General features: G+C 44.7%; 1 protein-coding gene, 1 long non-coding RNA gene and 1 pseudogene across 2 annotated transcripts; all 3 read left to right on the top strand.

Annotated features, from left to right (window-relative positions):
- Nucleotides 1–18,550: 18,550 nt before the first annotated feature.
- Nucleotides 18,551–42,981, top strand: LOC124655817 (annotated as a pseudogene).
- A 16,573-nt stretch (nt 42,982–59,554) lies between these two features.
- LOC124655816 lies at nt 59,555–60,922 on the top strand. Its single transcript, XM_047194655.1, has 4 exons — nt 59,555–59,723; nt 60,153–60,350; nt 60,439–60,585; nt 60,690–60,922. Exons 1-4 carry the CDS (start codon nt 59,555–59,557, stop codon nt 60,920–60,922), a joined length of 747 nt encoding a protein of 248 aa, XP_047050611.1.
- A 464-nt stretch (nt 60,923–61,386) lies between these two features.
- On the top strand, nt 61,387–61,966 carry LOC124651989. The gene is made up of 3 exons (XR_006987541.1): nt 61,387–61,400; nt 61,505–61,635; nt 61,865–61,966. It is a non-coding gene; the product is annotated as an uncharacterized LOC124651989 (long non-coding RNA).
- Nucleotides 61,967–121,986: the final 60,020 nt, after the last annotated feature.

Genomic DNA, 121,986 nt, shown 5'->3' with positions numbered 1-121,986 from the left:
CATAATTTGCTGTTATTCATCGATATATTTCATATTGGGACACAATACTTATGTTATTTCATCTGTTTTGCATGTTTCATCATTATTGGAGGATCGAACATCGGAGCCAGGATTTTGCTGGAAAAAGCACCGTCAGAACGCAATATTTCGGAAGATCAACTGTGGAAGGAAATTATACCAAAAATCCTATTTTTCAAGATGACGAAGGAAGCCGAGAAGGAGGAGCCGGGAGGAGCCGGGGTGGGCCCACACCCTAGGGCGGCGCGGCCCAGGCCCCGGCCGCGCCGCCATGTGGTGTGGAGGGCCCACGACCCCTTTCGCCTCCTTTTCTTCGCCAAACCCTTCGTCCCGAAGACCTAAGCACACAGGGGGTACCTCACGAAGAGTTACGGCCGCCTCGCGGGGCGGAGAACACCGAGAGAGAAAAGAGCTCTCCGGCGGGCGAGGAATCCGCCGGGGAAATTCCCGTCGGGAGGGGGAAATCGACGCCATCGTCACCGCCATCGAGCTGGACATCATCTCCATCACCATCATCATCATCTCCACCATCATCACCGCCATCTCCTCCGCAGCACCTCGTCACCGCCGTAGCAATTTGGGTTTGATCTTGATTGTTTGATAGGGAAACTCTCCCGGTATCTATTCATACTTGTTGTTGATGCTATTGAGTGAAACCATTGAACCAAGTTCATGTTCAGATTGTTATTCATCATCATATCACCTCCGATCATGTTCCATATGATGTCTCGTGAGTAGTTCGTTTAGTTCTTGAGGACATGGGTGAAGTCTAAATGTTAGTAGTGAACTATGGTTGAGTAATATTCAATGGTGTGATATTTAAGTTGTGGTGTTATTCTTCTAGTGGTGTCATGTGAACGTCGACTACATGACACTTCACCATTTATGGGCCTAGGGGAATGCATCTTGTATTCGTTTGCTAATTGCGGGGTTGCCGGAGTGACAGAAACCTAAACCCCCGTTGGTATATCGATGCGGGGAGGGATCGCGGGATCTCGAGTTTAAGGCTGTGGTTAGATTTATTCTTAATTACTTTCTTGTAGTTGCGGATGCTTGCAAGGGGTATAATCACAAGTATGTATTTAGTCCTAGGAAGGGCGGTACATTAGCATAGGTTCACCCACACAACACTTATCATAACAATGAAGATTATTTAGCCGTATGTAGCGAAAGCACTAGACTAAAATCCCGTGTGTCCTCGAGAACGTTTGGTCATTATAAGTAAACAAACCGGCTTGTCCTTTGTGCTAAAAAGGATTGGGCCACTCGCTGCAATTGTTACTCTCGCACTTTACATACTCGTACTTTATTCAATTGTTACATCAAAACCCCCTGAATACTTGTCTGTGAGCATTTACAGTGAATCCTTCATCGAAACTGCTTGTCAACACCTTCTGCTCCTCGTTGGGATCGACATTCTTACTTATCGAAGATACTACGATACACCCCCTATACTTGTGGGTCATCAAGACTATTTTATGGCGCCGTTGCCGGGGAGTGAAGCGCTATTGGTAAGTGGAATTGGTAAGGAAAACCTTTACTGTTTGTGCTGATTTTATTTATGCCTGCTGCTATAAGTCATTATGGAGAGATCTTCTCTTCAATTTCTATTTGGGAAATCTACTACTACTGCAACGGTAGTAGATGAGGCGCCAGGTGAGGAAGTAATACCATATAAAATACCTATGAAAATTATTGAACGTGTTATGGATAACCGCTATGAAGGGGATGGAACTGTCCACCCCGGTGATCATTTACTTTTTTTTGCATGAATTATGCGGGTTATTCAAATGTGCAGGTATTGCTATGGATGAAGTGAGGAATAAATTATTCTCTTTATCGCTGTCCGGTAAGGCGGCGCATTGGTATAAATTTTTGGATAATGGGGATTCTCTTGAATGGAATGATATTGTGCCCCGGTTTTATTCTAAGTTCTATCCTCCAAGTGAAATTCATAAGGATCGGAATCGCATATATAATTTTTCGCCTCATGATGGAGAGAGTATTGCCCAAGCTTGGGGAGAGTGAAGTCTTTAATGCTCAAATGCCCCATTCATGAGCTTCCTGGTAATGTTATTATTGATAATTTCTATGCAAGACTTTCTTTTCAAGACAAGACCTTGCTTGGATACTTCTTGTTCCGGATCATTTACACGCAACAAAGAAGAGTTTAAAAGGGACCTTCTTGATCGGATCCAAGAAAATGCTGAAGGTTGGGAGAACGACAAGGATAGAGAATCGGGTATAATTTATGATTATAAATGCATTGAAGCTTTTATGGATACTTGATTTATTTCGTAATATGAGTGCTACATATGGTCTTGATTCCCAAGTTGCTGTAAATCTTTATAAAGCTTTTGCCTCTCATTATGAATTGCCTAAGAAGAATTTTGATAAGTATCATGAACCATACAAAGATAAAATTGATTCATCTATTAATAAGTGTGTTGTAATTGAAACTGGCGATCGTGTCATTCCTGAAGCTTATATTGAAAAAACTCCTTTCCCTGCTAAAATGAAAGAGTACTCTGTTATAAATAGTGTGGTTCATAAAAGTGAAAAGAAACCTAGAGAACTCTGAAGAACAAATAAAAATTGAACTTCTTTGTTGCAATAGTTAAAGATCTTGTGATTGAAAATGTTGAGGATGGTCATATTATTTTACGTGAAGATGCTTCTAATATTGTTTCACATCCTAATAAACCCAAACAAGCTAGTGTTCCTATGCTATCTGTTAAAATTGGTGATCATTGCTATTATGGATTATGTGATATTGGTGCAAGTGTTAGTGCTATTCCGTATGAGCTTTACACGGAGATTATGCACGAAATTGATTCTTGTGAACTTGAAGATATTGATGTGGTTATTCAACTGGCTAATAGAGAAACTATTTCTCCAATTGGTATTGTTCGAGATGTGGAAGTTCTATGTGGTAAGATTAAATATCCTGCTGACTTTTTGGTACTTGGTTACTGCTGCTAGTGATTATTGTCCTATCATTTTTGGTAGACCTTTTCTAAATACTTGTGGAGCTATTATAGATTGCAAGAAAGAGAAAATTTTGACTAAATTTGCTGGTGAATCTTATGAGTTTAACTTCTCTAAATTTACTAAAACTCCTTATAAAGCTGATTTGCCTAGTAATGATTTTAAAATGGAGCGAGTGTGCATCTATTGTTCTTGTTCCTAACAATCCTTTGCGGCAACATTTGGAGGATAGCGAGAGTGAAATTTTTAGGAAAGAAAGAGATGAACTTGAGGAGATTTTTCTTCGCCAACCTATTCTCAAGCATGATTTACCGGTGGAAGATTTGGGTACAACACCGCCACCAAAGGAAGATCCTGTTTTTGATTTAAAGCCTTTACACGATAATCTTAAATATGCTCATATTGATGATAAGAAGATATATCCTGTTATTATTAGTTCTAAGCTTACGAGTTTGAAGAAGAAAGATTATTGCAAATATTGAAGAAACACCGAGGAGCTATTGGCTACACTCTTGATGATTTGAAGGGGATTTCTCCATCTATTTGCCAACATGCTATTAATATGGAAGATGATGCAAAGCTTGTTGTTGAACCTCAGCGTCGTCTAATTCCGAAGATGAAGGAAGTGGTAAGGAATGAGGTATTACGACTTCTTGAAGCTGGTATTATATATCCTATTGCTGATAGTAGATGGGTTAGTCCTGTACATTGCGTTCCCAAGAAAGGAGGTATGGCTGTTGTGCCTAATGATAATGATGAGCTCATTCCTCAAAGAGTGGTTGTAGGGTATAGAATGTGCATTGATTTTCGAAAAGTTAATAAAGTTACTAAGAAAGATCATTACCCTTTACCATTTATTGATCAAATGCTAGAAAGATTGTCTAAAAATACTCATTTTTGTTTTCTCGATGGTTATTACGGATTTTCACAAATTCTTGTTAAAGCTAAAGATCAATAGAAAACCACCTTTACTTGTCCCTATGGAACTTATGCTTATAGACGTATGCCTTTTGGTTTATGTAATGCTCCTGCTACTTTTCAAAGATGCATGTCTGCTATTTTTCATGGTTTTTGTGAAAGTATTGTAGAGGTATTCATGGATGATTTTTCTGTTTATGGGAATTCTTTTGATAGTTGCTTGCGAAACCTTGATAAAGTTTTGCGAGAGATGTGAAGAAACTAACCTTGTTCTTAATTGGGAGAAATGCCACTTTATGGTTAATGAAGGAATTGTATTGGGACATAAAATTTACGAGAGAGGTATTGAAGTTGATAGAGCTAAAGTTGAAGCAATTGAGAAGATGCCCTATCCGAGGGATGTTAAAGGTATTCGTAGTGTTCTTGGTCATGCTTGGGTTTTATAGGAGGTTTATTAAAGATTTCTCCAAGATTTCAAAGCCTCTTACTAATCTTCTTCAAAAAGATGTACCATTTGTTTTTGATGATGATTGTAAGGAAGCTTTTGAAACTCTTAAGAAAGCCTTAACAAGCTGCTCCTATAGTTGAACCTCCTGATTGGAATTTACCATTTGAAATTATGTGTGATGCTAGTGATTTTGCTTGTAGGTGCTTGTTCTTGGACAGCGAGTAGATAAAAAACTGAATGTTATTCATTATGCTAGTAAAACTCTTGATGCTTGCTCAAAGAAATTATGCTACAACTGAAAAAGAATTGTTAGGCTGTAGTTTTTGCTTGTGATAAATTTAGATCTTATATTGTTGATTCAAAAGTCACTATTCATACTGATCATGCTTGCAATTAGATACCTAATGACAAAGAAAGATGCTAAGCCGAGGCTTATTAGATGGGTACTTCTTTTGCAAGAATTTGATTTACATATTGTAGATAGGAAAGGTGCTTGATAATCCGGTTGCTTGATAATTTGTCTAGATTGGAAAATATTGCTTATGATCCTGTTCCTGTTAATGATAGTTTTCCAAATGAACAATTGGCTGTGATAAAGGTGAGCTCGCGAGACAGTCCTTGGTATGCTTGATTATGCTAACTTTATTGTTTCCAAGTACTTGCCTCCAACCTTTTCGGCTCGGCAAAGGAGGAAATTCTTTTATGATTTGAGGCATTATTTACGGGATGACCCACACTTATATAAAGAAGGAGTGGATGGTATTATGCGAAGATGTGTTCCCGAATATGAACAACAAGAGATATTGAGTAAATGTCATGGCGGTGCTTATGGAGGACATCACGCCGGAGATAGAACCGCGCAAAAAGTTCTACAATCAGGTTTTTATTGGCCAACTCTCTTCAAGGATGCGAGAAAGTTTATTTTATCTTGTGATGAATGCCAAAGGGTTGGTAATATCTCCGGACGCAATGAAATGCCTATGAATTATACTCTTGTTATTGAACCGTTTGATTGTTGGGGATTTGACTTCATGGGACCTTTTCCCTCTTCAAAAGGTAACACTCATATACTTGTTGCTTGTTGATTATGTTACTAAATGGGTGGAAGCCATACCTACAAAAAGTGCTGATGGTGAGACCTCTTTAAAGATGCTTTTAGATATTATTTTTCCCAGATTTGGAGTACCTAGATATATTATGACTGATGGAGGTTCTCATTTTATTCATGGAGGTTTTAGAAAAACTCTTGCTAAGTATGGAATTAATCATAGAATTGCTTCCGCTTATCACCCTCAAAGTAGTGGCCAAGTAGAACTATCAAATAGAGAAATTAAATCTATTTTGGGAAAGACTGTTAATAAATCTAGAAAGAATTGGGCTAGTAAATTGAAAGACGCACTATGGGCTTATAGAACTGCTTATAAAAACCCCATGGGAATGTCACCTTATAAAATGGTTTATGGAAAAGCTTGTCATTTACCTTTAGAATTAGAACACAAAGCTTATCGGGTCTGTTAGAGAATTAAATAAAGATCCTAAACTTGCCAGGTGATAAGAGGTTGCTACAATTAAGTTCTCTAGATGAATGGAGAAGTGAAGCTTATGAAAATGCTAAACTCTTTAAAGAAAAAGTTAAAAAATGGCATGATAGGAGGATCATCAAAAGAGAGTTTAATATTGGGGATAAAGTCCTATTGTATCGGTCTCGTCTCGGATTCTTTGCGGGGAAATTACTCTCGAAATGGGAAGGACCATATGTTGTCGAGGAGGTGTATCGCTCGGGAGCAATCAAGATTAGCTCTCTCCAAGGCAATGCTACGCAAGTGGTGAATGGACAAAGACTCAAGCATTATATCTCGGGTGATTCTTATAATGTTGATGTTGATATTATTCAAGTGGAAACACCGGAAGCTTTCATCAAAGGACAAATTGACAGTCCGCCAGAACTCGACTTTGAATAGGTAACAGTACTGGTAACGAAAAGTTCGCGATTTACTTTCCGAACAATATTTTCGCTGTTTTTGGAAAATATGAGAAATTACGAGTTCGAAACGGAGTGGAAAGGACGCACGAGGGGGCGCCACCATAGGCCGGCGCGGCCAAGCCTGGGCCCGCGCCGACCTAGGGTTTGGCCGCCCCGTCGCCCCTTTCCGACTCTGGTTCGATCCGGTACTTTCCTTTTGTCGAGAAAATTTTTACTATAAAATCCCCCGGACCCCTGGAGGTCCGTATATCGTTCTCTCGACGTGTTTTGTTTCGAGCTGTTTCTGCCAGGATCTGTTTTCAGTTTAGAGGCACCATGGTCTCCAAGAACAAGGGCAAGGGGCTTTCGGAGGAAGAAGTGAAGGAGGTGCCATCAAGACAAGATCAGCAAGCCGGAGGGAGCAAGCAAATCTTGGTGGGATCTATTGACACTCAACGTTCTTTTTCTCATAACTTGCAGGGACCTCTACCACCCGCTCTTAGCCTCGAGTCCTTCCCCATGATGGAAGAAGTTCTACGGATTACTGATGAGTTTTGTGATCAATATCGGGCTCTAAGAAGAGAAGTGGAGATACTCCAGGAGGAGAACTGCCGTCTCCGGAGATTGATCGAATACCACTCGATTCGCGTCGCAAGGTCGTCATCGCCAACCTCAGATAACAATGAATCTCTTCGAATCTTAGTGCAGAATTGTCAAGCTGAGAAACTGAAGTTGAAGGAGCTTATTAAGAAGCGCGGGAAGAATTCATCACCACCATCACCAAAGGAGTAATCCATCATCGGTATTGGCATCCCCTTGGTTTGTTCCAAGCTTGGGGGAATGCCGCGGTATCACATTATCACTATCTTTTACTTTTATTGTCAAGTAGTGTCATATCATGAGTAGGGAAGTTATCGTATGAGATGGGTTGCAGTGTGGAGTATCTCTCCTTTAGTTGTCTATGTATCCCTTGGTGTGAGTTATCGATATGGAATATTAATGAGAAGTCTTATCATTTACATATTGCACATCTTATTTTAGTTTGCACTCTCTATGACTCATCTTGTTGTTAGTATTGGTATCACTTTGGGAGCATTGAATAAATCTATTTGGTTTTGGCAAACTTAGCATTGGTCAATAGCAACAACACTTTGAGGTGTAAATAGAAAAGAGAAATACATGTAGATGTTTCATTGTCTTTCTTGTTAGCTCATAGCTCATTATTCGAAGTTAAAATTGTTTGTGCTTACAAGGAAGATGCATGATTGTTTCTATCATATGTATATTTGTTTGTTTCCCTCGACTCTTATGCTTGCTAATTAACCTTGCTAGCCAAAGACACTGTGCTGAGAGGGAATACTTCTCGTGCATCCAAACCTTCAACCAAACCTATGTTATTTGTGTCCACCATACCTACCTATTACATGGTATTTTACTGCCATTCCAAGTAAATACTTCATGTGCTACCTTTAAACAATTCAAAACTTAGTATCTCTTATTTGTGTCAATGTTTCATAGCTCATGAGGAAGTATGTGGTGTTTTATCTTTCAATCTTGTTGGGCAATTTCCACCAATGGACTAGTGGCTTCATCCGCTTATCCAATAATTTTGCAAAAAGAGCTGGCAATGGGATTCCCAGTCCCAAATTAATTAAACTAAATAGACACTCCTCCATGGTATGTGATTGATGGACGGCACCCGAAGGATTCGGTTAGCCATGGCTTGTGTAAGCAAAGGTTGGGGGAGTGTCATCATCATCATAAAGCTAAAATAAAAAGGCACTCCTTCATGGTATGAGATTGTTGGCGGGCACCCGAGGATTCGGTTAGCCATGGTTTGTGAAAGAAAGGTTGGAAGGAGTGCCACACAAAAGGAAAATATTATGGGAGCCGCTCTTAGGAGGTTGTCCGGCAAGGGGGTTAGAGTACCCGCTACCAGTCGTTGACAACAATAAACACCTCTCAAAACTTTACTTTTATTCTCTTTATATGATTTCAAAACTGAAAAAGCTCTAGCACATGATTTAATCCCTGCTTCCCTCTGCGAAGGGCCTGTCTTTTACTTTATGTTGAGTCAGTAAACCTATTTCTCTCCATCTCAAGCAAGCATTTGAGTAGTTGTGATCAAACCATTATATTGTGATTTGCTACATCATGTCTTTTATTCTTCCTTGTTTAGTACAAGTTTTATCTCGAATGAATATAGCTTTGCAAGTTATCAATGATTATGAAGAGACCATTATGATTGAGTATGCAAGTTGTGCATTATAAACTTTAATATGAGAGCGCTGCTCAATAGATAAATATAATCTATTAAATGTTCTCCGACCAAGAACAAAGTTTGCCATCACCAATTATGATTCCTTATGCACCTTTATTTGTGATTACCTTATACTTGTTTCAAGTTGAGTTATATGAGGAAGTTGTTTACTATAATGTCTTGTGTGAATGAATATGATGCTTCTTGTCCGTATTTTATTTATCGACTCTTCACCCCATAAACATGTGGACCTGTTTACAGAGTTCAGTTTCGCTTGGGGACAAGCGAAGTCTAAGCTTGGGGGAGTTGATACGTCCAATTTGCATCACTATTTTATATCATAATTTGCTGTTATTCATCGATATATTTCATATTGGGACACAATACTTATGTTATTTCATCTGTTTTGCATGTTTCATCATTATTGGAGGATCGAACACCGGAGCCGAGATTTTGCTGGAAAAAGCACCGTCGAACGCAATATTTCGGAAGATCAAGCTGTGGAAGGAAATTATACCAAAAATCCTATTTTTCAAGATGACGAAGGAAGACGGAAGGAGGAGCCGGGAGGAACCGGGGTGGGCCCACACCCTAGGGCGGCGCGGCCCGGGCCACGGCCGCGCCGCCATGTGGTGTGGAGGGCCCACGACCCCTTTCGCCTCCTTTTCTTCGCCAAACCCTTCGTCCCGAAGACCTAAGCCACGAGGGGTACCTCACGAAGAGTTACGGCCGCCTCGCGGGGCGGAGAACACCGAGAGAGAAAAGAGCTCTCCGGCGGGCGAGGAATCCGCCGGGAAATTCCCTCCGGGAGGGGAAATCGACGCCATCGTCACCGCCATCGAGCTGGACATCATCTCCATCACCATCATCATCATCTCCACCATCATCACCGCCATCTCCTCCGCAGCACCTCGTCACCGCCGTAGCAATTTGGGTTTGATCTTGATTGTTTGATAGGGGAAACTCTCCCGGTATCTATTCATACTTGTTGTTGATGCTATTGAGTGAAACCATTGAACCAAGTTCATGTTCAGATTGTTATTCATCATCATATCACCTCTGATCATGTTCCATATGATGTCTCGTGAGTAGTTCGTTTAGTTCTTGAGGACATGGGTGAAGTCTAAATGTTAGTAGTGAACTATGGTTGAGTAATATTCAATGGTGTGATATTTAAGTTGTGGTGTTATTCTTCTAGTGGTGTCATGTGAACGTCGACTACATGACACTTCACCATTTATGGGCCTAGGGGAATGCATCTTGTATTCGTTTGCTAATTGCGGGGTTGCCGGAGTGACGAAACCTAAACCCCGTTGGTATATCGATGCGGGGAGGGATCGCGAGGATCTCGAGTTTAAGGTCTGTGGTTAGATTTATTCTTAATTACTTTCTTGTAGTTGCGGATGCTTGCAAGGGGTATAATCACAAGTATGTATTTAGTCCTAGGAAGGGCGGTACATTAGCATAGGTTCACCCACACAACACTTATCATAACAATGAAGATTATTTAGCCGTATGTAGCGAAAGCACTATACTAAAATCCCGTGTGTCCTCGAGAACGTTTGGTCATTATAAGTAAACAAACCGGCTTGTCCTTTGTGCTAAAAAGGATTGGGCCACTCGCTGCAATTGTTACTCTCGCACTTTACATACTCGTACTTTATTCAATTGTTACATCAAAACCCCCTGAATACTTGTCTGTGAGCATTTACAGTGAATCCTTCATCGAAACTGCTTGTCAACACCTTCTGCTCCTCGTTGGGATCGACATTCTTACTTATCGAAGATACTACGATACACCCCCTATACTTGTGGGTCATCAGTTGGCCAGGCCAACCGCGACTAAAGGTCCTTTTCAAAATTTATTTTCATTTTCAAAATGTTGGAAATACATATAATATATCAATAAATTCAGAAAAATATAACTAATTCAATTCAAAATCTGAAAAATACATATAATATATCAATAAATTCAGAAAATTAAAACTAATTCATTTAAAAATCTTAAAAATACAAATAATATATCAAAAAATTTAGAAAAATAAAACTAATTCATTTAAAAATCTTAAAAATACAAATAATATATCAAAAAATTCAGAAAAATAAAACTAATTCAATTCAAAATCTTAAAAATACATATAATATATCAAAAAATTCAGAAAAATAAAACTAATTCAATTCAAAATCTTAAAAATACAAATTATCAAAAATTCATAAAAATAAAATTAATTCAATTCAAAAGTTCGTTGGCCCCCTCTTCCCGCCTCTTTCCGCCGACCCCTCTTCCCTCCTCGTCTTCCCGCCATTTCTTCCCTGTCTTCCCGCCTCTTTCTTCCCGCCAATTGTTTCCCGCCAATTTCTTCCGGCCTCTTTCTTCCCGCCAATTTTTTCCCGCCAATTTCTTCCCGCCACTTTCTCCCCGCCTCTTTCTTCCCGCCTCATGTCTTCCCGCTCCCATTTTTCCCGCCATTTGTCACTACATATAGGTAGCCCGGCTTGGCGACATCACATCTCTACAATCTCTCATCACTCTCTCATGGCTTCCGCCGCACCCACTCTAACCTACCGGCGGGTGGAGGAGCTTTGCGCCTCGAACTACCCTTGCCCTCCGGGCTACCGCGTCCTCGCCGGGCTGGAGCCTAAGCGCCGGCGGCGTGCCGGTCCCTCCCGTCCCTCGGGTGCTGCGCGCCGGGCGGCCATCACGAACCACTACTACCTCGACCTCACGCCGGAGCATCGGATGAATCCCCGCGGCATCCCGATAACCAGCATACTTGGGACGCCTTCTTCATCAATCGGCGTGAGAGGGCGCTCGCCGGGTATGAGGAGGACGGTCCGCCTCTCGGAAACTTCCACGAGGCCGGCCGTCGGCTATGGTGGTACGGCCGGACTGCGCAGAGCGTCATGGACTACATCACGGCCGGCGATATCCCCCGCCTGCGCTACCCTCGGTTCGAGCCACGAGCGCCGCCCGACGACGGCGACGACGAGCAGCGGCGACGACGCCGGCAACTTAGAAGGCGACGACTACCGGTACAACGGCGGCGGATATGAAGACTACGAGTATGCATATTATACGCCTAGGCAGGAGTATGACTAAATCACTCCAAATTTTATGTATGCGGGAGTATGACTTAGTCACTCCAAATTTCCTATATGCGGGAGTATGACTTAGTCACTCCAAATTTCATGTATGCGGGAGTATGACTTAGTCACTCCAAATTTCATGTATGCGGGAGTATGACTTAGTCACTCCAAATTTCATGTATCATCGGTGCTATCTCGAGTCAATTGAATCATTCGAAAATGGACACCAAACACATCACGGGTAATATAATTCACATGATTCATTCAACAAAGTTTGGTACAATTAATAAATTATTACACATCATTTCTTCCCTTGTGTCCCTGCTTGCTTACGATTGTGCCGTATCCATGGAGCATCCTCATCATTTAACTTAATGCTTGGGTCGGTGTTCACTTTGAAGGGCGGAATTTCAGCAAACATATTATAATCTTCGACATGTACTGCCTTGTCCTCCACTCCCACGATGTTTCTTTTCCCTGAAAGAACAATGTGGCGCTTTGAATCATCGCATGATGTACTGATCGTTTTCTTATCTTTCCGTTTCCTCGGTTTGCTACTCATGTCCTTCACATAGAAAACCTGAGCGACATCTTTCGCTAGGACGAATGGTTCGTCAAGATAACCAAGATTGTTGAAATCCACCATTGTCATTCCGTATTGCTTGGTCCACCTTTACCCCACCTCCTGTTAGCTTGAACCATTTGCACCGGAACAAAGGGACCCTAAAGGAGGGTCCATAGTCAAGTTCTCATATCTCCTCTATGTAACCATAATATGTGACCTTTTGCCCATTCTCGGTTGCTTGCATCAAAGCGGACACCACTGTTTTGGTTGGTGCTCTTTTTATCTTGGGCGATCGTGTAAAATGTATTCCCATTTATCTCGTACCCTTGGAAAGTCGTTATAGTCGAAGATGGTGTCTTGGCCAACATGTACGGCTGATCTACAACCTTATTGTCACTCATTAAATGTTTTCTCAACCAAGCTGCCGAAAGTCTCCATGTGGGCCTTCCTAATCCGGGATTCGGGCTTCCCGGGGTTGTCCGAGCGTAAAATATTCTTGTGTTTCTCAAAGTACGGAGCCACCAAGCTGGAATTGGTCGGAGCTGTGTGGTGTGCTTCGGTCGGAGAATGGCCGTCCATACATATCATTGATTTCCTTCCGATCGTGCCTTTTCCACTTAGTCTCCCCTCGTGCCGCGATTGAGGAAGACCAATCGGCTTAAGGTCGGGAACAAAGTCAACACAAAACTCAATTACCTCCTCATTTCCATAGCCCTTGGCGATGCTTCCTTACGGCCTAGCACGGTTACGAACATATTTCTTTAATACTCCCATGAACCTCTCGAAGGGGAACATATTGTGTAGAAATACGGGACCGAGAATGGAAATCTCATCGACTAGGTGAACCGGGAGGTGCGTCATAATATTGAAGAAGGATGGCGGGAACACCAACTCGAAGCTGACAAGACATTGGATCACATCGTTACGTAACCGTGGTAGAACTTCTGGATTGATTACCTTCGAGAGATTGCATTGAGGAATGCACATAGCTTCACAATGGCTACTCGAACATTTTCCGGCGAGGAGCCCCTCAAAGCAATCGGAAGCAATTGCGTCATAATCACGTGGCGGTCGTGAGACTTCAGGTTTTGGAACTTTTTCTCCGCCATGTTTATTATTCCCTTTATATTGGACGAGAATCCTGACGGGACCTTCATACTGCTCGGGCATTCAAAAAAGATGACCTTCTCTTCTTTGGTCGGAGCGTAGGCGGCACGACCTTGAAACCGTTCCGGATGCGGGTCATCGGGGTCTTTCAAACTTTGCTTTGGTCCTGCCGTGCTTCCTTTGTATCATTTGACTTCCCATACACGCCCAAGAAGCTTAGGATGTTCACGCAAATATTCTTCGTAACGTGCATCACGTCGATTGCGGAGCGGACTTCTAGGACTTTCCAATATTCTAGCTCCCGGAATATAGATTTCTTCTTCCACATGGCTACGTGCCCGTCGGCTCCCTTCGGAACTGATTGTCCGCCAGGACCCTTTCCAAAGATGACTTTCAAACCCTTGACCATATCAAATACCTCAGCACCGGTGTGTTCCGCGGGCTTCGGCCGGTGATCTGCCTTGCCGTTGTAATGCTTGCCTTTCTTTCTTCTTGGATGACCTTTCGGAAGAAATCGACGATGCCCAAGGTACACGTTCTTCTTACAATTTGGCAAATGTACACTTTCAGTCTCATGTAAGCGGTGCGTGCATGCATTGTATCCCTTATTTGACGAGTCCCGAAAGGTTACTAAGAGCGAGGCCAATCGTTGATGGTTACGAAAAGCAACGCTCGTAGGTCAAATTCCTCTTCTTTGTGCTCATCCCACACACGGACACCAGGTCTGCCCCACAGCTGTAAAAGCTCATCAACTAATGGCCTTAGGTACACATCGATGTCGTTGCCGGGTTGCTTCGGACCTTGGATGAGCACGGCATCATAATGAACTTCCGCTTCATGCACAACCAAGGAGGAAGGTTGTAGATGCATAGAGTCACGGGCCAGGTACTATGGCTGGAGCTCTGCTCGCCAAAAGGATTCATGCCATCCGTACTTAGACCAAATCTTATGTTCCTTGCGTCGGCTGCAAAATCTTTGGACTCTCTGTCGATCTTTCTCCATTGCGTTCCATCTGCGGGGTGTCTCAACTCCCCGTCCGACTTACGGTCCTCTTTGTGCCATCGCAACAACTTGTCATGCTCTTTGTTCCCGAACGGACGTTTCAACCGTGGTATTATAGGAGCATACCACATCACCTTGGCGGGAACCCTCTTCCTGGGTTTCGGCCCTCAACATCGTCACCGGGGTCATCGCCTCCGATCTTATAACGCAATGCGGTGCATACCGGGCATTCATTCAAATTCTCGTATTCACCGCGGTAGAGGATGCGATCGTTGATGCATGCATGTATCTTCGGAACCTCTAAACCTAGAGGGCGAGACAACCTTCTTTGCTTCGTACGTAGTGGCGGGCAACTCGTTATTCTTTGGAAACATATTCTTCAACATTTTCAGCAAGTTTTCAAATGCCGAGTCAGCTACACCTGCCTGTGCCTTCCATCTCAGCAAATCCAGTGTGCAGCCCAGCTTTTTCAGACCATCATCGCATCCGGGGTACAGCGCCTTCCTGTGATCCTCTAACATGCGATCCAAATTCTCCCTCTCTTTTTCAGTTTCGCAGCGTCTCCGTGCATCAGCAATGGTCCGACCAAGATCATCAACGGGATCATCACGTGCCTCTTCTTCACCTTCCCCTTCACCTTCCCCTTCACCTTCAGCATCCTCCATGAAAGTATCACCGAAATGAGAAAGATAGCTTTCATCATTGAAATCATCCCCTTCTTCATCTTCTTCCATTATAACCCCTCTTTCTCCATGCTTGGTCCAACAATTATAGCTTGGCATGAAACCGTGCCGAAGCAGGTGCATGTGAACATCTCTTGAGGAAGAGTAACCCTTCGGATTCTTACACTTAACACATGGACAGATAACAAAACCCCCCTGCTTGTTCGCATTAGCCACTACGAGGAAATCTTTCAAACCCGTACTGAACTCGCCGGAGAGTCGGTTACCGTACATCCATTGCCGATTCATCTGCATTATTATAATATAAAATATATAATTAACCATCATGCATTTGTTAAACTAACTAGCTACAAACAATATAAATTAAACAATGAACTACACACACATGCATATTTTATCAATGACACATCAAAGGTTCAAGTTGCTAACCGCGATCGAGGAGGAAAAAATAAATGAGAAAGCTCAAGTGTGACTCCAACACTTCATATCATGTTTGTTTCATGCTCTTGGGGCATTTCATCAAACACCTTATGTGCATAAGAGGAACCAAAAGCAAACCTAACACTCACTTGTGAAGTTTGTGAAGAGAATGGCTCCAAATGGCTAAGTGTTGGCTGCTGGATGGGTATATATAGGGGAGGGGCTTTAGTCCCGGTTGGCTCGGCCAACCGCGACTAAAGGCCTTCGGGCACCTTTAGTCGCGGTTGGGCTGGCCAACCGCGACTAAAGCCCCCACGTGCACCAGCTGGCCACCGTGCGCCCCGGGCCCGGAGCCTTTGGTCGCGGTTCGCCACACGAACCGCGACTAAAGACCCCATTAGTCGCGGTTCCTTTACCTTCGCGACTTATGGGGCTTCCCGGAAGCCTGTTTTTCCACCAGTGTGTGTCATCAATTCTTTATTACTTATGTATTTATTGTAAACATAATTATCGCCACTTTTTGCTACCACTAGCTATAGGAGTGAAACTTCTGCAGTCTGCACTGCTAAGCTAGAATTCCACATATGTGACCAGATACGCACACAAGTGACTAGCCTTTCAACAGGATCATGTGATAGCATTATGACGTAATTGGTTAATTTTACAAATTGGTACGGTCAATTAACATTAATGATAAACCAACTTAACTGAAATGGTGGAACCATTTTCATAGTATCTTATACAGGAAAAAAAAGGTCCTGGGAAATACCTGTGTGTAGAACACTGACGCCTTCAGATAATCCTGCTTCTTAAATGCTTCGTCCCCTTGCCCTTTCAGTTCAGACATTCTCGTTTTCACAAAATTGCCATCCTGAGCAACTCATAATAACTCGAGTCAGATATAAATTAAGAGGTCGGATGCGTGTGAGGAAGAAACAGTACTCCAGAAAAGACATTAAGGTTAAGTGAATGAATTCAACAAGCACTATCAGCTTAAGAAAAATACAAGAAGCGGTTTCAATGACTGCAAGAATTGAAAATCCCAGTTCTCACTTGCTACACAGACAGGAAAAAAAAAGCTCTTTAAGAAAACTGATTGTTACACCTGCTAATTAATTAGCATGCAAGCAAAATAAGTTATCCGATAAAGCATCATTCACATATGATGAGTTTTCATGAACGGATCTTAGACAACAAAGCAGCTAATTAATAAAGCAAAGAGTATTCTCTTCTCTCTTCTTCTAGCAATCATTTAAAGTAAATAAAGTCTTCTGTCTCCCACTTCACTGTGTGGTTGTGAAGCACAAAATTTCGTGTAGGTAAATAAAACACAAATAAAAATAAAGCAAATAAATTAGATAAAATAAAGTAACTAAGTAAAAACAGTAAAGTGGTTGATTATATTGGTGCGCTATCCTTGCCGGTGCTGTAAATTTATTGGTGTGCACTGCGTTTTGCCCTATCCGAGACGCCATATGTGAAGCGTCAGCTGGAGCGCGGGGCATCTTTTCGCACGCGCGCGAAGCTCCAACGGCAGGAAATTTCACCCTGCACCTCTCTCTCCCCACCCGCGCCGCCTCCGCGCGATTTCGCCGGCGTCGGTCGATTTCGCTGCCGCCCTCGCTCTACTTCGTCACCACGCCGTAGATCCGCCTCCCCGCGCCTCCTCTCGGCATTTTCGAGCGCTCCGCCACGATGTACTGAGTCAGCGCCGCCGTCGCCACCGACGGGTACAAGGCCCGCGCTACCGACGACACCACGCCTCCCTCCTCTTGCTAGCGCCGCGCTCCAGCGGCGACACGACTTGCATTGCGGGAAGGTCCATTGGTGAAGTTTGAAGCTTATTTGATCTCGTTGAATGCATAGTAGCGTGTGAATGTTGTTTTCCGCCAACAATGTGCGCTGTATTTTGGAGCGCCCGGTGGAGGAGCATTTTTTGCGCCAGTGCTCGCGCTGCACTTTGGCGCCTCCGGTGGAGGAAAACACTGCGTAGCACGGTCCCAGCGACGTTTACATCGCCGAAATATGGCGGTTTTGTTGGAGATGCCTTGACCGGTGAATAGGAATTGCCCTAAAATGAAGGTGAAGGAAGCGGAGAAGAGATACCTAGGCATGTGATGTGCGGCCCCCGGGCCTGAAAAGCAGGCCAGGCCAGGAAAAAAAAATTGTGAAAAAGTGAGGGCATCTCCAACGGGGCGACGTAAACGGACGTTGAGCGACCGTTTGCGCCCGCCCGGGCAGAAAATGCGTCCAGTACCACCTCCAGCGGGGCGACGCATAGTGAACGGGCCGTCCGCGGCGACGCAAAAGTGGCCCAAATATGCGCCAGTTTGCGTCTCTGCGGACGCTGCGCGGACACAACGATCGTACGCCCGGCCCTCACACGGGCCCGCCTGGCAGGGGCGCAACTGCTTCGTCTTGCGCGGCATTACTTACGGGCGGCGCGCTGCAGCCTTTCCAGGTCCGCGTTAATGGCGCGCCTCGGCTTCCGCGAGAGGACATTGTAGGCGAGATGGCGTCCAAGCCTCTTAAAGGGACGCTGTCGGCGCCCATTTTCCCCGACCACACCATTGCTAGAGCCCACACTATCCACCCGACCGACGCCATGGGGAAGAAATGTTGTCGGTTCCGTAGCCTGCCCTACCTCCTGCGTAGGTGACGGCCTGGCCGTAGCCTGCCCTACCTCCTCCACCGCGGCGTACCAGCTTCCATGGCCGACGCCGGAGTTTATCGACCTCGTCAGCGACGACGACACCTAGTTTTACCACGCCTTTATGGTCTTTTATGTTTTTTATTAATATAAATTATGACTTTATGAATGGAAAAAAAATATGCATCGTGCCGCTGGAGCCACCCTCGACGCAAACGGACGCGCGGATGATTTCGACCATTTTAACTGATGGATACGTCCGTTTAGCCCGTTGGAGATGGCCTGAGATTTAAGAAGAGTCCAGGCGAACGGCCCACCAGGTAAACGTCCTACAACCGTCAAAAGAAAAGGTAAACGTCCTACAATCTCTCCACCATTCCGCCAATCCCCACCACCTCGTCGCCCTCAACCCTCGATCGCCAACCCTATTCCGCCGCGGACTCGCGCGCACCGGAGAAGATGACCAAGCCCGAAAGGACCCGTGATGGTGCAGATGCTACGGAGCCGGAGAGGGAGGCAAAGAAGAAGAGAAATTCGTCTGGGGAGGAGCTGGAGGTCGACACTCCGTTGTACGATCGGGCCGCCCATCCGCCCAGCCCTTGTGGTAATTTTTTCCCCACAACAAATTTTCCTCATCATGAAAGATCGCGTCTTTACTTGTTCCTCATCATGGGTGGTTCCCTGCCTCGATTTCCTGTGCAAGGCCCGTACGACTCCTCATCCGTGACAGAAGCAAATGGCGCACGAGTCGACGAGATGACCAAGGAGGAGGAGGAGGAGGAGGAGGACCTCTCCTCCTTCATACCCAAATCTCCAATCAGCAAGCCCTACATCCCAGACGAGCTAAGTGATCCCACTGTCTATCCTGAGATACACGCCGCCTTTGAGGACGCCCAGGCCAAATACATAGAGAAATTGTGTAAGCCTCTACCCCAGCCCCTCTATTCTTCTCAGGTTTGCAATCTACCAATTGTGGGTGCTTAGTTTAGTTTGTCTCTGCGCGCAGGCCGTAGGACAGCTCTCTTCAGTTCTAAATATAGGCGCAAGGAGGTACGTTCGTGCCTGTTTAATGATGAGCACCTTCATCCCATCCGTGAAGCTGCAAAAAGGGCGGTGCTTCACGCCGCTAAATCCGTCATCAGGCTCTCATCCTCTCTCGGTGCGTACGCATACATCATGCTTGCTTGCTTGCTGATTAATATTTGCACAAGGGATCGAGGCGCTAACTACGTGTTGTGGGCTTTGTATTTGCAGAGGGGGAGCCGCTGACAAACTGCTGTGGTTTGTGGATTGACTGGGACAGGGAGAGCAAAACAGGCACCATTTTGACGACTGCACATCTCATTCGCTCAAAGCATCCCATCGAAGACCACTGGATAGGTAGAGATGAGTACGATATTAAAGCCAATGTGAGTTTCCTTCTCAACATTCACTCGCCTTTCATCTCAGATTAAATTATTTGTAATCTCTCAGTTGCTAGACTCAAACTGGGTTGTTGTAGGATAGCTAGTTACCGAAATGCAGCTACATGATTCTTCCTTCTGCCGTTTCAGGTTACTGTTCACTTGCGCGATGGCACCACCGCGGAAGGCCACTACCTCTACCACCAGGAACATTATGATCTTGCATTTTTTAAGGTTAGAGTGGACGAGCCAGTCCAGCTCCCCTCTTTTAATGGCAGCGTGCATTGTGGTCAAGACGTTTTCCGACTTGGAAGAGATCAAAGCATGGATTTGAGGATAACACATGGTAGAGTGGAATATTGGAATCCAGCAAGTATTGAAAGATATCACTACATGTACTTTCTCCACGAACAGGATGACTATCTGGTATGGAACAAAAAGCAATTATTACTCATGTTTTGCAATTCGCTGTTGCTACTTTGTTATTGTATAAATTGTAATATTTGTCGCTACTACTATGTTGTAGTGTGATGACGATGGAGGGCCCGTTATTGATTTGGAGGGGAAGGTTGTGGGATTAATTAATAATCACCTTAGCGCTTCTTTTGTACCTTCTTCTATTTTGGAAAAGTGTGTGGGTTTGTGGACGAAGTTTGGGTACGTCTTCCCCCTCCATTCTTTGTTAGTGTTGCTAAGCTGATGCATTAATTCTTCCTTATTACCGTTTCTGCTTGTTGATGGAGTTGAACAACACAATTGACCTGATAGAAAAGTGTTCTCGTGCATAACTCTACTGTTATTATGTCTCATAGAAGTACTGTTTGCTAAGTTTCCATACTCTATTTACACCATTTAGTTTGTCTCTTCTCTTGTAGTTCTTACCTAATGCAATTGAACGACTACAAAACTATGTAGGGATTTTGATTCTTTAGCATGCTAGACATGATTTATATTTTAAAGGAGACAGATCATCTGTAAAACAGTCAACTACATCTGCATACCTACTTTTAGATGTGTTTCTATATTAAATGATTATATTTGGTAAAGGTGCATCCCTCGGCTCCACCTTGGAATGAGGTTTGATTCCATGAGGCTTCTAGACCCTATTAATGTTGAGAAGATGTGGCGCATGCATAACATTGAGGACGGCCTTATTGTTGAAGAGGTCTTTGTTTACAGTTATATATATTTTCAAACTTGTTATTAGTTTTCCTGAAAGTGCTCTAATGATATTACGGTGTAATCACGGACAATTGAACATTAGGTGTCAAAAGACTCGCATGCTGAGAAACTTGGAATCTGCTTTGGTGATATTATTGAATGTTTTAATGGAAAGCGCATTTCTACTACCATTGAGGTAGGTGTGTATTGAGTTTCAGTTAAAATGGAATGAGCGTATATGCATTTATGTTATACTTTATGCTCTTGACTTCGTAACTATGTCAGTTGGAGAACATGTTGCTGGTCAGATGCAAGGACCATTTTGATCAAGGAAATAAATTGAATGCCAAAATAAACGTTTCAGTAAGTTACTTGTACTTTATAAATTGTAACTATGGTTTGCTTGATTTATCCGGATTATAGTACTAAGAAATAATATTGTTGACTTTACAGATTCAAGTATTTCACCCAGAAGAACGTCTCAGAAGAACTATAAAGTTGAATGTAGAAGTATCAGATCATGGAGAGATCATTACAAAACGTAAACATCTACCCTTTTAACATACTGTAGTAGAAATTTGTTGCGGATCTTAAGTTTTTACGTTCTCCTCTGCTGTAGATTTGTATTGTTTAACTCAAACTTGAATGTCATCTCTATTATACACAATAGACTTGTAGATAATATTTCCTGGAAGGTTGTACCTGCGAAACTGAGGGGCCAAATGTGAAATCTTAAATTAGGCCTTAGGGAGAGGAAAATGCAACACTAGCTAAAAATCGTGCTTCTCTGTTGTCCATACAAAATCATATTAAGAAATTGCTCACTATGTTGGCTTGCTCATCTGAGTTCTGCTTGCTCATCTGAGTTCTACTGGACCGGTGGCCACCCCTAGTTCTTACTGTTCTTTTTTTAGCATGTGGTACTTTATTCTGTTAGAGATATTTTAGGGGCTGGTGTTTACTTTGGTTCCTTTCTGTCTGAGACTTTTCAACTAGCAGACTAACCACCACCAATGCCCAACTATATATTAAGTAAAAGATGGAAAAAAAATCATAACACAGTTTCCCGAACAATGTAATCTTATCTTAAAACAAATATATAGCAACCTTTAGTCATTGTTTTATCATTTAGCACAAACATGTCATGCTTCTGGCTTTCCTTGATGCAATCAAGGTTATTATCAGTATCTTTTGTGTCACCTTAGAACACAATTAGGAGATCAACCTTTTTAGTGTAGAAAGACTTTTCTCTAACAGATGCAAGTCACTTATAATGTCCCAACATATACACTGTCACGTTATCAGTGAGCGAGGGAGGGAAGATTCATAGTGGATACTGGGTAGTAATCCTTGATTATTCACAGCTAAGTCCTCGATCGATTCTTTTAATTAACCTTACTTAAAGAATACATTGAAGTCCCAATACTGGCATGCATCCATTAGATGTTCAGAATATTGTTATTAATGTTGCATGGACATGTTTGTAGTTTATGATTGATTTTTGGGAAATGGCTGGTTTATTCGTAGGCACTTACCCCATCACAGCTACAGAAGGGACGTCTGCTACAGTGCAATCTAGCCAAAATGTGGCAGGCAAGTTGCCGTTGTTGTTTCTGCATTACCTATGACGTTGAAATACGTGTGCCATTCAAAGAAGAGCTTGAGATTATTCTCTTGCCTCCTTACATTGTTTACTTGATTTTTGTAGGTTTAAAATGTCTTGCTGCCTGTTGAGTTGGAACCTCCTGGTGGCTGTGTCTCCTAGAGTATTGCAGTTATGACTAGTTGTAGCATGTATATAGTTATGTATGTGTGTACGGAAATTCAATTCGGCTTCCGGGTGCGTATGCACCCTCTACCAAAAAATCATATTTTGAAATGTCGAAAAATTTTAACAAATTTTTTTACATGTACATCTTCATAATATATGTTCGTTCGTTAAGTTTCACGGAAAACCAATATTTTTTGTGGTCTATATAAAAAAGAGAAAACTTATCTTGTGAAAAGCATTATTTTCAGCACTGAGTTTTGTCTTTTTTACACACGTCACATGATAAGTCGATTTTTTATGAAACAACTTTCGAAGCGTGTAGCACGAGAAGATTTACATGCGAATTTTTGGTTTCAATTTTGTTTGAAATTTAAAATATGTGTAAGATGCATTTACAAATAGAGGGAGCATATGCTCCCATGTTCCAAAACACCACTCCCGTGTGTGTAGTACTTCTCAAGTTTAAATTATGGTGCCTTTGTAAGATGCAATTCATGGAAAGTAGAATCTGCTTATTTGGAGGACATGTTACTGGGTACTTTTGCACATTAGAGCATCTCCAGTCGCGTCCCCCAAAGCGTCCCCCAAAGAGATTTGGGGGACGCCGGCCAAAAAAACGTCCCAGTCGCGTGCCCCAAAGGCCGCTTCGGTCCGGACGTGCTCCAAATGTTGTCCGGCGTCCCTAGCACATCCCCTGTGTATAGAGTCTCTACCGGGGACGCCGGACACGACTTTTACACTTACTTTTTGTTTGGAGGTCGCGTTTGGGGGACGTGGCTAGAAAAGGGACCTTCTCCAAACGAAAATTTTGTCCGGACGTCCCCAAACGACTAATCCGGCGCTTTGCCCGGACATCGTTTGGGGGACGCGACTGGAGATGCTCTGTATGGAAGTGTTGCATGCTGAATTGAATTGGCTAATCTAGAGCGAAACTTTTGGCACAAGATTAATATATTTTACATTGCCCATTTCCTATTATATATGTGCGGCAGACATATAAGCTTGCTGTGAGTGTAGAGTAGAAAGAGGTACTCCCTCCGATCCATAATAAGAGGTAATTGCACCACTCATTCAATAACTTGTCCTTCATGTGCATTTTCATAAAAATGTATTTTCATACAAAAACTTACAAGACGTGAACGAAGATCTCCCTTTTCAGCTGCACAGCAAGGCACGGGCATACCAGTCCACGACTTGTCCCGTGATACACGCTCGAGCTGAAGCCACTTAAGGTGAAGTGCAGTCCCGAATCGGTCGAGGTCGACGATTCCCACGCCACCAAGGTCACGAGGTTGGCAGATACGGCTCCAGGCCACCATGGCAGGTGTCATCGCCACGCCACAGCCAGGCCCGGCGAATCCGGTCAATCTCCTTACGCACCCAAGCCGGGAGCGAAGTGGATAGAAATCCAAGCGCGGAGAGGACTGCGTTGAGGAGTACCAGACGACCAAGATAGCAGCTTGGCTTTCCAACAAATGAGGCTCCTGGCGATACGGTCGAGCAGGGCTGGAAGTCAACCTTGCGAAGCTTGCGAAGACGGAGGGGTAGTCCAAGAAACTTGTGGGGGAGGTAGGCGACCCTAGCCCCAAGAGGTGAGACAATGTCAGCAACATCCATGCCCTCACATCTGATAGGGATCACCGCTGTCTTGGCAAAGTTGACATGCAGCCCGGCAACCTCGCCAAAGCGAGAGAGGATGCCGCGAACCGCCTCAAGCCCCGCCTTCACCAGGTTGATGAAAAAGACCGTATCGTCGACGTAGAGCGAGATTCTGATGTCGTTGGCACGACCGCGCAGCCGTGACAGGACACCTGACCTGACTAAGAACTCACGGATTTTCGTACAATTGGGAGAAAAATATCTAAACCTTTCGAAAGTACAACAAATCTTTTAGACACCTCCCAACTTTTTTCGCGCGGTCAATAATCACCGGTGAAAAAGAGAGCGAGAAAGCAAGTTCAAAATCTAAATTTCAAAATTCGAATCGGAAGGGAGATGGAGAGGCCGTGAGTCCGTGACCCGTGCTTCTGGCACGACGTCAGATCGTACGCCAAGAGAGAGAGAGAGAGGGGCACGTGTCGACCTCCCATTGCGTCTCCCGCAAAGCTGCAACCCCACTCACTCACTCACTCCCGTTTTCCCGCCATTTTACTCCAGTCTCCACCTCCCTCTCGCCCATTCCAGAAGCTTCCTCCGTCGCCTCGTCTTGCTCCGCCACCGCCGCCGCTGCCGCCGCCGAAGACGGAGGATGGGCACCCGGGACATGCCGCTGCCTCGCCTCTACGAGCTGCTCCACGGCCAAGGTGAACCACACCCTGCCCGCCCCTGCCCTCGTACCGCTCCCTCCGCCGCGCCGTCTCACCGCTTCTTGTTTTGCAGACCGCGACCGGTGGCCGCCGGAGGCCAGGTTCCTCGAGGCCGCGCACCACGGCGACGTCCGCAAAATCAAGAGTAAGGCCCGCACCCAACTAATCCCCACACCCGTCTCTCTCTCTCTCTCCGGCGTGCCGTGTCCAGTTGCCTGATAGATCTGGGGGCGTAGGGTTTCACTTACAGCGCGATTCGCTTCCGATCTGTTACGGATTGTGGGTGGCTCAGAGCGACGCGTCTGATGCTGCGGTTTCGTCTGGATTTGGTTGCGTGCGTCTGAATGTCTGATGCTGGGGTGATTTGGGCGTGGCGATTCAGGCTGGGGCGTCTGATTTCGTATTTTCTCGTGGCAAGTTGGGCTTTTTCATTACCAAGTTCTTCAACTCATTCGTTAGGGATCAGCAGCGATTTATTTCTCATGTGGTGGCCAGTATTCAGTACACGATGTTCTTTCCGTGCTTCCTGACTGAAAGACTGCCCCTTTCTTTGACAACTGCACGCAGAGATCGCCAAGGAGCTGGACGTGCAGGGGCGCGGGATCCCGGCGACGGTGGCCAGCACGACCTACATGGGCATGAACGCGCTCCACGCTGCCGGCGGCCGCGGCAGGCTGCCAGCCTACCGGTACCTGGTCGAGGAGGTCGGGATGGACGTCGACAAGCCCGACACCGCACAGGGTAACTCGCCTCCCCAACTCCCAAAGCGTAGTTGTATGAATTGATAATCATTATTAACTTCAGCTGGCTCGTGTGGATCTTGATGCTAGCTTTCACACCCGCGGCGCATGCCGTCACCAACGGGTGCCTTCCAGCCATCAAGTACCTCGTCAACCACGGCGCTGATGTGCGTCAGCAACGTTCAAAGGGGAACATCACTCTTCTGCATACGGCTGCACTTCTTGGTATGGAGAGCAACTCCATTCCATTGTTACTTTTCCCTGCTGCCTTTGGTTCATGCTCGCAGTCTTCACCCTTGACTACTTGCTCCCCTGTTTTGTGCCGGACCTTTTTCTTTTAGTATTGTTTTCTGCTGGACCTAACCTACCTACTATGTATGTAGCATATATCACAGTCTGGTTAGGAATTCCATAGTCATGGCTGTTTTTTTTCACATTCTTCGTACAATTGAAAAGAGTGCTTTGGGTTGGAGAAAACAAAATAAGTTTGATCACCAGTCTGTCTCTGAACTTTTGTAAGACAGCTAACCACTGTTGTCTTGGCAACCCCGTTTGCTAGATCTTTTAGGCACACTAAAGCGCTTAAACGGAAGATAGATGGTCTTTGAGTTGTTGACGGAGATGAGCCTTTAGATGATCAAGAGCGATTCCTAATTTCAGATATGTGAAAAAATCCATGCGTCATCGTATCACTACCAACCTTTTCAGTTTAGCCATTTAAACTAGTTCCCAGTACATGTTTGTTTACTTACTATGATATGCAATTCTTGGGGTATCTATTTTGTAGACTATTTGTTGTAAGTTTGTAGCAGTTCAAAGCAAACCCATTCCCTCCCCCAACCGCCCCTACCCAAATGATGACTCTTAATTTAGTGTTATTATTATTACTGCCTTGTTATGATAACTGATAATGGTAACTCTTCCTGTGTGTCTATTCTGAGAAATGTGAAGCAATAAAATTGCTTCCCACCACTAGTTATTGGAACTTTGTTGCCCTAAAACGTTTTGTTCATGTACTATTAATGTTGTTATACTGTTATGACCTTTCTTTTTCTTCTTTTTATCAGGGTACTCTGAAATAGTAGAGTTTCTTCTCTCTAGAGGAGCTGATGTTGATGCAATATCCGATCTTGGGACACCTCTCGCGGTTGCTGCTCTTAGAGGATATGCTAGTATTGTCAAGATCCTTTTGCGGAACAATGCAGATGTACTACCCAAGTCCCTCATTAATATGTTGCCTTTTAGCTCCTTTTGTTTGATTTTGCTATTGTCTCCAATTGTTCCCACCTGTCTTTGAGGTATTTATTATGTCGTTTGGTAACTAAACCATTAAATGCCAAAAGTCATGCAAGTTTGAGTTATTTGCCCATTTTGTTCGCACCTGCACTACACTAGTGTGAAGATTTTTTTCCTGCAACTTGGTTCCCATGTGTCACTGACTAAAAAAATGCAGTAGGATTCCCTTAGGCTTGGCAAAGTATGGCACTCATTTTCATCATCTAACCTTAAACATATTTGGTAAAATGTGCGCTAAATATCGGGAACCTTTGTACAGCAACCAAACAGGCCCTGGTCATAGGTGGTAATCTGTGAGGCTATACTCTTACCAAAGAAGTATCACCTCAGCTCTTTTTTCCCTTATAAATTCCATTTTTCTGTTGGAACTATCATATTTTGGCACGAAATTTGAATTTCTTTCTCATTTTTCCAGCCCAACAAGGCTTCTTGTCAGTTTGGACCTTTGACATTGGCGTTACAAAAATCTTCTGTGTCCTGTATGAAGCTATTAATTCAGGTATAGTATCCTCTGTTTATATTGCAGTGGCTATGCAGAATTTCATAAACTGATGATTGATTTTACCTACTAGACAAATGTATGATGGGCTTGTCTTCTATACTTGTATCTGACAGGGTGGAACTAAAGTGAGCTGTGATAATCCTTTTGATAATCCATTGGTAAAGGCTGCTGAGAAGGGCTTAACTGACGCTATCAAGTGCTTGTTGGAAGCTGGTGCAAACCCAAATGTTCATGACACGGTGAGAATGCTCCTTTTGTCACATTCTTGTGTCTTGCTTGGCTTTAGTTTCAGCAGACTTGTCTTATAATGATAACCGTATGAGTTCTGATGTAAGTACACCTACATGGTGCAATCTGTAAATAAAAATAAAAGACTGAAGTTAAACTTTTTTTGTATAAGTTTTTTACTATTTCACGTTGTCTTTCATTTCGCCAGGTGTATATCGATGAAATACACTAGCACTATGTCTACCTATTATGGTGGTAGTGAATCAATATGGTTTATATTAATCATGTCTACAACCTTGCTTATTTCTTAACTAATGTATATTGCTTTTCTAAATCTTTTGTCCTTCCTCAACAGTTTGGTAGATTACCAATAGAGTTGGCTGCTGAGTATGGTACACGGGAAGATGTTGAGATTCTCTTTCCTTTCACCTCTCCCATTTCAACAGTGGAAAAATGGAGCGTCGATGGAATCATTAGTCATGTGAAGATGGAAATCAAGCAACTTGAGGTTCGTCACTGTACAAAATTGTATTGCACACCCACAACAATTTTGGTCTACATTAACTCTCTGAGCAACATTGGTCAACTCGATGTTTAACCAAAACTTCAAAGATAAAACTGCCCAAATTTTTTCCCTATTCCTGTGACTCTTATACATGTATGTTTCTTGCACCTGCATCACTGCCTAACCTCTATCCTTGAACTCATTTATTGGATGATACTTTATTGGACAATTAATTTGTTCTATTTATATTTCCTCAACTTTAGCCAAGCTATTTTTTGAAATAGCTCTCTTGTTTTTTTTTTCTATGTGGGTAACAAGTGAAAACAGGGGTTTCCAAACCTTCTGTTGATTAAAACTGTTTCTTGTATTCATTCATTTCGCTTTAGCATCTAGCTACAGCATTGTTTCTCCCTCACACACATCAAACCTCTTAATATATGTTTCTGACCAGGGGCGTACCCAGGTTGTGCTACCAGGTGTCACAGGACACCGGGTAAACTTTCATTTCTTTGCTAAATTCTATGAGTTTGTGGCATATGACACCCCCAACTCTAACTGATAATCATGTGTGACTCATAAGAGGACACCGGGTTGGTTTTACTCTAGGTCCGCCCCTGTTTCTGACTGAAGTATCATGAGTTGCCCAGGATGGTAATTTTGTGAAAAAGAGGATGTCTGACCTGAAACGACAAGCGGATGAAGCATTCAAGAAGCAGGATTATCCAAATGCATCATTGCTCTATACACAGGTACATACTTACACTATTTTTTCTATGTATACCTGAGGTAGAGCCATTAAACATGTTCCTCCATTAGAATTTATGTTATTTATCATTAACATTATTTTATCTCGGCCATGCACAAAAAAGTGTCATGTTACCCTGTAATGCTATCACATGAACCAGTTGAAAGACTAGTCATAAATGTGCGCATCTTGTCCCATATACCCGGTGTTAGCCAAACAGTGTAGACAGGAGAGGTTTCATGCTTATATCTACTGCTAATAAAAATTGGTAATAGTTTTTTTTTTGAAAATTAAAATAAGTATGGAAACACATTAACTCCATCTTCTATTTCATTGAAAAGTAAAATAAGAACGGGACTGACTTGTTAATCGAAGTATCATTTTTTATGTCCTTGTAACCATGGGAGAAATGAGAAATTATTGGACTAAAGTGAGGAATGTTTCTGTAATGTGGCAATAACAGCAGCTTTCACTGTTTTGCCTGCTGCAGGCACTGAGGATGGATAACTTTAACGCTAAGCTGTTATCAAACAGGAGCCTGTGCTGGCTTCGCATGGGTGATGGACAGAGGGCTTTTGATGACGCGGCTAAATGCAAAAGGCTGCGCCCGAAGTGGGCAAAGGCTCACTATCGTCAAGGAGCTGCTCTGATGTTCACGAAGGTGCAATAGGAGAGTTCAAACTGACAATTGTGTTGCTCATTTCATATCTGCTATTTGACCCCTCCCTGTGCTTGCCCTCTGTAGGAGTATGATAGAGCTTATAGCGCACTCTCACGTGCCTTAGAGTTGGACCCTGAAAGCGAGGAGATTGAGAAATTGTTCTGGTAAGAGGTCCACCTTTCATATTGTTGTTTCTTGACTGGCATTAGATCTGTGTTGTAAGCAAGCTTCGGATTCTTGGTTTTGCCAATAATCAGCAGAATTCGACCATCTATTAACTTGTCGTGATCAACGGATTCTTGCAGGGAGGCGATGGAACTGAGGTGATTACGTCCACTGCATGCTAACAGCTGAGAGAAGCTCGCTCAGAATGGAAGCTCTTTTTTTTGGTGTTCTTGCCAAAACGCTGAACCTTAAATTCTGGCGCCTTTTTTGTATGTGATTCATGTGCTGTAGCCGTAGCTAAGGTGGAGTGAAAAGTTAGAGCAGAACTGGTTATATTCAGCCACTTATTTGGAGTTTTGCTGAAGCTCAAATCCTGTTTGTATGGAAGTGTGCAACTTGCTAAGCTAGAGTGAAAAGTTCGGTAGAAGACAAATAGCATTTTGCATTGCAGTTCGCATTAGATGTGAAAAAGAAACATGCATATCTTCTCTCTGCCCATTGCAAATGCTAGCATAATGTTTTATTTTAAAGAATGCTAGCATAATAGTTGCATAGCTTGTTCTGCAGGGTAAATTACATAAAAACATAATCATATCTCAGTTGTCCCGATGCATCATCATTCAGGATCGAATTCTGCTTTTTACCCCATAAGTTGACTTTTTACGCTAATTACCCCCTTTCGTGAATTTTCACCGGGATTACTCCATTTGGCCAACCTTTTGCTGATTTTTGTGCCTTTTATAGTTTTAGGAGTGTTTTGACAATTTTCATTTTCTGAGTTGAAACACTGCAGCATTTTAACTATTATATCTGGTACAAACATTAAAAGTTGTTTTTTAAGGAAACATTAAAAGTTGTTTCTCTGCTAGTTGCTGGCATGCCATTGCATATGGCACAGTGTTTCTCTATCAAAAAGCTCTTTTTACTTGAGACTTTTAGACAAGTGTTGCTTGTCTCGGCTAACCCCTCGGATTACTGGGATTATACTTACGTCACCCCCATATTCATTAGCATGGGGAATTTCTCTACCATTGCATCACCTAGGTCACCAAAAATATCATGAAAGGGGCACATAGTGGCCTTAACACGCTACTCAGTTTAGGCACATGCTTTGGTATGTTGATTTCGCGCACATGGGTAAATGTTGGATTAACCTTTAAGGCATCTCGAGCAAAGCGATACATTTCAGACGCTAATTGCGCGCATCCGTTTGTGTTGGGCCCGTATTGGGCCGCAGGCGCGAAATTGGCCTTTGAGCCACGATGGATTGCTTGCGTATGGGGTGTCCCCAGCGGCATCATGACACATTGCAGTGTTCCCACATTTTTTTTGCCATTTATAAAACAATTTACATAGCGTTAAAAATAAAAATATGAAAATATAAAAAGACCATGACATGCTAGACCTCTAACCCTAGCCTACTCCTCGCCGTCGCTGGCCACATGGTGAGGTCGACTAGGTTCGGGATCGCGCATGGCTAGTTGGGAATGTAGATGGTGGTGGAGGTGGATGTGGATCGGCCGCTGGTGGTGATGGAGGAGGCGGCACCGAGTACTGCAACGCCGGGTTCAAGTCCTCTTCCTCAGACAGGGCCGCCGGTATGTGCTTGCTGGCGTACGGCGGTGGCAGCTGCGGTGATGCGGACGCGAGTCTGCTAACATGTACTATACTGACCTCTTTCATCTATGGAGATTGCTGCTTTGTAGTAAATGTTAACAGAACTCACCCAATCAGCATAGTTGGGAGAGGACATCACAACGAGTTGAAAATTCAAAATTCAAAATTCAAAACGTAGATTGAGAAGCAAAGGGGAAAGACCTGCACTGGTGTCAGATCGTACCATCAGTGGGAGGTCACGTGTCGACCTTCAATTGGGCCTTCCCTCCCATTTCCCGCTCTTTTCACTCCCCTCTGCCCTCTCTCTCCACTCCACTCCACCCACTCCAGAAGCTTCCTTCCTTCCTCGCCTTGCTCCGCCACCGCCACCGCCGGCGAAGAGAGAGTGGAAGATGGGGACCCGGGACATGCCGCTGCCTCGCCAGTTCGAGTTCCTCCTCGGCAAAGGTACGTCACCGGCCGGTGGATTCGGCGGCCGGCGCCCTAATCTGACCCAAATCAATCCATGGCTGCTCCATCTCCCTCCGCCGCCCCGCCGGCCGTCTCACCCTTCGATTCGCTCCTTCTCCTGCAGACCGCGACCAGTGGCCGCTGGAGGCCAGGTTCATCGAGGCCGCCCACGACGGCGACGTCCGCACCATCAAGAGTAAGCCCCGCCCGCCCGCCACCACCTCCCTCTCCCTTTCCCCGGCCGGCGGCGCTCCGCTCGCTAGATCCGGGGGGCGTACGGTTTACTTCACCGTGCGGGTTCCGATCTGGCCGCGGATCCCCGGCGAGATTCTCGATTTCGCTCTCGATTTACTAGTCTTGAACCCTCGATTCCTCGGGGATTTTTTTTTTCTCGTCGCAATCAAATTGGGGCTTTCTGGCATCAGGATCAGTGCCCGTTTCTTCCTGATTCGGGGCCGAAAGTGACCGCCTTTTGAGATGATACGACCTTCCTGCCACAAGTTCGGTGCTTTCTTCTTGCTGCTACCAAGTTCTTCCTGACGCATCTCCCGTTGTTGCAGAGATCGCAAAGGAGCTGGACGTGCACGGGCACGGGGTCCCGGTCACGGTGGCCAGCACCACCTACATGGGCTTCAACGCCCTGCACGCCGCCGGCGGCCGGGGCAGGCTGCCCCTCTACCAGTACCTCGTCGAGGAGCTCAAGATGGACGTCAACAGGCCTGACACCTCTCAGGGTGGGTAATTTGTTCGTTTTCCAGTCGGGTGGGCTACAGAAGCAGGCAGACCCCGTAGTTTTGTAACTTATCACCAACTGTACGTAACTGTAACTTGTGTGGATCTTATTGCTAGATCAATCACCTGCTGAGCACGCCGTCACCTACGGCAACCTTCCTGCCGTCGCCTACCTTCTAGACCATGGCGCTGATCTGCATCAGAAACGTCAAGGGGACGTCACGCTTCTTCACTCAGCTGCAGTCCGTGGTATGGATGCTTCATTCGTTGCCACTTTCCTCTGACCGCAAGACTATGCATTAGTTTCATGCTCAGGGACTTTGCTGTTGCCTTGCCCCTTGCTTTGTGCTGGACTTTTTTTCTGTTTGAGAATTGTTTTGTGTTCGACCGATGGACGATGCATCTAGCATCAGATTTTACTTTGGACAGCCTCTAATTGAATCTAGAGGGAATGCCCTGGTCATAAAAGCTGATTTATTTTACCAAGAGCCCAGTAAACCTAAGATGAACAATTTCTTGTTGCCATAAATTAAAACAAGCCTGATCTTATTCGCTTCTCATGTCCATCAGCATCTGAATAGTAATTAATCTGTTTTTATGATGGTGCAACGGTAGAGAAAACCCCCCACCTGAAGTACTTTTATAAATATATATATATATATATGAAATGGCACAATACCATGCTACAGAGGGCGCAAGATTCTTACATCGGGATTAAACCCAGAGTTCACTGCACGACAGAGCTACCGAAGTACACACAGAGCGTCACACACCCGAGCGCACCAAGCTTCAGTGGGGTACCTGTCAACACAGTAATTTGTCTTATGAAACTGTAAACTTGGTTGTCACATTGATTTTAATTTTTTGCTCACAGATTTGTAAAAAAACCATGTGTTATATCATACTGCTATCAATATTTGTAGACATTGTGTTTATCCGTGTAGTCTGTATACCTGTTCTTATGATGTCTATTTCATTTTTTCTGTTTCCCAAGAAATTTCTAATTACATAGCATAGATACGATATGATATGAATCATATGATGCGATGGATGCTTATGTGGGTATGATTTATCTTCTTATGGAACTGGTTATGGTAAAGTGTTCCGCATGTCTGTTCAGGGAAATGTGTAACCACAAATTTGCTTTCCCCTGATAGTTAATGAAGCGTGTTTCCCAAATGCGTTTTGTGTATATCATGTTTATATGTTATGATCCTAATCTATTGTTCTTCTTTTATTCAGGGCACTCTGAAATAGTAGAGTTTCTTCTTTCTAGAGGAGCTGATGTTAATGCACTATCAGTTACTGGGACACCACTCTCTGTTGCTTCTTTTAAAGGACATGCTAGTACCGTCAAGATCCTTTTGCAGCACAATGCAGATGTACTATTCAAAATCTTCTTTGATCTGTTGGCTTTCAACTTCAGTTCTCTCTTTTGCTGCATTCTCCAATTGTCCCCACCTGTATTTAAGGGCATTACTGGTTGGTGACTAATGCCACGCCAAAAGTTAGGAGCATCGGACTTAATTGGTTGTCTGTTTGGTTTGTAGCAGTAGTTGTGGCAATAATTATTTCCTACTGCTCGGGACATATAAGTTCATAAGCTACTCTTAGAAAAGAACTATCATCTCAGCTTTTTTTCCCTTGCAATTTACATTTTTTTCTTAGAACTGTCATATTTCGGCATGAAAATTAAGTTATTTATTTGTTTTTTTCCAGCCCAACAAGGGTAATCGTCTGTTTGTAGCCCTAGACATGGCATTACGCAAATCTTTTGTGTCCTGTGTGAAGCTATTGATTCAGGTATAATATTCTCTGTTATACTGCAGTACGAATGTAGGATTTCAACAAACTGATTTCGGTTTATTCATCTTTGTATTAACGACAAGACAACCATATGATTGGCTTGCCATACTTACATCTGATAGGGTGGAGCTAATGTGAGCAGTGCTAGTCCTGGTGATAATCCTTTGTTAAAGGCTGCAGAGAAGGGCTTAACTGAAGCTATTAAGTGCTTGTTGGAAGCTGGCGCAGACGCAAATGTTCTTGACATGGTGAGAATGCTCATTTGGGCTCATCTTCTTGTGTCTTGCTTGGTTTTGTAGTTTCAATGGACTTGTCTTATACTGATGCAATGAATGTACGAGTTATGATGTAAGTACACCTTCATGATGCTATCTGTATCGTAAAAAGAGAAGTATGTGCTAAGTTAGCTTTATTGCATAAAATTGTTACTGTTTTGCCCTTTCTCCTTTGTGCCATCTGTTTGTTATTTTGATCAGGTAGTCAATAAATAAGGTTTGCATGGTTTGTGTCAAGAATATTGCTTATTTTCTAAAGTTCAATATTGGTTTTGTAAAGCTTTTCTTGTCCTCAACAGTATGGTAGATTGCCAATAGAATTGGCTGCTGAGTATGGTACACGGGAAGATGTCGAGATACTCTTTCCTTTCACATCTCCCATTTCAACTGTGGCCAATTGGAGCGTTGATGGAATCATTAGTCATGTGAAGATGGAAATCAAGCAACTTGAGGTATGTCATGTGCCCATTTTAACTCTCCAAGTAATGTTGGGTGTCATGTTTAAAGAAACTTCATACATCAAGAACTCGTCAATTGCGGATCTGTTTTCTTGTATCTGCTTTGTTGTCTAAGATCAGTTCATGAAAAATCATGAGATGTGAATGATGCTTTATCGGATAACTTATTTTGCTTGCATGTTAATTCATTAGCAGGTGTACCAATCAGTTTTCTTAAAGAGTTTTGTTACTTTTTTTTCCTGTCTGTGGCAAGTGAGAACTAGGATTTTCAATTCTTGCAGTCATGGAAACCGCTTCATGTATATTTAGGCTGATAGTGCTTCTTGAATTCATTCACTTAACCTTAACGTCTTTTCTAGAGTACTGTTTCTTCCTCACACGCATCCGGCATCTTAATTTATACCTTACTCGAGTTATTATGAGTTGCCCAGGATGGCAATTTTGTGAAAACGAGAATGTCTGAACTGAAAGGGCAAGGGGATGAAGCATTTAAGAAGCAGGATTATCTGAAGGCGTCAGTGTTCTACACAGAGGTATTTCCCATGACCTTTTTTTTTCCTGTATAATAGACTGGAGGTACATGCGTACAGCTATGAAAATGGTTCCACCATTTCAGTTTAGTTGGTTTATCATTAATGTTAATTGACGTACCAATTTGTAAAATTAACCAACTACGTCATAATGCTATCACATGATCCTGTTGAAAGACTAGTCGCTAGTGTGCGTATCTGGTCACATATATTGAATTCTAGCTTAGCAGTGCAGACTGCAGAAGTTTCACTCCTATAGCTAGTGGTAGCGAAAAATGCGATAATTATGTTTACAGTAAATACATAAGAAATTAAGAATGATGACACATTAATCTCCGCTGTTGTTTCATGGCAAGGAATTTCATGCCTGTGAACCGAATGACAAATTATTGGTCTAAACCGAGCAGCATTTCAGAAATGTGGCAGCAATATCATTTTTTTCACTGTCTTGTCTGCTGCAGGCTCTGAAGATGGACAACTTCGATGCCAAGTTGTTATCAAACAGGAGCCTTTGCTTTCTTCGTTTGGGTGATGGAAAAAGGGCTTACGAGGATGCAACTGAATGCGCAGAGATTCGCCCGAAGTGGGCAAAGGCACACTATCGGCTAGGCGCAGCTTTTATGTGTATGAAGGTGCGGTAGAACTGTCCAGTCTGAAAACTATGTTGCTCCTTTCATATCTGTTATTTCATTCGACAATGATCTCTCTTTTCCTTAGGATTATAACAGTGCCTATCAGTCTCTCTCACGCGCTTTGGAGCTAAACCCTGAAAGTGAAGAGGTCGAGAAATTATTCTGGTAAGATATACAATCTGCCTTTTCGGGTTTTCTTGACTGTTAGGCTAGTATTGTCAGCACCTGCAGGTTGTGTGTGTTGCCATGTTTGGTAGAATTCAGATCTTCTTTTTGCATGTTCTGATCAACTGATTCTTGCAGGGAGGCAATGGAACTGAGGAGTTAAACTCCCCATGCCAATACAGAGAAGCTCGCATGGAACGTGAAGATCTTTTTTTGGCCCTGTTAGACAAAAACACTTAACTTTGAATTATGTTGCGCCTTTTTACATGTAATTCATGGACTGTAGCCGCATCTTACCTTAGAGCAAAACATGCTACAAACTTGTCATTTTGAGCTTTGTGAAACTCTCATCCCGTTTGTATGGAAGAAGTTTGGCAGTGAAAGATGAATTGAATTGGCTAAGCATCCTGTTTCTTTTTTTTTTCTGGAGTGAAATGTTTGGTGAAATATTGTGTTATTTTTTCATAGCCAATTCCCATATGTCTTTGCAAAAGGAGTGAACTTTTTGTAGTGGATTATACAATCTTTGTACCCTGCTGTGTTTTTAAGCCGTTTTGATTTCCATTTGCCAGTTCCCATATATTTTGCATTTGCCAATTTGCATGATTTGTTGATAATACAGATTCTTCCAAGGTATCAAAATTGACATGATAGTATTCTTTTCAAGTAAAAATGCAGTCAAAATGCTTGCTGGCCTCTTACGTGTGCTTGTTGCAACTAAAAGTGTAACAAATGCTATTTCCATGTATATATATATATTTATGTTTCACCTTTGTTTAATTTTATTTGGAAGAGTGACATTGCATTTCTCGGTCATCCATTTGTTTATTTCTCTATAAAATCTGCAATTTGAATGTAGTCTATGTGACTGGCCGAGTTGGGTTCCTCTTGTCAAACTTGGACATTTCCCGAGATCAGAACTCCCTAATCCTTAGTTTTGGGGGAGACATGGGGAAAGGGAGGCATAGGGGGAAGAATACACCGACTTTGAAAGGTGTGTGAGAAGCTTGGCCCATGTTTTTGCCGGACAGAAAGACACACATAAATCAATTTGTAACGGAAGATTACGTGGTGTTAATCCGTTCTTCTCCGCGTGTGCTGAGCATGGCACACATTCCCTGTGTTTGTTCCTGGGCGCGCGAAACATATCCAGTGTGCTATCCGAGCTTTCTGCTATTTTTTTTTGGCATGCGGGGTACGCGAAAACTAAATTTGATGAGTTTCCATATCTTTTTAGCGCTTATAAATCTTTTGCTCGAGATTCTTTTAAGTGGGTAGGTCCTTTTCACCATATGTTTTTAATCAAAAAAAGTAGAGATTATGATAAAATTTACATTGGTTCTATTAAAGAAAATCTACTGTTGATTTGGCCCTTATTGGATTGATTGCTTTCATTCTTGGCTTGAGTAATCATCAAGCAAAAAAGAATTTTTTTTAGATGAAAGGGGGTTTCAACCCCCCCTGGTTCCACTTACCATGCAACCAAGAGTGACAATTACAGCAATATAAGTTTCTGGATGTCATCTCTCTAAACTGGGAGAGATGGGAAACAGCTAAATACCAACTACAGAGCATCTATCCAAGGCTTTTGACGAAGCTTTCAAAAGTTCTCACGCATCCAGGAAGAGTTCAACTCCAGGCGATCCGCAGCAGTTCTCCTCTTGTTCTTTCCAGGAGGAGAAGGTTTGTCCAGGAGTGAAGTGTGAGCATCCTTGCAGAGTAGGCGCCACCTTGTGCAATCACCCTGGACCAAACCGCATCCAAACCTGACCATAGTGTCCATAACAACAGAGCTAAAGGTATTAAGCACAACATTCCTATCATTGCTAATCCACCAATGCTACAGACAGGAAGTCAGAACCAATGCTAATGCCAAATACATGAGATCACTTTCCAAACATTTTGTGCTACAAAGCACTTAAAGAAGAGGTGATCAACCGACTCAAGCTCAGAACAAAACACACAGGTTTTCATGAAACGGTATCACCCAAAGCCTAATACTCTGTTTCAATATTTTGTAAACCCCAAGAACTTATGTGTCGTTGCCTAATCGACGGTACCCCGGAGGAGGGATCCTCACGAGGGGGAGAAGAAGTAGGGGCCATAGGGCGGAGTGCTCTCGGGACGGTGGTACGCGATTTACCCAGCTTCGGAACACCTGCACGATGACAGGGCCTGCTGCTTGTCTGGAATTATCTGGGCGCTTTCGCGTTGTTACAATGAGTTGTTGTTCTGCCTCTAGGGCTCCCGGGATCCGGCTTATAAAGGCGCACGGATCTAGGGTTTACATGGAGAGTCCTAGCCGGATTACAGATAGCCTAACTACGGTACAATATCTTGACGTGCACGTCACGGATCCGCCTTCCATATACGTCGTACTGGATCCGGGTTCCTCACGGGCCTCCGCGGATCCGGGTTCCTCCTAATGTCGGTACGGATCCGGCTTACTGATCCTGGGCCGGACTTCTTCCTTCATGATCAACAGCAACTGGGCCGCCCGATGGGCCACATGCCTCATCACCATCTGTGGGCCACCCGGGCTTGCCGGATCTAGGCACTGTCGATGGTACACCCATGAAGTATACCCACAACAGTAGCCCCCAGAGTTCTCCGAGTTTCACCTGCTGTTTCCGCCTTGCTGGTCCATCATGATCTTCGGCAAACGTTGGTAACGCGGAGAAACTTGAAGAACTCCAACTTCACATTCTTTTCCTTTCCCAACTTTTAGTCGGAAAATGCTCCCATTCTGCGGGACTTCATCCATCGACGTTCCGAAAAACGTTTCCGGGTTACTCCCTGCTCACGAATGAAAACCAATTTATCCTCACGCAATTACCCGGAATCTTAAAACACTCAAACGGTTCCGCCAATTCTGGCGCCATTTTCGCGCGATTTGTGCGGTAACTTATCTCTAGCCATTTTTACCGTTTAGGGTTTTGGACACGTGTCACACATCCAACGGTGCGACGCTTGCGTTCCGACCACAGGATGCGGAGCACGAATCTCGTCCCACCGGCCTATAAATATCCGCCGTCGACGCCTCAACCCTCATTCACCCCCCTTCTCACCTCTCTACCGAGCGCCGCCACGAGTTCCCTCTCCGCCGTGCCGGAATTTCACCGGAACATCGCCGGAGTCGCTTCGCCGCCGCGTCGAGTTCATCCTGTTCTTAACATCAGCGAGCCACCGCGCGGAAACCTCGTCGCCGGCGACTCCGACCACCGCAAACGCCATTACGGTAAGTTCTTGAGCTTCGCCTTCGCACCGTAGTCGGTAGGGATGAATTTGGGGAAGATGACGTTGGATCCGACTAAAGAACATTTCCGCCAAAACCTTTTCTTCAGATGTCTTCAACGACTCCGCCTCCGACTTCAGAACCTATCATGGCGACGCCAATCTCCTCCGCCCCTCCACCCTTTGCTCCAGTCAGGCTGGATCCTTCAAAGGATTCCGGCAAGGAGGCTGAAGGGACCTCTGCTCACCCGGAGAAAGCCTCTGGAGCGGATCAAACGGAGCGCCAGGCGGAAGAAGTCGTCAAAAAGTCGAAAGCTCGCCAACGAGACTCCGAAGCCAAGGGAAAGTGGTGGCCCTGCACCACCACCGACAAGGAGCTGAGGAACCTCGAGACGGAGGGCTTCCTGCAACACGGAAGCTGGAGGTCAGTTCCGAATGAACTAGCTCCAACTCCTAAGGACGACGAGATGGTGCTGACGAAAGCACTGGTGGAGCGCGGATTTTCATTTCCGCCTTCAGACTTCTTCCTAGAGATTCTGAAGACCTATGGGCTCCAACCCCACAACATTTCTCCGAACAGCGTGCTTGCAATCAGCAACCACGTCACCCTCTGCGAAGGCCATCTCCGGGTAACCCCCGAGCTCTCTCTGTTCCAGTATTACTTTACTGTCAAGAAGGAGAGGATCCGGCAATCCAGCGAACTAGCCACATGCGGATCCATCACCTTTATGATCCGCCCGGGCCGCGTCTACCCCCCTACCGACCGCCACGAATCCGCGAGGTACTGGTCTGGGGGTTTCTTCTACCTGAAGGACGTCTCCGACCCCGCGAGCGAAAGAAAGCTGCCGCCTTTCAAGAACTGCCCCGCCACCGAGCTTCCGGCATGGTCGCACTGCCCCCACCTTTCCGAATCGCTCCAGCTCACACGCCTGATGTTCCAATACACAGGGCGCGACGACCCAATGCGCGCCACAAAAGACAATCTTTCCGCCGACGCCATCGACAAGAGGATCCGGCTCCTCATCAAAATCCCACGTGAACTTCACGTTCACGTGTGCAACAAGGACATTCACACGAATGGTTCCGGAACCGCGGTACGTCGTCTTGATTTTAGTCTATTGTTTCTCTTCGCATTCAAACTTTTTTGTCTAAGTGTTTAACTTTGCATTAGCTCGAGGCGCTTGAAGAAAACCAACTCGGAACTATCCTCCGGGTTCCTTCCACCGGCAACACGGATCCAGAAGCTGCATCGGAGGCGGAAGCTCCCGAGGCCCCACGCCCTGCTAAGAGGAAGAAGCCAGCTCCTTCCAGCCCCTATGCGAAACGCACCCGCAAAGTGCTTAGCACTGCGGCTACCCAAAAAGCGGAGGCGAAAAAGAAGCGCCTTTCACTGATTAATACCAGCAACAAGGGGCAGCCTGCCATCCAGCATTTCTTCAAGCCTTCCGGGTAAGCGCCTACTTCCGAGATCCAAGTTCTGGTTTCACGCTCAAACTCTTACTTATACTTTTATGTTTTTTCTGAAGCTCCGGAAGCCAGCCCCCCAAGGCCCCAAGGGTCCCGAAGAAAAGAGCCAAGCCATCTCCGGCTTCTATTCCTGTTACTCCCGAGGTTGAAGTTCCGCCCAAGGCTTCATCCGCCTCCAAGCCGGATCCGAAAGATGTCATCAACCTTGATGACATTCCTGAAGATTCCGCTCACCATGGCGATTCCGCCAAGGGGACCTCCTCATCTGTTCCTCCGCAAGATCAACCAAGCGCCGCTTTCGCGGAGCCCACAGAAGAAGAACAGGAGCAAAAGGTAAAGCTCCTTCAGGTCACCAACGCGACTCGGGTCGACCCTCGTCCGACTCCGTCCCTTCAAAAGCTTACCCTTGCACAGCGTCACGCGGAAGTTTCCACCATGCTGAACAAAGTGTGGGGAAAGCCGGACGAGGAGATGCGAGAGCTCGCCGACCTGGAGGACGGCTCCGAAGGAGTTTTTCGCCAAGCACAAGGAAGTGCGGCAGGTGATACTAGCCCCCAAGCATTGGGTGATATAATTCCGTGTAACATGTATTAGCCGATGCTTTCCCAGAACGTACTTTTAGGCGGAAATTGAATTTTTTTATATCAAGACTGAATTCCTCGCTAGCCCCCAAGATTTTAATATCCGACTAACTCCTTGCTGCTTCACAGACCACGCGGAAATTGCACGAAGATCTTCGCGTGCACGTGCTGGAGCAAATCACGGAGATCGAGGGGCTGCGCCAGAACGCGGAAAATAGCCAGAAAGCTATCCAGCTGCTTGAGACCCGCCTTCAAGGTACGAGATCCGGGTCTTTACTTTTTGAGCTGACATAATTGTTCAGGATGCATAATATGTGCAACTTTCTGCCTTCAGAAGAAACTGCCAAGCACTCCTCGTTTGATGAGCTATCCGCCAAGGTCAAGGTGCTTGAGGCGGAGAACGAATCCCTCAAAACCTTCATCCAAGAATCCTCCAACAAGGAGACTGAGGCGAGGAAGGAGCTCTCCGGGAAGCATGCCCGCGTCCTGGCGGATCTGAACGAAAAACTGGAGAAGAGCCAGGGTCGCGTGATCTCCTTGGTATCCAAGAACAAAGTTCTAGAAGCAGAGGCGGATGCCATCGACCAACTTATCTTCCGTAAGCTTTTTTCTGTGTCGTTGTTCCGACTGCCGTATATGCTTTCTTTCTAACGGAACTGGACCTCCTCCTTCCACAGCGAGCCTTGGCTTCGAGTGGTCAAAAGAGTCGAACCTGAAGAGGACGGAGGCATACGATGAGGCGCGGATTTCCATTGACGCGTTATTTGAAGCCTGTCGCGGAATCGCCAAGACTCTGTCTTTGAAGAAGGCCAAAACCACAGTCATAGATACGATGACCAAACTTATGGAACAAGTGCCGGATTTCATCAAGGACTGGCAAAGATCTTCAGCACGCGGAGTCGCCTCCCTGGTCTTGGCCACCTGCAAGGCTCACTTCCCCTCGCTCAACTTTGCGGATGTTGCACGCGGAGCCCCCAAGGGTTCCGACATGGGTGCCCTCCTTGCGGAAACCCAAGGCTATGAGCAGTTGTTTGTCAGGCGAGTGAATCACTCGTCTCAGTATAACAAACACGATCTGCCCCAGGGATTTTCCGATGCAGAGGAGGAGGAGGAAGGTGAGCCGGAGTATTATGGGGAAGGCTCCGGGTCAAGCGTCGAGCATTCCGGAGGAAGCTCTGGTGGCGACTCCGAAGCCGGATCCGGTGACAGTGACGACGACGGCTCCGCCTACCAGGAATCTGAAGAAGAGGACTCCGAGTAGAGTTCCTGTTTAGACAATGAAACAAGTTGCATCATTTTGGCCCCAGAGTGGGTTTGTATTAAGACTTTAAATTCTTAAGTATCTAGGAAACGAAACGACTATGCGTGGGGCGGAAACACTTATCCTGCTATCCGTTAATATTATTCGCATGTTTCGTTTTATGTTTGAAAGCAAGCGCTGATTTTATTGTTTTCCGGCTTGCCCGCTTGACCTTCCGCGAGCCGGAAGACCTTAGCCGGAAACGCTCGCCAGCGGCGACGAAGCCCAATGGCAATCCGTCAATAACCGCGGAAACAAGCCCCCGAGCATAGGTGCCGGAAATCGCTACTAGGAATCCACGAGTTCGCAACAGACAACAACTTAATCAGAAAACTTAAGCTTACGTCCTAAAGGACGATTTTTGAAAATCACAACTTTTATACACGCCTAGGCGGAAAAATCCAGCTCTGCGGTTTTAGTCGGAAAACATACATGATCTAAAAATGAACAAGTAAAGGAGGTAAAAGACTCGGAGAGTGAACCATAAGCTTTATTTCATTGATCATGTATAACTATTACAGAGTTTGTAACTCGGAAGAAATACGCTAAGTGTAGAAAGGACGTAGCTGTGCGATGTTCCAAGGACGATCTGTTTCGTCGTAGATGTCATCCGGATCCTCGCGCTTGCGTTTCTGGTGCCAATTAGCAGGTCTATCCTTTAGCTCGCGGAAATCAACAAGGTAGTATGACCCGTTATGAAGCACTTTGCTAACGACGAAGGGTCCTTCCCATGGAGACTGCAGCTTATGGTCTTTCACCTGCCGAAGGCGGAGGACCAGGTCTCCTGCCATGAAGGAGCGATTCCGAACTCGACGACTGTGATAGCGTCGGAGCTTCTGCTGGTAGATGGCGGAGCGCTGGTCAGCTAGGTTCCGGGCTTCCTCGATCAGGTCCACAGATAGCTATCTGGCCTCGTCAGCTGTTTCTTCATTGTAGGCGGAAACTCGCGGTGAATCGTGGATGATGTCGGAGGGAAGCACGGCTTCGGATCCGTATACCAGGAAGAATGGGGTAAACCCTGTTGATCTGTTAGGGGTAGTTCGTAAACTCCACAAAACAGCTTCCAACTCGTCAGCCCAAGCTCCAGCTGCTCGTCGCAGCGGTTCTTCAAGGCGCGGCTTAATTCCTGATAATATTAGGCCGTTAGCCCTTTCGACTTGACCGTTGGATTGTGGGTGAGCCACAGATGCAAGGTCCAGCCGTATCCCTACTGTCTCACAATAATCCCTCAACTCTCCTTGAGCGAAGTTTGTGCCATTATCCGTGATTATGCTGTGTGGGATGCCGAATCTCATCACGAGGCTGCAGACGAATTTTAGTGCCGTAGCACCATCGGCTTTTCTCACCGGCTTAGCCTCGATCCATTTGCTGAACTTGTCAACAGCGACCAGGAGGTATTCAAAACCGCCAGGAGATGATCTTTTTAACTTACCAACCATATCGAGCCCCCAGACCGCAAACGGCCAGGTGATAGGTATGGTCTTCAGCTCTTGGGCTGGAGCGTTTGGTTGAGTAGCGTAGTACTGACAACCTCGGCAGGTTTTGACTATTTTGTCAGCATCTTCTTTAGCTGTGAGCCAGTAAAAACCTAGCCGAAAAGTTTTTGCAACGAGTGACCTGGGAGCGGCGTGATGCCCGCAATCCCCTGCGTGGATCTCTCTGAGGATTTCAATGCCGTCTTGATTGGAGACGCATTTGAGAAATACCCCTGCTGCACTTCGTTTGTAGAGCTGTCCATCAACAATTGTGTAGGATCTTGCTCGTCTGACGATCTGTCGCGCAAGGACCTCGTCCTCTGGTAGCTTCTGATCGATGAGGTAGTCCAGGAAAGGCTGTGTCCAAGCCGGAATGATAGCCATCACTTCCCTAGCCGGAGACACTGCCACTTCTGGGTTTTCCGGGTTAGCGCCCTTCACCGAGGGTATCCGGAGATGCTCCAGGAAAATGCCAGGCGGAATTTGCTTCCTGCCGGATCCGAGCTTGGATAGCATGTCTGCCGCTGCGTTATCCTCTCTCCTGACGTACTTGACTTCATATCCGAGGAAGCACTTGGCGATCTCATCAACTTCGTCTCTGTAGGCCGCCATGACGGAGTTTCTGGCGTTCCAGGTTCCGGCTACTTGTTGTGCCACCAGGTCGGAATCTTCACAGCATATGATGTGCTTGATCCCAATTTCCTTAGCGATGCGTAGACCGTGTAGTAGAGCCTCGTATTCCGCCATGTTGTTTGTGGCTTCGAAGTGGATCTGCAGAACGTACTGCAGTTCTTCTCCGGTAGGGGACTTCAGGGTGACTCCGGCTCCTGAGCCTTGATGTTGCTTGGATCCATCGAAGTGCATGACCCATGTTTCTGGTTCCGGCTCCAGACTTGCATCCGGAGCTTCTGTCCAATCTGCGACGAAATCTGCCAAGACTTGGGATTTAACCGCGGTCCTAGGCTTGTAAGCGATGTCGAAGGCGGATAATTCGATGCCCCATTTAGCCGTACGTCCTGTTGCGTCAGCGTTGTTAAGAATTGTTGACAGTGGAGCTTTGCTCACAACTGTTACTGGGTGCTCTTGGAAGTAATGTCTCAGCTTCCGGCTGCCTAGGAACACTCCATAAGCTAGCTTCTGAAAGTGAGGGTATCTTTGCTTTGACTCTGTCAGTACCTCGCTAATATAATAGACAGGCCTTTGGACGTCATATTCATGACCTTCTTCCTTGCGCTCCACCACGATGACGAGGCTGATCACTTTGTTGGTAGCTGCCAGATAAAGGAGCATTGGTTCTGACTCTGCTGGGGCTGCCAAGATAGGTGGGGAGGTGAGTATTTCCTTCAACCCTCGAAGGGCTGCGTCGGCTGCGTCGGCCCAGACGAATTTGTCTGTTTTCTTCAGCAGCTTGTACAAAGGTAGCGCTTTCTCGCCAAGACGGCTAACAAACCTACTGATTGCTGCGATGCAACCAGTTAGTCGTTGCACATCTTTGAGACAAGTTGGCCGTTTGATACACAGGATTGCCTTGATCTTTTCCGGGTTAACCTCAATGCCTCTGTGAGAGACTATGAAGCCAAGGAGTTTTCCGGCTGGCACGCCAAAGACGCACTTCAGCGGATTCAACATCATCTTGTACCTGCGGAGATTGTCGAAGGTTTCTGTGAGGTCGCTGATCAAGTCGGATCCTTTCCGGGTCATGACCGCGATGTCGTCGACGTAAGCGTGTACGTTCCGGCCGATTTGGTCCTTCAGGCACCGCTGCATCGTACGTTGGTAGGTGGCACCTGCATTTTTCAAACCAAAAGGCATAGTAACATAGCAGTAAGTACCAAACGGGGTAATGAATGAAGTTTCCTTTTGGTCGGATTCCTTCATCCGGATCTGATGATACCCGGAATACGCATCAAGAAAACACAGAAGTTCCGCCCCCACCATCGAATCAATGACTTGGTCAATGCGCGGCAAGGGGAACGGATCCTTCGGGCAATGTTTGTTCAAGCCGGAGTAATCGATGCACATTCTCAGTATTTCAGTGTTCTTTTTGGGTACAAGGACGGGATTCGCGACCCAATCGGTGTGGATAACTTCTATTACAAAACCTGCCTCTAGTAACTTAGCTAGTTCCATTCCTATGGCGCGGTGCTTCTTATCTCCAAAGCGTCGCATAGCTTGCTTCACCGGTTTAGCCCCCGGATTTATGTTGAGGTAGTGCTCGGCGAGTTCCCTAGGTACTCCGGACATGTCAGAAGGTTGCCATGCGAAGATATCCATGTTAGCGCGGAGGAACTCGATGAGCGCGTCTTCCTATTTGAGGTCCATGTTGGCTCCGACTGAAACCTGCTTGGAAGAGTCGCCTTTGATGAGGTCGTGCTTCTTGGTTTCTATCGCGGCCTTGAAGGAGGTTTTCTGCTCGGAGATCTGCTTCTTGGTGGTCTGCATCTCAGTCGGATCCACCGCGGCTCTGTAGCCTTTCAGCTCTTCTCCGGATATCACAGACTCTGCGAAGGCGGCTTCGCCTAACTCGCACTCATGAGCCTTTTTGTAGTCTCCGGATACGGTAATCATACCCTTAGGACCCGGAATCTTGAGCTTGTTGTAGATGTAGCACGCTCTCGCGTGGAACTTGTGGTAGGTGGGCCTGCCGAAGATGACGTGGTAGGAGCTCTTGAAGGGCACAACTTCAAACGTGATCTTCTCTTCGCGGAAATTGTGAACATCGCCAAAAGCCACGGGAAGTGTGATGCTGCCGAGGGAATTTGCCTTCTTACCCGGAACCACGCCGTGAAACTCAGTGTTGCTGTGTTTGAGCTGTTCCTTGGTGAGGTTCATCCGCTCTAGAGTCTCCAGGTACATGATGTTCAAGCTGGCTCCACCATCCATGAGGCACTTGGAGAAATCATACCCGTCTATGCGGGGACTTACAACCAAGGCGTAGCATTCTTTCGGCACAATGGCAGGGTGATCCTCCATATCAAATGTGCACGGGATTTCCGACCACCTGACGTACTGCGGCATAGCCGGAACTGTGGCGTTCAGGATCTGGGTAGCTGACTTGGTAGCGCGGACTGTTGGGGTTCCGAGGAAAGTATGGTAAGCCCCCACGCTCTTTTTATTGAATGGGTTGGATTTACCTGCGGATCCTGCCTTGGGATCCGGCGAGTTATCATCCTCATCCATCGCCTCGGAACTATCTTCCTCTTTGTCCTTGTTCTTGCCCTTGCCTCCCTTGCCGCGTGGGCGGTGCTTCCGGCTCGCTTATATCCTCGCCTCCGGGTCGTTCTTTAGATCATTGACCCACTTGCGGTTGCGGTTGGTGTGAGTTGACTTCCACGTAACCGGATCCAGGTGGGCCAGGCAGGGCATGTCTCTGTACTCCTCGTAGGTTTGCGGGGCGCGGGATCCGCCAGCTGTGACCTCAGTGGGATGCTGCTGACCCCTGCCGGCTCCGCCTCCACGACCGCGTCCTCTTCCGCCTCCTGAACCTCCGTGTTGAAACGCCATGGCGACCATCTCGGATCCGCCACCCTTCTGGTCATCAGGGTTCTTGCGCTTATGGCTGCTGCTGTTGCCGTTATCACGGTTCTTCTTCTGTTGATGTAGGGGGATTGCTGTAGCTGCGAGATCACCGCCTGCGTCATCATCGGCGGCGGTATGATCACTGGCAATGGAGATCATCTCATCCAAAGTCAGCTTGCTTGAGTTAGCCAAACGAGTGAGCGTGTGCCTCAGCAATCCTCCCCTCTGCAGTCCACCAATGAAAGCATACATGGCGGTGGTGTGGTCGACGTTTTCGCACTCGTTCCTGCATGCCAACCATCGTGTGAGGTAGTTTCTTGAGGTTTCTCCCTTCTTCTGGATGCAGGCTTGCAGGTCGCTTGCCGTGGCAGGTCTTTTGTAGGTGCCTCTGAAGTGTTTCTCGAAAGCGGTCTTCAGGTCGAACCAGCAAAAGATGGAGTTCTTCTCGAGGTCACTGAGCCAGATCCGGGCTGGACCTACAAGGTACAGCTGGAGCATGCGGCAGGCGATGTTAGGGGTTCCTCCGGCAAAGGTTACTGCATTATAGTAATCCTCAATCCAGGTATCCGGCCTTTCGGTGCCATCATAATGCTTCAGGTTTCCGGGTAGCTTGAGGTTCATCCTTGGCTTTGGTTCCTCTCGAATCATCCTGCCAAAGCACTTCGGACCAATGTAGTCGGTTCTGTATTCGTTAAGGCGATCGCGCGCATCGCGCGGGCCGTTGCGAGGAGATTGTGAGCGAGAGCGAGATCTCCGGCCGTCGCCTCCGCCTCCACCTCCGCCGCCACCGCTAGGTGGTGGTGAGGGAGACCTGCGAGGTGGTCGGTCCGATTTCTTGCTTCCGCCATCCAATTCTCCTCGGCCTTCCCGGTGCTGGCTCCGGCTCCTGTGGCTGCCTTCGCCATGGCGCTGGCTGCCCTGGTCGGTCCGGCGAGGCTCCGGGTCGCGGCTCCGGCGAGGCTCTGGGTCGCGCTCCTCATTCCGACTCCTCCTGGGCTCGGGCTCACGAACATTGTTCTGGTTCCGGCGTGGTTCCGGCGAGCGCTCCCTGTTTCTGTTTCTTGGCAGCACGTTGTCGCGGATAACAATCCCACCATGCCCTGGGGGCCTGGTGTTTCCGGCTGGACTACGGCGGCGAGGGGATCGCGGGTAACCATTAGGCGGAGGAGAGGGGTTGCGATATTTGTCTCGTCCAGAGTACATTGGATCCTTTCCCTTTCTTGGATCTGACGGTGGTGTCTTTGATGGTACGGGGATCGGATTTGGGTGTTCCCTGGCTTTCCTTCTGCGTTCCGTGGATCCGGTGCGTGATTCATCATCAGGGTGGCGATTGACGGGGGCGTCCTTCTGCGCGGTAGATACGCAGTGATCCGGATTGGATTCCAACCTGCGCGAAGTATCGGCCTTGCTCTGCTGCTGCATTGCCGAGGCAACGAGCGTGCGAACATAGTCGATGTCAATCTCCTCATCCTTGTTTTTCAAGATCTCAGCAGCCTTCTTCATGTTGTCCTTTGGAGTTGCGAGCGGCTGCTGCTCTGTGGGGGTTGCGAAGGTAATCTTGCGGGGAGGGATGGCTTCACGCCTGATCCTAGCTTCCTCCTCTTCAACGAATTTCACCTTGGCCTCCCAGTGCTTCTCGAGTTCCCTGATTTTTGCAAGAGATTCATCGACCTCGCGGTCCTTCTTCTGAAAGTGGACCACAAAGTTGGCAGCTTCTGTCCTTTCATCCAGCATCGCAGCTGCGGTGTTCACGAACTTTTTGGCAGTAGCCAGCATCTCCTGTCTTGTTGCTTCTAGAGCTTCCGGATCTGCGGCATCGTCAGGGGTTATTGGTTTGTTGAGAATAGCCGAGTGATGCAAAGTACTCAAACTAAAGACAACAAGAGCATCAACGCCCACAAAACCATTGTGTTCTACTCGTGCAACCATCTATGCATAGACACGGCTCTGATACCACTGTAGGATAACGTTGCATAGAAAACAAAATTTTCCTATCGCGAACACGCAATCCAAGCCAAGATGCAATCTAGAAGACGGTAGCAACGAGGGGATGATCAAGACTAACCCTTGAAGAGATTCCAAAACCTATAAGAGTAGGCTCTTATTGCTGCGGTAGACGATCACTTGCCGCTTGCAAAAGCGCGTAGAAGATCTTGATCACGATCGCTTCCGGCGCCACGAACGGGCAGCACCTCCGTACTCGGTCACACGTTCGGTTGTTGATGAAGTCGACGTCCACCTCCCCGTTCCAGCGGGCAGCGGAAGTAGTAGCTCCTCTTGAATCCGACAGCACGACGGCGTGGTGTCGGTGGTGGTGGAGAAATCCGGTGGAGCTTCGCTTAAGCGTGCGGGATGTGGTGGAGGAGAGAGACCGCTAGGGTTTGGGGAGAGAGGGGGGTTGGGCGCCGGCCCTCTAAGGGGTGCGGCCAAGGATGAGCCAAAGATTGGCTGCCCCCCTCCCTCTCCTCCTCATTATATAGGTGGAAGCCCCAAGAGTTCTAGTCCAAGTCTTCGAATAAGACCCCAACACTAAAACCTCCCATATGTGGGAAACCTACTCAAGGAGGGAGTCCCACTCAAGGTGGGACTCCCACCTTACCTTGAGGTGGGGTGGCCGGCCACCTCTAGGTGGAGCCCACCTGGGACTCCTCCTTTAGGGTTTGGCTGGTCAAGCTTGTGGAGTCCTTCCGGGACTCCACCTTCCATAGTGCGTTTCTTCCGGACTTTTCTAGAACCTTCTAGAACCTGCCATAAATGCACCGGATCATTTCCAAACTTGGAATATGACTTCCTATATATGAATCTTATTCTCCGGACCATTCCGGAACTCCTCGTGATGTCCGGGATCTCATCCGGGACTCCGAACAAATATTCAAACTCCATTCCATATTCAAGTTCTACCATTTCAACATCCAACTTTAAGTGTGTCACCCTACGGTTCGTGAACTATGCGGACATGGTTGAGTACTCACTCCGACCAATAACCAATAGCGGGATCCGGAGATCCATAATGGCTCCCACATATTCAACGATGACTTTAGTGATCGAATGAACCATTCACATACAATACCAATTCCCTTTGTCACGCGATATTTTACTTGTCCGAGGTTTGATCTTCGGTATCACTCTATACCTTGTTCAACCTCGTCTCCCGACAAGTACTCTTTACTCGTACCGTGGTATGTGGTCTCTTATGAACTCATTCATATGCTTGCAAGACATTAGACGACATTCCACCGAGAGGGCCCAGAGTATATCTATCCGTCATCGGGATGGACAAATCCCACTGTTGATCCATATGCCTCAACTCATACTTTCCGGATACTTAATCCCACCTTTATAGCCACCCATTTACGCGGTGGTGTTTGGTGTAATCAAAGTACCTTTCCGGTATAAGTGATTTACATGATCTCATGGTCATAAGGACTAGGTAACTATGTATCGAAAGCTTATAGCAAAAAACTTAATGACGAGATCTTATGCTACGCTTAATTGGGTGTGTCCATTATATCATTCATATAATGATATAACCTTGTTATTAATAACATCCAATGTTCATGATTATGAAACTAATCATCCATTAATCAACAAGCTAGTTTAAGAGGCATACTAGTGACTTCTTTGTTGTCTACATATCACACATGTACTAATGTTTCGGTTAATACAATTATAGCATGATATATAAACATTTATCATAAACATAAAGATATAAATAATAACCACTTTATTATTGCCTCTAGGGCATATCTCCTTCGATCTCCCACTTGCACTAGAGTCAATAATCTAGTTTACATTTGTAAAGATATAACACCTTGGCCTTATGGTGTCTGTATCATGTATTGCTCACGGGAGAGGTTTTTAGTCAACGGATCCGACACGCTCGTAAACGTATGTATTTTGTAATTCATTTGCGTCTCAACGCATCACTCATTTCCAAATGAGTCGGCATTTAAATATGTTTGGTCTTCTCGGTGGAACCTTAATTCCGCGGTCTGAAATATGTCACTAATATTGTCACACACAATATAGCTTCAAAGTTCGACTCGTCGGAACTACACCAAGTTCTCAAAGAACCTCTTGACTTAACATCCTTTTTCATTGTCAAAACAATGACATACTCTGCCTTCTTTTGTAGAATCCATCACAATATTTAGAAATCTTCTAAATCTAGCATAGACAACTTCTAGCTCATTGTGCTACCTTTTAAACAACACTTAGTCTAATTTGAGATTGAAATTATATTTTATATGTGACAAAAACAATATTGGTGTAACACCTTACAGCGATTTGTTTGTCATTTTTTTCATACAAAAATATATATATATATATCCTTAGTTCTTCTAAAGTACTCAAGGATATTCTTACTGTCGTCCAATGATCATCATATGAATCATTCTGGTAAATGCTCATAACACTTTATAGCACATGATATCTGATTGTGTACATATTATTCGTGATCTATAATCACTCATGTGTTTTTACTCTTTGAGTGTCAGATACACTCAAGTCTTGTTAAAACTTTACATGACAAGAACATCTTCTTAATATTTCTATATTGAACTATTTCAATATCCATTCTATGTACTTTGACTTAAACTTATTTTTGTGTTTCAATCTATCTTCATAGATCTTGACACTAAATTTGTTTCAGTCATTATCTTTTCATTGAAGTTAATTTCTCAATGAAACCTTTTAATCAAGTATATAATTACATCATTTATAACCAACTATATGTCATCTACATAAGTATTATAAATATGTCTCAGCGCTCCCACTTAATTTCTTGCAAACGCAAGCCTCTTCATCGTCTCTGATGAAATCAAAAACTCTTTGACTATTTCATCTGGTGAAGATTCCAACTCCGTAATACTCACTTCATCCAATTGAAGTTCGTATACCTATCTAGTATTCTACGGACTAGCAAAACAATTGGTTGTATACATACTTCTGTTAAGTAGTGTATTTTGCCATCCTACTATCATATCTCATAAAAGAAATATGTAGTGATTACTAGAATAATCCACATAGACTATAAGCATTGCTACGGAAGATCTAATCTTATCGTAGTCAACTCTTTGAACTTTGTCGTAAACAATTTTTCGACAAGTCGAGCTTCTTTAATGATATTTCATCCAAGTCTATAGATCCATTTACTTTCAAAAAAGTATTCATCTATTATGGATTTCATGGCGTATGGCCATTTTAACGGAGTCAGGGCCCATCATAACTTCTTTGTTTGTAGTTGGTTTATCATTGTTCAAAATCAATCCTTTGTCCACAAATCGTTTATTTGATCACAAAGTAAACCATACCTACAAGGTTAGCCATGATCGTCGTGGCCGCTTCCAAAACCAATTCTGATGCTGCGCTACTCTGATCATTATGCTCAGGTTCATAAACCTTATCAAATTATATTGTCCTCCCACTCAAATACTTCACTAGAAACAATTTCTTGGAAATAAGAAACATTGACAAACACTTTTGTCTTTGTCTCCATAGTGGGAAGAATTCCCAATCAATTCTCTGGGATAACCAACAAAGACATTCATCCAATTTTGGTTGTTAACTTTTAGACCAAAATTTAAAGAAAGGACTATTAGGGTTTATACCCATGCCATAACTCGTATGGTGTCATTTCTACGGATCATGATGATGCTCTATTCAGTGTAAAAGCGGTAGTCACTAAAGCATAATCCACAAAAATAAAATGGCGTCATAATATTTTATCTCATCATTAATCCAACAAGGTTTGGATACATATCTCGGATACTATATCATCATTAGATGTTCGCTAAAACTCGTAATTCAAATATTTCCACCATGATTCAATCATAGATATTTGACTTTTCTATTACGATGATTTCCACTTCATGCTGAAATTTATTTGAATCCATTCAAATGTTTCAAACTTCTTCCTTATTGAATATATCCACATATATATACTCAATTCATTGTTGAAAGTTTTCATGAAGTAGAAGAATCTCCCGCACACAACCATGCCCAGTGAACCACATACATCATCATGTATTTTTCCACTAAGTTAGTTGCCCGTTCAACTTTTGGCCTATGAACGGTATTTTAATCATTCTCTTTAGAAAAGATTTGCAAGCGCCAAACGATTCATAAATCGAATGACTCCAAAAATCCATTTGCATGGAGTTCCTTCATGCGTTCCTTTCTAACATGACCTAAATGGCGGTTCCACAAATAAGTGGAATTCAAATCATTTGCCTTATGGCATTTTAGCGTCAGTGTTATGTATGTGTGTTTCACCATTAAGATTTATAATAACTTATCCATCGTACATGGAGTAATGTCATAATTTGAACAACTCATTGTTTTTCATTTTGACCAGAGCAAAATAACAATTATTAAGTTCTTTATTATAAATTCTTAGGGCTAGATAGAATGCCAACGACGAACATAATAACACTTTATTTTGTTCCAGACGTGCATTTCTATCATATTCCTTGTCAGTTACTTAGGCCATTGTATTCTTGTATTGCGTTGTTTTGTATGACACTTCATACCAACCAATATAGTACTAATACCCAAGAATTTCATAGTGTGACCTAACTAGGAATACAACCATAACATGTATATCATTTATATACACCTGAGCTAGACTTTCTAGTCTTTTCTTTCTTTCTGCCAAAATATCTTTTGCAGTTTCTCTTTTAGCTTTCCTCATTATTCAGAAAAACATTTCAACATTAAAAACTTCTAGGTTTGTTGGTCTAATACCAATAACCTTGAGGTTCTTATTTTGAAGTTGATCATCATATGACAAGTGTTCTAGATTTCACTATTAGTAACTTTGTAATATGATGAACAATTTCACTCATAATTTTATCCATTATATCATGACGACTTTCCGAGACCATGTCTGTACATGTTAGGCTCGTAAAGTTTTAACCTTGGTATTCGCATGTGCAAATCTGGCTTGCACCCGTTGTATGCACACGTAGAATCTATCACACCCGATCATCACGTGATGCTTCGAAACGACGAGTCTTAGCAACGGTGCATACTAAGGACGATAACTTCATGGATATACGAATATTATTAGTGCCCCAATAGTTGGAGGATTGTGACGCCTGGCGTCTTCAACCTTCGTACATTCCCATAAAACTTATGAGTTTATGTAGTCTCACCAAATTTATATTCTATCATCTTGCAATAAGGTCTTAGATATCATATATATCTCATACCTTGATTATTTCTGAAAACTAAATTTTCAGCTCCTTACTTTTCAAACAGATTTGAACTTCAAGTTTCACGGAGACAAGATAACTTTAGGTACTAATTGAAACCATAGCTCTTTGAATCAACAATGTGAGGTTTACTAAAAGTTTGCAATAGGACTTAATTAATTCTTGATTCTTTAACAATACGGTACCATTCCGTAAAGTTTCTTGTCAGATTTTAACAGTATTTCTATCTCAATTACAAGACTAGCGCATGGTAGAAAAACGGATGCCAATACTACAAAATTAATTCAAAATACTATTCAGACTATGTTCATGATAATTAGTTCATGTTCTAATCTTATTACTAATGAAATCCCACTTAATACAACATCCCTCATAGTTTTTAAGTGGTACACTATCCAAATCCACTATACCAAAACCGATCATCACGTGAGATGATGTAGCTTCAATGGTGAACATCAACATGTTGATCATATCATCCATATGACTCGTGTTCAACCTTTCGGTTTCCGTTGTCCCGAGGCCATGTCCGTACATGCTAGGCTCGTCAAGCAAACCCAAGTATTCCGCGTGTGCAACATGGCTTACACCCGTTGTATATGAACGTTGAATCTATCACATCCGATCATCACGAGATGCTTCGAAACGACGAACTTTGGCAACGGTGCATACGAGGGGAGAACACTTTATTATCTTGAAATTAATGTGAGGGATCATCTTATAATGCTACCGTCGCGATCTAAGCAAAATAAGATGCATAAAGGATTAACATCACATGCAATTCATATGTGATATGATATGGCCCTTTAGTCTTTGCGCCTTCGATCTTCATCTCCAAAGCACGGACATGATCTCCATCATCAACGGGCATGATCTCCATCATCGTCGGCGTAGCGTCAAGGTTCATGGCGCCGTCTTCATGGTTGTTCACCTCATGTAGCAACTATTACAACTACTTTGAAATACTACTCAACATGAAATTTAAAGACAACCATAAGGCTCCTGCCGGTTGCCACAATACAATAATGATCATCTCATACATATTCATCATCACATCATGGCCATATCACATCACCAAACCCCGCAAAAACAAGTTAGACGTCTCTAATTTGGTTTGCATATTTTACGTGGTTTAGGGTTTTCGAGTAAGATCTAATCTACCTACGAACATGAACCACAACGGTGATACTAGTGTTGTCAATAGAAGAGTAAATTGAATCTTCACTATAGTAGGAGAGACAGACACCCGCAAAGCCTCTTATGCAATACAAGTTGCATGTCGAACGAGGAGCAAGTCTCATGAACGCGGTCATGTAAAGTTAGCCCGAGCCGCTTCATCCCACTATGCCACAAAGATGCAAAGTACTCAAACTAAAGACAACAAGAGCATCAACGCCCACAAAACCATTGTGTTCTACTCGTGCAACCATCTATGCATAGACACGGCTCTGATACCACTGTAGGATAACGTTGCATAGAAAACAAAATTTTTCCTATCGCGAACACGCAATCCAAGCCAAGATGCAATCTAGAAGACGGTAGCAACGAGGGGATGATCAAGACTAACCCTTGAAGAGATTCCAAAACCTATAAGAGTAGGCTCTTATTGCTGCGGTAGACGATCACTTGCCGCTTGCAAAAGCGCGTAGAAGATCTTGATCACGATCGCTTCGGCGCCACGAACGGGCAGCACCTCCGTACTCGGTCACACGTTCGGTTGTTGATGAAGTCGACGTCCACCTCCCCGTTCCAGCGGGCAGCGGAAGTAGTAGCTCCTCTTGAATCCGACGAGCACGACGGCGTGGTGTCGGTGGTGGTGGAGAAATCCGGTGGAGCTTCGCTTAAGCGTGCGGGATGTGGTGGAGGAGAGAGACCGCTAGGGTTTGGGGAGAGAGGGGGTTGGGCGCCGGCCCTCTAAGGGGTGCGGCCAAGGCTGAGCCAAAGAGTGGCTGCCCCCTCCCTCTCCTCCTCATTATATAGGTGGAAGCCCCAAGAGTTCTAGTCCAAGTCTTCGAATAAGACCCCAACACTAAAACCTCCCATATGTGGGAAACCTACTCAAGGAGGGAGTCCCACTCAAGGTGGGACTCCCACCTTACCTTGAGGTGGGGTGGCCGGCCACCTCTAGGTGGAGCCCACCTGGGACTCCTCCTTTAGGGTTTGGCTGGTCAAGCTTGTGGAGTCCTTCCGGGACTCCACCTTCCATAGTGCGTTTCTTCCGGACTTTTCTAGAACCTTCTAGAACCTGCCATAAATGCACCGGATCATTTCCAAACTTGGAATATGACTTCCTATATATGAATCTTATTCTCCGGACCATTCCGGAACTCCTCGTGATGTCCGGGATCTCATCCGGGACTCCGAACAAATATTCAAACTCCATTCCATATTCAAGTTCTACCATTTCAACATCCAACTTTAAGTGTGTCACCCTACGGTTCGTGAACTATGCGGACATGGTTGAGTACTCACTCCGACCAATAACCAATAGCGGGATCTGGAGATCCATAATGGCTCCCACATATTCAACGATGACTTTAGTGATCGAATGAACCATTCACATACAATACCAATTCCCTTTGTCACGCGATATTTTACTTGTCCGAGGTTTGATCTTCGGTATCACTCTATACCTTGTTCAACCTCGTCTCCTGACAAGTACTCTTTACTCGTACCGTGGTATGTGGTCTCTTATGAACTCATTCATATGCTTGCAAGACATTAGACGACATTCCACCGAGAGGGCCCGGAGTATATCTATCCGTCATCGGAATGGACAAATCCCACTGTTGATCCATATGCCTCAACTCATACTTTCCGGATACTTAATCCCACCTTTATAGCCACCCATTTACGCAAGTGGTGTTTGGTGTAATCAAAGTACCTTTCCGGTATAAGTGATTTACATGATCTCATGGTCATAAGGACTAGGTAACTATGTATCGAAAGCTTATAGCAAAAAACTTAATGACGAGATCTTATGCTACGCTTAATTGGGTGTGTCCATTATATCATTCATATAATGATATAACCTTGTTATTAATAACATCCAATGTTCATGATTATGAAACTAATCATCCATTAATCAACAAGCTAGTTTAAGAGGCATACTAGGGACTTCTTTGTTGTCTACATATCACACATGTACTAATGTTTCAGTTAATACAATTATAGCATGATATATAAACATTTATCATAAACATAAAGATATAAATAATAACCACTTTATTATTGCCTCTAGGGCATATCTCCTTCAGGGCCAAGAAGTGTACGAAGTGGCACCTCTGCTTTTCTAACACCTGGGAGACCCAGGCGGATCTGCATTGGTCTTCCACCGTTGTTTCCTGCTTAGGGGCGGATTGGGTGGGCTTTGAAAATGCCAGATCCGAGGCGGAATCTTCCTTGGGAAGCTCCTGCATCTCAGATCGGATCTTCGCGACGGCCGTCCAGCTCTGCGGCGGTCGCGTCTCGCGCTACTTACCGGTGGGTTTCCGTCGGAATCGACGGTTTCCCGATGAAGATGTGTATGCCGCCAATTGGGACGATGGAGAGCTTGACGGGGTTTGTCCTAGCCGGAATCCAACACTCATCCGGAGGGACGATCGGCAGATTTCCGGCGTAGAAGACGCGCCCCACAGCGATGGTGTCGTCGTAGCTTCCCATGGCGGAACCCTCCCGGTTCCGGCCTCCAGACGCCACAGGCCCCACGGTGGGCGCCAACTGTCGTTGCCTAATCGACGGTACCCCGGAGGAAGGATCCTCACGAGGGGGAGAAGAAGTAGGGGCCATAGGGCGGAGTGCTCTCGGGACGGTGGTACGCGATTTACCCAGCTTCGAAACACCTGCACGATGACAGGGCCTACTGCTGCTTGTCTGGAATTATCTGGGCGCTTTCGCGTTGTTACAATGAGTTGTTGTTCTGCCTCTAGGGCTCCCGGGATCCGGCTTATAAAGGCGCACGGATCTAGGGTTTACATGGAGAGTCCTAGCCGGATCACAGATAGCCTAACTACGGTACAATATCTTGCCGTGCACGTCACGGATCCGCCTTCCATATACGTCGTACTGGATCCGGGTTCCTCACGGGCCTCCGCGGATCCGGGTTCCTCCTAATGTCGGTACGGATCCGGCTTACTGATCCTGGGCCGGACTTCTTCCTTCATGATCAACAGCAACTGGGCCGCCCGATGGGCCACATGCCTCATCACCATCTGTGGGCCACCCGGGCTTGCCGGATCTAGGCACTATCGATGGTACACCCATGAAGTATACCCACAACATTATGTTTTCATGAAACCATAATCCTTATATTAAAACATATTTTTACATCTTATGATTTTTTGAGGGGTTCAAAATCATCGTTGCCAAGCGAGGCCCACCCAGTTGGGCCTGGCCACGGCCCATACCCGGCAAAGGTTGAGTCGGTGCTCTGCTCCCGTGCTTCTATAAACCGTTCGTAGGTAGGTCGCCTCTCCATTGTGCTGAGCCTGTCGCCGAGTTGGCTGAGAAGATGACGAAGCCCGATGGGACGGAGACGGAGAGGGAGGCAAAGAAGATAAACCGGTCGCCGGAGGTCGCCTCTCCGTCGTGCGAGCCCTACATCTCCGACGTGGCCGCCCATCCGGAGGTATTCGCCGCCTTCCAGGAACCTGCCCGTCCAGAGATTGGAGGAGTTCCAGGTAATCTTGCCCTATTTCCAACCTATTTTCTACTCCTCGTCATGACACATTGTTGCATATATACTGGCTCTGCCTGTTTACTTGTTGGAAATAAAACGAAAAACAAAAACTGTGGGCTGCCTCCTATATATGTTCAGCACCTGTGCTTGAATCTGGTATATATGCGTTGAATCTGTTCCGTCATATGTTGTCGTATAATTTGTTTTTGCATGCTACCTTCTTGCTGAATATATGTCAGTAGTGCTTTTCCTGGTACGCGAATGCTATATATGGTACTTCAAGTTGAGTGCCCGATTTCTTTTATATTATTATTACTCCATATCAATGTCAAAAATTGATAGCCAAATCTAAATCGTTGTTCGGAACCAGACAGTCATCCCACGCGTGCAAAAAATGTCTAACTTTTTGTTCCGTGCCCTTTTTCAGCAGGCGCCGGAGTCGGCGAGATGACCAAAGCAGGCGGTGCAGCTAAGGAGGAGGAGGAGGATGAGGAGGAGCTCTCCTCCTTCACACCCAAATCTCCGCTCAACATGCCTTACATCCCCGACGAGCTAAATGATCCGGCTGCCTATCCGGCGACACACGCCGCCTTCAAGGAGGCCCAAGCCAAATACAGAGAGAAATTAAGTAAGTTAACCCCTACCCTAAACCCTCTACTTCTTAGGTTTGCAACCTCCCATTGTGGGTGCTTACTTAGTTGCATGATTCTCTGTAGATCATCGGTACCGCCTCTTCACTTTGCCACACGAGCCCGAGTCTTCGTGCCTGTCCAATCGTCGGGATCTTCTTCTGATTCGTGAATCTGCAAATAAGGCCGTGCTCCACGCCGCCAAATCCGTCATCAGGCTCTCATCCTCTGTTGGTATGTATTTTACAACACTAAGCCTGCTAATTAATATTTGCAAACAGATGGAAAGCTGGCTAGCGTCTGACCAAGTGTTGTGATTTTCTGATTAACGTTTGCAGACGGGAAGCCGCTGGCCAACTGCTGCGGTTTGTGGATCAAATGGGACGCGGAGTGCAAGACGGGCATCGTTTTGACGACCGCACAACTGATTTGCTCCAACAACTCGAAGCACTCAAACTATACCATAGCAAACCACTGGGAAGAAGGTGCAGACCACTACCATATTAAAGCTAACGTGAGTTTCTTTCTTAACACTCATTTTCCATTTGTTTGCTTCGTAAGGAATGCATGATCGGTACATCAAAGAGAACTAAAAGGAAGAATTACATTCACTCATGTTTCTCTGTTCTGTCTAATACTCGATTATAATTCATTTGTCATGTCTCAATTGCTAAACTCAAGCAAGCGTAGTGTCGTAATATTTGCAGCTGGCGTTTCAGGTTATCGTTCACCTGCTGGATGACACCACTGCAGAAGGCCACTACCTCTACCACCAGGAGCATTATGACCTTGCATTTTTCGAGGTCCGAGTGGATGAACCGGTTGATTTGCCCTCCTTCAGTAGCAGCGTGCACTCTGGTCTAGACGTTTTCAGGCTTGCAAGAGATGTCCATATGAATTTAAGGATAACCCACGGCTGGGTGGAGGATCGGAATCCAGGAAGCAATGAGAGGCATCACTCCATGTACTTTTCCCATCAAAAAACAGATTATCGTCCCCGTAAAGATTTTAATAATTGCGTTTACCATGTGAAAAAGGAAGATTATCCGGTACGTAGTGCTACTTAATTCTAACTCTACGCTATGCAATTCTATATGCTGCTATTTTTTTGCCATGAGTTGTAACTATTGTCATATATTTTTTGCTATTGTAGTGCAATGAGGATGGAGGATCCATCATTGATTTGGATGGGAAGGTCGTTGGACTGTTTAACAAGCACCCTACGGAATCTTTTGTACCGTCTTATATCTTGGATAAATGCTTGGATTTGTGGCTCGAGTTTCGGTACGACTTTCCCCTAGTGTTGTTAAAACTAAAGCAATCTTCTTATTTTTTTTGTTTTTTCTGCTTGTTATTTGAGGTTATAAACACAATTGGCTTGATTAGTGATTGTTTCCATGCATGGCATGTACATTTCCACCTTGATTAATGAAATAATCATCTGTAAAACAATCATATTCTTTTGTATATCATATTTATATGTGTTGTTGTGTTAATGATATGTTTGGTAAAGTTGCATCCCTCGGCTCCATCTTGGAATGAAGTTTATTTCCATCAAGCTTCTGGACCCCATACATGCTGAGAAGTTGTGGCGCATGTATAAAATTGAGGTCGGCCTAATTGTTGAAAAGGTACGTAGTTGTTCACTGTTATTTAGTATTGCTAGAACAGTTCCTCATATGCATATTATGGGGTGATCATGGTAATTTTGGACATTAGGTATCAGCAGAATCGCATGCCGAGAAACTTGGAATCTGTCTCGGTGATATTATTGAACGGTTTAATGGAGAAAGCATATCTACTACAGTTGAGGTAGGTTGATTGTGTATATAAATGAGTTTCAAATTAAATGGAATGAGAGTATATATTAATTTTATACTTTATTTTCTTGACTTTTGCTTTTTTTTTTCAGTTGGAAAAGATGTTGCTGCGCAGATGCAGGGACCATTTAGATCAAGGAAATCATTTGAATGAGCAAATAGATGTTTCGGTAAGTTACTTTGAAGTTTTAGCTTTTAGCTAAGATTTTCTTGAATAATACCGATCATAGCACTAACTAATAATGTTATCGACTTTACAGATTCAAGTATTTCACACGGAGGAACGTGTCCGAAGAAATATAAATTTGAGTGTAGCTGTATCAGATTGTGGAGAGGTCGTTAAAAAAAGTAAACATCTCCCCGTTTAACATAAGCTGAAGTTATCACATTTTTCCTTCTGTAGATTTTGTATGTTCTAAATCAAACTTGAAGGTTATATATATTATGCAATAGACTCGTCGATTATTTTCATGCAGGTTGTACCTTTTAGAATTAGAGGGGCCAATGTGAAATCTTGAACTAGGTCTTACATAGAGGAAAATGTAATTGCAGAAAACACGTTAATTCTATATCACTAGCTAAATATCATGTTTTGCAATTGTTCTTACACAATCATATTAAGAAATTGCTCACTATGTTGGCTTTCTCACCTGAATTCTGCTGGACCAATGTCAGCATCCACTTATCGTGCTAAGCCGGCAGCCACCCCTAGTTCTTCCTTTTTTGTGTGACTGGTGACACTCTTTATTTTATTAGATGGATCTGGCATTTCACTTTGTTCTTTAGAAACATGCATTTAATTAAAACAATAGCAACCGTCTTAATAGAGATGTTTTTATTTGTGTAGGGACCTACCCCATCACTGCTATAGAAGCGACGCCTGCTTCAGGGCAATCTAGCCAAAATGTGGCGGGTAAGTAAAGTAAACGTGATACGTGAACATGCACGTGCATTTCACACATCTACTGATATATGTAGTACAAACACTAAAATTCAAACTGTTGGATGGTATTTAACAATTAGCTCTTGTGTCCAGACACAAAAATAAATGTGACATATTTCCTTAATTTATTCTCTAGCAATTTTTCAAACATCACATTTCATCGAGCTATCTTCGCCATACAGATGATCCTTGGCTACCAAGACCAAAACGTACTTGGGAGAGTTATCTTACTTGAATGCATCTACTAAAAAGGTACGCATATACAGAACTGAATGAATGCCCCTTCCATCATATTTATTTCTCTTAACACGCAAAAATATATTTATTTCTCTTTATATGAGTAATGATACTCCCTCCGGATAGGTTTAACAGACGCACACGTAGTTTAAAAAAATGTTTTGACCATTATTTTGGCAGATAAAATATTTCGTAAAAAATATATCGTTGGAAACCTTATTCGAATATGAATCTAATGGTGTAGATTTTGTAGACATATAATTTAGATTTTATTGACTAAATTAGTGATTAAACTTTACCTTAAACTGCGTGCGTGCTTGTTAAACCGATACGGAGGAAGTAGTAATGTATCATGTAACAATTTTTGAATGGAATAATATAACTTTAAACACATCTCGTTTTATTAAACCAAGGTACCTAGCTATAAGCACATATGTGCCAGCGGCAAAAAAGGGTACGAGATTAATCATGTCTACACGATTTTTGCAGGTTCTCGGTGGCAAAAAAAGGGTACGAGATTAATCATGTCTACCAGGGTATATATACAGTTTTATGTCGAAACAAAGGGCGGCACTGAGTTTAGGAAGGTTCATGGAAGCGAAAAATATGCAAGTCAAATAGTGGGATTTCGTAGGATAACCATAAAACATTATAATACATTGTGTAAATTCTAATTGTGATGCAAATATATGATCTAATGTCACAATAAACTAAATTTCATGGATACATTTCCAAAGAATTAAGGGGATTATCCTTTTCTCTCTCGGCCAAGCCTGGGACCAAGTTGGCCCTGATTTAGCCTATACAAAGGGGGAAATGAGCGGATATCCTAGCGACCCCTCTCTTGGACCTCTCCATCCTCGGTTAGACGAAGACAAGTTCGTCATCCTCTACGAGATTATGGTGGGACAAGTAGTCACAGGGGAGGGTTTACGCGAGAGGATGAAGGTGCTACTACTCATCAGTTCGCTGAATCCTCCAGGCCAGCATGTCTCCGCCGTCTTTGTTGGTAGCCGTATTTGTCAAGCAAAAAAGTTGATGGGCTCAAGAATCCATCATACTCCTTAATCACCAGAAACCTATTCCGAAAAACAGCCATGGCCCCTCTTCAGTCACCTGTTTCTATTCTCCAAGATAGTTTGGAACATGGGTATTCTTCCCAGTTGATGTGATTTAAATTCCCTTTGCTAGGCTCCATGCATAACGCATAGTTTCCTCGAACTCAGCTAGGCTGAAAATTTTATGCACAACGGGAGTATGTATGAAACACCTGCCACCACTAGCCACTTGCGTCCCCTCCTCGGTCATGTATTTTTCGCCATCGAAGATGAGTTGTAGCTTTTGGTCAAAATTAAATCCCGTGAAGTTCGAAAATGCTTGTGTGCACCACCTCCGATCTGACCATGTGGACCTAGCTACACCATGCCATGGTCAATCTCCGAGCAACGACCCATGGACTGCTAGTGCAGCGTTCCCCAACATCGCCTAGGCCTGCTTGACATTTTTTCGGGTGCTCTATGCGCGTGCACACGGATGAACATCGGCGATGAGCAGTGAAGGGCATGCAAGGGTCACAACCGATACTTGTTGACCTGTTCTTGGAGTCCTCCTTTATAATTAGTTCGTGAAGTAGCTTAGAAATTTGCACCAACGAGATGTGGTTTAGATTAATCCTCCCGTGTGCCATTCAAAAAAGTGTGTGAGAATAATCTCGTCTACATGATTTTTGCAGGTTATCTGTGCGAGGAGGTTGCGAGCGTGCTGCATTCCTGCCATACTAATTAACAAGAACATGGGCAGAATGTGTTGATTTAGGGTACTTCCTCCGATTCATATTATTTTATGCTAAAATAGATGTATCTACAAACTAAAATATGTCTAGATACATCTATATTAGCATCAAGTAATATAAATCGGAGTGATTAGTTAAAAGGGAGAAGCTTATTGTAGCGCAACAGTTTTGCGATATTTAGAACAAATCAAGCTAGGAAGATATGTACCGTAGTTCTGTCAGATCGTTGTACCTGCACTACCGCACTATGTTGGTATGGTCCATTGCCCCCTCCATGACCTCTTTGTAAACTTTACAGTAGGTTTCAGCCGTTGCTTTTGCCCTCTCAATCCACAAACACTGAAGGGCGCAACGATACCACACCCCAGCGGCCTTGCAGCAGACACTGTTTTTTTACGGGAACATACCATTAAACCACGACTGAAGGGCGCAACAACACCTCACTCAATGCTACCAGCTCATGAGCCAGATTATCACATGCCCCATTACAATGATTGATCTCGAAACAAATAAACTCCAATTGGAGATGAAACCTTGCTTCACATAACAACGCACCAATAGGATTCTCGTCGAACGCTCTGAAGCAACATGCCAATGCCTCCGAATGAAAAGGATTGTTCACATTTTCTACATAACTGGTCACGTCCCATTCCTCTCAGCCCACCAACAGTCTAATGGCAGACCACAAACTGGGTGTCTAAATAGATGCCCTTTAATTTTTCATTCATATGCATAGGGTGACTATTCCAACAAAATATCCATACAATATGGTGCACCTTGGCAAGGCACTTGATGCGCCACAAATTGCTCCAAATTGTCCAAAACAGAATGTGACCCCTCACCTTGGACTGAACTAGCTCCTCTTAAGAAAGATACCCAATGTACATTGGAATCAAAATGACATACAATGAAATCCTCTTGCTGATGGCAAACCGGAATACGCAGGATCAACTTGCCATCTTCATCTGGGAAACAAGCTCTTTGTTCCAAGTTTGTCACCAAATCGAGCAGTTAACAAACACAGGTAATATCAGATTTGCCTTACACTGAACAAGGCCGCAAAGTGGCGCCTCCAGGGATCCAGGGATCCTCCCAGATTCTAATTCTTTCACCACCACCTACTCTCCAAATCATGACATTTTTTACCACTTCAACACCCTTGAGGTTACTGCACTAAACATAACTGATTCATGCCTTAACTTGAGCAGATAAAAAATCACTGTCCGGTTAATACCTTGCCCGCGGAACCTGCGGACACAGCGCGTCCGGGCATCGAAGGAGCCGCCACACTTGTTTTGCCAACATAGCAATGTTAAAAGAATAGAGGTCTCTAAAACCAATCTCACCTCTCGACGAATCATCTTTTTCCAACCATTTCAAGAGGTAGTAAGACATTTTAAACCTTCAAAAGAAAGTAGACAATGTAAAGGATGCGAGAGAACAACTTCAAACCCTTCATTGAATGGCACACACAATTCACGTCATAGTTAATTCAAAAACAACAAAGGTCACTTGCCTGCCACATTTTGATTAGATTGCACTGCAGCAGACGTCCCTAATGTAGCAGTGATGGGATAAGTGTCTACACATATAAAAACATCACAATTAAGACCAATGTTCTATAAACATGTAAATTGAGAAACAAAATTCCTTTAATACATTTTTTTTTCATAATGTCAAGCACCTCTAAGCTGATGCACAGAGTACCAAGGCAGGAGAAGCTATAAGCACAAACTTTATCTCTCCACCAAAAATGTTTTAGAACGTTGTCCTCAACCATGCTGGTTGCACACCAGCCATTTCCCGAAAATTAATCATAAATTACAAACATGTCCATGCGCCATTGTAATAATAATATTATGTTACTCAATCAATATTCTGAACATCTAATGGATGCACACATGTATTGGGACCTCAATGTATCCGTTAAGTACGGTTACGAAGTAATTGAGGACTTAATTGTTTATAAACAAGGATTACTCCCCCCCCCTACAAATATTCCCTCCCTCACTCGCTCAGTGCCTCCCTCGCTCATTGACACCGAACTGCACTTAAAATTATGTTGGATATTCCAAGTGAGTTGCATCTGTTACAGAGAAGTCTTTGTACACTAAAAAGGTTGATCTCCTACTCCTGTCCTAAGATGACACAAAAGATACTGATAATAACCTGATTATATAAAGGAATGCAAAAAGCATGACATGTTTGTGCTAAATGATAAAGCAATAACTAAAAGTTGATATATATTTGTTTTATGATAAGAAGATTTGATTGTTCGGAAAATTTTGTTATGATTATTTTCATCTTTGCTTATATTGGTGGTGGTAATCCATGTCCCATACCTACGTTGCCAACCTTGCTAATTGAAAAGTCTAGAAAAAAAAATAACAAATGTAAATGCCAGCGCACTAGTAGGAAAACCCTTATAGGTGGAGCTTAGTTCTGTGGCGCACCATTAAAAATGCGCCATAAAAAGTTATTTTTGTGGCGCACCAGGCAAGCTGCGCCACAGAAATAGCTTAATTTTGTGGCGCACCAGGGAACCGTGCGCCACAAAAACTTAGTGGGGCCCACACCCTGTCACCACCAATTATTAGTGTAGGTATTTCTGTGGCGCACATGGCGTGCTGCGCCACAGAAATAACTGTTTCTGTGGCGCACTTGCTTCGGTGCGCCACAGAAGTAGTTGATTCTGTGGCGCACTTGTTCTGGTGCGCCACAGAACTAAGGGAACTTATATCATCCCGTGCCCTCCCCCGCCCACGCCTGTTCACCTCTCCTCCGATTCGTACCGCCTCTCCCCTCTCCCCTCTCCTCCGATCCGTACCGCCGCGCGCCACCATGGTCGTCGCCGTCGCCGTCGCCGCCGCCTTCCTCCGCGAAGGCCGCATGCCACCACGCTCCTCCCATCCCCGCCACCTGCAGCACAAGCTGCCGCTACGGCGAGGAGGGGCCGCTGCGAGGAGTGGCCGCCGTCGCGTCAAGGTGGAGGAGCCGCCGCGTCCTCCTCCTCCTCCACCCCTGCCGTCATCTTCAACCTCCTCCTCCACCCCTGTCGTCGGTGATCTCTCTACCCTCCCCTCCCCTCCCTCTTAATTCCTCTCCCGCGCGAGCACAAGGTGCTCGACGAAATGCTCGTGTGCTGCTCTAGTTGTGCTGCTGTTGTTGTTGCTGTGCTACTGGCTGATGTTGCTGTTGATGTGCTACTGGATGCAATCTATCTATCTATCCTAGCTTGCTGTCATTGTTGCTGTCATTGTCCTGGTGAACTATTGTTGCTATTGCTTGTGTGTGCATGCTCTAAATGGTCAAATGATCTCATGTGCTAGTGATTTACTTACTGGCTCATTGCTCATGCCTTTTACTTAATGTCCTATGCTATTGCTATGTCTCTGTAGCATCTCTGGAGGGTTTTAGTGATGTGCCTTGATGCTTCCATAGCATCCTGGTATGATTGTTGTTGCCAGATAATTGGATGAACTTCTTATGCAATAATGATTCCTTTGATATGTTATTGAAGCTTGGATGGAAGCCAACTAGTGTTGGGTACCCTAGCTTTGTTTTGAAGTCAACTGAGTAATGAGAAATTTCTAATTCTTGTTGGCTTGGATGAATTTGTTGTGCTCAGTGAGGTTAACTGTTAATCTTGATGGCTCATTAGTTTTCTGGACCCCAAGTTTTCTGGACCCCTGATCATTTACTTGATGGATTCTTGTGAGCTTATGGCATGCTTATAATGCTCTGATTAGTGGGGATGCTTACTGGATCATGTGCATATAGTTCATATAGTTCCCTAAAAATAAAGAATGCTCCCTGGCCAGATGCTTGATGTCTTAGCTCAGCCAATGATGCAAAGGCTGAGGCAAAAATTTGGATAAGAACGAGATACTAAAATGTGTGATTTAAATGGAATGCTTATGATGGTATACTAAAATAGAGATATTCACATTAGGGAATCATGTAAATGAATGCCACTTGTGGTATCCTTTGAAGAAAATGGGATGTTTCGATGGTTTAAAAGACTAGGTGATGCTAGGTTATTAAGTTGGTCTGTCAAGGTTGGTTTTATCTCGGTTAAGTTGGATAGGCTATGTGTTCTTGCTTACTTATGCATATCCATCTCTACTGGATTGACTAGCTCGAGCTTGGCCTCTCTCTTGCCAGCATCACTTGGTTACTACCAAGTGAAGAATAATCCCTTATGGTACCCCAGCTTTGTTTTGAACTCAACTAAGTAATGATAAATTTCTATTTCTTGTTGGCTTTGATGAAAATAGAGATATCCACAGTAGGGGATCATGTAAATGAATGCCACTGTGGTATCCTTTGAAGAAAAAGGACTGTTTCTGATGGTTTTAAAAGGCTAGGTGGTGCTAGGTGATTAAGTTGGCTACCAAGACTTGTCTCATCCGGTTAGCTGGGATATGCTATGTGTTGTTGCTTGTTTAGGCATATATATCACTTACTTGGATTTACTTGGTTCTTGATTGGCCTCTCTTTTACCAACATCACTTGGTCTATATACCAAGTGATGAATAATCCCTTTGGAGCATCTGCTCCATGCATGCTATGTGTGTTTGAGCATCTTGACTTATGTCACCATGGTTGCTGGTTTGGTGGTGTTTTTGTACTTGCCGATGATTAGATGGTTGGTCGATCACTCGTACACTCGGGGAGCAAGTGAGCCTGGTGTGATGGCACAAATATCAATATCTTGTGCATCCTACCTGGCCTCACTTACTCCATCCCTGGATGTTAATATTTGTTTCGACCAACAAAGTATGAGGCATTCCATTTAGTTCATACTAGCTACTTCTTAATTGCATTGGCCTTTCTTCCATTTTAGTGCCGATGATTAAATTGTTTGGTCACTTGTACACTTCGGGGTGGGGCCACCGAGCCCGGTGCGATGGCACAAATATCAATCTCTTGTGCATCCTACCGGCCTCGCTGACCCCATCCCTAAATGTTAATATTTCTTTCGACCAACAAAGTATGAGGCATATGATATCTAGTTGAGATACCACTTGGCTCTTTCTTCCATTTTAGTGCCGATGATTAGAATGTTTGGTCACCTATACGCTGCAATATACTTTGTAGACGGGCCCCCCTTTCCCCGGCCGCCGTTCCGTGAACGAGTCTTTGACGAGACAACAACGCCGACCTGCCTCTCCGGCGCAGAACCACGCCAGTCCCAGCTGCCTCTCTTGTGGTCGCGTCTCCTGCGCCCTGCACTCTTCGCCTTCTTGCCCGGTGAACAATAGACTGATCGTTGGAATAAGGAAGCCGATGACGGCCGGTCGCAAGACCGGCCGTCATCGGCTTCCTTATTCCAACGATCAGTCTATTGTTCACCGGGCAAGACGGCGAACAGTGCACGACGCGGGACACACGACCACAAGGGAGGCGGCTGGGACTGCCGTGGTTCTGCGCCGGAGAGACAGATCGGCGTTGTTGTCTCGTCAAGGACCCGTTCACGGAACGGCGGCCGGGGAAAAGGGGCCCTTCTGCAAAGTATACTGCGGCGTATACTGCAACTATGGTTTCTGACCATAGTATTTGTGTTGACCAACAATGTATGAGGCACTTATTCCATTTTTTCATTCCATTTGCTTTGGTATTTCCAAAATGCCGATGATTAAAATGTTTGGTCCCTGTACACTCTGGGGTGGCGTAAGTGAGCCTGCACTAGTAGAAAACCTCTCATCCATCTAAGTCATAAATACCGGTTCCCTTACGAACCGGTACTAAAGGGTGTATTAGTACCGGTTGCACTGCTCAGACCTTTAGTACCGGTTCGTAAGGACCTTTAATACCGGTTCGTGACACGAACCGGTACTAAAGAGTTCGCGTCAGCTGAAAAACCTTTAGTACCGGTTCGTGCCACGAACCGGTACTAAAGGGTAGACCTTTAGTACCGGTTCGTGTCACGAACCGGTACTAAAGGTTTTTCTGCTCCCCCACGCACCTCCACCCCCCCCCCGTGGATCGCCTTTTTTGACACTGTAAAATAGAAAAGAAAATGATAGAAAATTCAAAAATAAAATGTTTTCAGATTCTTCTATGTTATGCAACCTACTATTAGGAAAAATTAACAAATTTTAATTTTCACTTTTTTTGCAAAAAAGTTTTGAAAAATGGTAAAACCGCAATAACTTTTGCATACGACGTCGAAAAAATACGTATAATATATCAAAAAAATCCTGGGAAAAAGTTACATCCGATTTCACCGGGGTTTACCCGGTTAGCCAATTTTTAGATTCTCAAAATTCCAAATGAAAATATGAAAGCAGGAAGATTTTAGTTTTTTTCCAGAAATTTAAAATTTTATATATTTTTATTTTTTTAAAATTAAAATATTAATTGTAAGATTTTTTGAGTCCTAACATATTACTATTACTTTTATCAAATTATAAGATTTTCAATTTTTCAAGTTTTAGGTTTTGCAAAAAATATTAAATTTTTTAAAAATAATTAAAAATATTAAAAATTAAAAAAGTTAATTTTATTTATTTATTCAACATTATTATTACATCATTACTTTTATTTATTAAAAGAATTATTTGGAATTCAAACGATAAAAAGTGTGACATCGACCAACATGTTAATAGGATTGATATGATACTATTATCACATACATGGGCGCGAAGCACTTGGAAGTGGAACGGGATGGAACTTGGAAGTTAAGCGTGCTAGTGCGGGAGTAGTGTGAGGATGGGTGACCGACCGGGAAGTTTAACTACGGGTAAGTAATTTGACTAGAGATTAAGTGTAGTTAGAGACTAACGGAAATACTAGTAATTCTGAAAAAAATAAAAAAAAAGAGGCCGTGAAAAAAAGGGTGTGAAAAATAATTAGAAAAAATGGAAAAAAAATTAAACGAAATAGGCTTTAATACCGGTTCGTGTTACGAACCGGTACCAAAGGTCTCCAGCCCCACGGGTTCCTCCGTGCCCACGTGGAGGCACCTTTAGTACCGGTTCGTAAGGAACCGGTATTAAAGGTGGGAGACTTTTAGTACCGGATAATTAGTACCGGTTCCAAAACCGGTACTAAAGGCCCTTTGGAACCGGTACTAAAGGGGGGGTTTTCTACTAGTGCTGGTAAGATAGCACAAATATCAATCTCTTGTGCATCGGACTTGGTCTCACTTACGCCATCCCTGAATGTTAATATTTGTGTTGACCAACAATGTATGAGGCATTTATTCCATTTCTCTTGTGCAACGGACTTTTTGGTCTCACTTTCTTCCATTTTAATCATAGTAGGAACCGGATGAAGACCCCGATGCAAGCGAGCCTGGTGGGTAGAGAGGAGGGAGCAAAGGAGGAACCGGATGAAGACTACTTTGTATCTCGAAATTGTGAATTGTGTATGAATTAAGAGTTGTATGCAAAACATTTGACACTTGCCACTATATATGTACCTCGATCGGGCTCTAAGTAATGTGATGATGATGTCTATGTTATATCTGTGCAATGTACATGATATTTATATTATATCTAAATGTTGCTGTATATAACCTGTATATTGCTGTCTATAAACTGCATGTGTATAACAGGCAGCACAAAATCGTGTATAATACAAGCAAATTCTGTGGCGCACTAAAAACCAAATCTGTGGCGCACGCTTTTCTGTGGCGCACCTAAGAACACGTGCGCCACAGAAACCTTAATTCTGTGACGCATGGGCCGGTGCGCCACAGAAACCTTATTTTTGTGGCGAAGTTTCTGTGGCGCACCTCCTATGCGCCACAGAATCCATTTTTGGTGCGTCACTGATGAGACTTTTCCTACTAGTGAGCCCCTAAAATATCTCTAGCAAAATAAAGCATGACACAGTCACAAAGAAGAAGTAAGAACTAGGGGGCTAGGGGCAGCTGCCGACTGAGGGCTCGAAAGTGGAGACCTGACAACGGTCCAGTAGAACTCAGATGAGCAAGCCAACATAGTAAGCAATTTCTTAATATGATTGTGTATGGACAATAGCAAAGCACGATAGTTAGCTAGTGATATATAATAATGTGTTTTTCTGAATTACATTTTCCTCTCTCTAATGTGTAATTTAAGATTTCATGTTGGCCCCTCGATTCGCAGGTACAACCTTCCAGAAATACTATCTACAACTCTATTGTGTATAATAAAAATGATCTTCAAGTTTGAGTTAACCCACACTTAATCTACAGCAGAGGGAAATGTGATAACTTAAGATTCACAACAAAATCTACTACACTATGATGCTTACTTTCTCTAATGACCTCTCCATGATCTGATACTTCTACATTCAAATTTATAGTTCTTCTAACACGTTCATCCGTGTGAAATACTTGAATCTGTGAAGTCAACAATATTATTTCTTAGTGTTATGATCCGCATAAATCAAGCAAATCACAGTTAAAATTTATAGAGAAACTTACTGAAACATCTATTTTGGCATTCAATTTCTTTCCTTGATCAAAATGGTCCTTGCATCTTCCCAGCAACATGTTTTCCAACTGACATAGTTACAGAAGTCAAGATCATTAAGTGCAAGATAAATATATAATGCACCTACAATGCATTATTAAGAAGATGTTACTCGCATTCCAATAAATATAAAATGCACCTACCTCAATGATAGTATAACTGTGTTCTCCATTAAAACATTCAATAATATCACCAAAGAAGATTCCAAGTTTCTCGGCATGTGATTCTTTTGACACCTAATGTTCAATTGACCTTGATTACTCCATAATATCATACAAGGAACACTTTTAGGAAAACTAATACTCCCTCTGGTCTAAAATAAGTGTCATGGCTTTAGTTAAAATTTGGACTAAATTGAACTAAACCCCCGATACTTATTATGGATCGGAGGGAGTAACAAGTTTGAAAATAGATAACTATAAAAAAATATACAGCACTATAATACCTTTTCAACAATAAGGCCTTCCTCAATGTTATGCATGCGCCACATCCTCTCAACATTAATAGGGTCTACAAGCCTGATGGAATCAAACTTCATTCCAAGATGGAGCCCAGGGATGCACCTTTATCAAAAATAATCATTTAATACAGCAACACATCTAAAAGTACTTGACTGTTTTACAGACGTCTAGCATGCTAAAGAATCAAATTCCAACATAGTTTTGTATTCGTTCAATTGCATGAGGTAAGAAATACAAGAGACAAACTAAATGGTGCAAATAGAGTTTGGAAACTTAGCGAACAATATTTTATGATACACATTAACAGTGGAATTATGCATGAGAACACTTTTTAATCAGGGAATGGTGTTTTGGCACATGGGAGCATATGCTCCCTTTATTTTAAAATGCATGTTACATACATTTTGAAATTTCAAAAAATTAAAACGAAAAATTAGAACGTACATCTTCATGTGCTACACGCTCACAAAGTCGTTTCATAAAAATCCGACTTGTCGTGTGACGTGTGTAAAAAAGACAAAATTCAATGCTGAAAATAAGGCTTTTCGGGAGATAAATTTTCTCTTTTTTACAGAGACCACAAAACATATTAGTTCCTCGCGAAACTTGACGAACGTACGTATATTGTGGAGATGTACATGTAGAATTTTTTGTCAAAAATTTTTGACATTTCAAAATATGATTTTTTGATAGAGGGAGCATATGCACCCGGGAGCCGAATTGAATTTTCCAATTCTGTTGTTCAACTCCATCAACAAGCAGGAAAGGTAATAAGGAAGAATGCATGTCCCTTTGGGGACATCCGATAAGGAAGAATGCATCAGCTTAATAACACTAACAAAGAATGGAGGGGGAGACGTACCCAAACTTCCTCCACAAATCAATGCAGTTGTCCAAAATAGAAGAAGGTACAAAAGAAGCGCTAAGGTGATTGTTAATCAATCCCACAACCTTCCCATCCAAATCAATGACGGCCCCTGCATCGTCATCACACTACAACGTAGTAGTAGCGACAAATATTATGATTTACGGTAACAAAGTAACACCACCGAATTGCAAAATATGGAGTAAGAATCAATTTTTATTCCATACCAGACAGTCATCATGTTCATGGAGAAAGTACATGTAGTGATGGGAAATGCACTTTGGCTCATAGGAGCATATGCTCCCATTATGTGAATCCACATTTTAAAATATTAAAAAATTCTAAACTAAATTTTTACATGTACATCTAGACATTTTATATTGGTACACAAGTTTTCAGAAAAAACTAAAAATAATTGTGGCTCCTTTAAAAAAGACAAGTTTTGATGCTATAACACGACTACGTACAGTATATTTTTTTGTCTTTTTTGTACACGCCATATAAAATGTTGTTTCTCCACGAAAATTTGTGCACTAACATAGAATGTCAAGATGTACACCAACAAATTTATATCAGAATTTTTTAACATTTTTAAAATTGTTTTTTAATTATTTTATATAATAAGAGCATTTGCTCCTATGAGCCAAATTGCCACCTCCGTGATGGGATATCTTTCAATACTTGCTGGATTCCAATATTCCAGTCTACCATGTGTTATCCTCAAATCCATACTTTGATATCTTCCAAGTCGGAAAACTTCTTGACCACAATGCACGCTGCCATTAAAAGAGGGGAGCTGGACCGGCTCATCCACTCTAATCTTAAAAAATGCAAGATCATAATGCTCCTGGTGGTAGAGGTAGTGGCCTTCTGTGGTGGTGCCATCTCGCAAGTGAACAGTAACCTGAAACGACAGAAGGAAAAAAATATTATATAACTGCATTTCGGTAACTAGCAATCCTACAGCAACCTTACACATAATTTAATATCGTACTCGTCTCTGCCTTCCCATTGGTTTTCCGTGGGATGCTTTGAGCGAATGAGATGTGCAGTCGTCAAAATGGTGCCTGTTTTGCTCTCCTTGTCCCATTCAATCCACAAACCACAGCAGTGTGTCAGTGGCTCCCCCTCTGCAAATACAAACCCCACAACATGCAGTTAGCGCCTTGATCCCTTGTGCAAATATTAAACAGCAAGCAACCAAGCATGATGTATACATACGCACCGACAGAAGATGAGAGCCTGATGATAGATTTAGCGGCACGAAGCACCGCCTTTTTTGCAGGTTCACGGATGTGATGAAGGTGCTCATGATGAAACAGGCACGAGGGCGCGTCCACGCGCCTATATTGAGAAGTGAAGAGAGCTGTCCTACGGCATGCAGAGAATGGTACGCCAAACTAACTAAGCACGCACAATTGGGAGGTTGCAGACTTTTTTTTTTTGAGATGGAGGTTGCAGACTTGAGAAGAATAGAGGGACTGGGGTAGAGCGGCTTACATAATTTCGCTATGTATTTGGCTTGGGCGTCCTCAAATGCGGCGAGTATCCCAGGATACACAGTGGGATCATTTAGCTCGTCGGGGATGTAGGGCTTGCTGATTGGAGATTTGGGTGTAAATGAGGAGAGCTCCTCCTCCTCCTTGGTCATCTCGTCGACTCGTGCGCCATTTGTTTCTGTCACCGATGAGGAGCCGTCCTGATCGCATGCCTTCTACAGAAAATCGCAGCAGGAACAAGTAAAGACCCGTGCAGTCTCTATTTTGTAGTGTAATTATTCACTAATAAGCAATGGTAAAGATTAGATTAGTGAATGATACACTTGAACCCAACACTTACACAGAAGCTGGGGACTGCCCGATCGTACAGGATACAGCAATTGTGATGGCGAGGAGGAAAATAGGCTGGGGGGAAATTACCTACAACTTCTCTCATCTCTGGATGGGCGGCCCGATCGTCGGGCTCGCACAACGGAGGGTCGACCTCCAGCTCCTCCCCCAACGAATTTCTCTTCTTCTTTGCCTCCCTCTCCTGCTCCGTAGCATCTGCACCATCACGGGTCCTTTCGGGCTCGGTCATCTTCTCCGGTGCGAGTCCACCGCCGCCTCTGCACTGGAGACGGCAGAATAGGGTTGGGGATCGAGGGAGACGGCGGAAGAGGGTTGAGGGCAACAAAGTGGCGGGGACTGCAGATTGAGGGTGGCGAGGGAATGGGGTCGTGGGTAGTGACTCTAGGACGTTATGTTAACTTGGACCAAACCGCCACACCTATCACTTTAGACTTGGAAGTTTGACTAAGTTTTTATAAAAAATCATTAACATGTCAAATACTAAATTAATATTATTAGATAGATAATGAAATATATTTTCATGTGCTATCTATAAAATAACATATTTATTGATAGATTATTCTAAAATTTTGATCAAACTTTATTTGCTTTGACTTTTCCAAAAAAAATATAAGCTTTAAGCCTTGGGATGGAGGTAGTATAATTTTGACTTTGACCAAAAGAGGCAACACGCCGAGTATTTTGATAATGACCAAAGGAGGCGGGAAGAGGTAGCATTTAGAAATGTTGAGACCGCTCAGAATAATTCAGAGAGTACTCCAGCACATTCAACCAGTCCTCACTCGATGGCTTCACCCTTGCTTAGGTGACACACATGACCTACCATCCGTGGGAATCTACTAACCATAAGGTCAATGAAATTAAAAGGCACCTTTTGACAGCAGAATCAAAAGAGATTTGACAGCTATAGACGAAGCTTTCATGCAGTTCACCTATTTTTCTATAGAAGTGAATGACCTCTTAGCTAGCTAGTCTGTTCAATCGGTATGTTTCTCTAATCTCGAGCTTTGAAGAGAAGTGAATGCCTGTTGGGAAACAAAGAAGGCCTAGGGTTATCTATGGAAAACCATGCATTCCCAGGTGGTTGACTATGACTTGGTTATAGATCCTACTCTTCCTGAAGCGCTAGTTCTATTCACGATGGTTCAGTTTCGAGAGCGGCTATAGTATAGTTACCTAAGAAGATAGATGAATATTCCATGATCTAAGGATCTTGTCCAACAATATAGGCTGTCTTTCAAAGAATATCTCACTTTGTTCGCTGGCCTGGAAAATCTTCCTAGCCTTGATTATCATTGCGTTTACCGAGCTTGACAAAACAAACTACCTCCCCACTTCTCAAAACAACGCAAATTAAGGGAAAATGCCATCTTTTTGGTAGATAGTCTGAGTTTGAGCTACGGGATTGGCTTTGGCTTCTTCCTTCACGCATTGAAAGTGTCATCCCTTGCTTCGTTCTTTCGGAGTATTATGAATTGAGATCTGACTTGCTTTACTCCGTATCGTCGGTCTACTTTTGACAAGCAAAAGGCATAATATCTCCAAAAAGTCAGGACCAGAAGATGCCAACGTGTTGAGACCGATCTAAGGATCTTGTCAAACAATACATGCCTTTTCCAAAGAATATCCCACTTTGTTGGCTGGCCTGGAAAATCTTCCTAGCCTTGACTGTCGTTGCGTTTAACGAGCTTGACAAAACAAACTACCTCCCCGCTTCTCAAAACAAGGCAGATTAAGGGAGAATGCCATCTTTTTCGTAGATAGTCTGAGTTCGAGCTACTGGACTGGCTTCGGCTTCTTCCTTCGAGTTAGAGTGCCCAATTCTATAATTCAATCGCCAAGACCTGCCACTGACTGATTCCATAAGCACAGAAAGAAGGGTTTACGAATCAAAAAAAAGCTACTCATTAGGGTCTCTTTTCATATCCGGCTATGGGGTAAAGAAGACGTCGGAGCAAGGGGAAGTCATGCTATGTATGTTCCCTCTCGCTAGACTCCCGTTGGTTCGATCATTAGGAAATGGACCTCGAACATGCCCTTGTCTCAACTCTCAATTGATCCGGACGTGAGAATCCCACCCTGGGTTCATCCACTACAGATAGTCAAGTCGCTACATAGGTATTGATCGTTCTGCTTTTGTGTCCAGCAACATGTTTTCTCTGTTGTGTTGTTCTTTTTTTAGATGTCTGTTGTGTTGTTGGTTGCAATAATTTAGCAAAGAATAATCTTAGGTTTTTTTAGTGTCCCCCATCTTCAAAGTTCAAACTTTGGCACATGTAAACGAATGGGACGGCCAAATCTGCCGATACCCCTTCATTAGGAGGGCCAAATCTCCTTGAAGCTAACTTACCTTTTCAATTTTGGTGGTAGCTAGGGTGGCGACTGATGGCGTGTATTTCACACGTTCGTTGGGCAACCCCAAGAGGAAGGTATGATGCGCACAGCAGCAAGTTTTCCCTCAGAAAGAAACCAAGGTTTATCGAACCAGGAGGAGCCAAGAAGCACGTTGAAGGTTGATGGCGGCGGGATGTAGTGCGGCGCAACACCGGGGATTCCGGCGCCAACGTGGAACCTGCACAACACAACCAAAGTACTTTGCCCCAACGAAACGAGTGAGGTTGTCAATCTCACCGGCTTGCTGTAACAAAGGATTAACCGTATTGTGTGGAAGATGATTGTTTGCGAGAAAACGAGTAGAACAAGTATTGCAGTAGGTTGTATTTCGAGTAAAGAGAATTGGACCGGGGTCCACAGTTCACTAGAGGTGTCTCTCCCATAAGACGAACAGCATGTTGGGTGAACAAATTACAGTTGGGCAATTGACAAATAAAGAGAGCATGACCATGCACATACATATTATGATGAGTATAGTGAGATTTAATTGGGCATTACGACAAAGTACATAGACCGCCATCCAGCATGCATCTATGCCTAAAAAGTCCACCTTCAGGTTATCATCCGAACCCCCTCCAGTATTAAGTTGCTAACAACAGACAATTGCATTAAGTATTGCGCGTAATGTAACTAGTGACTACATCCTTGAACATAGCACTAATGTTTTATCCCTAGTGGCAACAGCACATCCATAACCTTAGAGGTTCTTGTCACCCCTCCAGATTCACGGAGACATGAACCCACTATCGAGCATAAATACTCCCTCTTGGAGTTACTAGCATCAACTTGGCCGGAGCATCTACTAATAACGGAGAGCATGCAAGATCATAAACAACACATAGATATAACTTTGATAATCAACATAACAAGTATTCTCTATTCATCGGATCCCAACAAACGCAACATATAGAATTACAGATAGATGATCTTGATCATGTTAGGAAGCTCACAAGATCCGACAATGATAGCACAATGGGGAGAAGACAACCATCTAGCTACTGCTATGGACCCATAGTCCAGGGGTAGACTACTCACACATCACACCGGAGGCGACCATGGCTGCGTAGAGTCCCCCGGGAGATGATTCCCCTCTCCGGCAGGGTGCGGGAGGCGATCTCCTGGATCCCCCGAGATGGGATCGGCGTTGGCGGCGTCTCTGGAAGGTTTTCCGTATCGTGGCTCTCGGTACTGGGGGTTTCGTCATGGAGGCTATTTGTAGGCGGAAGGGCAGGTCAAGAGGTGGCACGGGGGCCCCACACCACAGGGCCGCGCGGCCAAGGGGGGGGGGGGCCGCGCCGCCCTAGGGTGTGGCCCCCTCGTCGCCCCTCTTCGTCTCTCCTTCGGACTTCTGGAAGCTTCGTGGAAAAATAGGCCCCTGGGTTTTAATTTCGTCCAATTCCGAGAATATTTCGTTACTAGGATTTCTGAAACCAAAAACAGCAGAAAACAGCAACTGGCACTTCGGCATCTTGTTAATAGGTTAGTTCCGGAAAATGCACGAATATGACATAAAGTGTGCATAAAACATGTAGATAACATCAATAATGTGGCATGGAACATAAGAAATTATCGATACGTCGGAGACGTATCAGCATCCCCAAGCTTAGTTCTGCTCGTCCCGAGCGGGTAAAACGATAACACAGATAATTTCTGGAGTGACATGCCATCATAATCTTGATCATACTATTTGTAAAGCATATGTAGTGAATGCAGCGATCAAAACAATATATATGACATGAGTAAACAAGTGAATCATATAGCAAAGACTTTTCATGAATAGTACTTCAAGACAAGCATCAATAAGTCTTGCATAAGAGTTAACTCATAAAGCAATAATTCAAAGTAAAGGCATTGAAGCAACACAAAAGAAGATTAAGTTTCAGCGGTTGCTTTCAACTTGTAACATGTATATCTCATGGATATTGTCAACATAGAGTAATATAATAAGTGCAATAAGCAAGTATGTAGGAATCAGTGCACAGTTCACACAAGTGTTTGCTTCTTGAGGTGGAGAGAAATAGGTGAACTGACTCAACATTGAAAGTAAAAGAATGGTCCTCATAGAGGAAAAGCATCGATTGCTATATTTGTGCTAGAGCTTTGATTTTGAAAACATGAAACAATTTTGTCAACGGTAGTAATAAAGCATATGCATCATGTAAATTATATCTTATAAGTTGCAAGCCTCATGCATAGTGTACCAATAGTGCCCGCACCTTGTCCTAATTAGCTTGGACTACCTGGATTATCACCGCAATACATATGCTTTAACCAAGTTTCACAAAGGGGTACCTCTATGCCGCCTGTACAAAGGTCTAAGGAGAAAGCTCGCATTTGGATTTCTCGCTTTTGATTATTCTCAACTTAGACATCCATACCGGGACAACATAGACAACAGATAATGGACTCCTCTTTTAATGCTTTAAGCATTCAACAACAATTAATTCTTTTCTCATTAGAGATTTGAGGATGTTTGTCCAAAACTGAAACTTCCACCATGGATCATGGCTTTAGTTAGCGGCCCAATGTTCTTCTCTCACAATATGCATGCTCAAACCATTCAACTCAGTGTAGATCGCCCTTACTTCCGACAAGACGAACATGCATAGCAACTCACATGAAATTCAACAATGAATAGTTGATGGCGTCCCCGAGTAAACATGGTTATCGCACAACAAGCAACTTAATAAGAGATAAAGTGCATAATTACATATTCAATACCACAATAGTTTTTAAGCTATTTGTCCCATGAGCTATATATTGCAAAGGTGAATGATGGAATTTTAAAGGTAGCACTCAAGCAATTTACTTTGGAATGGCGGAAAAATACCATGTAGTAGGTAGGTATGGTGGACACAAATGGCATAGTGGTTGGCTCAAGTATTTTGGATGCATGAGAAGTATTCCCTCTCGATACAAGGTTTAGGCTAGCAAGGCTTATTTGAAACAAACACAAGGATGAACCGGTGCAGCAAAACTCACATAAAAGACATATTGAAAACATTATAAGACTCTACACCGTCTTCCTTGTTGTTCAAACTCAATACTAGAAATTATCTAGACCTTAGAGAGACCAAATATGCAAACCAAATTTTAGCATGCTCTATGTATTTCTTCATTAATGGGTGCAAAGCATATGATGCAAGAGCTTAAACATGAGCACAACAATTGCCAAGTATCACATTACCCAAGACATTTATAGCAATTACTACATGTATCATTTTCCAAGTCCAACCATATAACAATTTAACGAAGGAGAAACTTCGCCATGAATACTATGAGTAGAAACCAAGGACATACTTGTCCATATGCTACAGCGGAGCGTGTCTCTCTCCCATAAAGTGAATGCTAGGATCCATTTTATTCAAACAAAACAAAAAACAAAAACAAACCGACGCTCCAAGCAAAAGCACATAAGATGTGATGGAATAAAAATATAGTTTCAGGGGAGGAACCTGATAATGTTGTCGATGAAGAAGGGGATGCCTTGGGCATCCCCAAGCTTAGACGCTTGAGTCTTCTTGATATATGCAGGGGTGAACCACCGGGGCATCCCCAAGCTTAGAGCTTTCACTCTCCTTGATCATGTTGCATCATACTCCTCTCTTGATCCTTGAAAACTTCCTCCACACCAAACTCGAAACAACTCATTAGAGGGTTAGTGCACAATATAAATTGACATATTCAGAGGTGACACAATCATTCTTAACACTTATGGACATTGCATAATGCTACTGGACATTAGTGGATCAAAGAAATTCATCCAACATAGCAAAAGAGGCAACGCGAAATAAAAGGCAGAATCTGTCAAAACAGAACAGTTCGTATTGACGAATTTTAAAATGGCACCAGACTTGCTCAAATGAAAATGCTCAAATTGAATGAAAGTTGCATACATATCTGAGGATCATGCACGTAAATTGGCATAATTTTCTGAGCTACCTACAGGGAGGTGGACCCAGATTCGTGACAGCAAAGAAATCTGGAACTGTGCAGTAATCCAAATCTAGTACTTACTTTTCTATCAACGGCTTAACTTGGCACAACAAAACACAAAACTAAGATAAGGAGAGGTTGCTACAGTAGTAAACAACTTCCAAGACACAAAATAAAAACAAAGTACTGTAGCAAAATAACACATGGGTTATCTCCCAAGAAGTTCTTTCTTTATAGCCATTAAGATGGGCTCAGCAGTTTTGATGATGCACTCGCAAGAAATAGTATTTGAAGCAAAAGAGAGCTTCAAGAGGCAAATTCAAAACACATTTAAGTCTAACATGCTTCCTATGAAGAGGAATCTTGTAAATAAACAAGTTCAAGAAGCATAATGCAACAAGCGTAGAAAGATAAAACAAGTGTAGCTTCAAAAATTTCAGCACATAGAGAGGTGTTTTAGTAACATGAAAATTTCTACAACCATATTTTCCTCTCTCATAATAACTTTCAGTAGCATCATGAGCAAACTCAACAATATAACTATCACATAAAGCATTCTTATCATGAGTCTCATGCATAAAATTATTACTCTCCACATAAGCATAATCAATTTTATTAGTTGTAGTGGGAGCAAATTCAACAAAGTGGCTATCATCATATATAGGAGGCATATTGTAATCATAAAAGAAAATTTTCTCCTCAATGCTTGCGGGACTAAAAAGATCATGCTCACCAAAGCCAGCTTCCCCAAGCTTAGAATTTTCCATAGCATTAGCAACAATGGTGTTCAAAGCATTCATAGTAATAACATTCCCATTAGCATGCATATACAGTTCCATGGGTTTTTTAATTCTCTCTTCAAACACATCATGCCCTAATTCAAGATAAAGTTCATAAAGATCCCTCATATTTTTGTTGTTTTCCATTATGCTTAACTAGTGAAACAAAAACATGCATGATATTAAGTAAAGTAAAACAAGTAGCTATTTTTTTGTGTTTTTGATATAGAGAACAAGGCAGTAAATAAAGTAAAGCTAGCAACTAATTTTTTTGTGTTTTGATATAATGCAGCAAACAAAGTAGTAAATAAAATAAGCAAGACAAAAACAAAGTAAAGAGATTGAGAAGTGGAGACTCCCCTTGCAGCGTGTCTTGATCTCCCCGGCAACGGCGCCAGAAAAAGAGCTGTTGTCGTGGGAGGCAATTCTCTATGGTGTAACTTTTCTTCAGATCCCCGGCAACGGCGCCAGAAAAAGAGCTTGATGGCGTGTATTTCACACGTTCGTTGGGCAACCCCAAGAGGAAGGTATGATGCGCACAGCAGCAAGTTTTCCCTCAGTAAAGAAACCAAGGTTTATCGAACCAGGAGGAGCCAAGAAGCACGTTGAAGGTTGATGGCGGTGGGATGTAGTGCGGCGCAACACCAGGGATTCCGGCGCCAACGTGGAACCTGCACAACACAACCAAAGTACTTTGCCCCAACGAAACAGTGAGGTTGTCAATCTCACCGGCTTGCTGTAACAAAGGATTAACCGTATTGTGTGGAAGATGATTGTTTGCAGAAAACAGTAGAACAAGTATTGCAGTAGGTTGTATTTCAGTAAAGAGAATTGGACCGGGGTCCACAGTTCACTAGAGGTGTCTCTCCCATAAGACGAACAGCATGTTGGGTGAACAAATTACAGTTGGGCAATTGACAAATAAAGAGAGCATGACCATGCACATACATATTATGATGAGTATAGTGAGATTTAATTGGGCATTACGACAAAGTACATAGACCGCCATCCAGCATGCATCTATGCCTAAAAAGTCCACCTTCAGGTTATCATCCGAAGCCCCTCCAGTATTAAGTTGCTAACAACAGATAATTGCATTAAGTATTGCGCGTAATGTAACTAGTGACTACATCCTTGAACATAGCACTAATGTTTTATCCCTAGTGGCAACAGCACATCCATAACCTTAGAGGTTCTTGTCACCCCTCCAGATTCACGGAGACATGAACCCACTATCGAGCATAAATACTCCCTCTTGGAGTTACTAGCATCAACTTGGCCAGAGCATCTACTAATAACGGAGAGCATGCAAGATCATAAACAACACATAGATATAACTTTGATAATCAACATAACAAGTATTCTCTATTCATCGGATCCCAACAAACGCAACATATAGAATTACGAGATAGATGATCTTGATCATGTTAGGCAGCTCACAAGATCCGACAATGATAGCACAATGGGGAGAAGACAACCATCTAGCTACTGCTATGGACCCATAGTCCAGGGGTAGACTACTCACACATCACACCGGAGGCGACCATGGCGGCGTAGAGTCCTCCGGGAGATGATTCCCCTCTCCGGCAGGGTGCCGGAGGCGATCTCCTGGATCCCCCGAGATGGGATCGGCGTTGGCGGCGTCTCTGGAAGGTTTTCCGTATCGTGGCTCTCGGTACTGGGGGTTTCGTCATGGAGGCTATTTGTAGGCGGAAGGGCAGGTCAAGAGGCGGCACGAGGGCCCCACACCACAGGGCCGCGCGGCCAAGGGGGGCCGCGCCGCCCTAGGGTGTGGCCCCCTCGTCGCCCCTCTTCGTCTCTCCTTCGGACTTCTGGAAGCTTCGTGGAAAAATAGGCCCCTGGGCTTTGATTTCGTCCAATTCCGAGAATATTTCGTTACTAGGATTTCTGAAACCAAAAACAGCAGAAAACAGCAACTGGCACTTCGGCATCTTGTTAATAGGTTAGTTCCAGAAAATGCACGAATATGACATAAAGTGTGCATAAAATATGTAGATAACATCAATAATGTGGCATGGAACATAAGAAATTATCGATACGTCGGAGACGTATCAGCGACACAAGAGCACACCACAAATGTTAGAACAAGTGAACCGCCATCCTCGTCCTCACCGGTATCCCATATTTGTGAGAGATAGATGCCATGGTACTTGCATGAATGGTGAATGTGGCAGGGGTTCTTAAAAAAAATACTAGTTGTGGTTATGAATGTAGGCGGATTCAGCATCTGTGCAGCCTGCATACTTGCCCGGGCTTGCAGAATGGTTGCTTCCTTGTGTCAGTGCATTATCATGGCGATTTGAATAAAATTAGCATCGTAAGCCTTACAAATGAGTAGTTTGCCCATGCCTCCAAATACTCTTGGGTTTGACACTAGTTATGAAGGGTGTGATGACCGAGATATTTGAGCACACCTTTATGTGGTGCTCCGCCCGTGCACACCATGTAGCTTAGCTATCAATCAATCTGAACCAAGCATAATCCATATAATTATGCAAATATTAGAATTTTGTGTTGTTACGGAGAGAAGAAGGATGATATCTTTAATCATAGGTGAGCAATAAAAAATTGAAATACGGGGATGCACAAAATATGAAAGAATGCGGAGTAACTTATGCAGATGCCATTATAGGTAGTGTCACCGGTGCCCACGTGAATGGTCTGTAGTATGATCATGTTCCGCTGCTAGATTTTAGAAAAAAACAAAGGATAACATACATGTGGAACACACCACATATATACATTGTCTCCACCAATCATTTTGCACATCAACGCCCAAAGCTACCTGTAGCTCGGCCTCTTAATGGGTTTTTCAACAAAATAACGACTAACAGATCATTCTCTAAGCTACTTTTATGGTCCATTAACTACATTTCAAAAAGGCACCATAATATAAGTATGAAGAGTATTGCATATTTATGCTAGACTAGTTATAGTGTACTTGGTGATGCCACCACCAACACACTGATGCCACTTCTCGACCCTGGCTCAAGAGGTCACTTGCCCGACACATTTTGCTTTAGATTGCAACGAAGCAGACATCCCTTTTCAAGTAGTGATAGGACGAGTGCCTACACAAACGAAATAATCTCTCTCAATATGAATGTTTTCCTAAAATATCATTGAAAATATGTTTCTTTAATACACGATATTTGCACAATACATCAAGTACATGTCAACTAATTTTTAATTTAAGATTTCATGCTGGGTTCTCAATTACTCAAGGAAAAACCATGCATTAATAAAATGTACAAGTTTATTGCATGATGGATATAACCTTCGAAAAAACATACTGAATTTATAGAAGAGAAATCAATATGTGCATTAGAAAGTAAGAAACGCAAAGAAAATGCAAATGCAACTACTATTCCTTGCAGCGAAGCTGTGTTTACGGTACTTTTAATAACAACTAATTGAGTTGTTGCATAAAATATCTAGCTATGGATTCTAAACTAAAAATCTAGCAATGAAAGATGGGCCGTATTCTAACTATTCCAACCAACTCACACATTCAGCATATTATTCGAAGTATTCTAAGCAACAACACGCATTCAACATGATACTGCTAGTGTTATCTGCTTGTAAGCTCATTCTCGGGGGTACTAACTTGAATAATCATAACTTAAGATGCACAATCACAATCAACTACTACGTTAAAACGGAAATGTTTACCTCTTACAACGACTTCTCCACAATCAGATATGTTTGTAGTCAAATTTGCAGTTCTTCGGAGAAGTTTCACTGTGTCAAATACTTGAATCTATAGAGTCAATAATATTATTTCTTAGTGATATGGTCGGCATAAGTCAAGCAAATGCTTTCAGTTAGAACATAAACGTAACTTACTGAAATATGTATTTTAGCATTCAAGGCATTTCCTTCCTCAAAATGGTCCTTGCACCTGTCCATCAACATTTTCTCCAGCTGACAAAATTACGAAAGTAAGAGAATAAAGTGTCACATAAATGTATACTCTCTTTCCATTTAATTTAAACTCAAAAAAATTTACAATGCACCTACCTCAACTGTAGTATAAATATATTCTCCATTGAAGCATTCAACAATATCACCAATGTGGATTCCTTGTTTCTCAGCATGTGATTCTTTTGACACCTAATGTTCAATTGGCCATGATTACTCGCATTTGAGAAATTCTTTTGGGAAAACTAGTAACAAATGCATTAACAAATAAAGTTAAAACCAATAACACTACATACCTCTTCAACAATAAGACCTTCCTCAATGTTATACTTGCGCCCCATCTTCTCAATATGAGTTGTGTCTAGAAGCTTGATGGAACTAAACTTCATTCCAAGGTGGAGCCGAGGGATGCAACTGCATCAAATAAAATCATTTAGTACAACACATATAAATAATGATTTCTTTCTAATATAAAGATACAAAAGTTAGTATGAAGATGATGCATCTTTCTGGTGCAACGGAGCATCAAATTTCCAAAAGTGCGTTTTGACTAATAGCTGTTGGGTTGCTATTAACGGAGGTGCATCTGACTGAGTTTTGGTTAAATCTGGTTATCTCTTTGTAGTTTTAGGATATGAATATTTATTAGCAGACGAAGTTTCTTGCACATGTATCAACGAAAGGCCGCTCTCAAGGATGTACTATAATAATATATCAAACTGAAGTCTAATGGGAGTTAGATAACATTTCTCTAGGCAATACTTTTCCTAGCATCATGAACAAGCACTTTGTTACGGGAAATAAACATAAAAATGACACTAGAGTCCAGTTATCCATAAAAAAATAAACATTAATAAAACTGGCTTAAGTCAATCCAGTAATTTTGCATTTACTATATGCATTTCATGTTCTATGTGCCATAAACAAAACGTGTGTGTGCACTTGCGACATTACAAGTGAGGTAAAATACAAGAGAAGATAAAAGCACTAATTTTGGAAAGTTAGCAAACAATATTTCTACAAGAAATTATAAACGTTGAAACATCTGAATCTTTTCTGATAACACTATTTAATCAGATCGATTGTGTTTTTTCCAACTCCAACAACAAACAGAAAAAAACAAAAGGAAGAAATAAGCTTAAGATCGAGGGGGGGAAGAAGACGTACCCAAACTTCCTCCACAAGTCAATGGACTTAACCAATATAGAAGAAGGTACAAAAGAGTCTTTAAGGTGATCGTTAACCAATCCTAGAACCTTTCCATCCAAGCCAATGATGGAACCTCCATCGTCTTTACACTACAACATAGCATTGGCGATAAATATTACAAACTCATGATAACAAAGTAGCAACATAGGAACGCAAAACATAGAGTTAGAATCAAATTATACTGCGCACCTTATAGTCCGGATCTTCGTGGTAAAAGTACATGTAGTGATGTCTCTCATACTTACTTGGATTCAAACACTCCACCCTACCATTGGTTATCCTTAAACCCATACTTTCATCACGGCCAAGTCGGATAACCTCCTGGCCGCAATGCACCGTCTCGTTAAAAGATGGCAAGTGGACTTGTAGGTCCGCCTTATTAACCTCAAAAAAAGCAAGATCGTAGTGCTTCTGGTGGTAGAGGAGTCGGCCCTCTGCAGTGGTGCCGTCCCGCAAGTGAACAGTAACCTGAAACGACAGTTGCAGATAGTAAGGCACTACACCACCACATTTGAGTCTAGCAACTCAGTTGCAGATAGAAAGAAACTCACGTTAGCCTTAGCATTGTACTCATCTCTGCCTTTCCAGTGGTTCGCCGTGGGATGCTTTGTGCGAATTATATGTGCGGTCGTCAGAACGACGCCGGTTTTGCTCTTCTCGCTCCAGTCGATCCACAAACCGCAGCAACCGGTAAGTGGTTTCCCATCTGCAAGTACTTATTACTTAGCCAGCGGCAAGTATTTTACATAGCAAGCACGATGTTGTCACATACGTACATATACATACCGAGGGAGGACGAGAGCCTGACGACAGATTTGGCGGCACGAAGCACCGCCGCTTTCGCTAAGTCACGGATGGGGAGAAGCTGCGGCCCGGGAAACATGGACGAAGGATCCCAGTCGCCGGTATAATCAAAATGACACAGATCATTCAGAGCACCTAGCTTAGCTTCATATTGGGCTTTGGCTTGCTCGAATGCGGCGAGTATCTCCGGATGCGCAGTCGGATTGGCTAGCTCGTCGGGGATGTATGGCTTGCGGAGTGGGGAGCTGAGTGTATAGGAGGAGACCACCAGCTCGGCATGTGATGAAGCGACAATGTCTGGCTGGACGCTCCTCTTCTTTGCCGCCCTCTCCGTCTCCGGCGCATCGTCGCGGGTCCGGTCAAGCTTGGTCATCTTCTCAGCTCGCCGACAGTGCCGCCGCTGCCTCTGCAACGGAGATAGGTCGGGAACTGGGGATTGAGGGCGACGAGCTGTGTGTCGATAGCAAAGCCAGGGGCGGGGCTATATATTTTGCCGGGACCGCCAGGCCGGGTTGTTTCCGTCATGGACTCAACCTCGTGGTCTACTCGGATTCAACCTCTCAAGGACGACATTAGGGGACTACACGGCCATTGCCTCTCAGGGACGTTTTTTGATCAGTCTAGGGCCCAAAATAAGCAGATGCTGATTGGAACAGAGGATCTAGGCTCGTTTCCTCTCAGATATTTAGCATTTGAAGATAATAAAAAGTTTGACGCACTGTGCTTCCACTTTGTTCTTCATGGTAGATAACAAATGCTTGAAACGAAGAAAAACTTTGACTCGTTAATATGCTGCGTGAGACCACACGCACTACGGGAAAAATAGGCGTTGCCGTGCATCCTTTCTTTGCCGTGTGTTCCCGCACGGCAAAGATTTCTTTGCCGTGCGCACAGATAAAAGCGCACGGCAAAGATCTTGGCCACGGGAAAGATAGACACGAGCGCACGGCAAAGATACGATTCACGGCAATGACGGAAGAGGCCGCACGGCAATGAAATGTACACGGCAATGGCCCAACACACCGCACGGCAAAGATTCGGTGCACGGTAAAGGCGTTAGGCATTGCCGTGTAACGTTGGCGCACGGCAAAGCAGCCTTTGCCTAGTGTTTTTAACAAACGCACGGCAAAGCAGCCTTTGCCTAGTGTAAGCGCACGGCAAAGATGTAAAAACTGGATTTCTTCTCATCTCAAAAGATGTGGCGTGGTATAGTTATCAACAAACAAACACTTAGCCCAGTGGCAAGGTCGCATGCTTACCCTACTATGCGTCCTAGGTTCGATTCCCGGATCGACCAACCAATTTGGGCCGGCAAAGGGCACTATATGCACGGCAAAGGCTTTGCCGTGCGGGAACACACGACAAAGATCGCACGGCAATGCCATCGACGGCAAAGGCTTCTTTGCCGTGTGACTCGCCAACGTTGCACGGCAAAGACATATTTTCCCGTAGTGACGCAAGGCGACATGCCACTGTGCATGTGTCGAAGAGGATGGCACGACCATGTGGGAGGTGAATGTAAAAGATTTGAGTCCACATACTTGATATTTACTACCTAGTTCAAAACATGTACACATTGTCTACTTCTTCTTAAACTTATTGTAGCTTGTAAGACAAACTTGACTGCAAAAGGTTTTGAATTATGCTCATAGGCCATAGCCCAATTTATACTCAAGACGTTTCGATACATATGGTTACCTAGCCATGTGCTAGAAACCGTTTTTAAGATATTTGAAAGCTCATACACTTCAGGGATCTATACCATAAGTACAGATACTAACATACACTAGATGGTTCATGCAATCATCAAAAATAATATTGGAAGCAACTTTTGTTATAAAATACAATTTAGATTTAACACAATATATGTATGTTTGAATATATGCACTACAATTGTATGATACAAATAGTACAGCTACCATTTAACATCATTGCTGCAGTTAACTATACCAAATAAATAAATAAAACTTATACTGGTTAACGTTGTAGCAAAGAAAAAAATGTTCTTATAAAGTATAAAAATCCAGTACAAATTATAATTTATCTTATTTTCACCTAAAATTGGAAGAATTATTTTCTTACAATGTGTTTGAGGATGCACTGAATTGGGCCTGGAATTGGTTATTTGGGATACACAATTCTGATGTTTGGTTAGTCATAGAATTTAGGTGTAGAAACAATGCTCAATTCCAAGCCCACCGTGCCGCCTGTGTCCACCTGTGCTAGCGAATATGGAGCCCGAGACCTCCGTATTCGTTTGGAATCAAACGAACCGTTTTGTTCCCACGGTTCATCCCTGTTAACGTATGTGTTAGCTAGAATATGGCTTGGCATAACTGGTGCATAAGTTTGTTAGTCTGTTAGCTGTTAGTTGTAGATAGCTATGAGTTGTTGTAACCGATTGAGATCTATCCCATGTAATCTTGCCCAGCACGGCTGTGGCCAATATATATATGGCGAGGCGTGATGCGTGCAATTAACACACGTCCGTTGGGAACCCCAAGAGGAAGGTGTGATGCAGACAGTAGCAAGTTTTTCCTCAGAAAGAAACCAAGGTTTATCGAACCAGGAGGAGCTAAGAAGCACGTTGAAGGTTGTTGGTGGCGAGATGTAGTGCGGCGCAACACCAGGGATTCCGGCGCCAACGTGGAACCTGCACAACACAACCAAAGTACTTTGCCCCAACGAAACAGTGAGGTTGTCAATCTCACCGGCTTGCTGTAACAAAGGATTAACCGTATTGTGTGGAAGATGATTGTTTGCAGAAAACAGGAAAGAACAATTGCAGTAGATTGTATGCGATGTAAAGAATAGGACCGGGATCCACAGCTCACTAGAGGTGTCTCTCCCATAAGATAAAAGCATGTTGGGTGAACAAATTACAGTCGGGCAATTGACAAATAGAGAGGGCATAACAATGCACATACATGATATGATAAATATAGTGAGATTTAATTGGGCATTACGACAAAGTACATAGACCGCTATCCAAGCATGCATCTATGCCTAAAAGTCCACCTTCAGAGTTATCATCCGAACCCCTTCCAAGTATTAAGTTGCAAACAACAGACAATTGCATTAAGTATGGTGCGTAATGTAATCAATAACTACATCCTTAGACATAGCATCAATGTTTTATCCCTAGTGGCAACAAGCACATCCACAACCTTAGAACTTTCCGTCACTCGTCCCAGATTTAATGGAGGCATGAACCCACTATCGAGCATAAATACTCCCTCTTGGAGTTAAGAGTAAAAACTTGGCCGAGCCTCTACTAATAACGGAGAGCATGCAAGATCATAAACAACACATAGGTAATAGATTGATAATTAACATAACATAGTATTCTCTATCCATCGGATCCCGACAAACACAACATATAGCATTACGTATAGATGATCTTGATCATGTTAGGCAGCTCACAAGATCCAACAATGAAGCACATAAGGAGAAGACGACCATCTAGCTACTGCTATGGACCCATAGTCTAGGGGTGAACTACTCACTCATCACTCCGGAGGCGATCATGGCGATGAAGAGTCCTCCCGGAGATGATCCCCTCTCCGGCAGGGTGCCGGAGGTGATCTCCAGAATCCCCCGAGATGGGATTGGCGGCGGCGGCGTCTCGCAAGGTTTTCCGTATCGTGGCTCTCGGTACTGGGGGTTTCGCGACGGAGGCTTTAAGTAGGCGGAAGGGCAACGCAGGGGGGCACACGAGGGCCCCACACGCTAGGGCCGCGCGGCCAAGACCTGGGCCGCGCCGCCCTAGTGTGGCGGCACCTCGTGGCCCCACTTCCTTTCCCCCTCGGTCTTCTGGAAGCTTCGTGCAAAAATAGGACCCTGGGCGTTGATTTCGTCCAATTCCGAGAATATTTCCTTACTAGGATTTCGAAACCAAAAACAGCAGGAAAACAAAGAACTGGCTCTTCGGCATCTCGTTAATAGGTTAGTGCCGGAAAATGCATAAATACGACATATAATGTGTATAAAACATGTAGATATCATCAATAATGTAGCATGGAACATAAGAAATTATCGATACGTCGGAGACGTATCAAGGCGCCGATGGATTCAACCATCGTGGCCCTAAACCAATCTCTCCCTCTCTCTCTCTGAAAGTTTACATGGCATCAGAGCTACTCTGACAAATGTCGTCATCCTCGTCCACCCTCGCCATGCCCTCCATCTCCTCTGTAGTCACCGTGCGGCTCGCCCATGAAAACCACCTGATGTGGAAGGCTCGGTTCCTAGCCTATCTTCGCCAGCACCAGCTCCTCGGCATCGTCAACGGGCGCGAGAAGGCGCCGCCAGCCACGGTTACGATCCAATCTGCCGAGGGTCGTGCCGCCTCCCAGGTGGCCAACGCCGACTACACCACCTGGTACACCAAGGACCAGGCGATCCTGGGTGGCATCCTCGCCACCGTTTCGGAGGACATCCTCCCGCATGTCATGGTCGCCACCTCCGCGGCCCAGGCATGGGAGCAGCTGGAGCACATGTTTGCATCTCGCTCCCGCGCGCGCCTCATCTAGATCAGGGCGCAGCTGGCGATGCCAAAGAGGGCCGGTACGTCCGGCACCAACTAGTTCAAGCTGAAGAAGACGCTCGCCGACACTCTGGCCGCCATCGGCCAGCCTCTCCATGCCGACGAAGTCATCGCCTACATCCTCTCCGGCCTCGGCGCCGAATACGAGTCCCTCGTCGCTGCCCTCAACGTCAAGGCCGACCTCACGCTCAACGATGTGTACTCCTACCTCCTCTGCTTCGAGCATCGCCAGGAGACCTATACCGCCACCGATCTCCAGATCGGATCAAACTCTTCAGCTAACTTCGTTGGTTCTAGTCGTCAGCAGGGTGGCGGCAATGCAGGCCAAGGCGTTGGCAATCAGGGCGGAGACAATCAAGGCGGCCAAGGTGGCCGCAACTGCGGCGGATGGCGCCCTGGCTACCAAGGAGGCGGTGGCTATCAAGGTGGCCGCAATGGTGGCGGCAATGGTGGCCGCCGCGGCAATGGCGGCGGAGGCTCCAATGGCGGGCAGCGCCCGATCTGCCAGCTCTGTGGCAAGATCGGTCATGTTGTGGTGAAGTGCCACAAGCGCTTTGACTGTTCCTTCCATGGCGAGGAGGAGCAGCCGTCGGCCAACATCGCCGGCACCAACGCTGGTGGGTACCAAGCTGGGTACCAGGTGGATCCGAACTGGTATTCGGACACTGGAGCCACCGACCACATCACGAGCGACCTCGACCGCCTCTCCTTCCGCGAACGCTACCACGGCAACGACAACGTCCAAGTGGGCAACGGAGCAGGTTTGCGCATTGAACACATTGGTCATAGTTCTATTAATACTTCCACTTCGTAATGTTCTTCACGTACCACACATCAGCAAAAACCTCATCTCTATTCATGCTTGACCAAAGATAATGATGTATTCGTTGAGTTTCATCCCTATTTTTTTGTTGTTAAGGATCTAGCAACGAGGAGAAGCCTGCTTCGCGGACCATGTAGAGCCGGACTCTACCCCCTTCCACCGCCCACACTCCTTCATCATGTCAAGGCCGCCATGCTTGCGTCAGTCAATAAAAAGCAATGGCATCATCTCTTAGTTCATCCGTCTTCCCAAGTGGTTCAATCCATCCTTAGTTTGAATAAGCTTCCCGTTTGTGGGTCGCATGATGCGTCGGTTTGTGATGCATGCCAACAGGCAAAGAGTCACCAACTTCCTTATGGTCCATCTAGTTTTGTTGCCAAATTTCCTTTAGAACTTGTGTACTCCGATGTGTGGGGGCCAGCAACTCAATCAGTTGGTGGTTTTAAATATTATGTTTCATTCATTGATGCCTTTAGCAAGTTTACATGGATTTACCTTTTGCGTGCTAAATCTGAAGTTGAGCAAGTCTTTATTCGCTTCCAAACACATGTTGAGCGCCTACTCAATCACAAAATTCTTTGTGTTCAGTCGGATTGGGGTGGCGAATACCAACGCCTCCATCAATATCTCCAAACTAGTGGCATTTCACATCATGTGTCATATCCATATACCCACCAACAGAACGGTGCTGCCGAGCGTAAACATAGACATATCGTTGAAACAAGACTTTCACTTGTTGCCCATTCGTGTATGCCTGTTCGGTTTTGGGATAAGGCCTTTTTAACCGCTACTTTCCTCATTAATCGTCTTCCTACACATGTTATTGACAATGCCTCTCTCATGGAATGCCTTTTTCAATCTAAACCAGATTACACGATGCTTAAGTCCTTTGGTTGCGCTTGTTGGCCCCATCTCCGACCCATGAACAACATAAAGCTTGCTTTTCGCTCCAAAGAGTGTGTCTTTGTTGGTTATAGTTCACATCATAAAGGCTATAAGTTCCTTGACGTCTCTACTGGACGCACCTACATCTCACGTGACGTCGTATTTGATGAATTTGTTTTTCCCTTTGCACGCAAATACCATTTTTCTCTTGACACATCTGAGTATGTTCCACCATCATATGTCCACCTTCTTGCACCCACTGAGCCCCACAATCCACCCATACCTGCCCATAGTGGAAGTACTAATGGATCTAATGATCTTGTGGCCGATGAGCACGCCATTTCCTTTGATCCCTCTGCAGGAACACGCACGGATTCCACGTCGTCGTCCTCACGTTGCATGGAGCATACAACAGACGCGGAGATCGAGGACGCTTCCGCCGTCGCCAGCCCCGGGCATGCATCGCGAGCAAGCTCTCCTGCGACTCGTTCTGGTTCTTCTGGGCCGGCCTCGTCGCCTGGCGGCCCATCTTCGTCGCCTGATGGCCCATCTTCGTCGCCTGCTGGCTCTCCGTTGCACGTTGCTCGCTCGACCGATGCTGCAGCATCCGCTGAGGTTGTTCTGCCTCGGCCGCACACCAGGTCTCGCTCTGAAATTCAGAAGAAATTGGTCCGTACTGACGGTACTGTTGCCTACACCTGTCAAGCTGTTCCTGCTGAGCCTGTTAATTATGTTGAAGCTGCTCGGTTTGCTCCCTGGCGAGATGCAATGGATGCAGAGATGGCAGCTCTGCACCGGAATGGCACCTGGCGCCCTTGTTCCGCTTCGCTCTGGTCTGAATGTCATTGACAACAGATGGGTATACAAACTGAAACACAACGCCGTGTTATCACCGGAATTTGACCAAGTCAGAGGTGGGCCGCGATCAAGATGGGCTTAAAGATTATATACGGAAGAAATACGTGAATCGGCCTTATATGCAAAGTTTGGGCTAGCATGCCCGTGTATCTGTAATATAGTAGGTCGTATCTTAGATTAGAAGATAGAGTTTGACCTGTGAACGGTTAGGTGCACGCCTGAATTAGAAAGTCCCCTGGACTATAAATATGTATCTAGGGTTTATGGAATAAACAACAACCAACGTCCAACACAAATCATTCTCGGCGCATCGCCAACTCCTTCGTCTCGAGGGTTTCTCCTGGTAAGCACCATGCTGCCTAGATCGCATCTTGCGATCTAGGCAGCACAAGCTTATTACGTTGTTCATGCGTTGCTCGTACCGAAGCCTTTTTGATGGCGAGCAACGTAGTTATCTTAGATGTGTTAGGGTTAGCATTGTTCTTCGTATCATATGCTGTCGTAGTGCAACCCTTATGCATCTAGCCGCCCTTACACCTATCTTAGGTGTAGGAGCGCACCCCGCTTGATCATTGTTTAGTAGATCCGATCCGTTATGGTTGCTCCTTGTTCTTCAAGGATTAGTTTAATATCCGCAATAGTTAGGCCTTACAAAGGGTTGGAGGATCCAGCGGCGTGTAGGGTGGAGTTCGCTAGTCCTAGACAGGATGTTTCGGGGATCAACCTCGTGTTGGTTTTTAGGCCCTGTCTAGGATCGGCTTACGGTCACCATACGCGAGCGCGAGGCCCAATCGTGAGTAGGATGCGGTGAAAACCCTAAATCGTCGTAGATCGCTTTAGCTTTATCTTGATCAAGCAGGACCACCATATATTCGTGCACCTCGTACGAATCATGGGTGGATCGGCTCTTTGAGCCGATTCACAGACAACCCGAGAGCCGATCGAGGCTCGTATTTAATGTTTACGTGTATGCCATGCAGAAACTAAGCGAGGCATCATCCAACACCTTCCTCGACCGGTATAGGTCAGGTGGCACGCCCTTGCGACAAGATCGGACGTGTGACCGTAAGGCTTTGCGGGCCGTCGCTCCGAGGGACCAGGGCCAGCCGCAGCCCCGAGTTGTTCTCGGCTCTACGGTGCTGCTGCGCCGCTGCCCGCCGGTGGGTTTCTGACCGCAACACATTCTGGCACGCCCGGTGGGACAATCTTCGACATCCACCGCATCGCCATCTACACCCGAGATGGCGGAAAGCACTCTGGTCAAGTACGAGGATCTGACTGACGAGCTCAAGAAGAAGCTTGACGAGATCAAAGCGGTCCTCGAAGCCGACCTCATCGGCTCTTTCCACAGAACCCGCTCCCATGGCGTCAGGTGGAAGGGGTTCTCACCTGAAGGCGCGCTCGATGGAGTGGACCTTTCCGCCCCGTCAGAAGAACGCACCAGGTCGCCGCGTCGGAGATCAACTTCATGGTGGCTCATTCGCCGCACCGCCACTCGAGAGCCTCGGTGAACACTTTGGAGTGTGTCGCTCGCGCGTGATCCAGAAATCATGAGCCATCGCATTCTCCGTCGGGACCAGCTCTGGGGACTTACCAAGGAGAGATGCTACTGCAGTCCCGTCCACCGCTGCCGTTCGCGTGGGCAGCACCAGAAGTGCCGAACTCATCGGCATATGTCGTCTACAAGATTGGTGGTGACCCTAGTGACTACCAATTCCTACATGAGGCGCCCAAGGAGATCCCGCACGGATACACGTGCGCATACGTGCCAGATTGCAGCAACTGGGCACTCTCGAACCAGGCTGCGACGGCAGGGACTTCTGGAACAGCAGGAGGAACGTCGGCAGTAGATCTTGAGAAGCAGACGTGGCTGGCTAAGTACGCCACTCCGACGAACCTCCAGAGCTCAGCTCCTGCAGTTGGCTCAGAATTGGAAAAGCAAGCATGGCTGGCTAAGTATGCCACCCCGGCGAATCTTCAGGGTTCGACACCTTCAGCCATCACCGCGGATCAGATTTGTACAATTCTGAAAGACCAGTTCGGCATGATGCCGAAAAGGAAGACGTTCGGCTATACCAAGCCGTACCCCAACGAGTACGAATTGATCCCGCTACCACCCAAATATCGGCTCCCTGACTTCACAAAGTTTAGCGGATCAGATGGTTCCAGCTCCATCGAGCATGTGAGCCGATATTTGGCACAGCTGGGCACGATCTCAGAGCATCGGACGAGCTGCGTGTGAGGTTCTTCGCACAACCCTCACAGGATCGGCTTTCGGGTGGTACACATCGCTGCCACCGAACTCAATCCGGACTTGGAAGCGCTTGGAAGAGCAGCTTCCATGAGCAGCATCACTCGGAGGCTTCCGAGGCCGGCATTGCCGATCTAGCACAAGTACGACGAAGCGCGGGGAAACAAGTGTCGAATACATCCAGCGCGTCAGGACCATTAGGAACCGATGCTATTCGGTTCACGTAAGTGAAAAAGAAGCAGTCGAGTTGGCGGTGGTGGGTCTCTCATCATCGATCGAGGACGTGGCCTCTCGCGTACTACCCTTCATTGGCGCACATGGTGCGAAGCTGCCGCATATGAACAGCGCCACCCGGATGTTTACCAGGACAAATTCAAGCGCGCGGTGGTCCCGGTTGAGGCGTACGAGGATGAAGGTGCCGCGGGAGATCAAGAGGTAGCAAGTGGCTGAATGGGCTCTGGCGGCAAGCCCCGTGTCCCGTAAGTGGGTTAAGCCACAAGGTCCTCCAAAAGGGTTCGACTTCGACGTGACCAAAGCTGAGCAGATTTTCGACCTCTTACTCACGGAGAAGCAGCTAAAGGTACCCGAAGGCCACAAGATCCCCACGCGTGCAGGAGCTGAACGGAAAGCCATACCGCAAGTGGCATAACACGTTCACCCACGCCACCAACGACCGCAAGGTGTGGCGTCGCAGATCCAAATGGCGATAGAAAAAGGGCGGCTAATTTTCAACCAAGCACGCCATGAAGGTCGACACACACCCCTTCCCCGCCGTTAACATGGTGGAGTGTACTTACCATGGAGGGTGCCACCAGATTTCTCGTGCAATATCAACATGGTGGGACCCGGGCACCACTGGTAAGGACGGAGATGAGGGCAGCTGCTCTCATAGCAAAGACACAGAGGAAGCCGCTCCACGCGATCGGCTCCGCCACGACGGCAAGCGCTACGTCACGCAGGGAGAAGTGAAGAACATAAGATATCGCCGACCTTTCTCTCGATCAACTCCTCAACAAGTATGTGAGTCAAGATGACCAACGCCGGCGATACAACGACGATGATGAAAAAGATCGTCTGGCTAGGGACGACAGGAGACGTCGTCGGCATGATCGCGACGAGGAGCGATATGAGCGCCACGCCAAGGAAAAGTCAAGGGAGCAAGACGACGTGGATAGGCACTGGGATTGCCCCTTCTTCAGACACTGCTGGGATTCAGGAATGAGCCGATTGCCAACAATCGGCAATTGCCCAGAATGCAAACAAAGGAAGAAGGATGCAGCTAACGTGTCCGTGTTCAAACGTCTAGGGCCTCTCCCGCCTCGGAACAAGCATGTTGAGTCCGCTCGGGTGGAAGATCTCGAGGAACTGGAGGACGATGATGAAGAAGAAGACAAGTGTCATCGGCCAAGGTGGTGCCCTGATGGGCTCAGCCGTTCCCAGAAGCGAAGGGTTCAGCGTCTGCGTGGGTTGGAGGAAGCTGAAAGGTTATACCTGCACACGTTGAGGAAGGCACGGCCTGATCTGGCCGCCAAAATTCAGCGAACCCCGGACGAAGAAGGTCGGCCACAAAGGAAAGAGTGGCGCCCCAGACAAAAGAAAGCCGATGATGAAACATCGGCTGGCACAAACATGGTCTCCATCCTTCCAACGGAGTTTAGTGCTCCAGGATTGGACGATGGCGAGCGCATCGACGTGACAAAGGACGGGGTTAGGTTGGTTTCATCCACCGGCCTGACCGTGTAACAAAACAGCATCTATGGACAAACATGGCGATGCCGATCCAAGGAGATCGGCCCCAAGGATTTATGGAGGAACATTACAAAACCTTCATCAAACAAGCAACATGGAGGCCGATTCCAGCAATCGGCCAAAATTATCCTCACTGTACATTTTACCTGGGTTCAACATTCGATCCAACAGGGAATACCTGAAGAGCCGATACCATCAAATCCCTTGAAAGAATCGGCTCGGGGGGCACCCAGGTGGATAAAACACGAAGATATGCAGTAGAAGCGTCTTTCAAATGCCCAGCAGCCCAAGATATCCTTTAATGACGGGTATTGAAGTACGGGGGCCGACACATAAATCGGCCGTAAAAATTCAAAAAAAATTAAGCACAGCCGATGCGCAGACATCGACTTAAGGATAGAAAGCCGATGCATGGCCATCGACTCAAGAGGTACAACTGTTATAAGCAGAGACTCAATTCCTCAATGGTTTGGTGGCTCAGTTCCTTGACCAGTGCCAAGAGCAGCATGGACGTGCAGATCGGGTTAAGGATAGGTTGCATCAAATCCGCCAAAGGAAAGGAGCCAATCTGACCTGCAAAGCGCGAGAAGTGGACTGAAGAAGCTCGGGGGGCAGCTCACCCTGAAGGTTCTCTGCTCTGGGGAGCCGATTTTGTTGAAATCGGTTGGCTCTGCATCATGACTTGGAAGCCGATGGTGACACGTTTGGGTGGCCCACTGTTGTTCTCGCCTTGTGGAGGCTCGGGGGGCAACTGACGGCGTAGATATTCTGTTCTTAAGAAGCCGATTGAGATTTCATCGGATGGCCCTCCATCATAACCTTTTTTTAAGGGGATTGGGCAGGTTTGAAGAGTATCACTGAATATCTGAATATCCAGAGGTATCGGCTTCAGCGTCAAGTCGTTTCAGCAGTGGTTCTGGGGCTCTCTTAAAGGCGTTGGTCTGCCTCGTTGTCCACCAGAGCTCAAAGTCATCGGTCGAAAAAGGTGAAAGATGGATCGTGAAGGATTGATATGTTAACATCAGCTTTTGAGCATTGATCAAGTTCACGATCACTCCGACGTCAAAGAGATGAAGAACGGATCATGAGAGACCGATGCGTTGTCATCGGCTCATTGAGCATTGGCTAAGTGACGATCGGCGGAATCAGTATGAGGGGAAATCGGCTAAATTGGCATAAAGGAAATCGGCAAAATCAAATTGGGGAATTTCTTCATTGATAAACGAGATTTCTTACATAGAAGAGCTGATTGCTCTCAAAAGGGAGTACTAAGGGGATACATTGCCCCGTCTACTACTACTGATCCTAGGCTAAGGGTCCTATCTACGGGCCGTCGCTGCCCTCGTCGTCACCCTCGTCGCCGCCGTCCGGCATCGCTCCCGGCGGGCTCGTCGTCGCTGCTGTAGCGGCCGCCGGCAGGACCTTCGTTGTCCTCATCCTCCTCCTCGTCGTCGTCGTCGTCACTGTCGAAGTCACTGAGATTCCCCGGCCAAGGGCAGTGGCGCTTGGCCGGCGGCTCGTCGAAGGAGCTGTCGTCATCGTCCTCCTCCTCCTCCTCCTCCTTCACCTCCTCAGAGGAGGTGAAGTCATCCCAGGAGAAGCGATCATCATCGCTCTCCTCCTCCGATTCCCCGTCGGCGAGGAAGCGGAGGTCGCTCTCCCCATCCGTCGAGGACTTGTCGTCCTCGGACCAGATGGAGAAGTCATGGCCGGGCTCCTCCCCGGCCTCTATGGCGCGGCGGGTGTTGGCCGCATGGACCTCTTGTGGGTCCCGTTCTGGCGTCGGCTCGTGGGAGGAAGAGGACTCGAGGGAAAGTCCCGATGAGGCGGAGGAAGAAGAAGACATGGTGCGCAGAAGGGCTTTTGGAATGCTAATGCGGAGAGGATGAGGAGGAGAACTGTTCGGTGCGGTTAAATAAAGGGGCTATAGTAGAAATTCAATGCCACAGCAGTTTCCGAGTAGGCGGTGCACAAAGACAGCGGTCAAATCATGCGGAATAGTTGAGAAGGCAGGGCATCATGATGAGGAATGCTGCGATGGTTCTGCTCTGCCATGACATGACCCTGCAAAGAAAAACAGAGTGATTTTGGAATTATCAATTCCAAAACCAGGGGGCATGTGTTATCACCGGAATTTGACCAAGTCAGAGGTGGGCCGCGATCAAGATGGGCTTAAAGATTATATACGGAGGAAATACGTGAATCGGCCTTATATGCAAAGTTTGGGCTAGCATGCCCGTGTATCTGTAATATAGTAGGTCGTATCTTAGATTAGAAGATAGAGTTTGACCCGTGCACGGTTAGGTGCACGCCTGAATTAGAAAGTCCCCTGGACTATAAATATGTATCTAGGGTTTATGGAATAAACAACAACCAACGTTTAACACAAATTAATCTCGGCGCATCGCCAACTCCTTCGTCTCGAGGGTTTCTCCCGGTAAGCACCATGCTGCCTAGATCGCATCTTGCGATCTAGGCAGCACAAGCTTATTACGTTGTTCATGCGTTGCTCGTACTGAAGCCTTTTTGATGGCGAGCAACGTAGTTATCTTAGATGTGTTAGGGTTAGCATTGTTCTTCGTATCATATGCTGTCGTAGTGCAACCCTTATGCATCTAGCCGCCCTTACACCTATCTTAGGTGTAGGGGCGGCACCCCGCTTGATCATTGTTTAGTAGATCTGATCCGTTATGGTTGCTCCTTGTTCTTCAAGGATTAGTTTAATATCCGCAATAGTTAGGCCTTACAAAGGGTTGGAGGATCCAGCGGCGTGTAGGGTGGAGTTCGCTAGTCCTAGACAGGATGTTCCGGGGATCAACCTCGTGTTGGTTTTTAGGCCCTGTCTAGGATCGGCTTACGGTCACCGTACGCGAGCGCGAGGCCCAATCGTGAGTAGGATGATCCGATTATGCGGTGAAAACCCTAAATCGTCGTAGATCGCTTTAGCTTTATCTTGATCAAGCAGGACCACCATATATTCGTGCACCTCGTACGAATCATGGGTGGATCGGCTCTTTGAGCCGATTCACAGGACAACCTGAGAGCCGATCGAGGCTCGTATTTAATGTTTACGTGTATGCCATGCAGGAAACTAAGCGAGGCATCATCCAACACCTTCCCTGACCAGGCATAGGTCAGGTGGCACGCCCTTGCGACAGCATCGGACGTGTGACCAGAAGGCTTTGCGGGCCGTCGCTCTGAGGGACCAGGGCCAGCCGCAGTCTTGAGTTGTTCCCGGCTCTACGGTGTTGCCAGTCGCTGCCCGCCGGTGGGTTTCTGACCGCAACACGCCGATGGCTCTGTTGATCGCTACAAGGCCCGTCTGGTCGCCAAGGGCTTCAAACAACGTGAAGGTATTGATTACAATGATACGTTTAGCCTGTGATCAAGCATACCACCATTCGGATTCTCCTCACATTGGCCGTGTCTAATCGTTGGTGCATGCGACAGTTTGATGTTCAAAATGCATTCTTGCATGGTGTGCTTTCTGAAGACGTTTACATGTCTCAGCCTCCTGGTTATGTTGATTCGCGCTATTCTCGCTATCTTTGCAATCTGCAGAAGTCACTTTATGGTCTCAAACAGGCCCCCCGCGCATGGTTTTCTCGCCTCAGCGGTCGGTTGCTTGCTCTTGGTTTCCGTGCCTCGGCTGCTGATGTGTCTCTGTTTATATTTCGGAAAGGGGGCCTGAGCATGTATTTCCTCATATATGTTGATGACATAACTCATTATTATCTCATCTTCTGCAGTTGTTGATCGTCTTCTTGCTCAGCTACGTCGAGACTTTGCGATCAAGGACCTTGGAGTGCTCCATTATTTCTTGGGCATTGAGGTCAGTTCTGTTGCTGATGGTATTGCTCTTTGTCAGCGCAAGTATATTCTTGATTTGCTGAAGAAAGCTAATATGACGATGGCCAAGCCTTGCACCACTCCTATGGCGGTTACTAACAGGCTCTCTAAGACCTCCGGTACTCTACTTTCCTCCACTGATGCAACACAATACCGCAGTATAGTTGGAGCATTGCAGTATGTCACCTTGACACGACCAGATATTTCTTACAGTGTTAACAAGGTCTGTCAGTTTTTGCACTCGCCCACTGATTCGCATTGGACAGCTGTCAAACGGGTACAGTAACTCATGGATTGATATTACGGCAGTCTTCGTCCTTGCTTCTCAGCGCTTTCTCTGACGCTGATTGGGCGGGGTGTCCTGATGATAGGCGGTCTACTGGAGGTCATGCAGTATTCTTTGGAGGTAATTTGGTTGCTTGGAACTCTCAGAAACAGCCTACAGTTTCACGGTCTAGCACCGAGGCAGAGTATAAGTCGGTTGCCAACGCCACTGCAGAACTTATGTGGATTCAGGCGTTGCTTCGAGAGTTTGGTCTCTTTTTGTGTCGACCACCTTCTTTGTGGTGTGATAACATTGACGCTACTTACCTCTCAGTTAATCCGGTGTTCCATGCTCGCACTAAGCACATTGAAATCGATTATCATTTTGTGCGCGAGCAGGTGGCTAAGAAGGCACTTGAGATTCGTCATATATCAACTCATGATCAGCTAGCAGATGTTCTTACCAAGCCATCAGCAGTTTGAGCACTTTCGCAGCGATCTCAATGTACTCCCTACGTTTCGATCGAGGGGGGATGTTAACGTATGTGTTAGCTAGGATATGGCTTGTCATAACCGGTGTATAAGTTTGTTAGTCTGTTAGCTGTTAGCTGTAGATAGCTATGAGTTGTTATAACCGATTGAGATCTATCTCATGTAATCTTGCCCAGCACGGCTGTGGCCAATATATATATATGACGAGGTGCCGATGGATTCAACCATCATGGCCTAAACCAATCTCTCCCTCTCTCTCTGAAAGTTTATAGTCCCTCCCCCTACTTGCGGCCATGCTGATACCGCACCAGATGGAAACGGCACTGCCACCGTTCGTGTCGTTCCACGCCGTTGCGCCGACGCCCCGCAGCTGCAGCCGCGGCCGGCACCCCTGGCCGTGGCGCTAGGCTCCCCATCCGCGCACAGTGGGCAGGACGAGAACATGGCCACCATCTAGATCAGCAACCTCCGGTACTAGATGAACGAGAACTACCTCAACACTCCACAACTGCTTCAGCTACACCGGCAGATCCACGGCAGTTAGATATTTTTAAGATGGGGACTAGGTCGATCCGCGATGGACAAGGAGCTTGTGAAATTTCCTGGCTTGGTCGCGCCTCAGTAGCCACGGCAAGGTTTGCAGCCGTAAGATGCATCTGATGTTGTGGTAGCTGCAGATACAATATGCTATTTTGGCCAATGTATTGGTTCATGTGCTAGTATCAGCGACAGTTCGATCTGATCGATTTTTGTGTATGGTTGATATAGGCACATCTCATTACCACGAGGCAAGAGCTTATGAACCGGTCTATTGATTCATGTGTTAATCGGTCTGCTAGTCTATGATATGGATAAACAGATCAACGGCTTTGAAAACCACTTCAACATTTGCAGAGGTAGCAACATATGATCCTCGCGCGACGGCGAGCGACTCCGGAGGCCCCGCCGTTGCCACCAAACAAACCACCTTCCAGCCGCACCTTCAGCTCGCCGCCGCTGGAGGAGGCCGCCCGACGGTGGACGGCGGCGGCGGGGCATCCGACCCATTCTTTTTCTGCGATCGTTCCCAGATCTCGATGTAGTCTGCCTCCCCTCGTTTTGGCTTGCATCTGTGGTGGAGGTGATCCGGAAATTCGCTGCAGGTCGGTGGAGGCACGGTCGATCACAGGCCGGTAGGCAGACGAAGCCGATCACCAGGCACCGGATACATCTCATTTTTGCTCCACACCAGATTCGGTTGGAGTAGATCGAGAACATACAAGCATCCACTGCTCAGTCCGCCAGTATACAAGGCCATCTGCTGATGTGCATGAAGATATTGTTGTGAAAGTTGCAGTGTTCATCCATACTGGCAGATCGCATGACAAGGCCGATGCGCCTCTCCTTCCCGGCGGCTCACGGTGGTGGCCTTCTTTGGGTTTGGGGGAGGCGACGGACATTTCGTCGCCGGGTCTGTGGTCGGTGGCGGCCTCCTCTTCCGCCATGAGGTCGACCGGCGGGCGGCGTCGAGGGGGGCTGCCGTTTTGCCTAATAAAGGTGGTTGTTCTAGGGTTTCTCTCGCGCCAAGTGAAGATCAATCAAGAGCTTCTTCCCACTGAGCTGGCTGGATTGTCATGTTCCAGAAGGTCCTGCTGGCGAAATTCATTGTGCGAGCAATGCCTGAAGATTGCTGGATTGGGTGCTTTCGGTCGTGCGCACCCATGTTTTTATCTGACCGTTTGGTTTCAGAGGGAGCACTTCGAAGCTCTGCTGGCTGTTAATATCATGGAGTTCGTTTTCTTTCCATGGTGCTGGCAGAGAAGGTCATAAAAGCCGAGATCGGTGGAAGAGCAATGGTGGTCGGATCTTGGTGGTGAGATGGAACTGGCTTGGAGCTTCGTGACTTCAAACAACGACTTGTATGTGGGGGCGGCTGCACAGGAGAAGTTCATAGTTCTATCTTTCAGGGTGAAAATCTAAGATCTGGTCTTAATTGGTTGTGCCTAGCAATGTTCTTGTTGAAGGCATTGTTTTGAGAGGGAGGACTTTCTTCAAGGTGAAAACCTAAGATCTGTGATCGGGCGACGACGGCATTTGTGCACTGTTTCCTTCTTGGAGGCATCGCTTATGGAGAAGTTGATCTTCTGGTGTTGTCTTGATGGTGTCGGTGTTGTTGTTTCAAGTTCTCAATCTCTGTAGCATGATTTTTTTTGTACTTCTTTTTTTTTGGCTGTGCGCATCCTTTATGCCATTAGGGCATGATGTTGTTGCAGAGGCTGGGTGTAATTGGTATCTCCGCGGTATTAATATATGCTCTTTATCGAAAAAAATATGATCCTCGCGCGGCAAAAGGTACGTTCATAAGCAAATGCGTTGCACCTTATTTACAACGGTTGAAGTATTTTTTTTTGCGAAACACAATACATACGTACACGCTCACATATACGCACATATATCAGATTGAAGAAAAATAAAACCCTATTTTTATGGAGAAGAAAAATAAAACACATATGTATCACTTTTTTCCGAGCAGATGAATGGATCCTATCATGCATGGCCAGGGGAGACAGGCAGAGCGTCGGTCGAAAAATGGGTCTGCTTCCCTCGTCCAAAGGTCCAACGCAGTTAAATATGTGCCGCGAATGCATCTCCCTTGACATGGCGCGTTCAGCGCACTCGTCCGCGTCCGTCGCACTTGGGACTACCCGTCAACGACCACATATGCTTCATCTTTCTCCGGGTGAGTACTGGACCGGGCGGCGTTGTGCAGCTTTCTGGACCGCATTAATGGTGCGCCTCGCTATCCGTGCGTCTGCGACGATGCGGCTACTGTGCTAGGGCATTGAATGCGATGTGCGCCAACAACACTACTAGGCTCTCGCCAGCTTTTTAAAGGGGCACTGGTGGCAGCCATTTCCTCTCTCACGCCATTGCCATTGTTTAGTTGCCGCCTCTCTTTTGCCGACTTACACCATGGGCAAAAGCTGGCCCTTTCGCAAGAAGAATCAAGATGGCGAGGCCGGCTCCTCGCGCAGCAGCAAGAAGGCGCTTCAACGCCGGTAAGTCCCCGTTGAGCTTGTGCGCTAGCTCTGTGAGGCGAACCGACCAGTGCCATGGACGGATGCCTCAACTCCTTTCGGTGCCTTTCGTGTCTCGTGCGGGACGAGAGAGGCGCGACGAGGTTCGGCCCCAGCGGTTCATACTGCCACTGGTGCCGCACATGCCATGGGAGATGACGCAGGTCATCGGCCTCACTGGCAAAGATTAATTAGACGCTAGTAGACTTCATTGTACTATTACATTTCATATGTTTTTTTTTTTGCAAACTATGTATACCTCTATCTCATCCTTGAAAAATAAAATAAAAATATGTCGGGTCGCTGGAGCACCCCTAGACGCAAACAAACAATCTATCGTGGTCCGAAGATCATTTTCGCGCCCATGACCCGACGCAAATGGACCTGATGTGAACTGGGGTTGCAATGCGGTATTCTGCAAAGTCCGGCAAAAACGAAATTAAGGTAGTGATTAGCAAAAAATCAGGAGGAGAAAACGTGAAAGAGTTGGGGTTGGGCTGTGAAAATTCTGCCCGCATATCGTCCCGCGTGATCAGTGTGTGATGCAACTCACTCCTTCGCTAGCCGATGCTTCAGCTTCCTTCGTGACGAGCTTCGTGACTGTTGCATTATGAATTATTTGACATGTGTGGGTTTTCTTACCCGTGGTTCTGCTACTTTCGCTACACTTGAAGATCTGAAAAATAATGTACTTTCTCTAATTTAATTAAAAAAATTAAAAAGATATGATTTTTTTTTGAGAAATACAGTACAAACGTAGATGCTCACATACATGCGCATACACTCACCCTATGAACGCGCACACACACATCCTACCCCTATGAGCACCTCCGAAAGACTAAGCCGACGGATTGGATCTTAAAATTGACGAAGTCACCACAGACGTCTCGCTGTCGACGGGAACATCGCCTCCCATTAAATGAATATTTCGCTTTTATGAGACACACATATGTTAAATCTAGGATTTAAACTCGATCTGGTGGGCTGGGGGTACAACCACCCTCCTAACCACCCAACCTCAGATTGATTCTCAGATACGAATATATCTACACATTTAAAATATATCTAGATACAACCATGTCTAGATAAACTTGAGCATATTATCTTAAAATAGAGAGTATGTACAATAGGAGAAATAACAAGTGAAACCGAAGAAATATGCAAAAGAAAAAAAATGAAATGAACAACACTTGGTATAGTGCGCTGCAAGGCCAGATCACGCAAGCACAATGATGATCGGTCCAACCAAATCTTTGGCCCATCCGCCCATGCCTCCAATATCTCATCACCATCGACATAATATAGTCTGCCATTTTTCCTTAGGAAAGAAAGAAGATACAGCAGAAAGAGAGATTGTGCCCAATAATTTGGGGCAAATCACGCTCGGACCACATGCACGAGTTTTCCTCCACGTACTTATCGCTTTGCCATGGTCCGTCAATATGCCTAGCTGCAATAACGTTCCCATCACACTCTTCTTAACTTTAGACTAGTCATAGTGAAAATTAATACTACCTCCGTCCCAAGAAATAAGACGCACACGTATTCCAAGACAAACTTTGACTATGAAAATTGAGCAACAAAATCTTGATTATATTATATGTAATTGATATCATTGGATTCGTATTGAAGAGCACTTTCCAATGATGTTAATTTCATACAAACAATCTTTATATATTTGAATCAATTCTTGGTCAAACAAAAAACACGTAAAACGAGGACGCCTTATTCATTGAATCGGAGGGAGTATAAAGTAGTAAGATGCACATGTTACTAGTCTACGTTACTATCTTTATATACGTAGTAGTTAGTAACATCAAAGTAGTATCATATTCTCTTTCACAGTTTATTAGGAGTGCGCGTACCTATAAGTCGTAAATTTGATCAAGTTAGCATTAGTTATATGTTATAAAAATTATATCATTAGAAAGTTTAGATGTTCTATTTTCTACAGTTATAATTTTTGCATAATATAATTTAAATTATATAGGTGAAATTGGCGACCTAGTGATACGGGGAAGACTAGTAAACTGAGACGGAGGGAGTAGATGTTTTCATTAATTAGCTTGTAAACTCATTGTATCTAGGATAGTGCGATGTTACAATAACTAGCTATATTTTCACTGCCACATAAACAAATTTGCTGAGTTGGACAGTTAGTTACTAGTGAAGTTACTCCCACTATAAGTAGTCTTAACTGACATCATAATCAAGGATCTTGTTAATGATTTCTTTATTTTATTTATTGTTTTCGGGAAGTTGACACTGATAGCGCTGTAGAAATTTGAGACAGCATTTATCCATTTGTAGTATTAATAATTAAGTTTATTAGAGTTAGACTATGATGAGCATGAACCTTCGTCTGTGTTCAGATGCCGACTTCTACCCTTGATACTCGCACTCCAACGGAACTCACATTCGAAGAGATCTGGTACATTTCCATTTTACTTATTAACTTGTATAAAATAAAATAAAATGAACCATCTACTATCATGTACATTTCCATTTATGTATGGTTGATGTCGATTGATCAAATTGATGTCATAAGTTTTGTAATTAATCAACTTCAACCTAAATCACTCCGAAATTAGTATGATGAAAATAAGGTGTCGCCAGAAGCAAGCTATCTCAGCGTCTTAGGAACGAGGAAACCGCATGTGTTAGGGTGTGTCCGGTTGGTGTCACCGCATGGAACGTAATGGGTTGGACCTGCACCCAGAGCAGATTCGTGTGTTCGGTAGGAACTAAAACTAGAACCTAGCGATTCCTGAAAAACGAATATTCGGCATAGATTCGGAATTGGGCGGTACCTCCAAATCGGTGGAATCACTCGGTACCGAGGCGAGCTAACGAAAAAAAGAAAACCAATCTCACCTCTCACCCCCGTCTCCAAGGTCAACGCCGGCGCCGCCGCCGTCCATCTCCTCCTCCTCCGTGCTCGCCGCCGTCCATCTCATGCAGCCACGCGCGGCGGCGGCGATGGCCATGCGCGGCGGCGACCTCGGCCAGGCGCGGCGGCGACGTCGGAGCAGGACGGCGGCGGCCGGAGCAGCGCGGCGGCCAGGACGGCGGCCATGCGAGGTGGCTCCTCTCCCGCACTCCTCCAAGGTCGACACCGAGCTCGCCACCATGGCCGCACTCCTCCAAGCGCGGCGGCCGGCGGGGTCTAGCGGCGCGGCGGCGGCCGGCGAGCAGAGGCGGCGGCGCGGCGGCCGGCGAGCAAAGGCGGCGGCCGGCCGGAGGCGAGCAGACGCAGCGGGCCGATTTGCCCTCTTCTTCTCCGATTTGATTACTAGATTAGTGCTGATTTGATTGCTAATTTTAAATTATTGCTAATCCTAAATTAGGGACCGTTTCATTCCAGCTCATTTTAGCCCTACCGAACACCGGAATGGAATGGAATGGAACCGTCCCGTGACTTCGGAATGGAACCATTCCGTTCCATCCCCTCCGGTTCTCAAACCGAACACATCCTTAGTGATTCCCTGGCCTCTCCATTCAACCTCTAACGAACCTGCAAGATTAAAACGCTACAAAGTACGGTTGAGAGGTCATTATCCTTCAGTCCACGGTTGCCCCAATGTTCTCGCTTGTGTGTGGCCACGGAGCCTCACAAATGTACGGTACCAGCACGCAGCAGCTGCTGTTTGTCCCTGATAAAATATAATTATGTTTGTTTATGCACGGTCGATGTCGATTGATCATATTAATGTCATAAATTTTGTAATTAGTCAACCCAACCTAAATCGCTCTGATGTTAGTATGATGAAAATAAGGTGTCGCCAGAAGCAAGCCATCTCAGCATTTTTAGAGCATCTCCGGTTTTGCGCGCGCTGCAAACACTTGGCGCGCGCTGCGCCGAATTCTTCTCCACCAGAGGCTCTATTTCGCGGCGCGCACGGCTCGCTGGAAAAGTGCCCATAGCGGAAGCGCTATTTTACAGGGCCACAAACACATTTTAACACTACATAGTCTTAATACAAGATCTAAAAATACATTTAAAATAGATAAAGACTACTAGCTCCTAGTTCTACTCATCGTCGGAGGTGGTTTCCGTCCATATTTCTTCCCACCTATCATCATCGTCGCCCCAAGTCGTATTGGGGTTGACTAGCTCCCGCTCGGCAATAACCTGACGGCGCTGCCGGTCTGCCCTCCTCTGCGCCCTAAGGTCGTTGAAGAACACAGCCTCGTCGACGACGTCACTCGGGAACTAAGCCCTCCACCGCCGCATAAGCTCCTCTTCACGCTCGGCGATGGCGAGCCGGCGCTGCGCCTAGCGGTGGCGGTGACGATCCTTATCGTCCAGGAGGTGTGGAGGTGGCGCGAGGAACTCGGCCTCCTCGAGCGACTCCACGTCCGGGAAGTTGAGGTCGCGCCGCGGGCGCCGGAATCGCCACGCGGCCGTGTCGTACGCGCGCGCCGCCAGCTCCGGCTTGTCGTACGTGTCGAGGGTGAGGCGGAAGCCACCGGCACGCGGAGCTCGGCGTAGAACGTGCCGTTGGGCCGCGCCCGGACGCCGCGGAAGCCGGACAACCCGCGGCGGCGCGACGGCATCCCGGCGACGAAGGAGAAGCGACGGCGCGTGGGAGAGGAGAAGAGCTTGTGCGTGGCGAGATGAAGCGGCGTGTGGAAAGTTCCTGGCGGTTGGTGTGCGCGCGCTCGGTGACATTTATAGTGCGCGCGCCAGCCGGCGCGGCAATATTCACGTGCGGGAATTGGCGCCTCCGCTCGAGGAGCGCGTGGAGCGTTCACGCGCGCTATTTGACGGTTAAAACGCGATAGCGTGCCGTTTCACGTGACCATTGGAGACAGAGCCTGATTGGAGATGCTCTTATCACGAGGAAAAGGTCTGTGTTAGGCTGCTCATAGTGGAGAGTAACTTAGTCTAGTAACATATGTCATGTTATTAGTCTAACTTACTATCTCCATAGTGGGTAGTAACTTAGATGTGGTTTCATGCAATGTGTCATTAATTATATTGTAGACTCATATTGCTTTGGAATGTGTGATGTTATGGTAATATAGCTAGTTACCACCTCACTCTCTTTCTTCTTTTATTGTCATGCCATGTCACCAAAATACCTTGAGATGAGATATGTGATGTTACCACCTATATTACCTCCACTATGAGCAGTCTTAGGCTGGTCATAGTGGGGAGTAACTTAGACTAGTAACATATGACATGTTACTAGTCTTGGTTACTACTTTCATAGTGGATAGTAACTTATATGTGGTGTCATGCATTGTATCATTTATTATGTTGTAGACTCATCTTGCCTTGAGGTGTGTGATGTTACGGTAACATAGCTAGTTACCACCTCACTCTCTTTCTTCATTTATTAGCATGCCATGTCACCAAAATACCTTGAGATGTGTGATGTTACAAGCTATGTTACTCCCACTATGAGCAGTCTTAGTGATTCCCTGGCCTCTCCATCCAAGCGATTTTTTTTTAAATAATACGAATTTTTTATTTAAGTGTAGGAATAGCGCGCGATTTTAAAAAAGTGCAAAAGTGTGATCTAGTCGGTCAGCTAATAACCGATCGGTCAGTAGCAGGCCGACTCCCAGTCGGCTGCTGCGCCCCTGTTAGTTGGTCGATAGCTGACCAATTGGTCAGCTACAGACCAATTGGCCAGCTACCGACCGATCGGCCAGCTACTATCCGACCAGTGCATGGATTTAGTTTAGGTTTATTACGAGTGATATCTCCTGGCACTTCTCCCCCATTATTTTTCCGCCACCGCTTTTCCACCATATCTTCTCCCTCTCCCGTTCACACCGCCGTGTTTCCCTCCCGCCCTTGCCGTCACCCTTCCCGCCACTTCTTCCCGCCACTCCTTCCCGCCACCATCTCCCGCCAAATTTATCCCGCCACCATCTCCCGCTATATTTTTCCGCCACGCTCTCGGATTTTTCCCTATAAAAGCAGGCATCGACACTCATCGCTGCACAAGTGCTTCTATCTCTCTCTTTTTTCTGTTGGCTCACCCTTAGCCATCATGAGTGTGCCGTGCTCTGACCATGAGTTTAGGCCGGTGAAGGCGAAGGCTGCAAGTTTGCCCCCGGGTGTGACTGCGGAGTGATAACGCGTGAAGCACACGTCCGTTGGGAACCCCAAGTGGAAGGTGTGATGCGTATAGCAGCAAGTTTCCCTCAGTATGAAACCAAGGTTGTCGAACCAGTAGAAGATGAAGGCCACGTGAAGGTTGTTGGTGAAGGAGTGTAGTGCGGAGCAACACCAGGGATTCCGGCGCCAACGTGGAACCTGCACAACACAACCAAAATACTTTGCCCCAACTTAACAGTGAGGTTGTCAATCTCACCGGCTTGCTGTAAACAAAGAATTAAACGTATGGTGTGGAGAATGATGTTTGCTTGTAGAAAACAACGAGAGAACAGAGATTGCGGTAGATTGTATTTCGGATGTAAAAGAATGGACCGGGGTCCACAGTTCACTAGTGGTGTCTCTCCCATAAGAAATAGCATGTTGGGTGAACAAATTACAGTTGGGCAATTGACAAATAGAGATGCATACATATCATGATGATTACTATGAGATTTAATCAGGGCATTACGACAAAGTACATAGACCGCTATCCAAGCATGCATCTATGCCTAAAAAGTCCACCTTCGGATTAGCATCCGCACCCCTTCCAGATATTAAGTTGCAAACAACAGACAATTGCATTAAGTATGGTGCGTAATGTAATCAACACAAATATCCTTAGACAAAGCATTGATGTTTTATCCCTAGTGGCAACAGCACATCCACAACCTTAGAACTTTACGTCATCGTCCCGGATTCAATGGAGGCATGAACCCACTATCGAGCATAAATACTCCCTCTTGGAGTTACAAGTATCAACTTGGCCAGAGCCTCTACTAGCAACGGAGAGCATGCAAGAACATAAACAACACATATATGATAGATTGATAATCAACTTGACATAGTATTCAATATTCATCGGATCCCAACAAACACAACATGTAGCATTACAAATAGATGATCTTGATCATGATAGGCAGCTCACAAGATCTAACATGATAGCACAATGAGGAGAAGACAACCATCTAGCTACTGCTATGGACCCATAGTCCAAGGATGAACTACTCACGCATCAATCCGGAGGCGGGCATGGTGATGTAGAGCCCTCCGGTGATGATTCCCCTCTCCGGCAGGGTGCCGGAGGCGATCTCCCGAATCCCCCGAGATGGGATTGGCGGTGGCGGCGTCTCTGGAACTTTTTCCGTATCGTGGCTCTCGGTAATAGGGTTTTCGCGACGGAGAGTTTAAGTAGGCGGAAGGGCAGAGTCGGGGGAGGCACGAGGGCCCCACACCATAGGGCGGCGCGGGCCCCACCCAGGCCGCGCGGCCCTGTGGTGTCGGCGCCTCGTCGCCCCACCTCATATCCTCTTCGGTCTTCTGGAAGCTCCGTGGAAAAATAAGACCCTGGGCGTTGATTTCGTCCAATTCCGAGAATATTTCCTGTGTAGGATTTCTGAAACCAAAAACAGCATAAAACAGGAACTGGCGCTTCGGCATCTCGTTAATAGGTTAGTGCCGGAAAATGCATATAAATGATGTAAAGTGTGTATAAAACATGTGAGTATTGTCATAAAACTAGCATGGAACATAAGAAATTATGGATACGTTTGAGACGTATCAAGCATCCCCAAGCTTAGTTCCTACTCGCCCTCGAGTAGGTAAACGATAACAAGGATAATTTCTGAAGTGACATGCTATCATAATCTTGATCAATACTATTGTAAAGCATATGAGATGAATGAAGTGATTCGAAGCAATGGTAAAGACAATGATTAAACAACTGAATCATATAGCAAAGACTTTTCATGAATAGTACTTTTAAGACAAGCATCAATAAGTCTTGCATAGGAGTTAACTCATAAAGCAATAAATTCTTAGTAGAAAGTTTTGAAGCAACACAAAGGAAGATATAAGTTTCAGCGATTGCTTTCAACTTCAACATGTATATCTCATGGATAATTGTCAACACAAAGTAATATGATGAATGCAAATAAGCAAGTATGTAGGAATCAATGCACACAGTTAACACAAGTGTTTGCTTCTAAGATAGAAAGAAGTAGGTAAACTGACTCAACATAAAGTAAAAGAATGGCCCTTCGCAGAGGGAAGCATGGATTACTATTTTTGTGCTAGAGCTTTTATTTTGAAAACATAGAAATAATTTTGTCAACGGTAGTAATAATTCATATGTGTTATGCATAAGACATCCTATAAGTTGCAAGCCTCATGCATAGAATACCAATAGTGCTCGCACCTTGTCCTAATTAGCTTGGATTTACATGGATTATCATTGCATAACATATGTTTCAACCAAGTGTCACAAAGGGGTACCTCTATGCCGCCTGTACAAAGGTCCAAGGAGATAGATCGCATTTGATTTCTCGTTTTTGATAGATCTCAACTAAGGACATCCATACCGGGACAACATAGAAAACAGATAATGGACTCCTCTTTAATGCATAAGCATTCAACAACAGATAATATTCTCATAAGAGATTGATGATTAGTGTCCAAACTGAAACTTCCACCATGATTCATGGCTTTAGTTGGCGGCCCAATGTCCTTCTCTAACAATATGCATACTCAAACCATTTAATCATGATAAATCGCCCTTACTTCAGACAAGACGAGCATGCATAGCAACTCACATGATATTCAACAAAGGTGTAATAGTTGATGGCGTCCCCAGAAACATGGTTACCGCTCAACAAGCAACTTATAAGAAATAAGATACATAAGCTACATATTCTTTACCACAATAGTTTTTAAGGCTATTTTCCCATGAGCTATATATTGCAAAGACAAGGAATGAAATTTTAAAGGTAGCACTCAAGTAATTTACTTTGGAATGGCAGAGAAATACCACATAGTAGGTAGGTATGGTGGACACAATTGGCATAGGTTTTGGCTCAAGGATTTGGATGCACGAGAAGTATTCCCTCTCAGTACAAGGCTTTGGCTAGCAAGGTTGTTTGAAGCAAACACAAGTATGAACCGGTACGGCAAAACTTACATAAGAACATATTGCAAGCATTATAAGACTCTACACTGTCTTCCTTGTTGTTCAAACACTTCACCAGAAAATATCTAGACTTTAGAGAGACCAATCATGCAAACCAAATTTCAACAAGCTCTATGGTAGTTCTTCATTAATAGGTGCAAAGTACATGATGCAAGAGCTTAAACATGATCTATTGAGCAAAACAATTGCCAAGTATCAAATTATTCAAGACAATATACCAATTACCACATGAAGCATTTTCTGTTTCCAACCATATAGCAATGAACGAAGCGGTTTCAACCTTCGCCATGAACATTAAAAGTAACGCTAAGAACACCAGTGTTCATATAAAACAGCGGAGCGTGTCTTTCTCCCACACAAAGAATGCTAGGATCCGATTTTATTCAAACAAAAACAAAAACAAAAGCAAACAGACGCTCCAAGTAAAGTACATAAGATGTGACGGAATAAAAATATAGTTTCACTAGAGGTGACCTGATAAGTTGTCGATGAAGAAGGGGATGCCCAAGGCATCCCCAAGCTTAGATGCTTGAGTCTTCTTGAGATATGCAGGGATGAACCACGGGGGCATCCCCAAGCTTAGACTTTTCACTCTTCTTGATCATATTGTATCATCCTCCTCTCTTGATCCTTGAAAACTTCCTCCACACCAAACTCAAAACAAACTCATTAGAGGGTTAGTGCATAATCAAAAATTCACATATTCAGAGGTGACATAATCATTCTTAACACTTATGGACATTGCCCAAAGCTACTGAAAGTTAATGGAACAAAGAAATCCATTCAACATAGCAAAAGAGGCAATGCGAAGTAAAAGGCAGAATCTGTCAAAACAGAACAGTCCGTAAAGACGAATTTTTTAGGGGCACTTAACGTGCTCAGATGAAAAAGCTCAAATTGAATGAAAGTTGCGTACATATCTGAGGATCACACACGAAAATTGGCAGATTTTCCTGAGTTACCTACAGAGAGACCTATTCAAATTCGTGACAGCTAGAAATCTGTTTCTGCGCAGTAATCCAAATCTAGTATCAACCTTACTATCAAAGACTTTACTTGGCACAACAATGCAATAAAGTAAAGATAAGGAGAGGTTGCTACAGTAGTAACAACTTCCAAGACTCAAATATAAAATAAAAGTGCAGAAGTAAAATAGTGGGTTGTCTCCCATAAGCGCTTTTCTTTAACGCCTTTCAGCTAGGCGCAGAAAGTGTGAATCAAGTAATATCAAGAGAAGAAGCATCAACATCATAATTTGTTCTAATAATAGAATCAAAAGGTAACTTCATTCTCTTTCTAGGGAAGTGTTCCATACCTTTCTTGAGAGGAAATTGATACTTAATATTCCATTCCTTCATATCAATAATAGCACCAACAGTTTGAAGAAAAGGTCTTCCCAAAATAATGGGACAAGATGCATTGCATTCAATATCCAAGACAACAAAATCAACGGGGACAAGGTTATTGTTAACCATAATGTGAACATTATCAATCCTCCCCAAAGGTTTCTTTGTAGAATTATCAGCAAGATTAACATCCAAATAACAATTTTTCAATGGTGGCAAGTCAAGCATATTATAGAGTTTCTTAGGCATAACAGAAATACTTGCACCAAGATCACATAAAGCATTACAATCAAAATCATTGACCTTCATCTTAATGATGGGCTCCCAACCATCTTCCAACTTCCTAGGAATAGAAGTTTCATGTTTTAATTTCTCTTCTCTAGCTTTTATAAGAGCATTTGTAATATGTTTTGTAAAGGCCAAATTTATAGCACTAGCATTAGGACTTCTAGCAAGTTTTTGTAAAAACTTAATAACTTCAGAGATATGACAATCATCAAAATCTAAACCATTATGATCTTCAGCAATGGGATCATTGTCCCCAATATTTTGAAAAAATTTAGCAGTTTTATCACAAACAGTTTCAGCAGTTTTAGCAGTTTTAGGCAGTTTTGCACGCTTTGCATTAGGGGTAGAAACATTGCCAACACCAGTTATTTTACCATTGATAGTAGGAGGTTTAGCAACATGTGAAGCATCAACATTACTAGTGGTGGTAATAGTCCAAACTTTAGCTACATTATTCTCTTTAGCAAGTTTTTCCTCTTTTTCTTCTCTTTCCCACCTAGCATGCAATTCAGCCATCAATCTAATATTTTCATTAATTCGAACTTGGATAGCGTTTGCTGTAGCAAATGACTTAATATCTTTATCTTCATTAGGCATAACTTTCAATTTTAAAAGATCAACATCAGCGGCAAGACTATCAACCTTAGAAGCAAGAATATCAATTTTACCAAGCTTTTCTTCAACAGATTTGTTAAAAGCGGTTTGTGTACTAATAAATTCTTTAAGCATGGCTTCAAGACCAGAGGGTACACTTCTACTATTGTTGTAAGAATTACCATAAGAATTACCATAACCATTACCATTATTAGAAGGATATGGCCTATAGTTGTTACCAGAATTATTCCTATAAGCATTGTTGTTGAAATTATTACTTTTAATGAAGTTCACATCAACATTCTCTTCTTGAGCAACCAATGAAGCTAAAGGAACATTATTAGGATCAACATTAGATCTACCATTCACAAGCATAGACATAATAGCATCAATCTTATCACTCAAGGAGGAGGTTTCTTCAACAGAATTTACCTTCTTACCTTGTGGAGTCCTTTCCGTGTGCCATTCAGAGTAATTTATCATCATATCATCAAGAAGCTTTGTTGCCGCCCCCAAAGTAATGGACATAAAGGTACCTCCAGCAGCTGAATCCAATAAGTTCCATGAAGAAAAATTCAATCCTGCATAGAAGGTTTGGATGATCATCCAAGTAGTTAGTCCATGGGTAGGGCAATTCTTTACCAAAGATTTCATTCTTTCCCATGCTTGGGCAACATGTTCATTATCCAATTGCTTAAAATTCATAATGCTACTTCTCAAAGATATAATTTTAGCAGGAGGATAATATCTACCAATGAAAGCATCTTTACATTTAGTCCATGAATCAATACTATTTTTAGACAAAGATAGCAACCAATCTTTAGCTCTTCCTCTTAAGGAGAAAGGAAACAATTTCAGTTTTATAATGTCCCCATCTACATTCTTATACTTTTGCATTTCACAAAGTTCAACAAAATTATTAAGATGGGCAGCAGCATCATCAGAACTAACACCAGAAAATTACTCTCTCATAACAAGATTTAGTAAAGCAGGTTTAATTTCATAGAATTCTGCTGTAGTAGCAGGTGGAGCAATAGGAGTGCATATAAAATCATTATTATTGGTGCTAGTGAAGTCACACAACTTAGTGTTTTCAGGAGTATTCATTTTAACAGTAATAAAAATAAGTAAAGCAAACTAAATTAAGTAAAGTAAAACAAGTAACTAATTTTTTTGTGTTTTTAATATAGAGAACGCAAACAAGACAAATGAAATAAAGCAAGCAACTAATTTTTTTTGTGTTTTTGATATAAAGAAAGCAAACAAAGCAGAAAATAAAATAAAGTAAAGCAAGACAATAACAAAGTAAAGAGATTGGATGTGAGAGACTCCCCTTGCAGCGTGTCTTCATCTCCCCGGCAACGGCGCCAGAAAATTAGCTGTTGCCGTGGGAGGCAATTCTCTGTGGTGTAACTTTTCTTCAGGTCCCCGGCAACGGCGCCAGAAATTTAGCTTGATAACGCGTGAAGCACACGTCCGTTGGGAACCCCAAGTGGAAGGTGTGATGCGTATAGCAGCAAGTTTCCCTCAATATGAAACCAAGGTTGTCGAACCAGTAGGAGATGAAGGCCACGTGAAGGTTGTTGGTGAAGGAGTGTAGTGCGGAGCAACACCAGGGATTCCGGCGCCAACGTGGAACCTGCACAACACAACCAAAATACTTTGCCCCAACTTAACAGTGAGGTTGTCAATCTCACCGGCTTGTTGTAAACAAAGGATTAAACGTATGGTGTGGAGAATGATGTTTGCTTGTAGAAAACAACAGAGAACAGAGATTGCAGTAGATTGTATTTCAGATGTAAAAGAATGGACCGGGATCCACAGTTCACTAGTGGTGTCTCTCCCATAAGAAATAGCATGTTGGGTGAACAAATTACAGTTGGGCAATTGACAAATGGAGATGCATACATATCATGATGATTACTATGAGATTTAATCAGGGCATTACGACAAAGTACATAGACCGCTATCCGACATGCATCTATGCCTAAAAAGTCCACCTTCGGGTTAGCATCCGCACCCCTTCCGAGTATTAAGTTGCAAACAACAGACAATTGCATTAA

This window comes from Lolium rigidum, chromosome 5 (genome assembly GCF_022539505.1).
Source record: "Lolium rigidum isolate FL_2022 chromosome 5, APGP_CSIRO_Lrig_0.1, whole genome shotgun sequence".
Lineage (NCBI taxonomy): Eukaryota > Viridiplantae > Streptophyta > Magnoliopsida > Poales > Poaceae > Lolium > Lolium rigidum.
This window is presented reverse-complemented; position numbering and strand designations above follow the sequence as displayed.

Coding starts and splice junctions, on each gene's coding strand:
- LOC124655816 (XM_047194655.1), top strand. CDS start 59,555: ATGACGAAGCCCGATGGGACGGAGACGGAGAGGGAGGCAAAGAAGATA. Junction 59,724..60,152: donor AGAGATTGGAGGAGTTCCAG/GTAATCTTGCCC, acceptor CTTTTTCAGCAG/GCGCCGGAGTCGGCGAGATG. Junction 60,351..60,438: donor CAAATACAGAGAGAAATTAA/GTAAGTTAACCC, acceptor GATTCTCTGTAG/ATCATCGGTACCGCCTCTTC.